Here is a 111,095-nt window from a genome sequence, read left to right on the forward strand (position 1 = left end):
TATTCACTGAATTGAAAACTGAGTAATAAACCAGGGCACACAATACTGAAAACCATAGGCAAGGCACTGATGATTCATCTGTAGAAATAAACAAACCTTCACCTATTTAATGTATAGCCGCGTCCACTCATTTCTGGAGAGAAAGCTGAAAAAAAAAAAAGTCCCTGCTATGTCATGCTTTCTGAAAATTAAGTAGAGTAGAGGAATATGTACTTACAGTATACATGCTTGACTGGTGCTGGAGTTACAAACAGATTACAGCTGGTTATGAAAGGAAACCACACCCCAAAAGAAAAAGAAGAAAGTCTAAAAAATTATTTTAGTGATTGGTTTGATATACAGAGATTCTGGTGTGGCTAAAAGCCTCAAACTATTTCAAATCGAACAGAAAAATTTGGTGATATAAGAAAACCATACAAACATGATTGTTACCTGATCTGCAACTGAACATATTAATATATTTAATCTCTCAGACTATTAAAAGCAGCAAAAACTGAAGACCTAAAGGGTAAGTTCTGTGTAACTTGATCTTGATAACAATTTTGCAATAAGTATAATCTATAATTGTACAGTTGCTTTTTAATACTAAAGTGCAGTGAAGTGTGTTCTGTGTGGACTGTTGGTTTTAAAATAAATATAGGAGATTCTTGTTGAGATAAATCAGATTTATTACAGTTAGAACTGCAGTGAAGACAGTGTTTATTCAGTAAGTTACAGGGAAAGGACCCGTCACTGAAACTACAGTGGTTCTGAGGCATACTGAGTACACGTACACACAAAAGGAAACAAAACAAAACAACCTTAACTGCAATGTTTCCTGTTAAGGTTAAGCTTAATCTCAATTCAAATCACTAAACATACGATCTGCAGGCCAGGACAGTATCTCAGAAATGTGCAGTGTCCCCTCTACCTTTTCTGTGTTCCAATGAAGGCCATGTGTTGGAAGTGGAAATGGCACAAGCTGATATCCCTTCTTCTCACTCATGGACTCTTCTTGTTAGCTAGAGACGGAGTGAGTAATTCAATAAGTCAAGTATTCATTTATTACTTTCCTTTTCAATCATGGGGCAATTTTCTTTTACTTCCCCCATCCACCTCCACACTGAGAAAGAAAAAGTGATACGAGTTCTGCAACTTCCATCTGTGGCAGCGCTCGTCGTCTTACTGCAGCTTAATTACAAAATATTGGCGCCGTTTTCTGTAAAGATTACTCACTGTAGGAGGCCCTACATAATTTGGACCGGAGGGTTTGTCACAGAAAATAATACAATGCAACTGGGCTTTCTGTATTAGATTTCCGCTTTTAGCCTCCTTGACATTTCAAGCTGCATGAACTAATACATCTGTTATTTGTTGATCATTTGATTATTAACATACTTCACAAACCAAATCAGCTGCCCTGCTGGAGACACAGATACAGCTCAGCAGACAGCCTTCGGTTTTTCTCCCGCAAACACGGCTCGCAAAGATGCACAATTCAGCCCACAGTGAAAAAGGAAAGCGGGGGGAGAGAGAGAGGGAGAGAGAAAAAAAAACATTTATCTTCCCCTCCTTTGAGCGTATGAGCACTCTGACACCGGCATGGAACAAAGCCCGTCATCACATTCTAATCTCGAATTTCAGGGGTTTTATTTCACCCAAATGCCACCCTGCTGGCCTTGTAAATTATTGACAGACTGACACCAATGCGAAAGGACACATAAAAGAGGCTAAAAGCTCCGGCCCTGGAAGAGCTTGTCCTCTCCTATTGCCATCAACAGTGAGACGAACTCTGCTAATGCTCCACTGGAACCTCACGGTAACACCGAGACACAAGCACCACCTTATGATTCCTGACCCGCAGATGCACTGTACAGCAGACATATTGTGTGCGGCGCTGCCTCTTTGGTCTGAGTCTTAGTACAATCACAAGGACACCGAGGCAAAGCTGCGGATTATCTGATCAAATCATGGAAATTAAAGGCAGTAAGTCACACATGGTTAGTACTGCATAAAGGCTGATAAAAGTCATTCTGATTTGACTGCTGCTTGTCACTTGTCCTTTCAAAGAAACATCACAACATAGTGCTTGGCTCGGGATACAGTCATTTAGTTTGAACAAAAGTAAAATGTGGTAACCTGTGTGTCATCACACAGGTCTGGCTCTTCTTATACTTGCACTCCTACTCCTCCTTCTGCTCAACATTATGATGTGACAAAAGCAAGTGGAAACTGACAAAAAAAAGAAAGAAAAAAACCTGTGTGTGAGAGCAGCGAGAAACAAAGCTATCAGCAGGGATGAGAGGTGGTCTTCTGAAGTGTTTTTGTACACTTATGTGGGTCTAATCGACTTCGCTCTCGTTGCTGGCACCTTCGGGCCGCCTCAGTTTGTCTACCTGTTCATTAATCTGTCCGTCCCCACCTCGTCGATCCTCTGTCTGCATGCTTAGACCCCCCTCCTCTTCCTCCTCCTCCTCCTCTTCTTCTTCTACATGGCTGACATCATCTTCATCTTCATCCTTCCTCTCCTCCTCTCCCTGCACCTCCATGCGGACCTGGTCCAGGGGCAGCGCTGTGCCCAGGCCCACGGTGCAAATATCTCCATTGATACCATGGGCTCCATCGGGCCCTCCCAGCGCATCCTGGGGGCTGTGGAGTCCATTTTTGATGGGGGAGGAGGTGGTGGACTCGTTGCTGAGAGGGGAGATGTCACTGCTGCTGTTGGTGTGGTTAATAGATGGTGAGCTAGATGCTGCAGGTGGCTTCAGGGGGATCTGCCACGAGGGGATCTTGGGAACAGAGGGAGTGGAGGGGAACTGTTTCCTGTAAGGGGTGACAGACAACAGCGTTGAACAGAATTAGGCCTGATTGCAACTTCATCACAAACCTCGCTGTGATCAAAAGATGTGAAAAGAGCTTTCCCACGATGTAATCAACCATATTTGGACATAATATGACCACAAAACCATGTATAACTTTCCAACCAAGCTCACGTCTCGCCACTTTTTTGCATTTTAGCATGCAGCCGCACACTAACCACCCTATGTAATTCTCATAATTACAGCAGAGAAAATGTTTTTTTTTTCCCCCCCCGAAACAGCCAGATGTTCATCACACCTGGTAAAGATGCTCTAAGATTTTTTAATTACACCCACTGCAGCTTTTAAGATCAAAAAGACAATGCTGAATGGGTTTTAGCACTTCTTGGTGCTTAAAAAAAACAGTTTGGAGACTATTTGGATCATTTGAACAGGAAAGGAACAAGTTTGGAGACAGATGGTGATACAGAGCCTTTATTTTGTAATTCAATCCTTTGCCAGAAAACTCATTGTGACAGTCAGGATGAAGTCAAGAAAGCAAATGACAAAGGGATTATTACTGATTAGAATGTATGAGGGGAACAAAACAAGCTCAACTACACAGTACTGAGGCAATTTTCGTCCTCCCAGGTTTTCTGATGTACACTCTTACTTCAGGCTTCATTATAGACACTAATACATAATCATGCATGCTAATGGGCCTGACTGAGCTGGGCTGCGGCTGACTAGATTGTGGAACAAAGCTGAAAAGAAAGAGGGGACGTCTATCACCACGCTCACACAAAAGCCCTTGCACATTTTTTTTTTTTATTAACAATCACACTATAGGTACATCTAGACTTTGCAGTTAAGTAATTTTCAAAGTTTATAGCATTGCACAGTCTGTCCAACAGAGTAGCTCCAAGTCTATTGTTTATAGTACTGTCAGTGCTGAATGCAGCAGAGTGACATCACAGCTGACAGGACTGCGCTGCAGAGTGAAGCAACATCCTCACAGTACTCTAGGTAGCCAACTAGTTTTCAAATGGCCTTGTTAAAGCATTATAATCATCAACTCTTTACACAAAAAGAGCCACCGTATCGATATTATCATTATCAGAATGGTTTTACTCCGTATCAGTATAAGTATTGGCCTAAAAAGTCGGGTTCCTTCTGGATTAGGAGATTTTTTCAGTTCACACAGTTTTTACAATCTTATTTATTTTGTAAAAAAAGAATATGATTTTTTTATGAAGCTGCAGCAGATCAACTGGAGTACATTAATGGTCACCTTTGTTACTAACACCAGTTGATGCCTGCTGTATGTTAACTGGCCAACCCAAGTCATGAAATGTTATAATAAAGACTGACGTGATTATCATGTGTTCTCTTGTTTTATTATGTATTAGTACACAAACCTTCAGGTAATATAAAGTAGTTTAGAACAAAGGTGTGAGTTCCAATTTTTTGTCTTATTAAAGAAAACACATAAACAAACAAAAAAAAAACAGCACAAGCTCATCAGGTTAGAACGCCACCTTAAAACAGGCTCACCAGTTTTTCTGTCACTGAACTGTGAAATCATCCCCTAGGGTCAGTCTGTCAGGGGTCTAATACAAGGTCATGAAGTGTCTGGGGAAGCACGCCTGGCGTGTTGTTCTGGCATAGAAACACAGATCTGGCATGGATCCCAAATGTGCAGCAGAGTTTGGGAGCAATCAACTGCTGCTCAACGTGACAAACTTGTAGTAGATATCAGCCAAATTTACACCAGGCGGGGTTTTTTTAAATTATAGTTTTGGTAAGAGCTTTTGATGAGTGTGCAATGATTGCAAAAGAGTTTTATAGTTGCACGCTTTCTGAGAGTGTAAACTCAGACCTCCAGGGACAAAATATGGACTTTGAGTTTCGGTCCATTGACAAACTTTTTCAACCATATCTCACAGCCTTACTCAGCAAACAGGAGTCTAACAATCACGCTTTAGTGATGTGATGACAACAGATCACTGTTCACTGAATGTATATGTGTCAAGGTAGCTTTAATAGTCACCAATTAACTGTCACGCTCAAAGTTAATGTACAACATCTGCAAATATGATACAATTGCTGCTAGGTGTTGCATTAGAAATACACATTTAAAAATATATATTATAATGTGTCAGTAGCTTCTATTAACCTACACAAACCAAAACAAATTTCAATAAAATGAAATAACCAGGTGCAGGTGTAAACTTAAGGTGTTGGATAGGCAGTTTAAATTTGATTTTAATGTGTGGTGTAAAAGACGTGCTGTCAAAATCACATCGGAATAAGAGCTACCACATGCTAACAAATGAGTTGTTTTATGAATCAAATTGCATATCATGCTGATGGTGCTTTGTCCCGGTTTTACACTGTCACACAGTTCAAATGGACTGCATTAAGGAACTCAAACGTGCAAAAAACCCACCAAGTCCTAAGCCTTTCAATACACACACACGCACACGCACACCTGGCCTGTTTCATGTGACAGGGGTCGGGATAACTTTGTTACCTGCTGAGCAGTAAGCCCTTCAAAGAGATGATCTCAGCCTTCAGTTCTCCCACTGTTTGGCTGTCCAGGATGCGGCTCGTTGAGGACGAGGCCTGTAGGAAAAATACAAGTGAAACATGCACAACTGTCAAAAACACACACACACACGAGCACTGTTCAGGGTTTCAGCACAATTGAGCTTTCTGTAGGACTTTCAACAGCTCCTCTATGATTGATTTCAACGATATAAGTTAATAAAAAAGGTTTTTTTAAAAAAAGACCGGCTGGGTAAACAAACATGGTAGATGCAAATGCTAAAAGCCACATGTTTGTGTGTAGTCAGGTCATCCGTCACCATAACAACCTCACAACTGCCTACTGCCGGCGATGACAAAAAAGGACAAACAATCTCACTGTATCCACCTTTATGGCGTCAGAAAGTCCAGTGAGTGTGAATCATGCTGTTTTTACATAATTTTCCATACTATCTAGAAAAGATTAGGTCAGTGTGTTGTGTTTTGGATAATGACTATCTTGAACAATAGCCACATTCATGAAGGCAGACCAAAGCTTAGCAGTTTGTTTTGTCCTTTTTGTCTTTTATCAAAGGCGTGTGTAGCCACACACAGGCATTGGTGCAGCATGAAATGTTAAAGGGTATAATGGAAAAGTATTTGAATGGCAAATTGCTGCTGAAAATCTGTCTCTGCAGCATTTTTTTTAAGGAACAAGCTGGACTTTGACTGAGGCAGCTGTAAAATAGGGAGTTTTGATAAAGGCCTGGAATGATAAAACTACTAACTGAACAACAAACATGGAAATGAGGAAGAACCTGCAGGCCCTGCCTGCTTGCACCTGAAACTGATGTTTTCAGTGGGTTATGCATGTTAAAAAAAAAGAAAAGAAAAAAAAAGTGGGTCTTCAGAGGGCATCAAATAATGATTTACAAGGCAGGAGGGGGAAAAACAAAACAAAAGACATTTGTTACACAGAAGTCCATAAATTTTTACACTGCCCTTTTAAAACTATTCAAATAAAGCTACCTGAAAAGGAAATGTCTTTCTTTGGAAGAACTGCACACAGATGTACGCAGCCTGTGGCGAGACTCGATTATCTAACCATGAAAATGTTTTGGAAGGTGTTAAGTAGATAACTGCTATCCATTCTTAGTCTAGTCCTGCACACAAAATACAAACATGCGTGAGGATAAACTGGCAAGACCAGAGGAAGTAGAAGGAGCAGACAAGGGAAAAAGTGGGATAAAAGAAAAGTAAAAACTGTAATTAAGACTCTCCTGACTCACCAGAGGAAGCTTGTTAGGAAGCGTGGACCCCCTATCGAGGGGAGAGGGATAACTTGGACTCTTTCGCTTGTAATTAAATCTAAGAGAAATTAATTGAATCACATCTGAAAGGGATCAGACTCATTTACAGTGGATGGAAGGAGGCAGAGGAGGAGAAGTGAAGGGAGACAGAAAAGGAGGTGAGGGGGAAAGAGGGTTTTTTCCTTTTGGGGGCTCTTATCGCTCCTAAACCTTGCTGATAAGGAGTCATGTTTTAGAGGTGGTGCATTGGAGGCCTGCTGAAGACACTCTTATTACAGCCGTCACCTCATTAGAACCATCTTAATCCCTCGCCTCCCCAAGGCACCCGTATAATAAGGCTGAATTCTGCTTCTCTCTCATTTTATGATGGGAAAAAAATTAATTGCTGTGTAGGCTGAGCTAAAAGATTTCGAAGGCGCAGAATCAACTGAAGAAAAAGGGCCGATTACTCCAAATAAGTGAATTGTAATGATTTCTATATACTTATGTCACATAACATTAGAAAAGAAGGCTTTAAAGCAGACTTGTTAACCACCAGCTACATACATAATATGCATTATCTACAGAGCAGCGCCATATAATATCTCACATCAAGGCTTGTCACACAACACTAACTCTGACATATGTCTTATTAAGTCTGAAGAAACCTAATTAAATGTTGGGCCAGGGCTGGATTTCAGCTCTGAGATACATTATGTCAGTATATATATATATACACACACACATTGTGTAAGAATCGTGTGTTAAGTGCACTGGGTGTTTGGATGGAGGCTGAGTGGTGGGGGTATCAGTGACTGCAGAGAATTGAAGTACGCCTCGCTTTAAAAGCCCCACCTGAAGTGCTGACACATGTCCAATAGACCGCACGAGTGTGTCAGTTGTGATGTTTTAACAAACTGCTGATCAAAATATTTAACCGCTGTAATTTCTCAGCAGCTTTGATTACAAAAGCATCTTTTAAGAGACACTTCCAGCTCTTTCCAGCCATTACAGTGCAGAATCCGACCTGTGCACTATTATACACCACGGCTTTTGCCTGTTATTCATTTTTAAATGTATTTTGATATATGTTGCTTTTGTTGAAATGCTTTTCTTATGCAAATGCATGCATCCTTGTGTTTTGTGTTGAACTGTATACACTTATATACCATATTTACATATATATTTTTAGATTCAGATACTGAATTTGTAACCGAAATGACTCCTCTGTCACTTGAAAGAGATGCATCCAAAATTAGATTTTGGTTCCTAGTATGTGGACATGTGCTGCTGCAAAGGGTTGGATACCTCTAGGTGAATAATTCATATTTTTAATTGTTTTTTTCAATTCACTGTATCAACACAAATACATGATTTGCTAAACTACTACCATAGCCTTGTATTCTGAACTCCATTTCTAGAGTTTTGCTTTGTATGCTAAAACAAATCTTCAGAGCTATGCCTGTGCATCCCCTCCCCCCCTCATGTTTGACTTTTACTGCACTTCCTGGTGTACAGGTGCAGGGCTCTAAGGGCTCTGTGTGGCCTAAGGACTGGAGAACATAATTCTCCACTTGGCTCTTTAAATCGCAAAGAGCATTATGCATAAAAACAAACAACCAAAAAACAAATAAACCCAGCAACCAAAACCCAAATAACGCAAAGTCAATCTAGCAGGGAGGTGCCACCTATTAAATTCTCAACCGCCACTGTGCTGGATGGATGCGGTTTCTTTTACTGTGTAAATACTGCTCAAAGTAAAGATTTCCTCTAACTGGTTTAAAAGCCGTGTAACTAATGTGTCTCGGGTGGATGCGTGCGTGTGATGGGGTCTGCTGGTTAACTAAGTGCTTCAGGAAAACGAGGGGAAAAAAAGAAAAATATATATTACAAGCAAAGAAAAAAAAAAGACCAAATCTAGCAGCACCCAAGGATGGCAGCGCATCTGGCTAAATGAAGATAAATGCCTGTGGACCATTAGCAACAAGATAAGATCTTTAACAAGCCTTGTTTAAGAGTGTCTGAAGGCAAATTAATTCACAGTTATTCCGCCGGCAGACAGTGTGTTTTCTTGTAACACATGTATATTTATGATGGAATTAGCTTCAAAAGGAACTCCCCAGAGGAGGGTTTTTGAGTGGAAACACTGGTACAGTGCAATTGATTTCACTCTATTTATGCACTTTCCTACTGGCAGTTCATCTTACGCAAGCCAAAGAGACGGTTTCTAATCTTCTATGTAGTATCCACTAATAAAGAGAGCCATCAGTGAGTTGAGACAGCAGGGCAAACACAGTTAACAGGCAGATTTGTAATGATAATAGAGCAGAAATAGACTTGGCTGTTTAACATCAGGGATGAATCATCCTGAGGCAAATCTATGCTTAACAGCAGAAGTAGAATAGAACAGCATGTCTTTACAGGATCATTTTAACGGAGAGAATAGTGAAAAAGAGAGAAACTGTCCCAGGCTCTCAAGTCTGGAAATGTGCAGAATCAGCCCGTATTTTGTGTGTGTGTGTGTGTGTGTGCGCAAGAGTATTTAAACTCACTTCCATAATGAGGTCCCCAGTTTAGGGACAGTAGACGCGCTCCGCAATTGAGCGGTTTCAGACTACGAGAAATGTTTACTTAGCAGCTGAGGAAACAGAAGTCTCCATGTGTTTTGGGTTAAAGGCACATTTCCGCGTTGAGAGGTATAATTGCTAAGCGTGGCGCGCTTTGAGCAGTGTGGTGAAGCAAACCCTGAAAGCCACAAACGGTGAATGATAAGTAGCTCCCCAGCTCCAACATGTGTTTCTCATCAAAAATGCCGGACCTGAAAACAATTTTCCAATTTCCCCCCGCGGCCTGAGACAACAGAGGGGCCTCGTGCCGACTCGCAGGGAAAATTTAAGATCAACACTATAACTATAAAGCAGAGTTTATGATTTGTTTAATGGGTGTTTTGATGGGAAATATACTTTTTATACACTACTGCTGTCCAACAAGGCACTCATAGCAAATGAAGGGGACACTTTTTAATCCAATCTGTGATTTAGAGATAAATAAAATAAATAACACTGCTTTGTGCCGGAAGAAACTCATTGTTTAAACGGGGCCTCCTGTACGCTATCTTAGATAGTTCTGTTTCAGCTCAGCGTGGGGTCAAATCAGATCACAGCTCCCATCATACACGCTGATTTAGTCCATCAATGTGTTCGTTCTACGCTACACAGAGACAATGTGCAGCTCAGATCCTGAAAGAACAAAAAAAGAGCTACGAGTCTTCAGTTTTTGATGAACCCCGTCCAGGGAAGTTATCCATATTTTTTCTTCCTCGTTTGTGCCGAAGCAGATGTGTCCACATATGTTTTCCTGCCATATCCAGATGCTTCAGTTACACACCCATGTGCTTAACAAGCTGTGGACATAAAACATTGTCTAAGATTGTCTCTTCCAAGGCAATTTTTAGAGCCCAGAGATCATAAAGCAATTTATGAGCGCCGTTATAAAAAGCAAGCAACATTTCATCCCTGCACATAAGTTTTAGAACAATCACTCAGTCCGATTCGCCTAAACACTTACAATTCTGAGGAGATTATGGACAGCGACTATAAAAATCAAGGCAAAGAGGAACGATATGGTTAAAGATTATGGTCCCATGATGAGCTGCACCTTATTTTTTTTGTAGCTTGTGTTCTGATGATATACAGTATAATAAGGCTGTCTGTCTTGGGTAGTTATGACTCAAAGATTTTAGTACACAGAGGCCTCGAGAAAACCTCCTCCCTCTCCTCATCAATCTGGAGATTTCGAGCTGCAACCTCACGTTTACCGAGCTCTTCTGCAATTCCAAAGTTACTGCCCGTCTAGCTTTCCTCAAAAACATCAATCACAAAATAACGGACCTTTAAAAAGGTGTCCAAACTGCAGCGTGGCCTCGCTTACTGTCAGCACCGCAAAGTTGTTTCATTACACTGATGTTAGTCCACAATAAACATGTAATGAATAAAAACTTTAATGCTTTAATGAATGGATGGATTAAGATTTAACTTACTTTAATTCTAAACTGGCCACAGCTTTATGTAGTACGTGTTCTAAAAGCTGACCAGTAAAACCGGCAAAAGAGGAAAGGGACGCTATCAGGTACAACGCCAGATTTCTACCTCAGTATTGGTGGTCTTCTAACAAATTGCTGGGGCTGTCAAGTGAAGATACAGACTTTCTGATGAGCTGCTACCCACCTGTGATGCAACTAATTCCTGGGAGAGGTCCTGGATTTTCTGCTGCTGCTGGACTAGCACCTCCTGGATAGAGAGCAGGGTCTGCTGCAGCTGGCTGACTGTGAAAAACAAGCAGAGTAAGAGATGCCAAAGTGATTCAAGTTTGTCTTTAAAAAAGAAAGAAAGAAAAGGACGCGCAGCTTTATGTTTTATGATGAAGTTATTTAATTGATACGAAACGACTGTTTTCTTTCCACAATGACAGAACCGATGAGACTCGAGTCACTGATCAAAGCGGCCCTCTAAGAATTGTAATCAAAGCTAATACCGGGTAACTTTAGTCGCAGCTTTTTGGTCCGAGGCGTCGGGGGTAGATAGTGGGAAGGAGGGGGCACATAGGATGGAGGTATTAATCTCTAGTGTCTGAACTTAAATCAAATAACAGTCTCTAACCTTCCATTATCCACCCAGACACTGCCTTCTAATGCATCTTTAAATCCTCAAACGATCAACAAAGGAAAAAACAAGGCTCTCATTTGGGAGGAGGCTGCCAGACAAAATGTCCCCCCTAATCCTAATAAATATTGTTCTTTTTCCATTGACTTTGAAGATTGAATTAGTTCAAGTGTTGGTGTTGGAGGAAGGTGTATGATTTCAAATAACACCAGGCACAGTTTGTTGCCCCTGCTTCCAGTCACGCGTGTATTACCAAACAATGCATTAAGTTTCCCCGAGCTGATTATATTACCGAAAACCAATAAACATTCATATAAATCATGGGCGTGTAAAGTGTTAAATCAAGCCTAATAGGATTAACATCAACAGATATTGTGGCGGTCCACTGCTGAGGTTGTCAGGCCAATGGTTAAAAGCCTGTGCTGCAGCCGGCTGGACGGGATGTAAAGAACCCCTGCTCTCACATTAACCCAAGCCAGGACAAAAGACAGAGCGCCGAGCTTTGGAGCTGGGCTTCTTTTGAAAAACCAGCACAGACAAAATATTTGATCTTTCAAAGACACTAATATCTTGCAGTGACACCTGTGTTTAAATGGGTGGAGTTGTATCAATATAGGTGGGGTGCTGAAACGTTTGATCTTTTCAAGCTTTCTACAGAATACGAGTTCGAGCAGGACTGCTGGTTTGACTTTTGTGCAAACAGTTTTAGTTTTTCAGTGGGTTTTGTGATCCAGAGTGCGACCAACTTTTCTAAAGACGGCAATAAAATTAAATGGTATGGCAACCCGTGCTTAAAAAGGTGTTACTATGACGGGGTGTGTACTTTAAATCAAGAGCTGCCCTATTAGTCTGCGATTCCACCTTACCACAAAACAGCTTATCCAGATGTGTGGGTCACTCTGCCAGCCTGTAATGCTGCGCCTCCCGAATTACCAACGGCACCGCATTTTCAGCCGTCCGCAGCTAAACTCTTTTAATGTCTCTCCAGAAAGTTGATTCTTTTGTACGGCTTAGACACTTATTCCCAGTTATCACAGATATGAAGCCAGGAATATTAATAAAGTCAATGACTTTGGCCAGGCATGAATCAGAAGGAGGCTGTAGCTGCGATGTGTGTGTGCATGCATTTGTGTGAGAGAGAATCAGAGGCAAGATGATGTGTGGTGCTTGCAGCTGCTGTGAGAGGGATGCACATTGTGCATTCAGTAAATTATTCAGTAAATACCTCAATATAATGTACACTACATATGTCCAGGCCTGTCTCTGTCTTTAATGGCCAGCTGGTCACCAATATGGCTCCCACCAACAAAGAGTGCCCAAACAGCCGCACAATTCCATTACAGCCTGGGCGCGCTGAAGTAGTTCCAAGATCCATTCATTAATTGTCTGTGTGAAGTTGTAGGCAAATCATAATGGGAGTCAAGGCCCTTACTCTTGAGCTGAGGCTGGCGAGAGAGACTAATGTAGTCCCCATTCAAAAGGATACATCACCTCATTGCGCCTGGCACTAGAGAAACACATGAACTTTAACAAAAGGGGGTTCAAGCAATTGGCAGCGGCGAGGCAGTCGGTCGCTATTACTCAGTGCAGAGAGGAGCGAGAGGGAGAGGAAGACAAAGAGAAAGCAGGGGGAGAAAACTCTCAGTGTAATTGCAACCCCTCTCCCCAACTGTTAACTACAACAGTCATTAACTACAATGGCAGTGTGGCTACTGCAGTCATAGCAAATTAGTTCCCTCTATTGACTGAAGAAAAGACCTGTGTTTTTTTTCCTCTCCCTTTAGAGTCTCACCTTCTCACTGGGAGAGAGGGAAAAAAAAAACTCCTACTGAGAAATCCTGTCTTTGGTAGCAAACAAAACAGGGTTTGCAAGTTGGCAAATCTCCAATCAGTGATAAGTAGAGCAAGAATGGGCAGTGAAGTAGCCAGAGGAAATGCGTTTGCATAGTTGGGAGAAAATGACCATAAAAGAGCATATATTTGTTAATCAGATTCAGGGCGGCACACCTTGCACGCGATCCTACACAATTGCAGCCCTCCACCTACCTTTGCCAGCCAGAAAACAATAGCATGGGTGTGACTGGATAAAATGATAACAGCCATATTTTCATCTGCACTACGTTGGTCCGTGACAGGAGCCATAAACTCAGATTCTCGATTTGTTTTCATTTGGAGATGACGGGAAAATCAAACAAAGGATGTCTGTATTTAAAATAATCAGATCGTATTTATAATTCAAGTTCAGCCCCTCTTTGTCTCTCTCTGGCTAAAAAAAAAAAAAAAATCTACATAAACACAGGTCTCTCGCTAGTTTAAAAAAAAGTTTCCTATAGAACCTGAAAAACAAGTGAGAGAAGTAAACACTTCACTAATATATTAATGTAAGGTTTACAGAAATCCTGAGGTGAAGGTTTTTTGTTAGTTTGTTTTTAAATCTTGCCTGAAAGCTCACATGGATGGGGCTAAACACCTGTTTTGCAAATGAAATGTGAATTTTACAAATTTCAGTAAGGCCTAGCAAATAATATTTAAGACAAAGCTTACCTAAACAGTGTGACTTTCTTTTAAGACATGGCATTAATGTTTCATTTAATACCCTATAACCTTGCATGTTTTAGAACTCCAGAACATTTGGTTTAATTTAAAGAATTTGAAAAGGCACCTTAGAAATAAAATGCCTTTTAATTATTATCATTAACACAAAACAAACAATCCGGTGTGCCACAGCCACCTGTCTGAAATGGGGATTGGTAGCTTTCCGGTGAAAAACACACTCTAGTTCAACACTACTGCTAACGAGACCAAAGTTTCTCGGAGTGCCTCTCTCATTTACGCCTCCCTGGATTTTTAATTATACTGACGAAGAGCTCGGAAAGCATCTCTCTCCCCGCTTCTTTCTCTCCCTCCACGTCTGACAGCCAGGTTGAGATTCCTCACCTGTCCAACATGGGAGCCGCACCTGTCACCATGCACTTAATCACACTAGGCCCAGTGCTGAGCCCAGACGCCACACAGCGCCACTGCGACTCGTGCACATCATGCACACAAACACAAACAGGCACATACACGCGCGCACAAAATTAAAATGAACTTTATGCCCACCTATGGGGAAGAGGGTGGATGATGATGATGATGGCGATGGAGGTTTGGATGGGGGTGAGGTTGGTGCAGGGCGGGAGGGTGGGGGAGAGATGGATGGAAGGGGGGAGTGAGAAAGGATGGGTGGGGTGGAAGAAAAGTTGTCATTTCCCAACTCCTCATTAATATTCCGAGGTTAAGAGCTTTTCAGCGAAACGTAATTAATTGAGCCCGAGCCTGACAGTAAACAAGCAATTTCAAATTAAAGCGAAATGACAGCGGCGTCATTTGTTAAAAACGCGCAGGGCCCCCGATTTTGGCGACAGATAAATGAGGGAAAATGTTAAGGAGGGAGAAAGTGATGAAGATATTAATCTTCACCTGTCTGTGTCAGCGTGCCACTCATTGCCGCAATGTTGCTTTCCATCCTCTGCAGATGCTCCTTGTCCTCTCGGCTTCCCATAATGAGGGGAAGGATGTATTTCTGCAATTAAAAGCATGGCACAATATTACACTTCTCTCTAGTGGATAGGGGGAGAAAGATGAGGAAAAGACAGGGCCACCTAGACGTGGCAGTCCAGGGTCAATGGCATTGTTTTATTGGACTTGTGCGTCACTGTCTAAAGTGCATGATTAGGGGAAAAGATTTCTAGAGCAGATGATAAAATAGGTGTGTACACACGCTAGTATTGAAACCATTAGTGGGTAAGAAAATCAACAACTGTGATAACAGATTAGTCATTTTAAATATAGAGCAGAAAAGTCAAAAACCTGCTGCTTTTCTAAGGAAATAGCTGCAAGCCTAAAAGCATATTTTCAGTATTATAAAAAGAACGAAACTGTGAAAAGGACAGTAAAAGCAAGAGACCAGCCTACAGGGAAAAACATGGTGGTGAACACTGAAAATAGTCTTCCAAAACCAAAAACAATGACACGCTGTTTATCATCTCTGCCACTAAATAAACAAAACTCTACTAAATGATATGTATATCTGACAGCCAAATGAGGATGTTTGCTACCCAGTGAGAGGGTTACCCAGACGAGCAGTTTGTGAGCATCTCGCTCAGTCCTTTTCATGTGTGTTTCATATAAAGTTAATGTCCACACATACATTTAGGGAACCGCTAAACTGCCTTAAAATTATCTGTATATTTGTGTTTGTTTATTTGCTCTTAAGGCTGAATAACTGCCAGTTTCCAGCTCTCTGCCGGGTTTTCTCTCCAGCTCAGGTGGCAGGCAGCCACACCAGTGCAAGTAATAAACACTTTTTAGAGAAAAAGATTAAATGGGTGTCAACACGAGGTAATTAATAAGTGGGTTGCTGAGAGTGTGGTGTTTACAAGGTGCACCATAACATAAATAAAGTATGGGCACAAGCCTGGACATATGGTGCGACTGGCGCTACACTCTAGTGACATGACAGCAACCTGTGCCGTCCCACCAGGGAATCCCACCTCCCAGGTGACCGGTGGCTGGCCAACACTGCAGCATGTGGGAAACAGTGGACTGGTACAGTCTGTGAATGTGCATGTGCAGCTTTACGAAGAGCTCCGTAATGAAAAAGGAAATAATACAACATAACAGCACTAAAGGAAAGCAAGTGCATCTGACATGGTCAGCAGGGCAATATGTACATACATGGTACCTGCTCCCCTTCTCTCTCCTCCATACACAAAGGAGAATGGGCTGTCACCTAGTCCAAGAGCTACTGCTAAAGCTCCTGTCCTCCTTTAAAACAAGAGTAATGGTTTCCACATGCCACTCAGACTACTACTAACAACTACTATGGGATTAATGTCAGCAGGGACAAGGGGCCTCCTGAGCTCCTGTTCAAGGGCTGCTAAGCCTGATAAAAAAAAAAGAAGAAAAAAAGCGGTGAATATTTTTAGACTGTAGAATGTAAAAAAAAAATAAATAAAAAAAATAGTTGTGTGTGATGTCAGCAGATGTAAGCAAAAAAAAAAAATCTATTTGAGGGGAGGAGAAAAGAGGATTTAAAAAGAATGTGCTCAGATGACATCATGCTTTGACGTAAAGCAGGGTAGCTTTAATAACAAGACCAAAGTGATGTTACATAGTGCAGAGGCGTCTTCTATTCTAGCACCGTAGTTCATCATAAACTAACGCCAACCAATTTTAATGTGATATAAAGGAGAGGCAGTGCAGACAGATGTCAGGATGTGGCGTATTAACGGCACAACAATTGGTCACATTAAAACAAATAAATCAGTGATGAAACAGACAAAATGAGGTTGTGTAACTTGCCTTGTAAAGCTGATAAAAACAGAATGTGATACCCCCCATAATGATGGCAAGGGCACCATAGTCTCTCCACCTGCAGCCCGTTGGACCTGGACATAGAAGCAAGATCAAACATTAAGCTTTGGACATTAATATGCACTACTTTGCCTGACTGTGCTAGTTCAATTTATTTATATAGCCCCAAATCACAGCAACAGTCTCCTCAAGGTGCTTTATACTGTAAGGTAAAGATCCTATAATAATAATAATAATAATAATAATAATAGAGAGAAAACCCCAAACGACCCACTATGAGCAAGTACTCTTGGTGACAGTGGGAAAGAAAAACTCCCTTTTAGCAGGAAGAAACCTCAGGCAAAGCCAGACTCAGGGAGGGGCAGCAACCCGGTGTGACCGGCTGGGAGTGAAGGGAGGAAGATGGGATACAAGACAAACTCGAGCTGCACTAAAACTTGAAATGAAGCATTAAAAGTATTGCATAATTTCTTTTGAGAGTGCTGACTGACCTTTGCACGATTAAACATTTAATATAACTCAACTAGCACTTCTTTCCATTAACAACCCCTGTGGTAAGTCTAGAGCACTTGCCTGTCATTGCAAATAACACATTGTCCTTGGCATTGTTGTAGCAGGACAGCCACAGCAGCTCTGATTAGTGGTACTACAGCTTATTCTATAGTTCCTGATTACAGCTGAGACTGTGGTGCCACTGATTTTTAAAGGGTCATTGATCTTCCAGCATCCTTTTCTCAGAATCACATTTTCCAGTTCTTTTCCATGTAGCGCCCTCATGGATACACGCATATACAGTAGAAACAGCCCAGAAGTGCAAAACTAAGAAAGTTGTGGCATTCACAGGTCATTTTATGACCATGATAACACAAGTAGGTCAAATGAAAAACACTTTTTGTTCAGTAATCAAAGATTATGCAAGTTGTGTATCGGTAATCACAAGTGTATTCACTTTTTGTTGCATTTCATTTTTACTTAAAGCTTCGTATTTTGCAATATATTTTGGTTTTGGTAAAACACTTGACATTTAATTGATATTGAACAGGACTGTACTCACCTCTCTTGTGTGTATGACATAATAATGAACCCTGTTTAAGCAGAACATCTGAACCATAAGGGTTAAGCCTACAGAAATAAACATGCACTCTTTATTGTGCTTTTCTATTAAAGGCTACCATTGTCTTCCAATGGTAGCCTTTCGGGTGGGGGTGACAGGGGCAGATACAGTGTTTATATATAAACCTTCAAAACTAAACAGAAAGGTAAGAGAGAGTGTATTTGTGCTTTTAGAAGTTGCCGTCTTGCTGAATGACAGATAATGTGAAAGTGTGTCATTGTGCAAGCTGTCATCTGGGTAGGCCAACTGTCTGTCAAGGTGGAAATTCCCCTCTTAAGAGGAGAAGCATTCAACTGAAAATGTCACTAAACAACAAACAGGTCTTGAGGAAATATATGAGTTTTTCTTTATTTACTCTGGTGGGGCCAAAATGAATAGGAAATTATTAGAGGCTAGGCCACTGAAGCACACCATTGATATTCTATTACAGGTCTGATTTCACCTAATGGGTTATGTGGTACATGTTTACTGGCTTGAAGTAAGTAAACCAGATTGATTTTGTGCCTTAGCACTTGTGTGATTTTTACATGCAAATAAAATGAGAGACCCGCTGTCATACAGGACTACATGGTATATTTCCAAGGTGAATGCTACTTTATTCTCCGTCTCAAGGGCACATTTCATTGCTTTGCAGCATACTGCAATGATCCTGTAACCTTTCCTATCGAAAATTTTGAATCAATCTCCAACATTCATATGGTAACCACATAAATTTAGGTCTTCGTCAACATAGCTGAGATAGACTTGTCACCTATCCCAGAATACCACGCATCTGAAAGGCCGGGAAGTCCTTGGGATAGGTGTTTGACCCTGAACAAGCCTCACTGCATCACCAGGGGTCTTCACTTTCTCTTTCCTCCTCTTTTAGGACCTTTCATTCTTTTCCCATCTCTCCTTTTTTCTATACCACTTCCACTTGTCCTTTTTTTTTTTTATTTGGTCACTTAAGCTGTGGAACTGTGGTCTCCATCCCCCGTTTTTCCAATCTCCTCTCAAATTTATTGGGTTCAGTGGAGGCCTTCCTGTCCTTCTACCGTGTGGAAATAGAGATCAGAGTATCCATTACTTCGACAGAGATGGATGCGGGTCCCTGTGCACCGTCCCCATAAGAAGGACATCAAAGGGAGGTAGCCCCCTCTTTTCGGCATGACCCCCCATACAAGACTCCGCGCTCTCACCTCATTATGCAGTTCCCTTATAGCCGTTTTGATATAAAACCCTCCACTATGGACAGAGAGCTGCGAGTCTTCCTAACTACATGGCCATCCCATCAACATCACATTCATTACAAAACATGAGATGCCGGGGGAGTCAAGGACAGTGTGGTAATAAATGAGGGTGGAATACATCTGGAATCATTGTCATATGGGTTAAGCATTACGTGGACTTCATTCTGCATTGGTAAATCAGTGGACAGCACTCATAACCTCCTGAGGTAATAAAGATACAGGTTGTGGTGTGGGGTCTCGCCAGGGGGAACCCCTTGAAAGAGAATGGCAAGAGACTTCATAAGCTTGTGCTCATATTTCCTGTGTCTAAATCCACAGTGCAGGAAATATATGTTGTATGCTACGTATAACTGTAATACTTGTAAAGAGCGAGGTATATGAGGAGCTACAGATAATTTAAACAAACTAAACAGGGTTAACAAAAGCAAGAGGGAAGCTCTCTAACAACAAATCTGCAAAGCACAAGGATCTCTGTTCAGTCTCAAATCTTTAAGTCTCAAACTATTTCTGAAGGGCACGGATGCACTCATTTGCAGGTGCTAAAAAAGTTGAGAAAACGATATATGTACTCACTGAGCGGTGCAGGAGGGAGCTGAGCTGCATGGAGTGGATGAGTGGGCCCTGCAGGGACCAGAGGCAGCGCTTCTGTGGAGCCAGAACGCTGGATGGCCAACTCTACCTCTTCATCTGTCAGGCCTGTAATGAAGACACACACTTATAAGGCATTCGCAAAAATGTTCCCTTAATGGGAAAAACCAAATGGCTCTTTGGCTATCATAATGTATGCTTAAATACTTCCCAAGCTCCTCACAAATCTTTTAAGTAGAATTTAGAGAAAGTATGTCAAATCTCATTCAATTTCACAAAGACTCTTTCTCAAAAATGTATTTTCATTTCATAATTCGGAAATTCCAGCGAGAGTTTTTGATTCAGGGACATCCATCAAAGGAAGAGAGTGCGGAAAGGTTCACACAGTGAAATCTGAAACTCTGCTAGCCTATTAACTGCCACCAAAGGCAAAGAAAATAAGAGTCTGTCCACTTCTCCAGTTATATTTCCCATGTGGAGATTTCATACACCCCAGACAGTGAAAATGCATTATTTTAATTTCTTCATTGTAATGTAAATGTATTACATAATTTTGCAAATGCCAATATAATTTAATCTTCAGATCTTTTTAATGATTTTAGTGATGATTAAATTGCAAAGGGCTCCCCGATGGAGAATCAGAGGGGAGGAGGAAAAAAAATCTAATATGAACATCTCCTTTTGTGGCAAGAAAGGATTTTATTTCAGCCACCATATGCTGCCATTGCTGTGGGTCTCATCTTTTAATGAGCATCTTACTCTAAACAAAGAAAATAATTACAACTTTTGATGAAACATGCTTGGGAAAAAACAAAAAACACATTTATAGCAGAACAATTAAGAAAAAGCTGAAGACAAAAACCCAAAACTGGAACATATTGTAGTTCTTAGATAGAGATAAGCACCTTATAATGAAGAAGCAACACAATTTACATTAGAATATTTTATACTTCTTCTCCAAGATTTTAGCCATTACTTCCTTCTGTAATTTCACTTACTTAATGATAGACAATCAGATTTGTAAAAGAGTCTTTTACTTCAACTTTTCCCTCAGGATTTAGTTTCTCGCATGCACTGCCTAACGCTTCCTCCATCTTTTCAGAGATATTGAGAGAACGGAAAGTGTTCGTATGCAGTATTTCAAGTGACTGCTTCAAGTTTTCATTAACAGAACAGTATCTACACAGAGATATAACAGTTCTTCTACTGACCTCCAGAGTGGCCTATACGAGATACATACATACAATAACCTCCAAGTGGATTGATAGTTTTATGAGAAGTCAAATGTAAAGAGGAAAGTTTCCTTTCTGAAGGAGGACAAGATGTGATTTAAAAAAAAAGGAAAAGAGAAACAAGTCCTCCCATTTGAATACCTGTTTAAGTGTTTAACTGTGAAGCAAATCTGAATTCACACTTGAGCATGTACCCGCAGGCCAAAGGAATAACAAATCCTGTGATAATCTAGCAGAAAGCTTATGCCAAGAGAGGTCCCTCCAGTCACCTATTTAAATGCTCAAAGGAATGGCCATGAAAATTGTTGAATAATTGAAGGCAAATATTGGCCAGCCTGTAGCAGAGCAGGTCCTGAGTGCCAGGAAGTGGTGAGCGCCATGCGCTGAGTTTGTGCAGTCAGACTGCACTGTCAAATAAGCAATAATGTGTCCCTGGACTCCTGTTTCATCTGACCGCAGCAGACTACATGGTGACAGACTATTGAGTGAGACATGCGATGATCTCAGTTTCACCAAATAAGACAAGATATATTAAAACAAAAGAAAAGAGACAAAAAAAGGAAATTTCCCTTCACCTTGAAATTTAAGGTCTTTAAAAAGGAAACAAAAAACTACATTTAGGCTGCTGTTGAGACCAATATATGTACATGTTAATAGCTCTTCACATCTTTGTTGTTGTTTACGCAGCAAATGAAAGGTTTTTGTTTTTTACCCAACATCAAAATAAAATACCTGGAAATTCCAAAAGCTGATTTCCTGTGAAATTACAGCTTGCTAAGTTGTGTTTGAGGCTCTGATCTGTTTATTGCCGTGGGGGAAGACAACAGCAAACAAAAGAGCCCTCAGATCCCAAAGAAAAAGGAACAAGGTGAAAGTGAGTTTTACATATAAAAGGAAAAGACAAAAAAGGGATTGTGAAATTTATTATGGGTTCCAAAACCTGTGGAATGACCCCTGGACCCCCATTTCAGATCGACCTGTGGGGAGATGAATTTTTTAAGACATAAATTACACCTAATGACGACACCATAAAAAAGAACAATAATGGAAAGCTATTCTGTATTTCATTATACTGTATTATTTGGTGCACCTGATACACGCAGTGCCTGTTTATGAGTCACCGTATTAGCAGATGCTCTGCCAAAGCATTTGCTTTGACCTTGCCATTCTCATTGGGGCATGAAATTACGGTGCTGGCACCTCGATATTACAGCTATAAATACTGTAAACTGCATATCTGGGCTACGTTTTCTATTGTCTTTCAACATAAACCTGATCGGTATTTATTTAAAGGAAAACCCATTGCTCGTCAGGTTATTTACAGCTCTATTTTCACTGGCTCATATTCTCTGGGTATTTTTTAAGGGCAAAGAGGCAGCAGGGCTCTAGCATTAAATCTATTTCTCCAATTCTGGCACTTCTGGACTTTATGGGTCAAGACCTAGCCTGGACAGCCAATTATAAGAATTGCTTACTAAAATATTTTGTGTGGTAAAAGGTGAATGCCTTTTTCGCTGTCCTCCAAGGCCTGAACTATGAAGTTGCCCTTGAGTGAAAATTACTTACATTTTGAATATTATGGAAAAAAAATGCAAGCCAGGGGTCATAAATAGATGGAGGTCAATGGGTTATTAAGGAGAAGTTCAAACTGTTTCCCAAGCTATACTGCCGAGGGAGATTCTACATGTCATTTGGTTCTGTTCAACAGCTTGAACATTGCCCCTAAATAATGACCATTCTCATAGAGTATTCATTTATGTATTAAAAAAGGGGACTCTGCTCTCATTTCCCTGCTTTATCGCCTTGTAGTGATGACAAAGTGGGCAAGGCCTAGGCTAGGTGGCGCCGTGGAGTAATTTATAACCACATCAATCCCTTTACCTTCCATGCAGGCCTTGGTCATTGTCATTTTTGTCCGAGAGGTGAGTCACATAACCCCACTTACAAACAGCATCCTATTAATATCTGGGATGATGAACCTTACTCTTACCTCCATAGCAGGTATGGTAATAGACCAAAAGCCTACCTCTGTTTCCCCTGACCCTCCATCACTGGCCCACTTCTCAGGGTGAAATCTCTTAGGGTTATTTATTCAACTCAATAACAACTGAGACGTTATTAAAATAAATAAATAAATAAAAACAGTCACGCCATCATTTATATCTCACCAACTCCGAATGCCCTGTACATGTTTCACATGCTGAAATTACCTGTACACTCCCTGTGTTTACTTTCCAAAACAAATTACCTCCGGTTTGTCAAACTAGGAGCGGCCGGGTGATGTCACCTTAGGTCCCACGGTCAAAGTGACACACTGAGAACTGGAAAATGTTGTTGACTTTGTTCTGAGAATTAGATTTTTTTTTGGTAATTATGTGTGTAACTGCTAATTGTCTGGGTTAAATGGTGGTGCCAAAGTGGAGGGTTAGTCTCTTTAGTTGCTGCATCTGTTAATTGAAGAAGACATAGATGGCACAATTCACTAGATGAGAGTCTAGCGCATTATATTTCACTCAAACACAATAAAATTTACTTGATCTTGGCAGTCAACGACTAAGGCAAAATTGCTTCAAGATTGCGGTATGACAGTTTAAAATGCAATTCATTTCCTCACTCCTCTGTAAAAGCCAGGGAAAAAAGCATCTCTGGGTTTAAATCTTGATTTATATTACATCAAAGTGACAAAGTTTCAATATTTCAGCCAGTTTATTCAACTTCAAGGACTCGAGAAGGGCAGCTTGAAATATTGGACTGCATAATTGCCAATTCATACCCTGAAATTGACAGTTGAAGGAAAACAGAAAATTATATTTTTCAATGAATATTGAAATAAACCACACTATTAGGCTCTCTTTGGAAAAAACAGACATGTAACCAGAGAGGCATCCTTCAGTGCAGATTAGGGCACAAATGCGCTGGGAAATAATATGCACGACTGAGATTATTGTGTAAAGATTCTGCAACATGCAATCAAAGTGGGCCCTATTTTCCCCTTCATCAGCTGTCCAGCGTAAGTACTGGCAGCAAGAGGAATCCAATTTAAATTCCACTCTACCAGGAGATGGTATTGTTTCATTTTATGTGTGCTTTGACATTTCTGGCTGTTAATATAGAGTAAAATCCAGAAGTATTTACATAAATATGACATTAAACTGTATTAGAAATTAAGACTGACACATTTGCTGTGGTGACTGCGGGAGAAGGAGGATGATGATTGAGTTTCTTTGTCAAAAGGTTGAAAGGACAATACATGCTGGGTACAGGAGCATGCAAAAGTCTGAGCGCAGGCCTACTGCCGCCTGTATAAAAGCTTATTGTGGCTCAGCAAGCAGTCACCAATGAACAAGATTACTAATCTGATTCAGCTTACCAACGTGTCTTATGGGTGGAAAACGGAAAGTTTCAAAATCAAATTCTTGTCAGTGTCGATGTCGATGCTTCTGAGAAGATGAACAAAGACTAAAAGATATTTTGTACTGATGCTTCATTTTATTTTGTTACTATGAATGTAACCGAGAAGTGCAATTCATAGCAATAATTTATGAATTAACACAAACACCGGCGCGATAAAGTTATTTTGTTTAAATTCCCACAAAGAAATATTTCAATCAAGAAATGTGGTATACTGATGAAAAGGATCTGACAGGTGATTCATCACTTAAAGTACACTTAACTTTTATTTTTAGCAGTCAACTAAGATTAGTTCCTTACTAAGCAGCATTGCGGTACAATATCTAGGTTTCAAGCGCAGCTTAAAAAAAGCCTATTCCTGACATAATTTCCTGTAATATGATTGACGTCGATCTCTAAGACAAAAAATTACTGTACTTAAATAAAAATCACAAAAACACAAAGCAACTGATTTAATAAAGCACGAGGGTAACAGTAGAGCTTTTTTCCTGAAACAGGAGAAATCTCAAAGCTTGAGTATTGGATTTAAACAACTTCCAGGTTCACTGCTGTATGACTGTACAAGTCAAGAGTTATCCTGAGAATACTGCAGAGTGCTACTCAAACATACTTTGTGCTTAGTGTTTCATTGCCCATATCTCCCATCTCTCTCTCTGTAAGATCGATGTCCTTATGCAAATCCAGAGTTCTTGTTTAGATCTACAGCGGAACCGATTTTCCAAAATAAATCTGCATTAAAGCGTCATACATATTTCATGGACTTAAAGTGCAGTAAGAGCAAACCGATTTGGATAGTGGAGCTCCGTGGAGTTTGCATCAAGGCTGAAAGTAAGAAGAAAATAAGGTGCAGCATGGCATCCTTTGACAATAATGAGGCCTTGTTACATTTCAATTAACCAACGGCAGATTGATAACATGCCTTAGTTGTTAATAATGAAAGAAAAAGACCAAAAAAATACATTTCAAATGATATCAAGAGAGCCATATGAGATGAGTGTAGTAGCAGCCGGCAACCATGGATTTGGTTTCAGGTTACCTTTCGTAGTCACAGAGCTTTTAGGCTCACTTTTCACTGTTTGGCTACTCTAAACACTGAATGCAAAGTCCCTAAGTGCTGTACAAGTACAGTCCCCACATACTGAACTGTCTCACTGCAAATTTAAATAAAAACACTCCCCACAAAGCATTTATCCAAGGTAAAAGACACACACACACACACACACACACACACACACACACACACACACACACACTACATACTATTACAGCTCAGCCATAGGCTGACTGTTATAAATACATGGCATAACACTGCAGTTCTACTGCTGCATTATATTGAACTGACTTAAATGAGTTCAGAGTAATAAAGCTTTTTGCAACTTTTATTGCACAAACAATATTCTACTGTGTGTTAGAAATATCTCAATGAATTGCAAAGAAAGTGAAGAGCCAGCAAACATTCCAACCTCCCCTGCTTAGAAAACCTCCTCGTGCCGGGCCTCAAATTTACGATAACTGTTAAATTAAGTAAAAGGGTTAAAATGCTGGAAGGCAATATTGATAATTCCATTGAAAATGCAGAGGGAGTTTGTCAATATTAATTTTCCTGAACCCAAAGGAGCATCCAGACTGGTGTGTCATTTATTCACAGGGCCTGAATCATGTTCTCTGAAGCTAAATCGACCCCTATTAGACCCCCCTGAAGGCAAAGAGCCATGGCCACAACCTTTGACCCCAACAGAATGATCTTACAAAAAATAGCATCTGTATCTTTGCCAACCACATTTTGTGAATAAACATACTGATTGTAATACCACAGCCATTTTCCCCCAAATTATGTATACTGTTCACAGCTTTCAGCATCAATCAAGCAAATGAGAAGTCTCTCACCTTTTTTCTTCAAGAAGGCTTTTCTGAGGGCCAAGGGACTCTGATGTACTTTTGGGTTCTGTAGAAATTGTATAGCAGTGGTAATCTGGGGAGAGACAAATGTGATTTAATCCCTCGTAATGATATAACATGAGAGGAAGAAGATAAGCTTTGCAGCAAACTGATGCTTTTCACAGCACAAACAACAGTCTAGACCTTTAAGAAAAAGGTTCATTATCAGTCCAACCCCACAGGAAAAAAAGAAAAACCTTAAATGGATTCCATTTGATAGTTGCTTTTACGCTCCCCCCACACCCAGCAGTGAGGAAAAAGACCACCTGACCACTTTCCAGCTAAATGTGGGGAATGACCAAATCAGCAGTTATAAAATTAGCCCATCAAGAGTGCTGGACAAATGGAGTATGGAGCTTAATTTGCTATTACCCTCTTAAAGACAAACTTCCATTCTTAAGTGCGGAGTGGAAGAAAATCTATACTTAATGCAGAGGTGATCATTTGTATCTAATAACTTGAGAATCCTAGGCTGAAAACTTCTGTAATTCTTCCAGTTAAAAACCTGCCATGATCAAATCACCCAGCCTGAATGTTGTAATGACTTGAAACGTTAATGCACTAGAACGTTAAATAGCATCAGAACACCAGTAGTTTTAAGTGCATTGCGTTCATCGATTCTATTATGTTTTCCTTCGAGATGCACCTTAATTTTCCACCCCAGTATGCATTTCCAAGAATTGGAGGGAGGGAAAAAAATCTTCCTCAAATGGCATTAAAACATAAATTTGAAGTGGGCGCCATGAAGTGGCGCCTCCTAAAATAGATAAATATGTAAGAACACAGAGAACGGGGAAACACACTAGAGAGGAGGTTTCGATGACTTATTATCGCACCTGTGGTCCCCGTGATTCAATTGTAAAAGTCATCCCTCTAATAGGTTGAAAGGTTTTGATTACTCTTCTTTTCTCTTAGTGTTGAAAGATACAAAGTGATTGAGCGCCCTGCCAGTGGTAATTCATTTTGGGTAATGCATTGCATATACTAAGAACCTGTTTCAATCCAAAAGAATTGCAGTTTAAACTTGTCCAAGTGGTAGGAGTGGCAGGGAAGCTGTTTAAAAAGTGAGATTTCTGTCACAAGCACACAGTACAGTAGAGAATTATAGCACAGGCATCTTTAAGAAACTTATCAAACGCGGATTACAAACAAACCTAAAATGAGCATCTGAATAATAATAACATTTCTTCTTTATACAACCCAGTGAACCTTTCATTAAAATGCACCACTTTGATTTCATGAGATCGCTGCCACAACTGATGTAGACACTAATCTACATTTTCACTGGGACACCACGGTGACCTTGATGTACACAAGGGTTACGCAAGAGGTGCGGAATTTCCTGGATCTCTATATATGCTGAGGGCTTATTAAAGCCAGTCACCCGGAACCTTCATTGTGACAACCACATTAAACCATTTGCATGGTGACCCCTTAACTGATGTTCTGGGCCAAAAGATACAGTCAAAACACAGAGAAAATATCCCTTTGATAAAAAAGACAAAATCACTCTAGTGCTTGCAAGGCGCTCACTGTCCAAGTCAGTGAGCCATTACCACAAGACACAGCATGTGGTAATGGCAGAAACTAGAGATAATAAACACACTAAAATCTAATACTCCAATATTTATTACGGTAAATAACAGAGTTATATACAGGAGGCCCGCTGAGAGGTAATGACCTAACAGGGAAAGAATATGCTGAATGAGCAGTCCTTGTTTACATTCGCTTAAAATTTCAGTAGCACAATATTGACAAGAAAATTGTATCAGCGTTAACAGGCGTAAGTGTGACATCTTAGTAAGGACCGCAGCTAGCTCAGCGGCAAACTAATGAGGCAAATGTCCATTTGGTTAAAACTGTTGTGGTAGATCTTCAGGGAGAGGAAAAATGCACTTCTTAGCAGATGACATAGATGCTTTGCACAAGTTCCATCCAGACATCTCAATCAATTATAACCACATTGCACAGATTTCAGTCTTGTTATTGACTTATGGATCACCCCAGTTATAGTGTTGGGTAGCACACAACTGGGGCTTTTAGGGGGGTGGGGGTAAGATGGATAACAGTACAAGGCGCATTTGAGTAGACAGCATAAATAACTAAAACAGAAATGAGGCGAATTTCCTTCCTTGCAGGAAACTGGTAAATGATTTTTGGTGCGAAGAACAATTAGGCTTCTTTGTAAAACCTCTTGTAAAGGTTCAACTCCTAATGCACCAGAGTGCTCCATGTTAAGAGCGATAATCTTTGCAAACCAGATAACCAATAAAGTGTCAGGTAAAGCCGAAAAAGAGGTGAAAACTCAATCACAGAAAGAGATAACATTAACCAACACACTTAAAGAGAGTGAACTTGATGAACGGACAAGATTACAGAAATGTTATTGAGTTTGAATTGGACAAGAATTTGCACTGCACTTGTCTGAAAATTACAACTGTGATACCTTGAATTGTGAGAAATGAGGCTGAAATCCAATTACGTTCGAACCACATGGATAGACGCCTGAGGGAATCCATGTAACCAGTTGTACGTTTTTGCCCCAACTAGTAACGGCACTTAACCATAATATACCGTAAGACCCACCTATGGATATTTTACAGGAATTCAAGAGCAGGTGTGAGCATCTGGGAAATTCAGACTTTCAATCATCAGACACCAATTCGTGGTATATCTTACAATTGATTCTTTGGGCTGGTTTCTGTATTTGTAGCTAGTTTCAGTTTTAAAGTAACCAGAATTTTAACCACGAGAAATTAAAAAGACATCTGAGAAGAGAGAAAAGATTTGTGTTTTCAGTCTGAATTATTTAGGCCAACTCAAACCGCCACTTATCGAGCAATTACTGTGCAATACGGTAAAAATGCAGTTTTAGGGTTGCAAACTTTCTTGGAATAAACAAGAACGCTTTGATAAAAGATACCATACCAGAGTTAAAAAAAAACAAAAACCAAAACTCAAGATTTTCCATCCACAGTCTCATGGTATCACATATTCTTATCTAAAACACTTCAAACAATTCAAAAAAAAGAAAAAAAAGAAAAGAAAAGAAGAAGACAAAAAAAAAAAAAGAGTGCAACATCAACTTTTTACATTTTTGAACAGGAAATGACTGGCATGTACTGAGCAACTCTTTACTCCTTATCTGTTCTGCAAAAATATGTACACAATTTGTCTGCAACATTGAAAAGATTTGCAGGACTTGATGGAACTAGAAGCTGGGTGGGGGTGCAATTGAGGGTCTAAAAGGAAATCATTAGCAAGTATAGAATTCGGGCTCAGTGTGAATCAATTCATTCCAAATTGCCCTGGCCTGTACATTTGTGGAGAAGTGCCCCTGATATAATAACAGACTGATAGACATGAACAAAAATTGTGTTAAGCTAGTCTCAAATTTCCCCCCCAAACACACGTTTGGAGGACCAAAAGCAGGAGAAAGTGAGAGACGGCGAAAAATGAAGCTCTATATTAATTTGGTGCTTTCATGGATGATCTGCTATCAGGGGCAGCTGTCTTAAATGACTTAACCCAATACCTTTCTGATATCAGAGCCCTGCCAGAAAGGAATTAACTTTTAATGCAATTATTGTATTTCCTTTAGTTGCCTGACTGCTTGATGTGGCCAACAGTGCTTTTTAATCTTTTTAAAAGAGCAGCTTTAAATGCCCTTCTAATTGTGACATCTTTCCCGCCTTAATGTGACCTTTAGTGGAGAAAGCAAGGCCACTTGGGAACAGCTATAGGGAATTACTGACCCTGAGAGACATCAGGAAGTGAGGTGCAGAGCTGGCCATTTAGCTAACATCCACAGTTGTTCAGACACTCCAGGAGCTTCAAGGGCCCTGCTGGAGACGAATCTTTCTAACAATGACTGTACAAAAAGAACCCTTCATTTCTCACTCATTGTTGCTCGGCCCCTTCATGTGCAGTGCTTTTTCAAAGAAGTTAGAACGCTACAAAATGAAATGAGCAGCAATTACCGAAACTTGTCTTCAGCATAAGCAAAATCTGATAAAGGATTACTGGTTAAACGTGGGCTTTTCTAAACTACTTTGTATCTGTTCACACGTTATTTTGAGTACGGGGGTAAATAACAGTGGGTTGGCGTTTTGTGTGTTACACTCTGAAATGTGGTCAATCTTTATTGAATGATCCTAACTTTTGAAATTTAAAGGTCAGAGTCAACATTTCAGCAGATGAAAAAGGGTCATGGAAAACTTCATTGACATTTGCTATGCAAAGGTTTAAAAATAACATGCGCTGTATCAGTGTCAGAGCCATGGGCAAGGCTACGATCATGACATCAAAAGCATATTATGCAATTTTTGTAAAGGGGGGGTTGGTGGACGGAAATTGAGCTTTTTTTTTTTTTTTTTCAAGACCACTGCATATAGCGAACAAACTTTCCATTCAGCAGCATTTCCCTATCAAAGTTCTGTCATCACAAACATGGAAAAGTTGAGTAGTTTAGTGGTGAGAAAAACCGAGGGCCGCAGTAGACTGTATTCGACAAGGCCACTGACAAAAAGGTAAAAACGCACTTAATATGATATTGTGAATAACGCTACACTTGTCAAAGAAAAAGAAAGGGGGGGGGGGAGGAAGCTGCCGTGTTATTTTTGAAATACAAGCAATTTTTAGAATAGTGTAAAACTATATTTCAAAACTGTGTTTAATTTGCTGGAAATGTTTCACTTCCTTTAAACTTTAAGTTCAGAATTGTCCAAAAAAAGAAAAATGTTTTATTGGCTTCTTTTTTTTACTGACTTGCAAAATAATTGAACTTCTTTCAAGAGCCGGTTGTACAGGGTAAAAAAAAAAATATCCTCATTCTGCAGAACGAGCAGAATAAGAAAGAGTAGTTGAAGCTACCACGTGTTTTAACGGAACATGAAGCAACAACAAAGTCACGCGCTTTGTTTATTCTTGCGAGATCTAAACATGAAGACAAACACGTGGCACTCGGCCAATTCAAAACTAGCTTGACAGATACTCTATAAAGCCAAATCTGACATTTCTTAATGTGCAACTGTCAGTCGTGCTGCCTGGGGTTGCCCTTGCTAAACTAGTGAGACAGATGACTGTTTAGATAAGGACATCCCCAGTGGGGCTCCGAGAGCCCCGAGAGCCTTGATGACTAAAGAGGAGCGACTCTGTGAGTGACACCTCACTTTCACTTACTTTGGGCAAAAATACTGCCTGGCCTATACATTCCTTTTAATTCAGGTAAAAGGCCCAAACCATGAGTTTGAAGCTGCTCTCAGAGATGAGGGTCATCAGAGATTAACCCATGGCACTTTAGCAGTGGGGGTGCAAGAAGCGAGTCGCAGCGAAGCACAACAAACTACTTAGCTACCACAAAACATTCCAGCCCCTTCTCAGCTGCAATCCAGTAATGGATACTTCCTCAGCTCCTCGATTGGTCAAAATGTTTTCATACAATAATTTAATTCAGAAACACATTTACAAAGCAGGAGTAATCAATTTTAATTAGTTGATTTTTTTTTTCATTCGCATAAAATTTAATGTACTGCCATCGATCTCCTTTGTTCTTTAATGCAGTGCCTCTTTCCTGTAATTCGAAGCTTTTTCTTTTTTCTTTCTTACGCAGTCAGTGATGACATTGTGTGACAAGCAGCTCCGTGTGCTTTTCAGTGACCGTTTTCAAAACATGAAAATGCTCACAACGCAACTTCATCTACGCACAGCGTAGCAAAAAAAAATGTAGTCATAATGCGGTCTGTAAATGCGTCGAGTATGAAAAATGTTCTGTTTAAAAATGACTCCAATCGAATATACGAGAAAAACGTTTAAAATAGAATAAAAGATACTAAACTGTCAGAAACTTTCTGATCATTTCTTGCTGATTTAAAATTTCTTATCATTAAAATGTTTTTGAAAAATCAAAAAAATAAACAAACAAAATAAACAAAGCAGCAACAGTTTCATGTATGTTTTAACAACAATAAACAGTTAAGTTTACAATGAAAACTTAGATGAATGGAAAGAAATAGAAAGTGGTTTTGCTGGTATGAAAAAACAAAAACACAGTTTTTATTGAACATTTTAAAATAGCAAATTTCATAACACAATATACACTGAGGTTAACACAAAATGGCCAGACATTTATATTATGGCATATATATATATATATATATATATATATATATATATATATATATATATGAAGAGATCTAAATAAATAAGTCCAGTTCTTTGGTAAAGAGAAATGAGAGACGCAATTTGCTACGGTAACATAAAGAAGCACAGGGTCTTTTCTTAAACCTGCCACTGCTCTGTGTGTTGTCCTTCACATCATCAGGGCCTGCCGGCCTTTCACATTCAATTAGTTGATTGAGGCAAAATGCAAGCGGCACCAGCAGCAAACAACGTGAAGCTTGTGTCCAAGCGACACACCACAGAAGTTGTGTTGTGGTGTCAGGAGAAGAGCTGCTTCCGTCACAAGCAACTTACAGTGACAAGCCTATCCTCCCCTGTTCATCCAAAACTGCTCTGCTCACTGAGGAAGCACCCATCCATGGACACAAACTCATGCATACACATCCTGTAATGCATACAACTGAAGCACTACGATAGGCAAATAAAGCCGAGAGCTGCGGCGAAGATGCAGAGAGTTGGCATCCGTTTTGTGTGCAGTCCTGCTAGCCTGCCAAATTGACTAATAAAACTAAAATAGAGAGGCCAGTGACAACAGAGAGAGAGGTGTCCTTTTATTGATCAAATTATTCCTTCTTGGGTACACTGTGCCACTGGATAAGCCTATGCTCAGAAAGACAACTAGACAGATTGTGACATTCCAGTGACATTGTAATTGTGTGTCAACCCTTTTCCAGTCAATAGGCTGAATGCACTAATCATGTGTCTTGGATCAGCAATTTCATGGTCTTCAAAGGGGACCAGGAATTGGTGGCATGACCCTCCATACAGGGTTAGACCCCTCTTTCCTCAGTGAGTTCCACAGAGAGAAGGAGAGGGGAAGGATGGTGTAAAGGGAGACGCGCCAAGGAAGGCACAGAGCCAGGAAAGATGAACATCGCCATCTACTGGCCAGGGCTGGCAGAAGTGGCATACGAGGGGTGGGGTTGGCAGTTTACCCTTGCGGCCTGTCTTTCACTGAGACCTGTCAGAAACATTTAGACACACTTGCCAAGACAATGGGCCACACATCTACCGTAGTAGACAAGTCAGGCTGAAATAAACATCGAACCAGGGAGGAAACTTAAGGCAGCAGGCCTTCGTTTGGTTTTGGAGAAAGAGAGCAGCGGCAAGAGTCTGCTCCTGATCACACTAAGTGACAAAGAAATGTGTTGGCTAATTCTCTTTTTTTCCAGAGGCATCCAACCACCGCTTAGAGTCTAACCTCGAGAGTAGGAAAACCATAAAGAGTGGGATGCTGACAGCAAAAAACAGAACAAAACAAACAAACAAACAAAAAACAGCAATCATCAGGTCCAGAAAAGTACCACTTGTATTTCTTTTTTAATTCTGAGAGAAAAAAAAAAAGACAGCTCATAAAAAAAAAAGCCATTTAGTTTAACCTTTGTAAACCAGATAACGATACACGATGAGTGAGTTATAAAAAGTCACCGTGATAAAGTGATAAAATGTGTAACATCTGGTTTATACGTGCCCCGCCTAAACGTTATCCTTCTCTTTTGAGAAGTGCACACAGAATTTTCAGGTTTTGCAACATGGCAGCCTGGTAATCTAAACTTAAGAGACTCTCATACAGCACATAAATTTATACGATTTATGTTCTTCCTTTAGATCTCAAATCAGCATCTTAACACTTTATGACTACGTGACAATCAGAGGCAGTGGTCAAAGTTTAGGCGTCGACACCCATCTTAGCTGAACATCAAGTCACGCGGTGACAGGGGAAAATACATGTTTTACCATGCGCCTCCAAAAGAAAGAGAGAGAGGAGACAACCCGCAGTGAACCACTATAATGTCACACGAGGTGGCGTGTTACAGCAAAAGGGGCTGAGTTGGCAAGCAGCTCAGCAGCAGACGCACACCTGTTCTGACATTTTCTGTCGACCTTGACACAGAAAACACACGACAATGCCACTCTCTGTATTTTAAAAGTACAGGCTGTTTGACGAAGCCCCTTCACTTCCCCTTTTCTCATCCCCATGATACCCAAAACCACTTTCCACACACTTTTGGAACCATGACGCAGCACGTACAGATGTGAGGGGGAACAGACAGGTAGCAGTGCCATTAAAAGAATGGAGAAAATCTACAAGGAGAGACAAGCGAAAAAAATAAATAAATAAAAAAAATCTGCGAGTGAGTGAAATTTGGAGACAACCGAAGGCCGCTGGGCGACTGTCAGAGTTGGCTGACTCTTTCCACAGGATTGCAGGCCGCCAATACCTCGCTTAAAATCCCACAGTCCACAGTAAACACAATCTGGAAAGGACGGAAAGGCCTCAGCCTCGCCTCTATTTATTCCATTTCTAACGTCTCCTTGTCACCCTTTCTTTTGAAATTCATGACAGAGCTACAATGCATCCATCCATCTACTATTTTAATCAAAGAGAAAGCAAAGTGCTGCTGCCAGGAGAGCTGCACAGGAAAACAAATGCAATCTTCCTGTTAATCACTGCATTAACAAGAAGTTGACAGTCTTGAAGCACATGCTGAGGAGGGGAGCCACTCCAGGTGTTGGGTAATTGTCAGTTGTGCCATTGGCTATTTATTTATTTAATTTATTTATTTTTTAACTACTGTGTCACTGTCTGTTTGACTCCTGGTTTACAGTTGCTCTCTACCTTTAAATACAGACACAAACAAGAAGACTCTGGATGAAGGCGAAGGAGTCTACCTATTACCAGTGCCTGATGAAGTGCTTAATTTTAAAGGTTAACAAGGGAGGCCTAATTTAAAATAACATGAAAACACACGCAAGCGCCTTGACTATTCTAGAAAGAAAGAAAATAATAAAATCATATTTGGTGACTTTGAGGCAAGAAAATGTTTTAGAAAGATGTGACAGTAACCAGAAAAAAAAACAACTTACCAACACACAGCAACTTGTCAGATTTATTCACTTGGCCCTTTTTTAAAAAAAAAAAAAATCTGTTTAATCTCTTTAACTGCAGGTGCAAGGATCCAGTTTCATTTTCCAACCAGAAACAGTTTTACAGTTTTTACTGGCATTACACGTCTAAGCCACACCTAAAGTCTAATTGGAGCGTGATATTTTCGTTCAAGTGCTCCATTTTAGCTCCATTTTATCTTAGTTTCTATATTCTGTCACTTTCATTTTAGCCTACAGAGTAGCATACTATCTTTTTTTTTTTCTCAGATTTCTCAGATAAAGCCACAATCTCAGGGCGCCACACACAGAGAAACTCTGAAATCCCATTAGCATTTTGCTTTCATTATTTTTAATCAAACCCTGAAAACTGACACATATTAATTAATATCCATTACCAGTTTTTTTGCCCCCTCTCCCAGAGAAGACGTTCGGGGGGGAAAAAAGAAGCAATTAACTTAACAAAATAATCAAAAAAATTGTTACAGAAATCTCTGATAAATGTCATGTGAGGTCCCATCTAAATGTAAGAAGTGTAATACATTCTTGCTGTCATATTCCATTAAACTGCTATTACAGTCTTGATAGAACTATTAGTCACTACATTATTAATAACATTAATGTATTTACATTTTGGGTGTACAAGCCTGCTTTCATGCAATAATTTATGAAGGCGACTTCAGATATGTTATAATGTTCCCCATCGAGCCTCTTTTGTGCTTATTATTGATTGTGAAAACAGTCAAAAACTCCAAATCTAATATCCCTCTGCCCTCCCCCATACCCCTTAATGTATTGGAGTGGTCTGTTTACATTAAGGACTGGAATAAAGTGCATTTACATCTGAAGCATAAGTTCATAATTTACATTCCAACATTTATTAGAGGTGACAAACGAGCATTTGGTCCACTCGTGCTTTTCCACAATGCAGCACTCATTCAATCCATATAAATTACAGCTGGGATAGGGAGTGCAAGAGCAAATTATTTTATTATATGTATGCATGTATGACTCTATAGGGGGTTACTAAGACAAACAGGGAATTACTTGATTAGGCCAACCGTGGTTTACAAAGAAAGAAATATGAGACTGAGGGTTAGGCCAATGAAATTTTAGCATAAATGTTTGGCTCTTATTCAAATACCTAAAACACACAGACTGCTGTATTGCCGTGGTACTACACTGCACTACTGTGCATTTCATACAGGGTAGAAACAGCTCTTTTAAGTATTGCCGTTCCAATAGCTTATCCTTAGTTAGCACTAATATTATTCAATTAAAAGAAACTTGCCTAAAAGGCAGTATTATATTACATAATTAGACAGGGCAGCATTTTCAGAAGTGTAGTTACAAATGCACTGAGGGGATCCCAGCATTTGAACAAATATCTAGCGCTGTAGGGGAGCTTGCCGACAAATTAACAGCTAATAACTTACTGGGAAGCAAGATAAAAAGAGAAAAAAATGTTCCCCAAAGTGTCAATTACAAATAATTTTTCCTCTGATTTCTACACTTGTGAAAGCACGATATGCTAAAAGGCATTTTTAATAGTGTGCCAAAATTGCAGGATATCCATTTCTTTTTTCTTTTTTTTTTAACGCTCTGAATTTATTAAGAAAGATAATTCAGCATCGGCAGCAGGACTGTTTAGGATAGCTCCGAAAGCATACGACTCCCATCTGAGAGCATTTAGTGGACTGATAGGAGAGACAGACAGGTGCAGGGACAAGGGAAATGAAGGAGGATTCAATCAAATTCATGTTCATTAAAATCCGAGGACATCACAAAAATGAGAAAGATGCTGACAAATCAAAGGGTCTCAGTACCTGAATTACCATAGTCATTTACTTATTAAAGCCAGGATGCTTCGTGTCAATCAAGAGCCATCACATTCTCCATTTGCAGCGGAAAGCCACTGTAATTGCTTCTCATACTAATCAACACAACTTGTGTAATTATGCCTTGAAAGTGACATTGGAGGCTGAGAGCGATGTGAGCAGTCTTGACAGCAGAGACATCTCAGATTCATCAGGAGATTTCCAGCCTCGCTGCAAGGAGACAAGCCACTCTCAGACCAAGTTACTCACTCGAGCAGTTTACAACCATAAACACAAAGAAAAGATGATAAATCAAGCCGAAGTAATTACAAAGCAGAATAGAGAGTATAAAGGAAGCTCAGCTCAATAAGACCACTTTCCCAAGTATATTGAGGCAAAATGACTACGCTGTAATTAAACTGGTGTCGTATTTCTGTCATTTCTTAAGTAAACATATTGTGACAGTTCACTAAATTGTGGGAGAATAGGAAATTACAGCTCTGTTACCATGCTGTTTACATTAATATACTCGCAGAGACAAAAAACCCTACAAATAAAGTTCTAAGTATTCATTAAAGTTTATTGAATTCAGCTTAATCACAGACTTTACATATGTCTCCAAAATGAACTTTGCGTAAAACTAACTTCAACATTCCTCTGCGCATTGGAAAACTATCCAAACCATATTCCCAGGCTGCATCTGTCACTAGTCACACTGCGGCCCAGCCAGGAAGGTCAGAACGAGGTCAAATTACAGCAACAAATCAAGAGCCACGGTTATGACATTAAACTCCATCTACAAAAAAAAAGGTGCTTATTTTTGACATACAGTGGCAACAGCTGCTTCTTCATTTACTGGGAACTTTACAGTGAATTGAAAGCCTTGCGGCGCTTTCGTCAAAAGACTGAAAACGCTATTGTCTGGGGCTGGCAATTGGGATCTAGTCCGGCTCAGCACACAAGGCAGAAACCACAAAATAAAAATAATTTATAAAATGGGTTGGACTCATCTGTGCTCATCCCTTTCAAAGAGGTGGGTGGAACCATCACCAACATCAAAAAGGAGTCAACTGATAATTCTGGCATTCTGCAGGGGAATAAGCGTAATGATTTCATTTGCGAACAGAAACGAAGATGAGGGATTTATGGCTCATAAAAAGTTCAAACGACAGAAAAACCAAAATCTTTGTCTGTGTCATTCCTCGCTCATGACCTCCAAACTTCAGCACATGTTGAAGGCCAAGTAAGAAAATGCTCTTTTGTGGCCAGATATGAGAAAAACAAGTACAGTTACTGACATAGAAAACAGAGGCTTTTACAGGAAAAGCCACCGTGATTCACCCCCTGCGTTCAACTCTAATGAGTCAAAAAGTGTGACCTGCACTTAAACAAGAAGTCACAGCCAGAAGCTGTAAACTCATTTTCCCCCCATCCAAGCCAGCAACGTCGGCAGGACCTGGAAGATGTGCTCCGAGCATGCACGATAAATCTGACGTGAAATCATAATCATAAAAGCAATTAGCTGACCCTGCGCCACTCGTCCTTGGACATGACAGTGAGAATTCATACAGAGTCCTCTAAGGAGGCTGGCTGCCGGGTTGGGCGAGGAGGGGGAAAAAGTGCAACACAGCAACAATAAAATGGAGGGCCCTTCCTGTGTCATTAACCACTGAAACAAACAGTGCATGATGCACAATGAGCGCTGTGAAAAAGAGAATTGAGCCTTGATGCTTTTCAAAGGGAAAACTTCCCCGCGACCACTAAACCCGACTGTGCCGTGCAGATGTTCCTTTTGTAAAAGTGCGGGCACAGAGACATACACAGACACACACAGACACAGTGCCATACCACTTAATCCCCACCCCCACTACGCATTATATTACATCACCTTGCACTGCCTTGCAGTGTGAATACAGCTTGCAGATTACATCTTAAACGAACTTACTTATTTAGAATCACCACAAAAACACGAAGGCGGACGCTTTCGACACCTCTTTGATCTGTGCTTTTTGCAGAGTGTGTCGCATGTTTACAGTAAGCATGACAGGATACAGAGACTATTGACTATGAGATAGCAGTTGATCGGGTTGATCAGACCTCTCTCTTTCAAGGAGTGCACTACTTTTTAAGAAATCTCTCTTCCCCCACCTTTGGCATACACATCCACACAAATCCACACACACCCACAGAATATCTTGCCATCACTTCCCACTCAGTAATTACACCAAGGCCGAACTAGTGGCTGCCACCTAGTGACCGTCTTCCCCAATAATCATGAAATATCTCTATGGCTCGCGCCCCCACTCGGACCATAACTCTCCTTTACTGCAGACAGCTCCAATAAAGGATTACAATTACAATTAAAGTAATGAGCAAAGAGGAAAAAAGGAAAATCTCAGAGAAGGATCCCTTGACTAACTAAATGGTAGCCTAGTTCCTTGACAGAATGGAGTTACTATAGCAGGCTCATTACTGGCTCCCATTTCTTATTCTGCCCCAATAATTAATTTGGAGCATGTTGAAACCTGGAGTTGTGAAAAAAAAATTAAAATAATAGCTTTAAGAGTGATGGATGTGAAATGAATTGAAATATGATTGTCAAATTAGAGATTCACTTCTTGTTATTCTTTGCTTTATGGTGGCTGAAGTGTAAAAAAAAAAAAAAAAAAAAAATCTACTGTATGTACATTTTTAGGTTAACTTGTAGAAATCTTTTGAAGATTTCTACACTCACTCACATACATGCATATTTAGGGTAAACTGATATTAAAAGGAGACATCTCCTTTAAACACATGTTCCATGGGAAAAGTCATTGAGGGCAAAAAATAACTGAGTCAAGACCCGAGAGTAACCTCTGACTTCCTGGTATCACCACTGTGTTACATTTGTGCTACACCCACGCATATGTGAGGAAAAAAAAAACTCAAACATATGAGCAACATCTGTCTGCCTGCAACTCACGGGACTCAGCAAAAGACCCATCAGGGAAGGGAGAGGTGAAATGAGGAGAGAACGATCCAGAGAACAACAAAAGGGGACAGCGGCAGCAGTGGTTCCTTCATGTCTTTGGCCACACCAATTACTGTTGGCAGGTCCTCTGCCAACCAGCCAGGTCCCCCACAACTTCTGCACTTAACACACTGTTCCTTTTATTCCCTCTCTGTAGCGAGATGGCTTTTGCAGAGGGGCTACGGAAATTTGGAGACTGCTGAGCCAAAACAGATCACTTCAAAGCGGCTTATTTAACGCTTGCTAAATTTTTCATCACAGTCGCTTAATATCCTGGGGAAGGAGAGCTTTTGAAGTTGCTGTGAGACCGGGGGTTTGTTCTTCTTACCGTTCTTTTTCCCCTCCCTCTGCTGTACTAAAATCCCCAAACCTAAACACATAAAACACGCCCAGTTCACACTATCTGTGTCTACATGTGCAAAAGGTACAGAAGCACCTACTGCAAACAAAAAAAACCACACGCTTTCATACCCACAAACAAATATGCACTTCTTAAACTGAGGTTTGGTTTTTTTTTTTCAGTGCAAAGAGTAAAGAACGGGGTAAACGGTAACCTAAATCTGTAAGAATTGCATTTAGCGATGACACGTGACCCTTTAGTTTGTGATCCGAGGTAGTGAGAGTATTTCCAAAGAGTTCCGAGTTAATCGGTTCAAAGGAAATTAAGGAGCAAGAATTCTAACAAGAAATATACAACTTTAACTTTATTATTCAGGACAATAATTAAAAACTTAAAATAAAAATGTACCTTTAAAGTACACAAGTACAAAGCCAAATTCATCCTAACTGTTCTTTCATATCATATAGTTTCTAACAGGAGAAAAGAAATGTAAACATTTTAAAATATAAATGCATAAAAACTATAATGCATCTTATTTTGGGGAAGTAAATTTTAATTTTATTCCAATAGATCTGGTTAACCTGTCAAAATATCTATATTACGCAAATATATTTGCCAATTTCTTCCGGTATTCTCATTTGGTCAGTGGAATTTTTGCTCATTAATAGCATCGTCATGTGTTTGGGTGATTTTAAAGGCAGTCAGAGACAGTGTCTGAAGAAGATGAGGGGTAAGCGCAGGGTGTCACTACAGGGAGAGAGAGCACAGAGACTGGGGAAAGACTAGTAATAGACTGGCTGGGGTAATGGTCATGGCAGGGATGAGTGGAAGGTGGGAGGAGGTGGGGTGGGGATTTGAGACAGAGGCGGTCGGGGTTAGAGTGAGCAAACAGCAGTGCCAGAGGCAATAGCAGCGGCTGGCAGCGACTGGTATACCAGTCAACCATGAAACACACACTCACGCAGGCTCTCCCACCCCTTCTTCTCGCTCTAACCTGCAGGTCCAGATATCCCTGTCTGGCCTGGTATAGTGGCAGAGGCTGTGGCACCGGCCCCTGAGCTGGACCCTCCTGCCACTGAAGAGGGTCCATGCCGTGCAGTGTGCCAGGGCCTGCTGATCTGGGCGAGGTGAGTCAGAACCTGTTAACATGACTGGTGTCCCCAGTCTGACATGCACATGTGCACATAGATGTTATGCAAATCTATGTGTGTGTGTGTGTGTGTGAGTGAGTGAGAGAGAGAGCGTGTGTGAGTGAGAGAGACTGCTTTTCCTTCTTTCCTGCCCTTCCAACCCTGCCAGCACTCCCTTTCCTCTCATCCAGATAAAATCCTTTCAGACACAAATTTCAATTATTCACCTCATCCAAATAATGCCATGTGACAAGAATTATCCCTACTGTAATAATCCACTTAACTGGGAAAGAGCAGCTCATCAAAAAGAGAACGGAGAAAAGGGGTTGGAAGTGAGGGTGGTGGTGGGACTTGTCAACCAGTCTCGAATCCCTCATAACAAGAATTTCTTCCCTTTTTTGAGGAGACAGTCTTGAAGCGCATTGGGATGATGAAATTGAAGTAAATTGAAAGAAAGCCTGGGAGAATGCTCCCACAATCAATAACCCCAGGATTAAATTAGCCTTGGCATGAAGGGATGATGGGGGGAAGATGAAGAGTGAATGGTGGTGAATGACATTGAGACATGTAGGCTGAACAATACAGCACTTCTATAACCTGCATGCTGTGCCTATACAAGGACAGTGAGTGTACCTGGGATGGATTCCATCCCACTTAGCAATTACCAAACATTCCTGGTTATAGTCATCGCTTGGGCCAAGCATGCCTTATAAACACTCTGCACATTACTGAAGAGAAAAACTGACATTTATTCTTGTTAAACACCACCTTATAACACCTTTTTGAGGGACCAACAACTTCAAGTGCCCTTGGTGTTTGCATAGGAGACTACATGGCGAAGAAACTCCAAATTAGCGACTTTCCTGACCCAATTCTGACACAGACTACAAAAAAAGAAGGATAAACAAAGAACAACAAAGATGTGCAGTCAAAGTTTTATGCTATGCATGATTAAAGAAACTGTGGAACCCATTGCTGCTGTTAAAATAGACCATTTTCCTCTCTAAAGACCAAGAACATAAAGTATACTCTCATTACAGCTTGGGGACATCATTGTGATGTATAAAGTGACTGTCTGCTAATTGGAAGCCTTTAATACTGGATCTCCCTGGGGAATGTGTAATACAGCCAAATAAAAGTCTTTAAATTATCAGATCTTAGGGGGGGGGGGGGAGAAAAACCATCATAATCTTCCTCAACTATGCATCACCAGATCAAGCCAAGAAATTAGAAGATTTTCATTCTTTCAAAATCGCACTAATACTTGAGTTTTTGAAAAATCCACACTTCTGAGCACAAGTATTAAGAATCACAGCGTGTGCCATGTGAGAATATCTGAAATATTATTTCCAGCCATTATGATACCCTATTCATTGCTTTTTGTTTTCTTTACAGGAAATGTAATTTAATATTTGCATCGTTTGATCCAAGCTGCTATTTCTTTCCATCTCTCACTTACATTACTTACATTAGCTTCATTTAATGTTTTTGTGGTTACAGTCAATGTTTCCTTACCAATAATTCATGTAATTCAGACTAAGGAATAAATTCTTACCAGTTCTTCTCTGGGGCTACGTGCTCCATCTTTTCCAGGCAGAAGGCCAGGCTGGGAACATAAACAAACATTTGTATTAGAGTGCCATCTAGTGGAAAACAGAAGTAATGTCAGTTTGAAGCTTGGTAACTATGGTCGCCCTTTACAAGCACACGGTATGTAACGTTGCTGGCTTTATCTATTAAAGTGATAGTATTCGGTTATTCAGGTATGGGACACTTTTACAATAATAGGCCTCACGGCTTCTTTCAGGCATATCAGCAACATTTATGCAAAGTGCTTCAGCACTCTTTCACATTTTGGCAAATTTTTGCAAACTGATCAAGCAACTCTTACACTTAAAAATTGTTTCGTTTATTAGGATCCCCGTTAGATACAGACTGAACCCTGTCAGAGCCTGTGTGAAGTACAGAACACAATATTATCTGCTGCTAGATCCTGATCAAAACTGCCTGAATTTTGGGGATAATTTACTGTGACTGAAGTTACTTCTGTGGTGTCGGGTGCATAAATGTGAGCAACTCTCGTGCATTTGAAAAGCTTTTGGATGCATTGTGCTGCTGTATGATTCTGCAGGTATGTAATAAACTCAGAAGACAGAGTTCTAGAAACAGCTGCAAGCATCAAACTAACTACCTACCTAACTTCCTGTTAGCTTCTGTCAAAAGTTAACTACAGTCATAACTCAGAAGTTTTTAACCTGTTCTCATCATGGTGAAGAGTTTAGCTTCATGCTGTACTCCATAAACATTTCCCTATGTACAGTAACAGATGGGAAACTGTAGAAATTGTGAAGAAGGGAAAATTCACAACACAAATAAGTTGATTGTGGAAGGGTATCCATTTCACTGTGACGTTTATGGAGCAGTGCTTGTAGTAGAATGTGGACAGATTTTGTTCTATGGGCAGGAAAATAAATAAATAAAAAAGGCTATTTGTCATTTCCACAAGATTGGGAAAGAAAACATTAATGATATAAATGGACTGTTTCTTATATAGTGCTTTTCTATTTGAGCACTCAAAGCACTTCATTTGCCCATTCATACAAACACTTTTTTCTAGGCCTTAGCACTTTCTATGGAACATTCACACACATTCTGATGAACACATTAGAAAGCAACTTGGGTTAGGAAATTGCTTAAGGATACTTTGGCAAGCACACTTGAGCAACAGTCTGTATGCCTACAATTAGTAGATGAGCTGCTCTAACTCCTACGCTACAGTTACTGTTTAGAGAATTTTAAAAACAATAAAAATGTATTTAAAGTGTTTATTGTAACTAAGCAACTCACACAGATGAAGGGGAAACAGAAAAACTATTGTAGACTTGAACAGGCCCATGCCTGTAATGTGAAAAAGCTTCCAGCCTTATGTCACGTTGAAACTTTTATTAAAAGTGTCATTGCTACTTATATAAAAAGTAACGTCCAAACATGAAACCAGCAAATTCAAGTGGAGTCAGATAAATATTTTAGAATATATTTGAAAGCCTACCAACTTACATAACTAGACTATAGTTATAGCTTGACAGATTCTTTTACTTCCAGAAATAATTTGCCCACACTGAGAAATTTGACCTGTCTGCTACGTGAATGACATTTTCAAAAAAGAAAAAAAAAAAGTACTGAACTGGCACATGTCAGCATTCATTTGTAGATTTGTAGAAATCTGTTGCTCATAAACTGAGTGATAACTTTACAAGTACTTGTAAATACTGTCAATCCACACAAGTTCCTTGACTTTATTAGTTTCTGCATTTGGTAAACACTTTCTATACACTTATAGCCGTTAGCTCTCAACTATGTACATAAAAAAAACTTTTATATTTCTCTACAGCATATATAAACATCTTTTTTTCTGAAAACAGCATCTCAGCTGTAGCAACAAAAAGTACAGAAGTCACGGGTGACATACATGAATAAAAACCTTCGGTGACATTTGTTTTCGGGGGCCTGGTGAGTTCAAAGCCAACACTGTGACTGCAACCCAACAGAAACCATCAGGTTTGTTTGCCTACACTGACCTTTGAGTTGCACCTACAGTTATCTGCACACAGTAAGACGAGGCTACACGCTCAGATGCAATTGTACAGCTGCATCGTTTGATGACAATGGCAAATCTAGTAACTATGCCCTATTATTTTCGACACAATATGGCAACTCTAAATGACGCCCATTCCTGCCCACTTGTAAACACACTCATGTCTCAGTGACAACTTTTGACTCGTAACCTAGCTAGCATGCTAACTAGCAGGCATGCTAATCTCTAACTTTGTGAGCATTTCCAGGCACGTGATGCCAACGTTAAGACATCTACAGCCCCGAAATATCTAAAACAGTTCACTACCGCAAATAGACATTAAAAAGAAACCGCTTTTAATGCATATAGAGACCTGTGTTGTTGCCTCAGCTTGGTCGTTGGATGCCATCTTCTTCTTCTTCTGTTCCTTCTGCCACACTTCTTATTCTGGTATATTTCTACCACGCAACATGCTTTAAGATGCACTGCTGCCTCCTGCAGGTGAGTAAGGGACACTGCAGGATGAGTCTCACTCCAAAGTTTCACTCCCCATTCTTACTGTCTGTTATTGAAACGCTACAATATAAAAGCACATCAAGTTCGGTTTCAGCTTCCTCATAGCACATTCTCATGCTCACACACCTTCAGTAGATCTTAGACTGAGACTTCTGCGTGGTGAATGTTGATGACTGTCTTTCTTTCACTGCCAAGAAAACTTATTTTTTGTAAATTGTTTTTATTTGTTTTGTCTGTTTGTTTTGTTTTTGTCATATTAGAGCCTATTCTACCTTTAGACTTAATGTCAGCTTCATCATTTCCTCAGCTGAACACACCCTTGCGCCTAAAGAACAAGAAAAAAAATCTATACAACAAAGCCAACAGTTTAGTCACGAGGTGTGGTAAGTCCCTACTTGTTGAAACGGATTTGCATTCAGCCACCAGATAATAGCTTAATATGGCTTTGCCTGGGGCCCCTTCAGAAACCACAATACTTAATGAATTCACAGCAAGAAGATACTACTTATTTACTCTATTTCATAAATAAGAAAAACAAATAAATAAAACTATAAAGTCATTTGCTACAGCAACCCCCTAAAAGTCAGACCCCAAAATGCTAGACTTACAGCATTAAAAGGGATTGTTTCAGGTGACATTGTGATGTAAGTGGTGCATTTTTGGACCATATAATGCAGTCTTCTTTCTCTCTCTTTAGGGGTTGCCACAGGAGATCATCTGCCTCCATTTCATCCCATCCTTAGCATCATTTCTGTCACACAACCCTCTGCATGTCCTCTTTCACTACATCCAAGAACCTCCTCTCCGATTCTCTTCTTTTCCTCTTGCCTGGCAGCTCCATATTCAGCATCCTTAGTCCAGTATATCCACTTCCTCTCGTCTGCACAATGTTCAAACCATCTCAGCCTTGCCTCTCTAACTTTGTCTTCAAACTGCTCAACTTGAGCTGTCCCTATCATGTACTCATTTCTAACTTCTAGTTTCTGATTTTTAATTTCTGGTCACTCCTAATGAAAATCTTAACATCTTCAATTTTGCTACCTTCAGCTCGGCCTCCTTTTTGTGTGTGTGTGTGTCAGTGCCACAGTCTCCAAAGCATACAGGTCTCAGTGCCATTTTATAAACCTTTACTTTCACCGCTGTTGCTATCCAACTGTTACAAATCATCCCTGATAATCATCTCCACCCGCTCCACTCTGCCTGCACTCTCTGATTTGGATGGCTGAACCTAGGTATTTAAACTATTTAAACCCACCCCCTTTTCACTATCTGTACTCTTGGTGGTTTCACTGTTACACAAACACACATTCTGTCTTGATTCTACTGACTTTCATTCCCCTTGTCTCCAGACCATACCTCCACCTCTCCAGGCTCTCTTCCACCTGCTCCCTAGCTATTTATTTTCACCACGCAATTAACCAACCAAATGTCTTTAAGAAAGAAAAAAAAAAGAAGAAAGAACTGGACTCCACTGTCAGGCCAGACTTTTTGGTCGCCATCTAGCGGTCTCTTGCGGTAGTCCACCTTTAAAACAGCTTTAAAACAGGAGCTCCTCTGAAGGACATGCTATTATTCTCATATTTCTTATGCCTAGAGCTTGGAAATAGTTAATAAAAGATTTTTTTTTTTAAATACACTCAAATTAGCGCTATAGAGGTTATAGCGTTATATTCAAACTGTAGACACAAACGCAGTTCTTTCTCCCGCGTTTTCCTGTTCGAATTGTTTTTTTGTATGTGCTAAACTACATATCCCAGATTCCATAGCGGCGCGGCGGCAGTTCCGTATTCGAGGATAGTCGTGGTAGTTGCTGTCGGTAATTGTCAGTATTAAGGTAAAAGAAAGCACAAAACCTGCTTCTCTAAACGCAGACTAGAATGACGGATAAACCGTGTAAGGTGTGTAATTTCACACGACAAAAATCGTATGGGGTAGTAGCTCTTTCCATAGATGAGCTTAAGGAAAAAGGTAAGTTGTCATGACTTTACATTCCTGAACTTTATCATGCTAGAGCTTCTCTTTAATGAAAGCTATATATTCATTAATATTGAACGGGTGTGTGACAGTTACGTGAAGTACCGTCTCACGCAGTCAAACGTTGTGGGTGCTGTATTTAAATGTCATTTTAGTTTGCACTGGTGCTGAGCGCTAAAAGCGGGGTTCTCTTATTGCGAAAGTGAAAGAACTTCATATGTTCAGTGATTTTTGAGAGTGTTGGGAGGCACCAACATTACAGCTGAGGTGATTATTGCTATTGCTGTCGATAAGCTTACTTATCTAGTTGTGTGTGGTAGCAGCAGCAGAAGCAGCATCTCCATTTTTATCCATCGTGTTTAAACTTGCAGAAGCTAAACATGAAAAGTCATTGCTCTTCCTGCTCATTCCTAGAAGGCTAGTCACCAGGCGTTGCCCCCAGATTTTTTTTTGCATTTTTCTCTGTTTAATAAAAGTGTTTCTACGTCTTTGATTGTTATATGTGTCAGCAGAGCTTGGAGGAGACAAGGCTGGGTCCTTGATTTTGACGCCGCCTACATGAAGATACTAGAAGTGTGTTTCTGATTCTGATAAAGTCTCCTGTAACTGCCAGTGACAAAACTAGGGTGCTATCTGAAAACCCCCCTCTTGGTTTTGAAGCTAGCTTAAAGTTATTAATTGCCTGTATTCCTATTCAATATACATAAATAAGTACTCTTATATGAAATATTGAGCTGGGGCACTATTAAACTAGAGGTGCTGATTTATAGCTGTTAGAAAACATGTACAATTTTAAAAGGCAGTGGAAGTAAGACATGTTTTGTATTGCAAATAGGAGCAGCTCTAAAGAAAGGGCTGTTGACTCTTTAAATGGACTGACTTGTTTGACATGTGGAAGTATGCTGAATCACCTGATGAACAGGTGGTGTCTGAGGTATTACTGCTTTGAATATTTGGCTTATGGGATACACTAATACTGATTGTTTTCCTCTGAAATATGGGCGGCACTGTTGCCTTACAGAGAGAAAGATTATTGTGCGATCTACTGTACAACATAAAGCGCCTTGAGGCGACTTCTGTTGTGATATGGCGCTATATAAATAAAATTGAATTGAATTGAATTGAATTGTTGGATTTGCTGGTTCCCCCGCCACAGTCCAAAGACACGCATGTGAGGTTAATTTGTTATGCTAAACTGGACTTGCGGCGCATCTTTCCACAACAGTCAGCTGGGATATTGAATCGGATGGATGGATAAACACTTTGAAGTATAAAAATAATCTGGGACACTCTATAATATTTGTAGTTTCTCTGTTCTTTTAACAGGTCGACAGTGTCTTGGGTTCAACTCCAGTGACTCAGTCACAGTGGTCCTAGAGAATGATGGGACAGTAGTAGAAGATCAGGCTTACTTTTTGTGTTTACCCTCAAACACAAAATTCATGCTACTGAATGACAAAGAGACGTGGTCTCCACCTTGCAGGAGTAAGCAGGTTTACTTTTGTCTGACATTTTTCTGCATCCTTTTTATCATCAATCATTTATATCCTGGGAATGCATCACCTTGTGTTAATTTGATATTTACTTTTAGTTGATGGTGGCACAGCTTGGATGGCTAGGGATTCTGTGTTGCTGGAGACTGATACTGTGGACAGCTCCAGTACTGTAGCACCTTGGTATGAACTGGCTCAGCAGCTGAAGCAGGACCTGACTAGCATTATTCTCATGTCTGAGGCGGACCTACAGGTACCAACATTATATGTCAAGTATAAGAAAGTGATAAACGCTCTTTCTTTGTCACTATTTTTAATCAAATAAATAATAGGTCGGGCTAATGGGATGTTCTTTCTGCTGTCAACATGTGCTGTTGTCTGTGTTTAAGTGTGTTAATCAATCTAAAAATAGGAGCCGCGAATTGTATTTTATTGTTTTAATTTGCTTTTTCAGACCTTAGTGGATGCCCCATGCCCTGAACTAGCCTCTGCTCTGGGCTTCCAAGAGAAAAAGGCCCAGGAGCTCCAGGAGACGCTGCAGAGGGTTTTGGATCGAAGAGAGCAGGAGAGGCAATCCAAAGAATTGCTCCAGCTTTACCTGAAAACTGTGGAGCAGGAGAACAGACAACAGGAAGAAACAAGTCAGCCTTCTCAGGGAGGTACGGCTGTGTCATTTTAAGGTGGTTGCCATGTTTACTGTATGGAAATAGTTTGTTGAGATAAATGTATGAAAATCAGATTCCCTGATTATTGTAGTGTGACACGGATACACAATATAAACTCTGTAACAAGTTAAGTCTTGCATAGAAAGCTGTTTCTGTGTCATTATTCAAGCTGGGATACAGAAACTCTGTGAACTACAGTACTGTGCAAAAGTCTGGAGCCACCCTTTATTTCTTTATATTTTGCTTCCAGTGAGCCTGACTTTTTTGTAATTCTTCTAGGTAGCCTTGAGCAACAGTTTTTCCAAGGCTGAAGCCTTGAGCTTCAGCTTTTTTGACATTTTGCTTTGTGCATTGGCTGTTTTTTGTACTCATTTTCAGTGCAGTCCTTGTACCTGACCTTTTTTAGGGAAGGTTTTCCTCTGAGAGGTTTGTTAAGCCACTTAACACTGACCTATGAAACAAGCTTTAAAAGGCGCCTAACTCGAGGGATGAGCCAGCGTTTTGTCTACACATAACAGACAGCATAGCAAAGTACCAATGTTAAATTGAATCTTTGGGCACTTTGTTACTAACAGTGTGAGGCAAAAACACATAATTTGTTTCCTTTTTTTTTTTAGTTGAATCAATGAAAATGCCAAAGGTAAAAATGTGCCAACATGGTGACTGCCAAAAACATGCCAAACCTTTGGCTTTTCTTAGCATGGTGTGCATTGTGTTCTTAAAACATTTGAGTAAACTGGACAGTTGGAGGACAAAAGAAGTGGCAAAGTATCTACCGCAGATGAACAGTCAATGTAAGTCATGTCATGAAGAAATAGAAGAACAAAGCAGAGAGCTGACACACACAAAGAGATCAGGGCTCGCAAAATTTCAAAATCCCTGGTAGCCCTTCGGGCAGGCACTCTTCAGTTTGTGGTAGCCCAAAATAAATTTAAGTAGCCCGAATAAAAAAAGAGGGCAATTTTTTGATTGATGTTTTGTTTCGGAAACAAAACATTAATCAAACATTGTTGAAACACAAATTACAACATTGTATAAAAATTACAATCATCAACTCAAATACTTGGTTCTAATTGAACAGAAATTTCTATGAACTTGTAAGAACTGTGTAGACCATGAATCAGTCTGTGTCAGGTCCTGAATTTGAAATTTCCACTGAAGTCACAGGTAAGAGGTAAGTGGAACCAAGACCTAGGACATTTTTTTTTTTGAAGTTTGCAAAGACTGCTAAATTTTGCCAATGGTAGTTCACTCTTTGCAACATAGTACGCTGTTCTAAACAGATTTTTCAGGTTTATTTTTAGTATGTTATTTGCAATTGGTGTTTGTTCTGGGAAAGATATTGCAGACTGAGCAATAATGCATTTCTCATGGGTTCTAATGGGGGTCTTTCTTAAAATTACTGGTCCCAGTAACAAAGGCGCTTGTCGACTCAGAAATCGAGGGAAAACCAACAACACAACCGGCAGAACATTGTTTTTTTTACAGGGGTGCACATAAGTGGTCCGCAGGTGCGCATTTGCTGTCAAAATAAAAGACGCGCACCAGATAAGAAGTTGCAACGCGCGTTTGCGTACATATTAAAAGGCACTGTTTTTGTCCGATAGAGTGGGATTTTCACGGCATATTCTGCACCACATCTCTGTGCGTTCATCATTTCTTTGAAGCCAGCTCACCTCCTGCAACCACTTTTCCGAGAATACGCGCTTCTTTTGCGGTTCGGACTCCTTCTGACATTTCTTTGGAGGTGGAGGAACACCAAAGTAATTGCTTAAAGGAGCTTGCTTCTTCATCTTTAAGAGTTCTAAACAAATGTCTGTCCTCCTCCAGAAAATCTTATGTACGCAAACGCGCGTTGCAACTTCTTATCTGGTGCGTGTTTTTTATTTTGACAGCTGCGGACCACTTATGTGCAGCCCTGGTTATTTAGCTCGTCATATTCCAGCCACAGAAATTCTTTTGTCCATGAAACCATAAAGCTGCACTTTCTTTTTCCCTCATAGTCTGATTTGTCATAACTTTTCCGTTTTGTGGTAGGCTTTTCTTTGGCTGTCACTTCTTCACCCTGACCTGTCTTATTTGGCTCAGCAGAACTAAAATATATATCCTGCTGCTTTTACACAAGCACTCACATAACGGTCAGCGATTCTCTGCGCAATCAACCTCTCACATGTTTAAGCTTGCTGTGGGAGATTTCACTTGTCACGTTTGAATGGTAAGCTAATGAGTGATAAGACGATGTCAGAGGAATTGGTGCGCAATTAATCGTCACTCACCAATCAGTGCTGCCGCTCTCTATACACAGTTCGCGCGATCTCAAAGTGAAAGCAAAAAACAAGCGCAAATTCAAACGCGATTTCAATATGTCACATATTGACAGTGGTTCCCCAATGCCAATGACACAATTACCCAGCTACATTTCCGAAAGAATGCAAAAGCAATGACATATATTTTTCCTTCCTATGATAGCCCGACGGGCAGGGCTGAGATAGATTTTGGTAGCCCGACTGGAAAGTTCGCTAGCCCCGGGACGTCGGGCTAGCGATTTTGCGAGCCCTGGAGATGCTTCTGAGGTGCATCAGTTGTTCCATCTACTGTTCACAGAAGCCTCATCAGGCATGGTCTCAGTGGAAGGGTGGCAGTCAAGAAGCCATTCTTAGGGAAGGGAAATTGGGAGAAATGGGTGAGGTACGCCAAATTATTCAAGAACTGAACTGAAAATCAACAGGCAACAGGTCCTATGGAGTGAATCTGAATTTGAGATTTTTGGTTTATATTGTCATCAGTGTCCACAGAGGTCAGGAGAGGGGTACAAAACCGAGTGTCTGCAGCCGTCTGTAAAACACACTGGAAGCTCTGTCATGATTTGGTGCTGCATTTTAGCTCGTGGGGTTGAGGATCTTGTCAAAAATGATAGAAATATGAACGCACAAAAGTTAGACTTTGATCCACCATGTAATAGTGTCTGAAAAGAATCAGAATACTTTAATAATCCCTAAGAAAATTATGTGGGTTACATTTGATCCAAGACAGTAACAGTAACAGACTAAACTAATTAAATAATACAATATGTTACAAAGTTAACAAATCTAAGAAATAGCACTAACAAATACAAATCATTCAATTATAAATATCAAAAATATTACAGAGGTGAAATATATATGATTGGTATTTCCCTCTAACCCAGGGGTGGGCAATTCCAGGCCCCGAGGGCCGGTGTCCCTGCAGGTTTTAGATCTCACCTTGGGTCAACACACCTGAATCACATGATTAGTTTGTTACCAGGCCTCTGGAGAACATCAGGACGTGTTGAGGAGATAATTTAGCCATTTAAATCAGCTGTGTTGGTTCAAGGACACATGTAAAACCTGCAGGGACACCGGCCCTTGGTGCCCACCCCTGCTCTAACCTGTGAACTTTGTCATTTGCTATTTTACTATACGGCGTGTGCAAAAGGGTGTAACTATTGCAGTGTTTACAGTGTGTTAGATGGAGGAGTTGTACAGGGAGATGGACACGGGCAGTAATGATTTCCTGTGTCGTTCAGTGGTGCTTTTTGGTAATCTCACTTTCTCACTGAACGTGCTCCTGTGACTGACCAGCACGTCATGGAGTGGGTGGGGGGTATTATCCAGCATTGTCCTTATCTTGGACAACATCCTCCTCTCAGACACCACCCTAAGGGAGTCCAGCTCCATCCCCACAACATTACTGGCCTTGCGGATCACTTTATTGACTCTGTTGGCATCCGTGACCCTCAACTTGCTGCCCCAGCATGCAACAGCATAGAGGATGGCACTGGCCATAACAGACTCATAGAAAATCCTGACCATTATCCAACAGATGTTGAAAGACCTCAGCCGCCTCAGAAAATAGTCTGTTTTTAATGCAGTCCAGTTTATTGTCTATGTATACTCCAAGGTATTTATAGTCCTCCACATTGACCCCATGGATTGAAACAGGGGACAAGGTTTTCCTGGTCCTCCTGAAGTCCACAATCAATTCCTTGATCTGATTGTATTCATTTTTCAGCATGACAGTGATCCCTGCCTAACAGAGCTCAGGTTATGTTGAAGAGCAAAGGTGGTCAAAGTCAGTTTTTCATATTTTACTATGAAAATGGAAAAAGGAACAACAATTTATTGAAATGTGCAAGCATAAAAGGAAATACAGTATGTGTTTTGAGACAGGCTGTGGTAACAAAGTGTCCAAAGATACAATTTAAAATTGATGCTCATCTAAGATGTCTGTTATATGTAGACATAACATGCATAACTCAAGATTCATCCCTTGAGTGAGGTACGTTTTTATGACTGAATAGGTCAGTGTTATTATGTGGCTTAACAAAAAAAACCCATTTATTTGAAAAGGGTGCTTATACAGTTCCCTCTGCGTAACAAACATGTAATCAATAGCTGTGATCAATATGCATGAATACACCCAGCAAAATAATCAATATAGTCCCATGACTATGAAGCCCTCGAGATAAGTAATGGCCCCAGATGTAGTTCTTTAGATGAGGGTCAAAGACATCACTGACTTAACTTTAGCCAGCGAGGAGGGGTGGTCAAATCAGGAAATTTGAGAAAACAATAAATGTGAAAAGTTAATCATACATAAACTTTCTCTATATTTAAGAACAAGAGACATAAATTGACTGGTTCTTATGTAGCACTTTTGTACTCTGCCTAAGCACTCAAAGCGCTTTATACAACATGCCTCATTCACCCATTCATACAAGCAGCTTTTTTATTTTGATGCCTGTTTCAATCTAACATTAACACACATTCAAACACAGAAGGGCAACAAAATAAACTAAACTAAACTTAAAATATGAATTTTTATTTCTAGGTGAGGTTCAAACAACCGCAGATGTTATTAGTCAACATGTGTTATTTTTCTGTCTTAGTTTATTTGTTATCGGTTCATTCTCTTAATTTCTCATGAGGGAAGAGCTGCACTTCTATCTTTTGGTCACTAGGTGGACCTGTTGTTGTTGTTTAATAACCCCACCTGAAGTAATGATTTACTATGTTTAAAATGTTTTGAAATGTGTTGAAACCCGTTTCAATATCTCAGGTGCTGGGGATGTGGACGTGCCGGATGGAATGGAGGTGGATTCTGCTTCTGGATTTATGTCCAGGACTTTGATGGTCCTGAAAGGCAAAACATCGCCAGAGACCAGGCTTTCCACTGGAGATCTGCAGGTAGCCTACTCACACAACTCTGATTAAGCCTGCCTCAAAGCATCAGCAAATAAAAACACCCCAAATGTGTACTTTTACGTTTATCTGTTGTATTGTAAATGTCGCAGAGAATCCATTCTTTCTGAGAACTACTAAGAAGTTCAAACTGCAAATTTAGACAGGCACCAGCGAATGAGGTGCATTTACATATCGCAGCAATGTGGGGCAACTCCCTTCAATGGTCCTTCGTCATCACATTCCCACGTCACTCCTTCTGCTGTAAGGCTTGTGTCGTAACACACCCCAGTGAGTCTGCTGCAAAAGGATCAAAGCAAGCATGTGAAACTGCCCATCCTGACACACTTAAAACACGCCCCTGCGTCATCAGTTCTGATATAATCCCATTTACTTTAGGTACAGTGTAAGCACAAGACTTTGTCAACCATCTTCATTTGCATTCATAAACTTATGTTAGTAGGGCAAGCCAGCGTATCGCCTCATATGTTCCCATTTCCACTACATGGAGCTCCCTTCTGTGTGTCTTTAGATGGTAGTGGCCAGAGGGGTGGAAGCTATGGAGCAGGTGCTGGGCTGGGACAGAGCGAGGACGTCCGCGCTGCTGCAGGCCTGCAAAGCTGAGCTGACCGCACGTCTCCAGCAGATTCAGGCCGTGCAATCCATCAGGAGCAACACACAGCTGCGCGGCAGCCAGCAGTCCAGCGAGAAGAGGAAGGAGGAGGAGGGCGCAGAAAAGCCAGCCCAAGGCGGCAAATAGGCCGAGACTCTACCTGAGCACAGACTGATAAGAATTCACACTACCAGCCTCAGGGCCAGCAGAGTGGGATTTTTGCCCTGCGTTACTGATAATAACAAAACTGCTGGAATACATGAATCCCAAGTGTTGACACTTTGTAAGATTTCAAAACCACTTGAATGCTTTTGCCTCAAGAGGAAGCCGGATGATTAACACAAGTCATGTTTATCAAAGACATTAACCACTTGGATCTATTTTTTTCTAACTGGCTTCTTATTTTGTGTTTCATGCTGTGAGAATAACTACAGATAAACAAATCTAAACTTAAAGCTATAACTCAGTATTTGGGGAGATTCTCCTATTTCCAGCAACCTCGCTAGTTGACAGAAAAGTTGCTGCGCCTCTAGGCCAAAGTCCAAGGTTCACTGTTGTGTATTTAAATAAAATGGGTCTTCTCATCTAACTCACATTTATTTGCTTTATCGTAGTGAAAAAGTTAAAAAAAGATGAAGAACTGTTGTTTTAAGGCTGCCTGTTACATTTATAGTCACAATTACACTATTTTTTTTTTAAATTTTGCCTTCTGCTGCCCCTTAAACATTGCTATGATTGAAGGGACACACTGCATTTGAGATTTTAGATCTTTAGTTTACATATAGGTAAAAACTTACTTTTAATTAGTTAGAGAAAGCTAAACACATAAATTAGCTTCTGCTGTTTTAAAGTGAAAATCTGGTATCCAGGTCATCCTGATATTGCCTTGTTAATGCATTTTTTTTAAGTCATATTTTTTAGCTATTTTTGGAAACTGCATTAAAATTCAAGGAGTTTTTTAACAAGTGTGCTGAAAAATCTTGAAATATTTGTCAAAACTGTGCACCCTAATGTGAAATTTCACTTTGTGATGTTTTATGGAATCTTTACATGGAGGAAAGAGGAGAAGAAATACCTCATAAATAATGATGAGTGCAGAAACGGGAATAAATACAAAAGTGGGGGGGCAAAAATTGGCCAGATATATTTGAATTGGTTTCACAGACACGTTCATTGCTTTAATAATAAAAAGTTAGATGCATCTAAATTCATATGACCCCCGTGTGTGTGACATTGTAGCTTAGTTTCATATTTGACTTGCGTAGATCCAGCATCACTCCATGGCTGCTCTGTTACATACTCTTGTGGAAGTTCTGCATGAGTCTGCTGGCAGTGTGATGTAAGAGGGTGTCGACAGCGTGTGCAGTGTCCATGTGACTCATGGGGATGTATCTTTTCTCATGCCTGTCATCTGTGTGCTGAACAATGAGCACAAATGACGGATCTGAATTTGCAGAAAGACCTCTTCTTTTTCGTGTTGTGGCGAAATTACAATGTCACTGCCAGCTTGTACTTTCATATTAGATACCCTTTAAGCGCACCATTTGTAAGCAGCTTATAATTACTCTGTATTGTGTCCATGTATACCCAAAAAAATAAAAAGTTGTGCCTTAGCTCATCAGCAAGAAAAACTGCAGGTTGTAGGAGGCTGTTTCATATTTAATTTCCACAAGTAGCTAAAGGAAATTGTGTGTGGTGGTACATATTTATCCATGTTAAATGGTGGAGGAGGGATTTTTATTTTATTTTTTCATTAAATGTGCCTTCAGACTTTCCACCGCGCTGTTGTCCCACATTATTGTGACAGATATTGAAAGCCTTTAGAATCCAATACAATCCAAATGGGGGAAAAAAAATACAGTTCAGTACTTTTGAGATTTCCTCAAAGGCTTTGCACTGTAAAGTGCCACAGCAGTATTGTTTGGCCTTAAAACCAAGGGATCTCCTTAGTGATATTAAATTTGAAGACTCTAAACACCTATTGGTGAAGGTGAAGGAGTATGCGTGGTCAGGAACATTATTAACAATGACAAAAAAAGCATCTGTCTCTGATATTGAGACTTTATATTTCTCTCTACAGCAACTTAACTGAGTTCGTGCACTAGTGTAATAGTGATGGGCATATTAGCTATAAACCTGACAGCCTACTGGCAGCGTGCTGCGGCTGGATATTTTTCAACAGCTGGTTAATGGGTTTCATGGTGTGCGTAATTCCTGTGGAATTAGCTCCAACTAGGCTGGACAGTTAGGAGTGAGCGCGCGAGAGCACAGGAGCGGTCAATTGCTCCGTCATGTCTCACACCTTCTATGCGGATTGGATTATGACTTAACGGCGCTCAGGTAAGAACTGCAGGTTTGCTCGGTAAGCACGCAGGAGCCCCGAGGACTGTCTGGTATTTCATGCTGTAAACAAGCCTTAATCCCGTGTGGGCTGACAGCTTACAGAGCACATGTCCACACAGGACCTCGTATTTCTGTTGGGTTGCAAATGACGAGGTGATCTGTGGGTCAGTACACATCATGCTTGGGGTTGCTGCCTCCAAACTACAAAATGTGTGGCTGGGAAAAACAGCTCAATCAAAGCTAACAAACTGTGGTTTAAGAAAGTCACACGTTCACTGAAAAATTGCGCTGACCTAATTCTGCGGGAGGAGGAGGAAGGAAATCAAAACACTGGAGCAGAAGAAACAATAAAATATAAATCAGCACAAGTATTTTTCTGTCACTCACTGACACATTCAGACATGCACTTTTGAACCATCTGAGGGGTACACGGCTGGAGGAAATGTTGTGTGGATAAGTAATTTCTTTGGACTAAATAACCCTATAATGATTGTTTTGATAGAGGAGCATAGCCGGGATTGTTTAAGAACAAGCTGCATAATGTATGAAGGTTAAATGACTAGCATACAGCGCTTCTTGGACCAGACTTACTGACATCTAGACCTTCTTAAATGATTTTCTTATTTCTTCAATTCCTTGGCTAGATTAGAGGATGACTGAAATCACCCACAGCAATTTGAGGAAACCCAAGTTAATGAAAATGCTTGTCTGACTGCACACTGTTAGGTTAAAAGTTGGACACAAAGTATTGATTGTAATGAGCAAAGAGGATCTAAATAATACAACAGTCTCATTTTAATCTCTTTTTATTTGTCTATGCAACAAAGAATAGCAAGATCTTACACCAAATAAGGACAATTAGAATAAGACTCCATGAACTGTAGTGCCATCAGTCTGAAGTCAAAGTAAGGGTCTCTGTCTCGGTACTGGTGTACTTGATCTTCCATCCCTTGTTTTTTCCACTAGAGTCGGACCTGAACTCAACATGCACGTCATAACTTCCCGTGTCAATCCGATCTGGTGGCGTTGGGCCACAGAAGGGCCCATACTCTTTTCCAGCTGTTGAAATCTTTCATGTGGGGACATTAGATAGAAATAAATAAATAAGCATGATTCAGTCCTAACTGATGTCTGGCTAAATATGCATGAAACCACAATAGCTATACAGTATATCACCCAAGCAGGACAAGTCGGTGGCAAAACCACATGAGGAGCATGAGGAGGAATACATTGCTCATTCATTAGCTTGTGTGTGTTCAGACTTTGGAGTCGCACAACTGACCTTCAACATATCATACGGACAGGGGGCTTGTGGATGTCCTTCTATGTCAAAGGGTTCCAGGAAGTTCAGGATTATTCTGGAGCCCTCTGGCAGACGGATGGTGTGGTTGCACCGGCTCATAGGTGGGTAGGGGTTCGGATAACCCGGACTAGTCAGAACCCCCGAAGGAGACGTCAGCACCTGGCTCTGGCACGGCACTGCGAAGAAGACTCATGCACTAAAAGTGATCATTTTGAGGCACTCATTTAACCATTTTGTAAAGCTGTACCGACAGCTGCTGGGTTCTGAAGTGCTGGCTTTAAAGAGTTTTTGATTTGAACAAAATAATTGTTTCACATCAATTGAAACATTTCCTGGCATCATAAATGATGAGATTCATTTAGGTTTTGCCTTTTTGTCCCAGCAAATGTGCAGATGTTGCCTCAGACAAAAACAAATGAGGATTGCAAAGAGGCAGAGTTGCTGTAATTCATATAATTAGTACAATCTGTAGGCAGATAATCATTTTTGCCTATTCATCGCATGATTTGTTTTGTCACCCTTTTTCCTCTGGCAAAGAATAATAATTTAAGGCACATCAGCTCGTAATTGTGATTAATTACCTTGTGTCAGTACATTATTAGTGCTGCACACAGGTATCAATTTTTAATGCCATTTTGAAGTCGCTTTTCCCTCAGGAATCGACAGTAATTAACCTCGCCTTACACCAGCTGGCAGAGATCAACTACTTTGTGCATCAGTATGCTTTTTCAGTCTGAAATTAGTGAGCACAGGCCAGCTATGACAAAATGAAATCCAGTACGGAGCACCGGCAAGTGTGTGCCCTGTGTGAAATATCAGCAAATTGTTTTTTTGGGGGGAGATGTTTTTTTTCCTGCAGTAGTAGGGAATAATGAGAGCATTTTGAATGACAAATGACAACAATTAGACTTAAATCCAAGTTTACGACACAGCAGTCTGATCCCATTTCTATGCCCGTCTTCAAAAGTCTGATAAGGAACTATTCGTATTTTAATGGCGTTAAAAAAACCCAAAGACACTGTGGGGTGCGCCGCTGTGCCAACTGAAAGATTAGGCCATTTCATGTGTTTACATCGTCAGTGAATGCAGGGAAATTGAATGTGTTGCTGCTAATGTCTCAAAGCAGAGGTCAGACACTTGCTTTTCTTCACTGTAAATAGTGTCGGCTGTTTCAGATTTGAGAGGATCTGAGCAGCAGCGTGTTTAGCTCCAGAAACACCTAATACCCTATTTACAAATCAATATAGTCAGAAATTGTATACCAAGTTCTTAACGTTGCACCCTGCTAAATAGCTTTTGACCCACAGTGATTGAGCTCAGATAAACATGCCTCTTGAGCCTCGCTCTGTATCGTTCTTACCTGTGCAGGATCTTCTGTTGTCATGGAGAAGGTATCCTTGTCTGCACGTGCAGTAATAGCCACCGATGTAATTGTGGCAAAAATGATCACACACTCTCTCCCCTTCTACCTTGGACAGGCACTCATTGATGTCTGTGACAAAGTAAATCAATAAATATGCATCCCCTCCCCCATCCATGAACACACCTGAGAATGAGTATAAATCTGCTAAAACCTTTAGCCTACCAAGCAATCTGATGATTATTTGCTTGATTTACATCGCCCTAAAGTGCATATGCCATCATGGCCTTCAAAACTTGTTAGAGATAAAAACAAAAGACACTTTTCTAACTCAGGTGTGTTTACTGCAGTGGTTCTCCAACTGTGGAGTCCCATTGGTGGCGTATGGAGCCAAAACAGGTGGAGTGGAGTGTGGAAAGCCAAGAGAAAACTGGACTGAAGCTAAGTTAACACACTCAGATGCTCTTCTGATGGTTCTGATTGTGGATGTCTGACTTTTTTTTAAAAGAAGAAGAAGAAGTGGGGATGTGATCAGTGAGGGGTCTTTTTGGCTTCCGGACTGGGGCATAAGGGTAAAAGTTTGAAAACCACTGATTTACTGCTAAAACTAAATGAATCTGGTTCATGCTAATTCTGACTCCCAATTAGCTGAAACTAAACAGTGATCACAAAACAGTTTTTTCATAGGCTCTGCAAAAGTCACTGGGGTGTGCGACTGCAGCCAATTAAAATAACAGTTTAACTGTGGGAAAACACATTTTTTTTGTTAACTTCAGAGTCATCAACACTTAAATCCCAACAGAAGATAAAGAAGAGGGCCTGTAATGAAACCACGATAAATAAATAACACTTACATTATATGTAAAATTAAGAACCTTCTAAAATAATTTCTTGATGTGGGGCATTTTTCCTGCTGTTTTCAAAATATTACATTTTATTTGTAGTTTGCTGTCTGACTTTTTTAATGTGAATAATTAAAAGATTGCTGCATATACCTGTGCAGACTGCATTTCAGTAGAAACTTCACTACTCTTTGTTCTGTGTAATTACAGCTGAGAAAAATGTGTCTCCCTTCTGGCAACAAATGTCACTATTTTGCATCACCTTCTGAGGTGTAAAATGCTTGGAAGCCGGTGAATCGTCCCTCGTTAGAGTAGTCACTCCTAAAGACCACTGACATGAGGTTTCGGGCTGACAGGATGATTGTATTCCTCGGGGTGCTTTCATGGTTCTTCTCTTCCTCTCCGCAGAACCGCAAGGTTTCATTCCCCTCTGCCAAAACCTGGTTTGACAAGGTCAGAGGCCTTTTAGTGAGCAAGCTACTGATGCCAAGTCAGTGCACATAATGGGATGCTGACTTCCTCCTACATGTACCTGGATGTAGTCATATTCACACTGGTCTGAGAGTTCCATGCTGAAGTGGGTAAAGTAGAGTTTGACCCTGTGGCCATCTGGGACAGTGATGTTCCACACTACATGCTGGTTGTCAGGGTAAGGCTGGGGGAAGTTGGGAGAGGTGAAGCTGCCGTATAACCCTGTCATTTCCACACTCAGCGAGACATGGAGTAGAGAAAAAAGAGCAACAACATAGAGGCCACTGGGAAAAATTAGGTGTGATGGCATCAGTTACAAGGATTGCTTGGTAAAAATGAATAACTAGCACTCACCTGGTCATGTTGGCTTCTCAGTCCCCGGACAGTGCCTGTGTAGAAATGGTTTGCTTTCACTAATCTGGGGGTAAATGAACTCGGCTGTCCTGCCTGGTTGACATTTAGGTAAACAAAGTGAGCGAGACACATGATCACATTGTTTTCATTCTCCACCTTCTTCAGTTAGGAATGAATCAAACAGATGTATGACAGCAGACTCATTTCTATGAGACATTCTATATACCATTGGCCACAATATTTTACCACAAAGATTAGAACATATGTCCTATGTATTAAAAGTACTGCGCTGCAGTGAATGATATCTCTCTAATAGACTCCAGCTTGTTCATGTCTTTACACATTAAGGATAATTACGGAGTTCCACAGGGTTCTGTACTGGGACCAGTTCTATTTACATTATACATGCTTCCCTTAGGCAGTGTTATTAGAAAGCATAGCATACATTTGATACCAAGCTTTATTCATAAATGAAGCCAATAAGTTAAATTGCATGGATGTCTTAAAGACATAATGACGCCTAACTTAAAATAGTTAATGCATTTATTACTTCTAGGCTTGACTATTGTAATTCATTGTTATGAGGCTGTGCTAGGCCTAGGCTGCTGGGGACTTCCCTTGATGCAATGAGCAATTTTTCTTTACTTCTCTCACCTGATTCTCTCTTCTCTTTTCTTTTTCATTCACCCCCAACTGCTTGTGACAGATGGCTCCCTCCTTGAGCCTGGTTCTGCCAGAGGTTTCTTCCTTTTAAAGGGGAGTTTTTCCTTTCCACTGTTGCCAAGTGCTAGCACTAGCACTTCACTTAATATTGAGCAAGCTTGCTCAATATTAAGTGAAGCAACTGTTGTTGTAATTTTAAACTATATAGATAAAACTGAATTAAAAACAGAATTGAATATATACTGTGCCAAAGTGTTGTATCACCCTCAATCAACTATCACTTGTACTACACACAAATGTTTAGACAGTGATGCTGACCAGACTTAGACGACTAATTATTTTAGACGCTGCTCTTATAATGGCTAAGCTGAGAGGTTGTTAAATAAAAGCCACAGAAAAATAAATACACTATACCCACAACATTTACCAGGCTGGCCCTTTTGTTTGCACCTAATTACTTCATCAGGGATGAAAACATTCAGTGGTACATCAACAGCAGTTTCCCGGCGGATGAAACCAGATTGCATCAGTTTTTTTCAGCACTTCGCCAAATGCTTTGGGTCAGACTTCATTGTAAAAGCTATTATAATGAGGGAATAGCAGCGTATTCATGCTGTTTTGATGGAATATGTATATTGATGTTATTCAGAAGGGACTGAGGCCTTTCACCCAGCAACAGTTGTACAATAAACTACTTATAATAACCAAACCCACGTTTTCCCTAACATTAAAGCTCTAATGGCTAGTACTCAAAGTGAATTACAATAATTATCCACATGAAACATCAAAGTTAAGTTCCCTTCGCACCTTTTTGATAGTACTCTTTTTCAACCATTACCTTGTTGTTTTCCTAATTGCGAGCCATAATGCTGAGCAACAGTGGAGTGTGTGCTCATGCCAGATGTTCTCCTGCTGGATATCATCCTGCTGCCACTCAGGCTTTTAGAATCCAGTGTGATGCATCAACAGCAATGACACCCTCTGACTAACTTCATTATGAAAATAAACAATTAGTAGCTATGCTCGCTGATTCATCCTGACCTGGGGTCTTGTTCTTTTTTTGTCTCTGAGAGTACAAATTAATTTAATTATTAATTTCAAGCTTCTGAGCTTTTATTTCCAGTGAAGCCACTAGGATCTTGGAGGTGAAAATAGAGAAAAATCCTGGGCTATTTTCACTCGGGTTACTCTCCAAGGAGCTGCATCATCTGTCATAACACTATAAACAACCTGATAGTGTTCTTATTTCGCCACCCCCTGTGAATGTTTCACTGTTGGCTTAAAGATGTTCTACCTAGTTTTAATATTTGGTATAGCTTCTTAAATAGATACATGTGATAATATATGCTGTTGAAGGCAATGCCAAGTGTTTTTAAGTTTTGATAAGCTTTTAGTTTTGTGTTAGATTATAGAGTATTTTACTTTAAGAGGTCACTGCCCTTTTAAACCAAACCTGCCCTTTACATTTTATATGTTTCACCTGCTCTTTTCATATGAGCATGCTCTATTGTATCTATTGTATCCATTCATTGTTATATTGTTGTATATTTTTAAGATATAATAACAGGATTGACACTGACTTAGCATTTATTTACATATGATGGGTGGTAACAGCATAAAGCCAAAAACACCAAAAACTTAAATATGGGACATAAACTGAATAATCTGAGTTTAAAACCTTTTTTGCATTTATACGTTTAACTTATTGTGCCCACCTTACTTCCACTGGTTGAATGGAGTAGTTTTGCCTGATATACAGTTTCAAATATCCTTATTTATCTCATTCTGGGCCTTAGTGTGGCCTTCCACTGGTAAATAACACCAGAATGCTAGTGCTTCAAATTTAGTGAATGAAGTTCTGGTATTTTATTACTTGGCATTATTTAGCATTCTCCAAGCCTTTGCATTGCACCCTTACGGTTTATGGATGCAGCTCTATATTGGTGGTTGCTAGCCAATAGCTTTGACCTCCACTCTGTGTTTGTTTTATATATATTTAACAGGGTTGCAAATTAGTGCTAGCATAAGTGTTTTCTCTGAAAAAGATGGTACCTGTGGATTCTGATGGTTGTGAAATTCCAGGATAAATAAATCAGGTAAACTTTGAAATTAATTTTTCTGCTTTTTGTAAAATTGGTAACAGTGTTGAAATGGTTACTGTTGCACACACAGTCTGGTCAGAAAAGCTTGGGTAAATACCAAGTCCAAATAGGACTGACCAATGGGCTACCATTAGTGTTAGCACAGGACTGAACCATGTCAGTAACAGGGTTGCATGTGATTGCATGTATAGTGGTGTGAATAAGTGTTTGCCCCCTTCCTAATTTCCTAGTGTTTTGCATATTTGTCACACTTACATGTTTCAGATCATCAAACAAATTGTTATATTAGACAAAGATAACCAGAGTAAATGCAAAATGCAGTTTTTAAATGACAATTAATGGAGAAAAGTTATCCAAACCTACCTGGTCCTATGAAAAGTAATTGCCCCTCTCATAAATCATGAATGAAATGAAAACTGTGTTTAACCACATTTTTTGGAAACCTGAGTTCAGTTTCACTAAACACATTGATTACTGGCATGCCTGCTGAACGGAGAAATATGCATGTCCCAAACCAAAAGATGACATTGTCCAAAAATATAAAACAATGTCTTACAAAAATAAAGAAAACAAAAAGACATTGTAAATGTTTGTCAGTCACTTAATGTGGAAAGCATTTTTTTAAGTTACGCCTTTGCTGAGAGTGAGTCCACATTTTAATTTACACTGAAACAACTGGCACTGAAATGCCATAGCAATAATTAAAAGTTGCAAGACAGCTAATCCCTCATAATGTACTGCTTGTTTGTTTTATTGACGGGACTAACACAGATTTTTTTTTTTTTTTTGTGAGTCCTGGGTGGTTATCTGTTGCCTTTTCTGAAATATGAAAAATTAACCTCACCATACTATTAACATCCTCAGGTCCTGCCTTTAGGTGTGAAAAAAGTTTCCTTTTGTTCTGACTGGCAGTGGACTGGAGGCAGTAATTATACATAGATGAAAAAAGGATATTCACATTAAAGGTTAAAGTGGAATTTTCATAACATTTCTATTTGTTTGCTTGGATGATGCTGGTTGTTGTATTGCCCTGTGGTCAGCAAACTACACATCAATACTCATTTCGTGGTTGAGGGATATTTCTCCCATCTCTTCTTTGCTTTCTTTGCTGTTATAAATGCTACTGCCAATACATCTGCATTTTAGTTACAAATAATAAGATAATAATAACTAAATAAAAATATTAGCAGCCAATAATGCAGTTGGTTTATTTGCTGTTCTATTTTATTTTGTTTTAAAATGAGGATTTATGGTTTGCCCAAAGAGCTTACATGTAGCTTTAATTGTGCAACTCTGATTCCCATCCTTAATGCACTCATTATACAAATATTATAAAGGCTTCGGGATACATATTATTACTGGGGCAAGTACTGTACACGTGCGTCATGAAAAACGCACATCGGCAAGACTCAGGTCAGTGTTGCGTTTGTGCATGCACCGTAGATAATTTGCTCACACACAAAGCTGAGCATGCACTCAAAACGTGCAGAGACACAATGCTGAGGCTGTTTTGATTTCAGCATGATCAAATCTTGACTGGCCGTGCGCGCAAGACAGACACCGTCCTCACAGCACTGTTCCACCTGCTTGCTGTGCCATGCAGTAATGAAGTGCTTCCTTATAGAAAGTCAGCTGGTCACTGAAGAAGGAATAGGTCCGATCAGATGAAATGACAAAGAGACAGTGACTGGAGAGTCAACATGTGGCAGTTATGGAGCTTTAGAGAGAGCTCGGTGCTAATACCAGATGGTGGAAAGAGGAAAAGGAGGAAATACTTGCAGTATTTACACCCCTCTCTGCTGGCACTTCAGTGATCTCAACATGCTGCTAACACAGTTTTCCCAAGCTATAGTAGCTCTCCGAACATCTTGTGTGAACAAATTATACTACTAGACATGCTAGCATACTTGGTGAGTGTATTTACCCTCACTATGACACCCTTGTGCCATCTTCATACACACTCTCATCCTCTTTCTCCTTTCCACCGGCTGCAATCAGAGCAGCCCCAACCACCCACAGGCTGTAAACTGTAATTAAGGACTTGAATAAGTGGGGATGTGTCAGTTGATTTGAGCACGAAGGAACAATGTAGAGTTAATCCACTGTAATTTGCTCGTCCGCTGTAGTTACATAGAAAGTTTAAGCTTCCACAACTGTTGCAAATAACAGATGATTTAAAGACAAAAAAACAAAGACAGGCCTTGACGTCTATCGGTGTCAGATACTCATTCACTCATTTGTCCGTCTTACAGCGCAGTGATGTAAAATGTTGCAGGCACTTCGATTTATAGAACAGAGAGGAAGGTTTCAGATATCATTCCCCACCTCACATTTCCAGAATTTCACTCTGTTGTCACACTCCTCTTGAATCCTCGAGGCCAGATATTCAGGAGCTAAAGAAATAGAATTGATGGATTGTCGTCAGCATAGAGCACATTAACATTTTTCTTTGTTCTGAGGGGAGCAGAAGAGCAGCAGGTTTCGTTTAATGTTTCCATTAACGTTGCTGTTGTTCATGTTTCATTGTGTGTGGGCGAACGGTAAATGGGATTTAAAAAAAAGAAAAAAGAAAAAACACCTGGAAATGTCTTGCGGTGATTTCTTGTTAAGGACCCACTTCAGTTTTCTCCGTGGGGTGGTTTCAGAGGAAATGGAATAAATACGAAAGTGTGAACACACAAATAACTGCAGGGAGCAAATACTTCACCAATGTTCAGCAGCAAATAAGCTGAAAGATAAGACTGATGAGTCAAACTAAATGATGGCAATACAATTTTAATGCTGTCACAAAAATGTAATTGTTTTAAAAATATTAAATTTGGCTTAGAGTTTCTTTGTATCACAAGATAATCTGACTCAAGCCTCTTTCATAGGGTGAATAAAATTAGGTCAATAAAAGTCATTAGTCATACAGGCAAACTCTTGTCCTGTGGGTGGTTTTTGTCAGGCCTGCTGCACTTGTTAGCTTCGCTCATGTATGAAAACACAGACATGTGAAATTATCATGTTATTCTTTTGACCTTCACTGTATATAGTAAGGTGGCAAAAACGGCTTTTCATGAACACTAAACAAATGAATAACACAAACATTGTTCTTCTTCGCTGCAAGCTACGTTGTAATTGTTTAAGTCAAAGTAATCGATTACAGTATCACTGTTTGGTGAACACTTATACAGTGTACAGATACTTATAGAGTACACTTATACACTTATACTTTTACAGATAATCATAACAACACGTTCCATTTACCCAAAAGTGCCACTGCATTAAAAAAATTTTTTTAGCAAAATGTATTTACAAAGTACACATAATGTATTCCGCATTAGCGCAAGATACATGTAACATATATATATATAATGTCATACACATAATCTGTTATGACACACACACACACACACTCACACATATATATCAGTGGTTTTCTGTAAGGACATCACTGTCAATTGCGATGTGCATCCATCCCTTACATTATTGCCATCTTTTGGCCACAGTCGACTATTGTCACTGAAAGCTCTGCTAATTTCAATTTCTTAGAAAAGTGTAGTCATGTCTGTGAGGCCAGCAGCCTTTACTGGTGGGTTGCACATACAAGTTCTGGATAAAACTCTGCTCTGTAACCGTAAACTGGTCTGCTTTTACTGCTCTGAGATCAGTTACTAGCTAGTAACACCTAGCAGCTAGCATTAGCAAGTAAACAAGCATCAGTGATTTAGCATGATTTTCCTCTTGCTAACAAGCGTAGCCAACATGTGTGATGTAGGGAAGATGGACTTTGAAAAAGTTGTTAATGATTGCTTAAGTAAATTGGCAAGGAAAGCTCTGAGCACGATGGGCAGCTCTGACCATGTCCGGTCCAATAAAACAGGCAAGTTGAGCAGGTGCAGGTTCAGCCAGCACTTTCAGAGTAGCATCAGTAGCATGAAAATCTCTGAATGTAATGTTTAAGAAGCTGTTTTTCCAACAGTCCACCTTCATTTTTTATTTATATTTCTCCTTAACCTCCTAGGACCTGGCGTCCACATATGTGGACATCACATTTTGGGTTATTTAGACCAAAATACTGAATTTTGCTCTACAAAGGCCTGATATCCACTTCCGAGGACATTATACTGTTACTGTTCTATCAAAATTTTAAACGAATATCCTCATATGTGGCTCTTAGTTTTCTTAAAGACAAAAATAAGGTAAAAAAAAAATCTGGTAATTCTTTGTTTTTACATTCATCGGGCCCCAATATGCCCAAATATCAAAGAGAAATTAAAAATGCATGCCGTGTAAGAGTTCGGGTATTAGGAGGTTAATGTATTTATATAATATATTTTAATATAAATAAAAAAAATCAAGATGTAGGCCTGTGTTTCTGAGCTGATGGACAACTGATTTTTTGATAGATAAGTAGTTCTCACAGGGCACTCACTATAAACATACAGTATGAATTATAGAATATGATGCTGGATATTAAACAGAATATGGCGTATTCTGTAAATTCTTTATAGTAAAGTAAATTTACATTCAAGTGAATGAGCTTAATCTTAAACATATGCAGCAGTAATGTTAATCCATTTAACATGGATAGGGAATATTTTTCTGCAGAATAATTATTTTTATTTTTATATTTATTTCTTTTCTTTTCCTAAAGGAATGTTTTTAAAAAAAATTCCTCCACTACTAGTCAATTTCAGCTGATAATAAATAACCTTTGGTAATATAGTAGATAGTTATATAACTCTTGTATTAATAATTATACAATATTAATAATAACTTTTACAATTTTTCAGCCAGGAAGGAGTGCAGAAAGGTGAAGTTGTCCATGTAGAGTGCATACAGGCAGCACGAATGGTATGTTTTAAACTGTTTAGAATGATCAGATCATTTAATTATCCAAGTTATGTTTTTCAAATAATTCCCAAAAGCTAAATAGATGTTGATAATCCTGCTACCCTAAGAACTTTATGCAGTAAGTTTCATCCTGGTTGATGAACACATCTAGGGAGATTTAGGGAACAAACATGCATGACACCATGACACCGTTGATGATTTCTTAGGTAGTTTTATGGGTCTAAGACTTTACTCATTATTGATATGGTTCATTTATTAGTTAACAGTGCATATTTTAAAGGTTTTTCATTTAAAAAGTATAAAAAGTTGTGTCTGGACAATATGTGCACCGTCTCAAAATATAAAGGTCTTTGAACACAGAAAGCACATATTTTCAGAAATCCTTAAAATGTAAATAAGAGATGTGTGTGCCTCGGTGGATTTACTGCTAAGTGTCTCAAACGCTAAGCCCACGTCTTCAGTGTGTAATTTATTGTTCACCTCGGTTCCTTGCATCCCCAGATGCTAATCACCAAGAATGTCTCCTGATGAATTGATGCTGAGCCTTTTGTGCAGGATTTCATTCCTGACGTCAGGCCCATTACTCTTTCAATTTAGCCCGGTGTGGCTCTTTTCCACAGATAACAAATATGGTCATTTCCTTGCTAATTCAAACAGGCTCCAGCTTTAGCAATTCAGTGGACTGCCACAAGGCAGGAAAGCAGTCAGTGACATTGGTGCGAGAAAGCAATGATGAGAAATGGCATGCAGGTGCCACTGAATCCTTTCCTTAATTATGGTTCGTCACTGCCACCGGTTCTCCCTTCGTTATGTTACAAAAAGACTTTTTTTCCTTATAAATCCACCGAATTAAACTACTGAATTTTAACTTAAAAGAAAAAAATAATTGCTTCCCAAATCAGGAAACTTACCTTATGTTTTTATTAAGCCTCTAAGCAATGCGCAGTGAAATAAACAGAGTCATCATAAGCATATTCATAATATGTGTGTGATATAATAGTGCTGACAGGCTATGACTCACATTACTAACAGATATATGATTTGGGGGTTATTTCTTGTATAATTGATTAAACATTTTCAGCTCTGTTAAGCTTGAGAAAAATTATTATCAACCTAAGCATCAAACATAGATTTCCAATAAGAGTAATGGCATGACTCTTTTGCAGCAGCAGGGACAACTTCACATGCCATTAATAACCAAAAGCTATCACTGTCTCCCTTAATGCTGTGGTGACATTTAGGCTCTTGCGTCGCCCCCCTTTTTTTTTCTCTCTTTGCATCATAACCAGTCTATTTGACACATAGGGGAATTTCATGTTGTTAGAGCGTCTGCAATCAGGTGTATTGCCATCCCACAAGGGCCCAATTGTCCTGAAAATAGTCAAAAGCAGCACTACACCCTGGGAGAAAATATCAGTATTACTTGAGATCCTCATCTGCTGCTGTGGCAACACATCTATTACAGGTGCAAACGCGGAGCCAAACAAGGACGCTTCTAGTAGCTAATCACGGCAGTGTTGTTATTGTGATTAGAGACCTATATTGTACACAATGCTGTGCTTAAACAGGGCAGCTGATATCATCTCATCATCTTTCTTCCCTCCCTGAAGTCCTAGTCTTCTAATGACACTATCAACATGATTGGCTCCTGGTCATGACACTCAGTATAAAAGGCAAACTAATGAACTGTGATGGAAACTCCCACTATTTCAATATGACAGATCATGCCCATTCTAATGGTATGATACAATGGCACTCAGCTGTTATAAGATATATAGAGAGACTAATTCATTGCGTATATTACTGGGTATATTACTCAGGAGTATATAGCTGTGGCAGATTTCCCTCCACCATGGCCTGAGTGGAAAATGGTCTTGAACCTGAAGGATTGGAAATTTGTTCTTTGCAACTTTGTGGCACATAGCAATATATATTAGATGTAGGAAAAAGAGCATAAAATGACAAGCGTATAAAATGATTAGATTAGTTGTCAGTGTAGAGAATCATTCAGTTGGTCAATGAAGCACAAAACAATTAATCCTTACAAGTTTGCATTGTCACTCAATTACGACTCCACCTCCACATCGCAATTCATCCGCTTCACAGCTCAGACTTAACCACTGCTGTGCTGCTTAGCTTAAGTAAAATTCAACAGTTTAAAATTGGGGAAAAAAAGTAGAAAGTTTGCTAAAAGTGAACACCCGAAACACATAATGTGTAGCTGGCTCCTGAATATTTGGCCCAGTTATCTTTTTTGATGAATACCATCCATCCATCTTCTTCTGCTTATCCGGGGCTGGGTCGCGGGGGCAGCAGCCTAAGCAGAGTAGCCCAGACCTCCCTCTTCCCAGCCACCTCCTCCAGCTTGTCCGGGGGAACACCAAGGCGTTCCCAGGCCAGCCATGAGATATAATCCTGGGTATCCTCCCAGTGGGACATGCCTTACCCAGGAGGCATCCTTGTCAGATGCCCGAACCACCTCAGCTGGCTTCTTTCGATGTGGAGGAGCAAAGGCTTTACTCTGAGCCCCTCCCGGATGGCTGAACTTCTCACCCTATCTCTAAGAGAGAGGCCAGCCATGCTTCGGAGGAAACCCATTTCTGCCACTTGTATCCGCTATCTCGTTCACTGTCCACAGCTCGTGACCATAGGTGAGGGTAGGGACATAGATCGACCGGTAAATTGAGAGCTGCGCTTTTACACTCAGCTCTCTCTTCACCACAACAGACCGGTACAGCGTCCGCATCACTGCAGCCGCAGCACCAATCCATCTGTCGATCTCCTGCTCCCCTCTCCCATCACTCGTGACCAAGACCCCAAGATACTTAAACTTCTCCACTTGGGGCAGGAACTCGTCCCACACTCAGAGCGGGAACTCCACCCTTTTCCGGCTGAGGACCATGGCCTCATATTTGGAGGTCCCGATTCTCATTCCCACCGCTTTACACTCAGCTGTGAACCGTTCCAGTGCAAGCTGGAGGCCATCACTCGATAAATTGAGTTTTATAATTTAAAAATAAATAAAACTGACAAATACAAACTGAATGCATGTTTGTAGATTTTGAACTTTTGTTTCTGTTGCTACATGACGGCCAGTTTGCTGAACGTAAATGGTCGTCTTTCTCTATGCGGATCGGAACACTGCGATAGGCTGTACCTGCCTATCACTGCTCATGACAGTTGTCATAGCCTCCAGCCCCCTAAATCCTTGACTTGGGTAGGCAGAAGGAAATGGATGGATAGCTCCTACTACTGGGGGCGATTGTGGCTCAAGAGTTGGCAGTTCATCTTGTAATCGGAAGGTTGCCGGTTCGAGCCCCGGCTCCGACAGTCTCGGTTGTTGTGTTCTTGGGCAAGACACTTCACCCGTTGCCTACTGGTGGTAGTCAGAGGGCCAGGTGGCGCCAGTGTCCGGCAGCCTCGCCTCTGTCAGTGCATGTGGCTACAATGCCATCACCAGTGTGTGAATGGGTGGATGACTGAATGTAGTGTAAAGTGCTTTGGGGTCCATAGGGACTAAGTAAAGTGCTATACAAATACAGGCCATTTACCATTTTACTACAGTGCAGGTAGTCTCAGACACATCGTTTGATCTGCTCATACATGCTAAAAATGAATCCATGTTATGTTTTGCTGAGTAAGCAAAAGTTAGCTCTGCAATGCAGAGTGAAAATTAAGAAACTAAAATGAAATTAGAGGAAAGGAAGATCACATCTGCTGCTGGTGTGAAGATATGTGCCGACGGAGGCGACCATACGGGCTGGGTCGGTAATACAGCAGCAGGTGGAGAGCACTACATATTGAATTACAAGCCTCTCCTCCCCCTTTGATCTAGCCGCAGTCAGTGGACTTAATGACTTTTCTGTTATTCTCACAACAAAATATACACCTATGATCACCATATACTCCATCTTGTTCCTGGTTATTACATCTTATTAAGACATTTAGTTGGATGTCCAGAGGTGGCAAAAGTACATTTGGTACCTAAGCAGAAGTACAAATACTAGTGTTAAAAATAGTCCAGTGAAAGTTGAAGTACTGATTCAACTTCTTAGCTCAAGTGAAAATAAAAGAAGTTACAGGCTCTGAAATGTACTCAACGCTCAAATCAGTTAAGTAGAACATAAGCAGAAAAAATGAAAGGAAAATTTATAAAAGCACTATTTTCTCTTAAATACACTGGAAAGCGTGACTTTGTCTTTAAACAGAAAATTAGTACAGCCAGGGGTTAAAGTGCGTTCAGCTGGTGATGGAACCCTAAAATCGGTTGTAGCAGCTCAGTGTGGGGAAAAGAATCACAACAGCACAATCATTTTTATTGACAGCTCCAGGAGATTGTCTTTGAGGACAGGTCGTGATCAGCTAATCTGGGCTACTGCTGCTCTGAGGTTTACTGTCATAGTATTTGTGATGAGGACCCAAATGCAGACATGGAGGCAGACGGAGGTTTTAAGAGGAAGGAAAACCATCATTGAGCTGATGGAACAGGTACAAAACAAAGACAAAAGTCCAAAGCATAAACGGGAACTAATGAAAACCTAAACTGGGAAAGACACAAAAGGGGAACCAAAGCATAGAACAGATTCCTGACTGGAACATTGCAGACCATCTGACAAGAGACAAGGGGACTCTGAGAGAAGGAGGCCTCTCTGAGGCTGACGTCATGTAAGCTTTAAATTTCCAGTTTATTAAACACCACTAAAAAGTTATCACCTTTAAATACAACCCCTCTTCTTCCTCTCCTGTCCTGTCTGTCTTTCTCCATCTGTGAGTGAAATCTGTTAAACCAAAAGTCAGAGCCAGTTTTTAAAGTGTAAGAATAGAATAGAATAGAATAGAATTCAACTTTATTGTCATTGCACATGCACAGGTACAGGGCAACGAAATGCAGTTTGCATCCATCCAGAAGTGCTTTAGTGATATAGATAAGAAGTCGAAAGTACAGGTAGTAGTTTAAAAATGTAGGGAGTAAAAGTAAAGAGTTGTCAGAAAAATAAATATTCAAGTAAAGTACAGATACCGGAAAATTCTACTAAGTACAATAATGAAGTAGTTGTACTTTGTTACTTCTCACCTGTGGTGGCGTAAATGCAAACATTAAGCCATTGAAGGAAGTTCTCAGGGAAGATTCAGTCTAAAAAGCACCTGAGGACTACCATAGTATGATGATGCTACGTTGCTTGCATGTATTAGCCACGTGATAAGTAATGGGTGGTGCTTTTAGCTATAGTGGTTGAAGGTCAGCCCAAACAATTAAGCTTCTGAATCATCAGATCAGAAAGTCTTCTCCAGCTGGTCTTCTCCCTCATGTTTTCCCTCGGTCTTTAAATGCCTTTTTTGAAAATGTAATCTGGCGTCTTCTGTCTAGCTGTTTAGTACAGAAACTGTGCTCCTGAGATGGTTGCCCTTTAAGCATGTTCTCCCATCTATGAGGACATAGTGAATTCTCTGGACATCACGACTTAGTTTATAGCTTTACATGGGTGTAAACTGTGAAATCTCATTTACACAGTGGGCCATTTGAAACTCTTTCCAATTATGTCTTCTTGCTAAAGGTGGGCTGCAATAAAAGCCACATCTAGACTCATCTCCTAAGGAGTATTGACGCAGACAGGACACATTTCCTCAATTTGCAGTGTACAGGAAGAGTCTAAACACTTTTGTAAATGATTCATTTTGGGGTTTAAAAAAAAACATAAACAAAGTGAGGCTAAGTTATTTCCGTTAAAATTACATGTAAAATTAAATAAAGCAAAGTAGTCTAAAAACAACTGTAAGACCACCTACCCTGTAAAATAATTCAAGCCTTACATCACACAAACAGCTTAGTGTTCTGATCCAATACAGACAGAAAGTAACCGTATTATTTTTGCAGGTCTAGCAAGTGTAAAATTGCCATCACCTGCAAAATCAGCAAAAAGACCTGCTGAGCAATTTTAGGCTAATTTGCCATCACAGTGGTTATAGCCCTCTTAGCTAAAATTAGAAGGCCATAAAATTGAAGGATGTCCTAAAGTGCATATGATGTGGCACACACATATGCAGCATTATGTACATTACTATGTCTATCACGAGCTATTGTGTGTGGCTGGTGTTTGAAAATGTGGCATTGTATGGTATCTGTGACAGCTCACAAGACTTTCAGAGGGGAAAATGCTCAGTTTCCAGATGTGGTGCTCGTATATTGGTTAAATAAACAGATACCAAAATAAAGAAAAGTTACCTTTTTGACATTTGACATTACACAGGATTGGCAACATATTAAACTCTGTTTTGAGTTTTCTGTAACCTGTTCAGTGAATGGATCCATGGCTGGACCTCGGCATTCCAGCCTGAGTGGTTAGTTTTAAGCTAGCACCGCAACACACTAAACCAGCCTAGTTAATGTTGCAAATCACGTATCAAATCCTGTAATAACACCACTTTTCATTTTACCTTGTAAAAGGGTTTGAATTTACTTCATCTAAATATCAGTGTCAACTAAAAGCTTTGAGAGTGTGTTCTGCTTTCATGCCAGAGACCTGCCCAGCTGCCCAGTGTAGTGGCATCCAGAATAAACAGGGTCACTATAGTGACCACCAGCGTGCCGCATCCCTTCTTTAAGCTAGTGACAGCTCATTTTCTGAGCCATGGCTTTAGCACTGAAAGAGCAGAGGGCCCTATAATGATCAGCTTTTAGTGCTGGCACCGGGCAGCTGAATACGCCATCAGGCATCATTAAGCCCTGCTGGGGAAAACAATCTCTTCATTCCCATTGGTGCTCCTAAACAGGGGAACTCTTTGGTAGAAATACACTAGAGATGCTTTATTGTGTGTGGCAAAATGCTTTTTGGGTGTCATTCAGCAGTCAAAGACTCCATATTCCTGATGATGTAAGTTTTAATGACGCATTTAAAAAGTGCAGTTCATTTTACCTGAAAGATCTGGTCGTCAGTTTATTTATTACCACTTAGAAATCTGTACCACTGTCCGGTTTTTATTTTAAAAAAAAGGAAGCAGTGACTGGTCACTAAGATGAAGACAGGAAATCACAGAACCTTCCTTTGAAATGAGAACAGCCCCCTTCAAAAAAAAAGAAGCACTAATGATCTCTCAACAGAAGCAAACCTGCTGCATACACAGAGAGACAGGTCCATTATTCCTGGGCATGTCATGTCCCTGGAACAACAATTTTTAAAAGGGTTCTTTATATATTTATTTGACTTCAGAAAGCCTCAGCTACTCAACCATACTGCGTTTGTTCACTGCTTCACTGTTCACAACCTAAATCTAAAATGTCACAACTAAACAAATTGAGTCTGGCTGACAGGGATGAATAAGCCTGCTACAGGCATTGAGTCCAGAGCTGCTGGGTTGATAAAGTACAAGCGCTCGTCTATGGACTGCAAAGAGCTCCCATCCTCGTATTTAAAGTAAAACATGTACCCAAGAAAATTGTAGTTATATTGTTTTATGCTATATTTAATTTGGCCTGCTCATTCCAAAATCTTTTCAAATGATTTTCCTTCAGCTTTCTTTAGATCATGAGGTATTGTGGTCAGCATTTGTTGTGCACAGGAGAGGACCCAGACTTCCTTTCAGCAGGGAAACTGCCACACAGCCTGTTCACACCTTTTCTCAGAAGCATTCAGCCAAGTGCTGGGTGTTAATTTGGCCTGTCTTCTGACTGATGGGAGGCCCTGTTAGGTAGCCGTTTGACGTTAACCGTTTCTAAATTTCCACCAGAGCAGGATTCAGATCGGTTCTGACACGTCTGTGAAAAACAGAAACAAACAGGGTGATCACATAGCTTCAGCATGGCCAACACAGTTTACAAGGTCAGCTGGTAGATAAAGGTGAGCTAATCTGTTTGTGAAATAAAATATATAAATTAGTACATTTATAGAATACAGCAATTTTTTTTTTTACCATAGTTCTTCAGGCTTTCTGAAGGTCTTTCACAGTTGTTTTTTGGACACTGGATGCGTTTTCATTCATTTTTTTCTCCCAGCTGATCACTTTCAGTGGAATGATTTCTCAGTTGCTACTTAACAAACAAACACTTTGACCTACGAATGATCAAAGCATAAAAAACGACCTAAGCAAACGGAGGAACCAGTGTAAGACAGTTTAGCAAATAACCAAATTTAAATTGTATCTTTGGGCACTATGTTAGTTGCAGCCTGTAGCAAAAACACACCATTTGTTCCAATTCTTTTAGTTGAATCCATAAAAACACCAAAAATAACACAATTTAACATAAAATCATAATTTCACATCAATAAGGTGATTCCCAACGAGCTATTAGCTGTGTTGTCAGTGGTGTTGGGGATCTTGTTAGAAGTGATGAACAGTGTTGGTCAAGTTACTTGAAAAAAGTAATCAGTAATTAATTACTGATTACTGATTACTTCCCCCCAAAAGTAAACCCGTTACTTTACTGATTACTTATTTTCAAAAGTAATTAATTACTTAGTTACTTAGTTACTTTTTTAAAACACAATTTACAACCTGAATAGGTGATAAAGCGATAGATCTTTCAGCCCAATTCTACTTTTTCTGCATAATCCATCATACAAAATGTAATCAAATGGAAAACTCTCTTTTTAAAACTTGTTTTATTAGTTTTAATCTTTTAACTTTGTGCATCAAGCAAAAATTAAATTATATGCAACATTCTCTGACTGGAAGAAATTTGTTTAACATCTAAACCTATTTTCTGCACATTCCACCACATAAAATAAAATATTTTTTTGTGTTTACACTCACTCTTTCAAATAGATGCAAGTAAAACACAGCAGAAAATAAATAAAGTCAAAGGCTAGTTGCTCTATTTTCACCTGTAAAGCAGGACTGGAGTAGGCGGAGGTTTACCCTGGTGCAGGTGTGCCGCAGCGGTCAGTGGAAGAATCCGAGAGTTTCTCTATGAATTTCCCATTACAGTCGTAGCGCACTCGGCGCTTGCTTGGAAGTTAAGGGGGGGTTTTTTTCGCTGTAAAAAGAAGTTTTCTTCCCACGCACAACGGACGCTAATGTTTTTGTCACTTTTTATGGAATCAAACTCAAAATAAGGTCAGTACTTCCACGCTTTAAACGCTGCACGCTCATACTCTCTCCCGTACTTGATATATTATCCATTGTTGATCTGCACACAGCTGTTGTCACGAACGTCGCACTCGCTTACGTCACTGTCATGAGACATTCTCGCAAAAAATCACGGTTTTAGTAACGCAGTAACACAGCGTTCCTACGGGAAAGTAACGGTAATCTAATTACCGTTTTTGCAATGGTAATCCCTTACATTACTCGTTACTTGAAAAAAGTAATCGGATTAGCCCATCTCTGGTGATGAAATTACGAACATAGAAAAGTACCATCGTATTTTGATCCGCCATGCAGCACCATCTGGAAAGCTTCTCATTAGCAACAACTTCAGCATGTCAGTGCTGCGTGCATATGATCATGTCCGTGATCATGTAAACAAGCAATGGAATACATTATGGATTGGCCTCCCCAGAGTCTGGACCCCAACATTACTGGAACATATTTATTTATTTACCTTTATTTAACCAGGAAACTGAAACTGAAACCAGTTTCAGTTTCCTGTCTCGTATTTGTGCTGCAAATGGTTATAATAATGCTACATCTCAGGGTGACTTCCTGGGAATATTTAAAAGGGACATGTTAGTTCATGTTAGTTCCAGACATTTATTTAAAATTTGGATCAGCACTCCCGTAAAAATAGTCCACACACATCACATACACGAACAGATTAAAATAAAATACTCATATTTATCGCGGGTTTCTGAATATTTTTGGACCACAGTTGATTCAGTGGTGACAATAAATAGAATCATTTCACAGAGTTTATAATCTTGAGAAAACTATATCCATGGATTCAGATGTGTCTTCTTCCCTGTGAATGTATGGGATGTGTGTATGGAAGTTGTAGCAGCACGGTTTCTAGCACACTCTCGGAAAACCCCAGCATTTAACAGCTTTGGTCAGCCTTGTGGATGTAATCATAGCCTTTAATGTGTTCATTTTAAGAACTGCTTCAGGAGAAAAACAAAATTCCCACAAAACTGATGGGAGTTGTTTCATCCACCAATCGGCTTGGCTGCAGAACAGTGGAGCACTTCTCCCTTTGGACAGAGTTCAGTTGTGTATGTGCAGCACTTTTTAAATGAACACAGTTACAAAGTGCTTCAAAATGTGAATAATCATTCAAGAGATGTAAATATATCACCATACACCACATCTAAATAAATATAGCAACTTGATACAGAAATATTGAATTGGGATTAATCACTCCATACGACCTGTTGCCGCAGATTTTCAGTCCAGTTCGTGGGTAATTTGGCACACTTCAGCATATTCTCCTGAAAAACGCAGCCAATATCCAAAGAAAAACTTCAGAAAACCTGGATAACTATTGGATTATCAGTGACTACATGAATTTCAGCTGAATGCAAGTCATGCAAGTGATTTGAATTAGCATATCACTAGTCCAAAAACACAGATTAATGGGTTGAAAGCACAGGAGCTGTCTCTCGCAGCTGCAGGAACGAGCGATGGTGAAACCATGTAGTAAATGTGTAGACCATAAATCCAAAAACAAGGTGCTGAAATCTGCCAAAAGCCGAATGATTATTTTGATGGGGGTTATTCTACAACAGACTGCTTTCACAATGAAGCTCAACACAAACATTCAAATTAGGACTTTTGTCTTTAATTAAGTAATGAAGTGGAAAATGTGTTTCTTCACTAAATGCCCCAGTTGTTTTCATAGCTTATTGTTAATATGTATTTGGAGCTGTGTATATTTAGACATTTAAGTTTGATTATTATAAGTAATTCCCATGCTATCTCTCTCTATATATATATGTATTATTACATCACACAAGGTCAACAAGGACTCTGTATGTGTCGATCGTGGGTTCACTTTGAAGCAGTTTTTGCTCCTGTGAGGTGCACCAACAATACCTAAAGCTTTGTTATTTTTAAAGAGTGGCACATGGAGTCACATTTAAATTTGAATTACACAGTTTGGCCCGAGCACTCCTTTCACTCCCTCTTCAGATCAAAAGGAAAGCCAATAAAATGTGTTACTTGCAGGCATCAGCTTTGAAGTTGCTCCTCTGCATGCTCATTTGAGCCCACGGGCATAAAGTCAGGAGCGGACAGCACCTTTACTGACATCAAATTGTATTGTGTCGATAAACCCAACCCCAGATAATGATTGGCATCTGATATATTTGAAGGAGCAGAAATGTTTTTATGTTTGACATTTTTCCTTCGTTCTTTAAACCGATTCTATTCTATTGAAAAACACAGTCTAGTTTTCTTACAGACTGTAAACCTGCATATTTTTTTCCCTTTCCTTTTTCAAATACAAGAATGCAAGATGCCAGGTGATGACCTGTAATCAAGACAGCTCACAGGAGCCTTTGCCTATTCAGCATCGTTAAAAGGAGCGACGGAGCAGAGTTCCCAGCGGTTGTAAGAACCGTGTAATTATACAGCTTCACGGAGCGATAACTCACTGTCACGTGGTCCTTTTCAGTGGATTTTATATTGTCTTGTTCAGTTAAACCCAGGATAGACCGCCGATGAGTCTTTGCTCTCACGTAGTTTTAAACGCATGCAATAAATGGAGGAAAACATATCCTCACAATGGTCTTTAATGTTTCATCAGAAGTGTGAATGTTAACTTTGCACCAGTAAAACGAGTATGATTATGAGTCATTTGGTGCTATTCTTTCTGTGCAGGATGACGAGGTGAAACTAACCCAGTTGAGACGGGTGCATGGAGACAGCACCGGAGCTTTGCCTTTCCTCTGAGTGTTCAGGATTTCTGTGGACTGTGGAGTAATGAAATTTAGGAATTGACGTTTTTCATTTAAGTCTCTCATTTATGTTACTGAGTGTAAAACTCTGCTAAGCATTGGGCAATAATTACTGCTGGCAGAGAAGTTCAAACGGCCCATTCTCTGTGGGTTAGTTGGGTAAATGTTGTTTTGATCCTTTATATGTACTTTGTGCTGCTAATGTGCCATTTTCTACCAGCCAAGTCTCAAATTTCAATACAGAGCCACAGCAACTAAAGTATTCCTCATGCTTACAGTTTATCATTTATGTAACAGACAGCTTGATGTGTTCAGCATCAGAGTTTAACAAGTTGGCAAAACTTAGAGGAAAGGCCAGGGCCGTTAATTTTAAAACCCTTGAACGGGGAAATATAATAATCATCAAAAGGTTCTCCTGTGATTGTTGCATTATTCAGCAGTGCTCTCTTAAACTGTTTGTTTTTGTTGCTCCGTTTTTATGATTGTTCATTTATTCACGTGTGAAAATAAACGGTTCGCTTGAGCAGGCATGAACAGCAGGACATTTCACCTGTATGTCATTTATCACAGGAAATCCATCAGTTCGCTAATAGGGGCCGTGGGCCTGAGTTGGAAGTCGATATTTGATTGCGGCCAGCACCAACTTCACTTTTTCCCTAAATAAGTGGCTAAGAAACACTCATTTTACGGTGGTTGAGCGTGCCAGAAGGGCTGGAGGGTGTGGAGCAGTTGTAGCAGGACTGATTGAGAACTGGGCAGGCGTGCAGCTGACTGGGAGTCAGAATCAGAGAGAGTATTAGCAGGTTGATGGGGGTCTCGCTTCATTATCTTAACATGCAACCAAAGCCTTTTCTGGGCTTTTTCTATTAAACGCTGAGGTCAGACTGTCATCAGCGCAACATGATTTTTCTTGCTTATATTGACTTTACGCTCTTTTTATTTATTTCCTTAATTTATTGTTTTTTGTTGATGTGCTTTGACGGCCGGTCTCCTTTTTCCCCACTTTGCGCATAATATTCTAAAACAGAAGATCATGATCGTGTGAACACGGGAGGAGCTTCTGATTTATATACTTTCCTATCACGCTGACATGTTTAACGATCTGTGATAAGTCACTGAAGCGTCTCCCTCAACCTGTGGCGAGGAATTAATAAGGACTACTACTCAAGCTACTTTGACTTAATTCACTTATGATATAGTTTTATTTATAGATGAGTAAAAGGCTATCAATTTAACAATAAAAGGGGGCAGTTTGTTCTTTTTTTAATGCTTCATAGTTATAAAAAATCCGGTCTTTGTAGCAATATTGCTTCCCCTGGTTATTATTGTGTGTATGCCGGTAAAGTAGAAAGACTTAAAAGAAAATAATGTTTGATCTGCTTTTGAAAAAGAAGTTCCGTATCCACAGGGCACAGCTGCGCCTTAATGTTTCTTAGAAAGAAAAATATTCGCACACAGGAAAGCCCTGAAATATCTCGATTATTTTAGTGTAGTAAAATAGCCCCAATAAAAAATGCAGCTACAATACTTCTAAGAAATCTGCCTTTGCATTTATATTACAGAAGCAGGAGGAGGAAAATTTGACCTTCAAAAAACAAAAAGTAATTAACTGTTATCACCATTTTAAATATTATATCCATGCTTTATTGTTGACCCTGAAAGAAACTGTTACATACATTGTATACATAAATAGATACATAAATAATTAATATTCAAACAGACACACTGTCTCAGTGAAGTCCATCGATGTTGCATGTCTGACAGGTGTAGATGATATGTACAGCTGAGGTCTACCACAGTTTATGTAGAGCTGGAACGGAAGGAGTACCGGAGGCAGGCGGAGCCGAGTGGGGGGTTTTTTTTGTGCACTGTTAGCAGGAGGTGAAAGTTTTCCAGAAGAAGTTTTTACAGGGAGCTTTGCGGTCGCGCTGGGGAAGCGATAGCCTGTTATACACAGCTCTCTCCTCCAGACGAGACTCCAGCGGCTCCTCGAGCTCCACAGGTGTCGCTTCTCCCGGCAGCATGTTTGTGTCCAGAGCTCCATCCAACAAGCCAGACACCAGCTTTAGGATCAGCTCCTTGCGTTCTTTGCTCAGCTCCTAACCAGGATATCAGAAAGTAGAGGAAATGTTATCACGGAGGAAAAATCATGGAAGTGTGATTTTCAAACACCTTTCAGTGATGCTCACAAATCATTAATACTTTTCCCATTTTAGATAATATAAACTGACAACATTAATCATGTCAGTGAAAAGCAGTTTTAATTCAATTTAAAAAAGCCGTTCTTAAATATCTTACTATTTATTTTCATAACCACAGATTTTGTTGTATTGTAAGTTACATTTTTCTTTTTCAAAATTCTAATCATTCAAACTATTTCCCATGTAGTAATTGGATACATTTATCAATAATTTCAACTGAAAGTCATTAAAAAAAATACCATGAAGCTAATCTGAGCAATACAAACAATTTCCTCACCCTGTTCACATGGATGGGGCTCCTATCCTCCACAGGAAGCACGGCAGCTGCTCTAACGCTGAACACAACCCCCATGAGAGCTGCTAACACCACCAGGAGCTGCATGCTGTGACAGGAGTGCAGGTGACCGACCAGAGCTACAGTCACAGGAGCAGGAGGCTCACAAAGACAGTGTGACTGTGTGTGTCTGTGTGTGTGTGTGTCTGAGCAGGAGGGTCTGAGCAGCTCAGACTAGCCGGAGATCCAGAGAAGAACGGTGGGGGAAAAAAAGTGGAGTGCAGTTGGTGGCAGCTGCTCAGAAGATTTGGAAACCACAGATGTTTCGTCAGCTCTACCTCTAAAGCCCCTCACTCTTTTATACGCCTCTACCCCCCTCATGTTTGCCACTGACGTAGAGGGTGGTGGGTGTATGACGGAGGGTGGAGGGTGTGTGTGTGTGTGTGGATGTTGTTGGGGGTGTGTACGAGAGCATGAAAGAGGAGGAGAGATGAAGAGGTCAGGACACAACAAATGGAACCGTTTAAAAGTTAACCTTTTTGACAAATTGTGAGATGGTTTGCGTACATGTGATTCATCGGGAGGAAACATCTGCAGCGCACGACGACGTCAATCGCCCGTTACCAGGTTTTGACATCAACTAATGCATTCGCAGTTACGATAGACAATCTCAGAGAATACCTGTCAGACAGGTGGACGGACAATTCCACAGCTCATCTAAAGTGTGATACCAACGGATATGCCTGAACCATTTTTAGCACTTAAAATAAAGCGGTCACATTTCCCTGTAGCAGGAGTCAAAGTAGATCTAAAAGAGATACAAATTGATCACCAGCCAGCTTATCTTCCACTCCCAATGCAGGCCGCTGTTTGGCACCCTACCCCGGGCAAAATCTTATTCCTGTCATATTGCTTCTATATGCCTCTTTGACACCTGCAGATTGCAATTGAACGGTCTGACACTCCCACTGACTCGCCAAAATCTCTTCAGGAAATGCACATCACCAATCTCGTGGAGTTAGCATAGCTGTAAAAATGAAGCAGCAGTGTTCAGTAGTTTAGTGCTGATCCATAAGGATCTTATGGTTATCTTTGCATTAACATGGGCCCCGTGATTTGATGCATGTGGTGTCTCTGAATCGAAAACAAATTAAAGTCCTTTGCTTCACAATGGATACCAGACGCACTGCACAACAAATGGATTCTAAAACTGCCACTGAGGTTTTCTACACAATAGCATTAACAGAAGTAAAAATTAATTCCTCAACTCTTTACACAAGTTTAACTACTAATCAAGTTTGCTTACATAAAAAGTCACATTTTATAGGTCTAATGAAGTGACATAACATAAACTTATTTACCAAAGAACACCATAAACTGTGTTTTATGGTTAACAAAAAACTAAACATTTAATACTATATATTTTTAATATATATAAAAAAAATATTCTATATTTTTAGAATCTGCTGTCAACCCATGAGACATATCATGAAATAGCACAATTAAGCTGAGTTTACAGGTTTCACTGTTTTGCTACTGGCAGGGAACATGCGGCGCTCGTATTCCAGTATGCCTCGTTTGATATGTTCAAATGGATTTCTCATGCTTCCACAACAGTCTCTGGGTTGATTTCTGCTGATCTGAAGCTGGCCCAAAGGAAATCCAAAGATTAGCTGAATGTTAAAAATTGTTATATTGGCAGTTCAGTGTGTTTGAAGAATATACAGCAACTAGTCAGCTTAAAGGGATCTGCAGATGACACTGCAAGAGACTTCAAACACTTAAGGATCCCCAGCATGCGACGACTACTATAGGTGCTCCGAGATTGCATTAATGTGCGTTAAAATCTCCATTTTCATTATTACGTGTTGTTGAGTCACCACCTCAACGAGTATCTGAAATACATGGCTGAAAATCAGTGACTCACAGATCATATAAGGGTTTTATGCTTTTGTTATCCAACAAACAGGTGAATCTGTACATGTGGGAACAAGCCATCAATTTAGCTGTAGAAGAAATTAATTTTAATGTCAGTCTATTGTATTCCCAAGTTTTGTTCCTGTGGTATGGAGATGATTAAAACCCAGTCAAATTAAAAATTCATGGCTGCCTGTTCATTGGTGCCAACACAAGCCCATAGAGATGTGCTTCATTTCCTATATTACAGTATTAACACTCACAAGCACAAATTATCTTTATCATCCAGCTAGGGGCACAGCTCCTGTGTAAAAGCAGCGTGACAACATAGCACTGAACTGCAGGTTGGTCCCATTATAAAAAAACAAAACCATAAAATTAGTGAAGACTGAGGTTTTTCACAGTAGTTTGAGTTGATGCAACTGAATGTTAAGTTCCACAGTGACACTTCCCATCGTAAAACAGTGAACAGCTCAGAGGGGCCGACTGCTTTTTACTCTAAATCAAAGAATTTCAGCAGTATAATTCAAACATTGAGACGGCCCTAAAACATAAAAGATTCAAGGATGCCACCTGGTGCCTGAATACCAAAGCTGCACGTGTCTCAGCACTACACTGCTCCCACCTGCAAACACAGATCCTGCTCACCATTTGCAGCAAAAGCAGCAGCTTGAAAGCGTGGTTGGAAAATGCAGATCTTGAAAGACAAAACATAACCCAGCCATTGATCCACTAATTATGCGTTACCAGTTTATTACAGTTCATGATTCTTATAAAAAAAGACAAATTCATTCATTCAGGTATAACACTGTGTCCCAGTAAAGAGTCAAGGTAGCGATAGCTAACAGTAAATCATGTTTTACATTAGCTCAAATCACTGAAATATTACATTTCCATTTAAAGAAACGATCTCACATCCTGCAGTCAGACTCTTACCACAGTACAAACAGTACACCCAGTAATCAATAACCAATACTGCATGCTATAACTGCATAATGAATTCATATGTTAAGACTATTCGTGGACTGGAAAGCTCTGGTAACATTTCTAAGTTTGCATGTTAATGTAATCTCTTTACAGTATTCTATATCAAACTGATGCTCAAAGCTGAGCCTTAACTAAACCAATTAGGTGCTTTTTTTTTTGTTTGTTTGTTTATTTAAAGGGATCTTTTTCCATTTAGCTTCTGAGTAGGAGACCATAAGACTGGTAGGTTATGCACAACCAGTTTCAGGCACTATAGGGTTTCTGTGTAGTGGACAGTATTCTGAACCATGATTGTGACAAGACCTCAAAATAATAAAGGTCACAAAATAAATGTGCAGTAGAGGATTACATACACCGATCAGCCACAATAAAATTGAAGCCACCGGCCAAACAAAACTGGGCGTCTGGGATTGGGATGTAGGTCTGCAAGGAGGTGTGAGTGGGGGTTACACATTTCCACAACAAAAACATTGTATTTAAAGACCTGATTAGCATTATTCACTTGACCTGTAAATCTGTGCCTATGTAACAATTACACATGTTGCGCCATGTGTAATTTATGGTATTTTACAGTAAACAGAATTAAAAACAAAACATTTCAGAATGAGGTTAGGTTTGCTTCTTCACAAAATGCAGATAAGACAATTACATGAACTGAAAGACAACACAAGAGTGTGTGCAAGACCGGCTCAAAATCAATATTTTCTCTGAACTGATACTCTTGGGATGATGTTTAACTACGTAGAGTTCAAGAAGCCATAGAAAAAGGTTGTTTATCCATGTTCTAAGGGTTGGCTGAAGGATGCACATGGCCCTTTGCTGCTGGTCATGCTTCACTGAGCACCTGTCGACAGACAACACACCAGTGAAACGCAGAAAATACCCGTCGGCATTGTGGGATTGCACTCCCAAGTGTGGCACAGAAAATCTATTCAAATTTGAAACCAACTTACCTTTCTTGCAAACTCTGGGAGAACGAACGACGCTTTGTGAATTTCAGGGTTGTAATATTTAAGGCTCATACTTTCCTTCTCTTCTTTTGACAGTGCTTTCACTGGTTCCCTGAAATTTGTTTCCTAAAAAACAAAAGCACAAGGACAAATGATCAGGGAGAAACAGTTATTGTGCTATGGAACATTTCTGCATTTTTTAGGCAATCCAAGAACACTTGGGGAAGTGTGGTGGATGACAAACTGAGAATGACAGTTTAACACCTACAGGATTTTTACTGCAGAGCATGAATCCAATTTGGCCGCTGGGATAAGTTGGAATGGTGCTGTAGGCGTAGTCCACCACAGGGAATAGGGTTTTGCAGAAGGTCTGCATCTCCTTTATCAGCTCCAAATGGAGCCACTGACACTCGCCTGTCAGTTACAATAGCAGGAGGCGGGGAGAGAGATCCAAAAAAGAAGAAAAAAAAAAGAAAAAAAAAAAAGTGTTACTTTCCCATCTTTTGGCATTGCTCAATCTGAAGGGAACAACTCAACAGAAAGTAATCCATTCAGTAACTGAATAACAGTAACACCTTTAACAGACTCAAAAGATTACTTATTAGCCAGCTTTTAATGCACAACTCCAGTGAAATATAAACTTACCCTGGGAACAAATAATTCCACCACTTCTCAATGCTGCCTTCATCAGCTGGTAGTAAGACTCCTTGAACAAGCTCTCAGCAGGTCCTGAAATAATGATTAAAGAGATTCTAATTGAGACTGTCTCCTTAAAGCATGTACCGTATTTGTGTTGCTTGATTAGCTCTTTGGGCACACAAGGATTGTGGGACTTTAATAAATGCAGAGGCTACAGAGATTCACTTCTGTGCAGTTAAAAGCAGCACCTACCCACTGGGTCTGATGAATCTGTTATTATTATGTCAAAGGCGTCCTGATTCTGCTTCATGAATTCAAAGCCATCACCAATGTGGAGGGTGAGCTTGGGACTGAAAAACCCTTTGGCCATCCCTGGGAGGAACTTCTTTGACACATTAATCACATCCTGAAGAGAAGACAACAAAAATGTCATCAATCAAAGGCAGCAGAGAGGACAATCCCTACATCATAAATTGTCAGGGTTGTTGCTCCCACCTCGTCGATCTCACAAAGAACTGCTGATTCCACCAGCGGATGCTTCACCACTTCCCTTAGCACACCTCCGTCTCCGCCACCAATGATGAGCACCTGTGAAAATGCAAATATAACCGTCAGAGCTGGAAATATCCCGAATGTACTGTTGTTTCACAGATTTACGAGAAATACCTTCTTAGGACAAGGATGGCTGCACAGGGGAAGGTTGGCAATCATTTCCTGATAGGCAAACTCATCCCTCTCTGTGCACTGGATCACTCCATCAAGCACCAGCACATTTCCGTAGGTTTTGCTGGAAAGTAGCATTACAGCACAGTATGAGGCAACAGGAGCACTTTTACATAAGAGCTGCCCTAGGAATCAGATGTGTAACCACATGCTTAACAAATACATGTACCGTGACTTAACTTAATCTAGCGTTACTCTTAAAGTTTACACTAAAGTTTCAATGACATACAAATCACGAGTCAAGCTTAAAAACTTCGTATCTTTAAACCATCTTGGAAAAAAAAGCATGCTCTAGGTTGCTCATTCAGTGCGAGCACAGCTAACAGCTAGCAGCGTTAGCTAAGTGAAGTGAGCCTCACAGTACTCACCTCTTGAAAACCATAACATCTTGAAATTTGGATTTCTTGTGGTAGAGGACCTCCTCTACTTGGAGACTCATTGCTTGCCCCGGCCATAGCGTACAAGACTCTGTAAACCATCCATCTTTAATGTGGTCCATGACAGCTGCCTAACGTGTTTGGAAGCGTGGCAGTGAAGAGTGACGACAAACGCATTGCTTAACCGCGAGACTTGACGCCCTCTTCTTAAAGCGAATGGGAGGGCGCTGACGTAGCTGGGTCTTCACGACGCTAACCAATTGCGTGGCAGGTTCTCTCGTATAGTTTGTTTGACTTCACATCGCCTGCACCGCCCTGTAAGCACGAGCTGAGCAGCCCACGTGAAGCCAAAGCAAGGCGTGTGAATACACCCGTGCGTTTGGACACCAGGGTGCGGGAGACGAGTGTATGCCTGTTTAATAGTTTCAAGGAATCCTTTCTTTTAAAACAGTCAGTTGTTATATTCGCAAGTACTTTCCAGAGGCGGATCTAGAAGGGTGGCATGTGCCCTGGAGCGGATCTAGAAGGGTGGCATGGGGTGGCATGGGGTGGCATGTGCCACCCTAAAATGATCTCTTACACCCCTAGTGCCACTCTAGTTTTGCATATGACTGTGTTGTTTATTAAAATAAGATAGCTTTAACACTTTGAGCCTAGTTACATTTAACAGTGAAGATAAATTCTAAAACTTTCTTTGAATGAGTGTGCAAGAAAAAAGAAGTAGTACTCCGCCCAAAACCTTTTGAGCAAATACAAAAGTGGTCAAAGGTCTGAGTTGGGTTCATTTCTGCCTGTAAAACGAAACACTGTAAAGTCTGAAGCTTTTTTCAATCTAACTTTCAGATTGTGTCAGTCAAACATTACGGAGAGAAAACTTGTCTTAGCCAAGATTCAATTCACTCATGTTCTAATTGTGACAGAGCTAACTTCACACAAATGACTGCATAAAATAAGAATAAAAAAAACAACAAACAACTCTAAACACTGTTCACTCTCTTGGGCAACTGGCTCTAAACTTTGGCAGTTACATAAACTTAGTTATATAAACAAGACATTGAAGGCTTAACAGCCAACACAACCACATTGGCTGTCTTGTGACAAATAGTGGTTGAAGGATAGGGGTGCCGACCAAGTTGGTAACCAGCATGAGGAGGAGGTGGCAAGCCGTTGTAGCTGTTTATGGCTCTTCCACATGCAACAGAGGCCCCTGTTTGTTCATTGAATAAATTGTTAAATTGTCAGTATGTCTTGTTTCTTTAGATTGTAATCATCCAATTCAACAGACGACACCAAACAAGGTGTTTGACATTCACAGAGAAAATTTGGAAAATTTGGAATTTTTTCATAGGCGCAACCCACCCGCACCCGCATTTTCCTTACAAAGGTGGCACCGCTTAAGGAAAAATCAAAATCTGGTTTCCAACGGTATAAGATTTATTGTAAAGAAGCTTTGTTACAATAGAGTAATAATCAACCAAACATGAATTTTGTTACTTTTTGTGGTAAGTTTAGATCTTCTGTCCTGCTGGGTTGAAGATGCCTGTGTTAAAATCTATGTTTTAGAATTTGTAGCCTCGTTGTAGCAACGCCCACATTTTAGAGTATGGTTTACTGTCATGCAAAGACATACAAGAAATCTTTTTTAGAGCAACAAAGCTTAAACAGTAAATTTACATCATGTTTATTTATATATCAACATACCTGCATATAACCGGCTGACTATGGAAACTTGTTTTTGACGCAGAATTTTTATTTCTATTTATTTATTTATTTATTTAATTTGCTGTGACTGAACAAAAACTGGTCAGTTTGGAGGTATTTTTCTTAGTAAGTCTCAGACCAACCCAAACCCTAATCCTAACCCCAATCTAACCAGAAATGATGGTAGTTACTTAAATGGATTAATTTCAATAGCATTTGAGTTTAAAACAGTAAAACGATTGTCTCAGACTGAAATGTCAATATCTGCAATTCCAGTTCGACATCAGAACAGCCACTCTAAATGGACTCTGAGGACAGATCTCAGCTGTTACATTGCACAAGGCGACAGTGCACTCTTAGTCTGTTTACATTAGGCTCAGTATCTCCATGACAGAGTGTTATACCCAAAGGCAAAAGTTAGCTGAGCACACAATTAAAACTTGTCTGGGTAAGCCCAGAAAATTTACAACAAAGTTCAAAGTTAAATAAAAAAAAGGCACCTCAATGGCTGCTGGCAGAAAAATGAAAATCTAATCCTCATACCTCTAATCCTCAAACACAAACCTGAAATTCACACGGGCAGAGGAGCTTTATTTAGTTTCCTGTGAAAGTATGTTTTCATCTGTTTAAACAAGAACCTGTCATTGCTCAACAGAAAGTAAAATATGCTAAAGGGGAGCAAACAATTCAAACTTGTCGGGGCAAGCAAAGAAAAATGTAAGCAAAGATCACAATCATATTAAAGTTTGTAACCTTAAAGCGATGTGATCCAAAGGTGCAGTGCAAACATAGTGCCTGCAGTCTGTTACCAATAAAGCATTTTTCATGGTGCAGGTCCACTAAAACACAGCTAATAGGACAAGACATAGTACTAGATGTTGTATCAAAGCCTGCTGTTAGTGAAACATAAGATTCATTGTGCTGAAAATGAAAAACAGCAGTTATTTTATTCTTTATTTTTCCCGTTTGGACCATTTGGTGAGTTTTTACTTGACACTCAAAGTAAAGCTTGGGACCGTCAGTCAGACATTAATGAAAAGCCTCCTTGCGTCAAATTTGACATTTTCTCGCAATCATTTGTAACTACGTTTTTTGCGACAAGCACAGTCTGTAAAGATTCACCGGCGATTTCATTAGGCACACCTTGGTGCTACCAAGCTGGATCCTCTTTTGCTTTCAGAGCTGCTATCTTTGCAGCAGATTCAACCATGCTATGGAAATATAACTCTGAGATTAATCTTCCATTCCACAACATCCCACAGGTCCTTTCTTGGACTGAGATCTTGTGATTTGAGTACAATGAACTAAGTGTCATGTTCAAGAAAGTAGTTTGAGCTTTGGGACATAGCGTGTTAAGAGCGGCTTCTTCTTTCCACTGAGACCATTCTCGATGAGGGTTCAGCAAAGAGTAGAGGGATCAGTTGAAGGTCCAGATGCATCTCAGGTCCCGTTTCAGGTCTACTAGATTGTTTTCCCATTTCTTAAGGACCTGCCATTCAGATACTGATCATCTGCTGTAGACAGTTTTTTTTTTTTTTTTAATTTTTCCAGGCCTCATGTTTCACTTGTCAGGTTTCTTGTCAGTTGTCTGTTATGTATATAGAGGTGACTTTTTAAAGCTTGAATGTGTCATAGGCCAGTGTTAAGTGGCTTTACAGCCAGAAATAAAACTTATTCCTTTAACGGACCAAAGGTCCAAAGATCAGGTACAAAGACTGAACTGTAAATGGACAATGACAGCCAATGAAAAACTTAGAAAGTCATTCAGAGACTGAACCATCCCATTCACTTAACCTTATCAGGGTCAAAGGGGAGCTAGGCAGGGTACACCCTGGACAGGTCGCCAGCCTGGCGTAGCAGGGCTAACAGAGCTAACAGAGAGAGACAAACAACCATGTGCACTCACTTTCACACCTATGGACAATTTAGATTCACCAATTAACCTAACCCCACAACCTGCATGCCTTTGGGCTGCCAGAAGAAGCCAGAGTACCTGGAGAGAACCCCAAAACATGCAAACTCCACACAGAAAGGCTTGAGCTGAGTGGAATGAGTTGAACTCAAGACCTTATTGCTGTGATGCAACAGTGCTAATCACCGTGCTGCCCCCTTCAGAGACCTTGGGGAACTATTGAACAAGACAGCTTAAAAAGAACACACCAAGAAAGTTTGGCTCTTGAAAGCAAAATCTGAAGAAATGAAGTGTGGCTCTAGACTTTTGCACAGTAGTCTCTACCATTTTTAGTTCATTCTTAACAAATTATCGTACACTTTTAAAATCAAATCTAATAAAAGAAGTTAAGCTCGAGAACTAAAGTAAAGCTCTAGATTGATGCTGACACTGTATTATTGTAGGGTATACCTTACAATATAAAGTGCCTTGAGGCGACGGTTGTTGTGATTTGGTGCTATATAAATAAAACTGAAAGAACATGTGCAGCATAGTCCACACAAGCTAAGAAGGATAATGACCAATTTTAGCTATTAACTATTATTTTAATATCAGTGTTGGTAGTAATAATTCTACATAATACTGTTGCACAAATAAAAAACACAAGGCAGGGTTTACCTCTAAAAACAATCTTTAATTAGGAGGTGTGCGCTTACACATATTTACAGTGTAAACTGTTCTGCAGATAGAAAAAGACACTTTTTGATTCAAAATTCATTAAATTCTGAAATCCTGGATTTTACTTGGCTGCACAACAAGGACAAAAAAAAAAAAGAGACAAACACTGTTTCTGCAGGGTGAAAAGGTTTTAAAATGGAGACAGAAAATAGCATCAAAGACAGCCTATCTTTTGGGCCAGTTATGCCGGAATCCTCTGCAAGGGGGAAGAAAAGGACAGAGTGGTTAATATTCTGTGAGTTTGAATTAGCAGGGCCAGAAAAACCTCTGTACGCTGAATATATTTACCGATCCGATTTTCCAGGCAGGTACGACATACTTCGGTTGCCAGCACCAGTGTTGTTTTTCTGTCCCTTAGGAGTTTTCTGTTACACAAAATGTAGCAATTCATTATTAAACATGAATATATTTACATGTGGTTCGGTTAATAAATTATTTTAACAGAGCCATACTTTTCTCTTAAAATCGTGGGCTTGCCGGTTTGGATCAAACTGTGTGTTATCCTTTGATGTGTTACCTGTAGAAGAAAAGAGAGTGCACAGAATTTAAATTAATTTTTTTAGATTTTAAAACAACTGCAAATGAATGAAAAATAAGCCGTGGTTTCACCCAGTATAATAAAAAAATTATATGCGTACCAGCAAAGACTTTGAGGTCTGACTGACTGTAGTCAAAGGGCTTGAAGCTGTCTTGAGGAGTTACTTCTGTCTTCTGGGGTTTCTCTGCAGATTTCATTAACTTCTTGCTTGGTTTGGGAGTCAAGTCTCCAACCTCACTGTCGACCCTCTCTCTTTTCTTTCCGCCAGCGTTTGATGATTCCTAATTAAATAGGTCAGTAACACTGCATTCAGTAAAATCCTGATAATGATCACTTTAATGAACACCTCTGTAAATGTAGACACTGTTAAACTAGTTAGAGTTTATCCCCAATCTTGAATGCATGTGACCCCTTATTCTATATCTGACGTTTTTTAGTTCAATGTTTTGCTGTTTAAACATTTCACAGAGAACGGTCAATTTAAGCAAAAATATCCAATGACCAGACTGCTTTGAGCTGACAGAAAGTCCAAAGAAACTCAAAAAAAACACTTGCTACAACCAAAAGAAGAGCATCTCTGAATGCACAGTATGTTGAATCTTTAGGCAGATGGTCTTCAGTAGCAGAAGACCATTTGAGAACAGCTAACAGCAGCAAACTGGCTACAATTCACTGAGGCTCACCAAAACTGGACAACAGGAGATTAGAATAACCCTGCCTGGTCTTCATTTCTGCCTCGACATTAAGATGGTAGGGTCAGAATGTGGTGTAAACAACATGAAAGCACACATCCATCCTGCTTTGTATCAACATTTCAGGCTTCTGATGGAGGAAGGGTGTGAGGAACATTTCCTTGGCACACTTTGGGCCACTTGTGTTGATGATCCGCATATTTAATTTGGCCAAGATTTTATGCTGGATGCTTCCTGACACAACCCTCCCCATTTGGCACCATGGATTGGCACTATGGAGTACACTTCTTTGTGAGAAAGAGGTAGGTGCTAGGGATAAGGTGATAAGGTGCTAGGGATAAGGCTGAGGCAGATGATCCTCTGTGACAACCACTAAAGGGAGGAGCTGAAAGAAAACGAGGAGTACCAGCTGAGCATGGTTGAAATGCCACAGCCTGAGTACTGCTGCTGACTATCTCCACCTCTTTATTGCCGTAGTGTACTCTCTTCTGCTTCCAGCAGGATAACACAGCACGTCACAAAGCTCAGATATTCAACATGATATCCTTTTGGGATGTGGTGGAACACGAGCTTCACAGTGCAACATGCTCTAAACGCTGTGCTGAGCTGCATTTATGCAGTGCCACCAAAATCTTAGAGGAATATTTCCAGCACCTTGTTGAGTAAAAGGTGCTGGATAACAAAAGAATTGAGGCAGTTCTGAAGGCAAAAGGGGGCCAACCCAGTACTAGGAAGGTGTACATAATGTAGTAGCTGGTGAATGTATGTATTTATGGTGTATACAAGCCTACATAGGATCTGTCTTTTGACAGTTTGCTTGTTACAAGTCAGCTGTATCAAGACTGGAGAATTACGCATTAATGTTACAATGAAGATTATACATTGTTTTTACACCAAAGAAGCAGGACACCTGGTTTAAAAGCTTACAAAATGAAAACATCATTGTGAATAATTACCTAAAACACACATTTCTTTATACATTTTAAATGCTACAGCAGTGCTTCCTTATTTCCCAAGCAAATTAGTCTATTCAGCTTATTTCATTTTGCTCACTAGCAAGTTTTATTTTTCTCATGCCACTGTTGGTGAACAACCAAATCACTGCACAACCCTTTTGTAATATTATTTATATCAGAGCAGCAGGAGCTTCCGAAAACCACTGAGCTTTCTTTCAAATTGTAATTAGACAAGAAAAACTTCACTGCCCAAGTGCCAGCTGAAACCGACAGTTAGCCGAAACGGCCAATGTTCTGCTGAAGTTGGCAAGTTGACGACTGTTACTTTCAAGCGTTGCTGCCAACATTTCCGACTACGATGCACGCCACCAGATGGTGCCAACGTGCTTATATGAGGGTGCCAATTCAGCAGGGAGTGCCTTAAAACCAAGTTTTCACTGAAACAGTCATCACACAGAGGATTAGTCTGGTGCACGCCATTAGTGTTCGCTCAAACAAATGATGGCAAAGCCTCAGATGGTGAAAGGTAGAGGGGACAGAGTATTTAAAAAAGAAGAAGGAAGCACTATGGTGGGAAGACTGTGCATGAGTAACCAGGTGGGTGTAAAGCAGTAATCCCAGTAGATGGAGCGACCAGTAAATGGGCTTTTGGGCAGAAAGGAGCTATTGATGCTCTCCAGGGGAGGAAAAAAAAATAAAAAATCATGTGATAAGTAGAGGATGAGTCTCTTAATGCTCTAGTCCCACGCTGCGGATTCTGTTTCCCCAGACACATCATGTGACAGACATAAATATTAAAAGGCCACTTCAATGCCAGTGCTGCAGACTGGTAAAAGGGCTTGCTTATGAGTCACTGTATTTATGTGCAGAAAAACCAAATGCATCATCAGAAAATGGGGGGCAATGCAGAGGGTTAAACTGGCCATTAATGTAGAGGCTTTAACATGTTCTTGAGCGAGTATAACTCAGCTCTCACACCACAGGGACACCGAAGCCCATCTAAAGTTGAAAAGAGAAAATGGCAGGAACAGAAAGTGAGTGACTCACCGCTACTTGCTGGCGAACTGTGGCGACGTTCTTGAGAGACTCCTGATAACTCTGTTTAGCCTTTGTCCTTTCCTCTATGGAAGTCAACATTAAAAACAATGAGGAACATAAATTATGGGTGAAAAAAAAAAAAGATCAGTTTAGAGTAAATTAACCCTGTTACCCGTCTGCTTTTTCGCCATTTCCTTGGCTTCCTGCTTGGCTTTCTTCTTGGCCTCTAATTCAGTCTGTTGCTGTTCAACACTCTGCAGTTTCCACCTTTTACTGATCTGTCAAGGTGAGAAGTTTGTAGTTGTGAATGTTCAAATAGGGACGAGGTAAAAAGAAAAAAAGAAAGAAAAAAAAACAGGATATGGATCAGTGAATGGAGCTCTTTGATTACCTCGAATATTTTTGAAGACGGGTCAAACTTGGCATTTTTGTTGACGTGCACATCAGTGGAGGGTAAATACTGAAATCCCAAAAGGAAGACAAATGAATACTGAACCTCAAGTTCGGCGGCACACAACCAGCACCGAGGGTAAATCACTGCCTGCCTCTTACCATTCTAAAGGGGTTTTCAAAGGACTCAATAATACGTCTGGCTTTCATCTGAGCCGCTGAGCTTGACTCCTGGTCATCCTTTATTTCCACCTCCTTTAACAAAAAGCAGAGATCTCACATTTCGCACCACAGTTACACACAAATCATCTCACTCTGAATATACTAAATGTTAATCTCTACCTCAAACAGTGTGATTTTAGCTGATGCCACGAGACCGCTTTCTTTCCGTACATCCACATCCATTTTGTCCTCATCCTCTGAGAACAGCATCCCCTGCTTAACTGGCAGTTCTGAAAAAAATAAATGAATGCATCAATACAAAGCCTAATGGGCTAAAATCTGCTATCACTTGAGTGATGCAAAGCACACACGAGCATGAAGCTTACCATCAGCAGAAATTTGAGGGGGATCGCTCTCAGAAACCCTGGATGTATCATGGGGACCAAACAACGGGACCTCAGGCTGGAAAATGATATAAAACCACGTTCATTTCCCCTGCAGTCATTCAACCTCCAAAATCAATGGGATTTAAGCCAACCTTTTTAATGGGCGTGAGTCCTTTCTTCTTCTGCGCAGCAATCTCAGCCTGCGTGAAATGCAAAAGATATTGCAATATTTGACTGATCCTGGTCCCTCAAATCATCAGTGACATCTCAAACATTGAAGTTATAATACCAAGAGGGGAGAAAACCCCCCAAAACATCCCCCCTGCTGCCACTCATCTTTCCTCACCTTAAGGAGGGGCATTTCCCTGGCCTCCTGCACTAACAAATGGAGCTCATTGATGTACTGCCTCACGAGTGGGGGCACGGGGTTACAGCAGGCAATGATGCCCTGAGGCTCCCTGTGTAGGTAAAGACAAAATACTGAGCTGGAGGTTATGAATAAAAACATTAAATTCATCTGCTCCACAGTGAAAACAACAAGAACCGGAAAAAGAAAAAGAAGAAGAGAAAAAAAGAGAAGAGAAATACAGTCAACTTACTTGGGCAACTCCTCAGATATTTTGATCATCATGTGAGTGGGCAGGACGTATCTAAACACACAGGTAACACTGGATTAAAACATGTTACGACTTCCAAACCCTAAATCATTTGGACTGTAAAATGTAGCTGGACAGGAAGGATAAGCTAGAGAGAGGAAAAAAAAAAAGCTACAGCAAATTTCCAGAACAAGAAGTCCATCCATTTCCAGGCAGCCTACCCGGTGCTTTCATCTTCCTGCCTGGCCAGTTTGTCCCTCCAGGCAAACAGCAGTCTGAAGGCAGTGAGCTGCTGGGTGTTAAAAGACTTTTTCTGCTTCCTCTGCAGCTCCAAATATGACTCTTCTGTGTAGATAGGCTTCACATATTTCTGTTTGGGATAGAGAGGGGGGGCACATGGCGAATCGTGACAAATGTCAGAAAATCTTGGGAGGTTATGGTGTGGAAATGTAAAAATTATGGAAGCATTAAAGACTCCAATGGAACTATTAGAATTGAACAAGACTATTAAGGTTGATTTAGAAGTGTCACTTTAATCTTCATGGTGTATGAAGTGCACACCTTGAGGGAAATGCTCCTGCTCTTGTTCCAGACACTCTGCAGCAAACCAGGCTGTCCGTGGTTGAAGTCGAGAAGCTGTACCCTCACGCAGTCGTAGATATAAAGAAGGTAGTGGGTGTCTGTCCGGGCATACTGCACCATCTCATCTGGCAAGGGGCTATGTGGACAAATGTGGACTATATTTAATTTCCCCAAAACAACCGTACACCACTTCAAGCTAAGCGAAAATTATAAACCTATGCATTGATTAACCAGGTCGTCACCGTACCGAACTCTCCAGTCAGCCAGCTGGTAACGTTTGTCAGAGTCCACGTTGCAGAAGTGTTTTAGCAAGTGGTCGAGGGAATGCCTGGCCAGGTTGAGAGCCCGGCTTGCCTGATGTGTGTCAAAAAGGTTGACAACATACAAGCCAAAGTCTCTCTGGAGCCATTCAATGTCAGAATCTGCACCGTGAAAAACCTACGAACAAAAAACATAAAGTGTTGAGACCTCACCGGTGCAGAACAGCTTATTTAATAAAGAAAAATAATTAAGACTCGTTTTGTATCTATATATTTTTTCTCCAAAAAAGTGGAGACATGCTATGTAACATTTGGATCATTTTCGCAAATCTTTTAGTCGTTTAAAGCCTACGCACCACACTTTTTTCACAGGTGTCCTACAGTGAGTGAGTCATGTCTGCTCCCACACACACCACGGGACGCCTGCCAACTTTATCGGACGTGTTTGAAAATAATAAGGACACCTCAAACAAATTCCGGCTCAGGGGGGTTTAACTTTACAAACTTATAATCATTACACTGGTGAAGTTTTTTTTTTTTTCAAAAGGCCTCCATGTAATATCAAAAAGGAGATGATGAGATACAGCCCCAAGGAAAATACACTCCCTTGGGGCTATTTTAAGTGCATTTTCAGTTCTGAGATGTGGGAATGTAATGGCACTATGCAACATGGCTTTAAAAAACAGAAAGACAAGTAGTTAGACCACCAGACTGCTTCTCTTTAAATATCTATTTGACATTACAGGGAAATCATTCACATGTAGGTACAAACACCAAAAACTGGTGTGTAAACCCATTTATGATCATTTTACTGATAAACTTTATTGATCACTTTATTGATAATGCTCACAAGCTATTTATAAATCCAAACAGGGTATATGATTTTTCCCCAAGATACAGTAAACTGGACTTGGCTTTTTGAATGACCTTAGTGTCAAATCATGCACTTTTAACCAATCAAAAGTCATATCAGGTCAATTCAATTTTATTTATACAGCACCGAATCCCTGCAGCAGTCACCTCAAGGTGCTTTACAAACAACACCCCAACACACACAAAATACATTAATATAGACAAAACCCAACAGTTGAATGACACACTTTGAGCAACCACTTGGCAACAGTGGGAAGAAAAAACTCTCTTTTAACAGGAAGAAACTTCTGCCAGAACCAGACTCGGGGAGGGACAGCCATCTGTCGCAACGAGTTGTCAAGTCAACAGTACTCAGGAGATTTTTTCTTTACAATTAGCAATTGTGTGTGTGCGGAGTAGTACTACAAGTACGATTATTTGTTACGGTCATATCTCCCAGATGGACCCTTGGACTTCCCACTGGTTACCCAATTCTTGCCTGTGGCCCTTAAAAATGTTGTTTATGGTAATTTAGGTTTTAGAGCAGGTTGTCCACTATTCAGAAGGTCAGTGGTTCGATCCCTAGCTCCTGTATCAAACTAAGAGTAAAACAAAGTGCTATATTAATTACAGTCCATGTATCATATAGTAAACTAAGAGAGGGCAAAGCACTAACTAACCTTACGAACTTGATTAGTTACATGAGTAAGCCAATATCACAAATAACTGACACACGACTGTGGTGCATCGGTCACCTCGCACCGGGACAATCTAAATTTAAACCTGTCCAAACATGCCTGTCTGTTTAACTGGTGATCATAAGATGGCTGCTGGTGTGACAGTAAATTGCCTCTTTGTGTTGGCCTGTTTAAAAAGAAAAAACACTTAAAGAAAAAGAAACTGATAACAAGAGCTGAGCAAAGGGTAAAAGAGTCTTCCTGAACAGAATGCATGAAATTCACTGAGTTGAACAGGAAAAAAATGGCACCAGAAGAATGTTAACTGGCTGAACCTAACTGTATGCATCATAGTGCTACCAAAGCTGTAAAAGGCAATCCTTGACCTGCATGACACGCTGGTGCTGCAATTGTCATTGGACCGCTGGAACAACATAACAGAGTATGCAGCACAAAAAAAGGTACATTTTGACACTTTATCCACTTTAGACAGATTTTTTATTCCAGTTATCTGCTGCACTGATCATGTACCAGAACAACAGGTCATGCCTGTCCACTGCACTGCAACAAATTCAGGACCGAGATTAAAATTTTAAAAACAGCCGCCGACTGTGCAGCTGCCCACCTCAAACCAAATCTAACCAGACATGTAATCTCATCTGCTGTTGATAGAGCAGAGCAGGATTCAGAGGGAAAATGACAGGGAAGTGTCTCCATTACCTTGACAATGGAGGGGTCAGTGAATGCCTCATTCAGGATGTACATCTCGCTGCGGAGCTCCAAGGTGTCGATGATGAAGTCCTCCTCTCTGGTGGAGATCTGCATCAGACAGGTAAGGCCGAGGAAACTTCTGTAGGAATGATGCTGCGATGAAGAACAAAGAAGAAAGTGAGCAGTGAAATTTGTCCAAAAATGTCTAAATGAACAAATTCGTGATGCAAAATTTTAACATTACAGGGACCACAACACTATGCATATGAGCTTTGTACCTCCAGGTCCACTGCAAATTCAGACAATTTGCACAGCTTTTCATTTAGAGCTACCAAATCCTCCAGTGTATCAACAAATGACAACTTTGTCTCAGCTACTGGTTTGTACATCTGAAAAGAAACCACAGATTAGACAGAGGCCTAACCAACAGTGACAGCATCATATTATAGGAATCACACATTAAACATGAGTGTATTACCTGAGGTTCTGGCTTAGACAGAAGATTTTCTGGTATTGTAAGATGGTCCAGTTCATATTGGTATGGGTGTGCAAACCTGCATGGATCAAAATCCCAAGTTTAATTGCACATTTAAAAAAAACAAAAAAAAACATGGAAGAATATATGATGTGAATATTAAACAAGGTAGAAGGCTTACATGTCATCAACATGTTCCTGAGTTCTTTGCTGGTGGATGAAGTCAGCCAGGGCAGCTGGGACATCAAGGTCCTCAGGCCTCTCTTTACGCATTTGTTTGTTGGTAAAATCTATGGATGGAGAACAGGAAAGGTAATAAGTTTGACACGCTAAAGCAGGAGTGTCAAACATAAGGCCTGGGGGTGAGAATCAGCTCAGGAAAGACGCCGCTCTCACCCACTGGATGGCTTTGGAAAATTAGACTTTTTTTAACTTTATGAGCATGCATCAAGACATTAAATTTATAGTTAGACTTCTTTTCACTGACAGAAATCAGAGTTTCACTGGTATAAAAGGAGTTTGACATCCCTGCGTTAAAGCGATTATATTGTAATCAAAAACTTGACACGAGAAAACAACAAGTTGAGGAAGAATATGAGAGTGAAAAGCATGTCTTACAAGATGGAAGTGGCTTTACTGCATTTGGCTTGATGAAGATCTTGGGTATAAAAGGCGTGTTGCTGTTGTCAACTTTTTCCTTGAATTTCAGCTGAGGTCGTGTGATGTTCTTGGCATGGAGCAGTCGAAATGTCTCGGAACGACTGCTAGAACTGGACCCCTGATCAATAAAAGCATTGTTTAGGAAAAGTGTAGAACAAACATAAAACTTTCAAAAAACTTTTTTTTGTGTGTGCGTGAGATTTAAGAAACAACTGCCAGGTCTGGCACATATTGTTTCTTCTTGAATTCGGCCCAGAGCAGACACTGGCATCTGCAGTGTAATAGCGGAGAGGTTAATTAGCCAACCTTGCGATTCCAGCTGGAAACGACAATTTTTGGAGGCTGGAACCCTGCAGGCATGACAGGCTGCTGGCTCCTGTTCACCCCATCAGCTTCATCAAGAAGAATCCCCTGGAAATCAGACATGAGAGCTCAGGGTTACTTTGCAAAGACTTTTTCGTGTAGAAACTCGTTCGACACCCACGCTGCGGGTCATACCACTCTTTCGAGGATAACGTCATTTGAGTCCACGACCAAGTCGAACCTCTCCTCCAGCCCTGTCAGCTTGTTCCGGTCTCTCATGTGAGATCTGCATCCATGGTGTTGCATTATCTGACTCATACTAACACAAAGGCACAGTGAAAAGATTACATTTTGCTTACTGATGCACAGCTAGTGACAGGTTAGTTATTCAATAAAACAACTCATCTGCATGCATGTCAAAGGGCACGTCTGCACTAAAGCCTCGTGGGAGACTTCTGGAAACCTTTGCTGACCCCTGTTTAGTTTGAAAACTGCTACCTTGTGTTTTAATCTAGAGGTCCAGCAATTAAGAGTTTCTAATAACAAGGCAGCCAGCCATGTCTGCATCCTGGATGGGTCTGATCGCTTACTAAGGCTGATAGATCTTTTGTTATGCTGCATTATTTATAGTTATCATTGTGTTTTCGCTCTACTTGTGTAAGAAGTCCCAGTGCCATATGTCGCACAATTGTTTATCCACCTTTAGGAATCACCAGTCGATACACTTCACCTTTTGGTGTATTTATTAAAGCACTGGATGATTATGGATCTCTTCTGTTCAGAAAACCACAGTCTGCAAGCAGTTAGCTGCAGCCAGTTTCCCAAAAGAGAGGAGCTATCTAGGCATTACACAAAGTCTTATCTGAGAATGTGCATCTATCTGATTGGTTAAAACAGGTGGGGAGAAGTTGCTTGTTTTGCAGGAACTGAGGTGGCCGTGACCGATATCAGGCACCAGTTATCGTGTCTACAGCTGCCCTCATGCATTCTTTTATACTGAGATGTCAGCAGATTTCTAATTAGTGCGAGCGACTAAGCAATAACTATTAGTCAGTAAAACACTGTAGATTCTACTGATCCCAAACACATATCAAAACCAACACGTAACAACTTAATACTGGTGTGTTACTTTCAGTTACGTTTATAACCCATCATCAGTCGAAGCAAACGATCACTGATCGTGTTTGCTAGAAGCATCACACGTACATATAGCGTATGAGCAAAAGTCTTGAGTTCATTTCTTTGTATTTCGTTTCCAAGAAGCCAGACCTTCTTGCTATTTTTTAAAGTGCTTTTCTCTTGAGCAATACCTCTCCAGGCTTTCTCGAAGTATTTCAAAGGCTTTTGGACACTGGCTGCTTTTTCACTGATTTTAGTACCAGTACTTGTATCTGACCATGTTCAAAGAAATATTTTTTTTAGGCCACTTAACACTGACCTATGATTCATGCAAGCTTTAAAAAGGCACCCAACTGAAAGGGGGAACCAGTGCTGTGCCTACACATAACTTGGCACACAGCCAACTGTATCTTTAGGCATTTTGCTACTAGAAGCCTGTTTAAAAAACATCTTTTTGTTCTCATTTCTGTAGATGAATCTATGAAAAACGCTAGTTTATGCCCGTGAAATGAAATGTCTGACGGACATAAAAATAGCACTTTCTGCACCAACAATGTGATTCCCAGTGAGCTATCAGCTGAAAATTTGGCCTACCCTGGCATGGTGTGGAGTATGTTGTTTAAAAAAAATAATGAAACTGGAAAAATGGAGGCCCAAGGAAATAGTGGTAGGCATTAAAAACTATGTACAACAGGTAAAGAGTATTAAAGTAATCAGAAAGTGTCTCAGTGGAAGGATGATTGTCAGGAAGCCATTGTTAAGGAAAACAGGGAGAGAATGAGAATATGCCAAATTACATAAGAACTGGATTGAAAATCAGTGGCAACAGGTCTTACACCGTGAGTGTCTACAGCCACCTGAAAAACATGGTGGATCCTCTGTCATGAAACAGAGGGCAGCCAAAGACGAGCCCTGAATGTTTTCCAAGAAGCCTGGAGAACCATTCTCGAAGACTACTTAAAGAAATTACAACAGAGCTTACCTAACAGATTTAAGGCTGTGTTGAAGAACAAAAATGATCATACCAAATGTTGACTTTCAAACTCATTAGACACATGTACAAACTGTCTCTGTCTTATATACTGTATTTTTATCTGCATTTGCATGTTTCAATAAACTGCTGCACCGACAAGAAATGACGGGTTGCTCGAGACTTTTGCAAAGTACTTTGTAAAAATAATGACGTAAGAATGTAATATACATTTAGAGGCAAGCGGGTACAGATGGAAATTACTTTTTAAAATGAGTTGATATATGCTTGGTATACAGATATGGTTTAAGGTTTAAAAAGTAAAACATTCATGTGGTCTGATTATCATTAAGATCGGTTTTCATTATAAGTGGAGTGTACTGCTGCAAAACTGTAGTGTTCCTATACGCTGTAGTGTATATAAAATATATACACATATACATATGTATATATTGTGCTATTTCACTTCTTGTATTGTCTGTTTTTGTTACTGTTTGTACTGGAGCACTGTAACCAACATAATTTCCCATAGGGATAAATAAAGTATTCTGATTCTGATTAACTCACTGAATGCATTGTTGAATCTGTGAATTTAAAGAATAAAATAATGCAAGAACACACTATGTTCTCACCAGTGCAGGAGCTTATCTCCTTGACTTTCACAGAACTCCTGGAATCCTGGGAAGCTCCGATAGAAATCATATTCATCCCCAGCTTGAGGTAGGCCGGCAGATGCTTTGGTGGCTGATAATACAGCACCAAACCCATGCTGTAGAGAAAAAGATAGAGCTGTTAGTTACTGCTTTAAAGCCATTTTCAATAAATTGAAATGTTCATTATTACTTACTGTTATTACATCATATTGAGGGAAAAATAAGGTTTATCCACAGGGAAAAGCAGCATGGATATAGTGCTTATTGCATAATTTAAAATGCTCGAACTTTGTCATTGCTGGCTCTGTTGACTTTATATAAACATAGGCTGTTTAACCAAAGACTTTAATACAGTGTGTGGTTGGTCCCATTAGCTACTTTAGGACTGGATTTCTATCACTTTTCGTCCGTTACTTGCTACACTGCATGATAATAACTATTAACTACAGACTTTCACATTTCTAACGATTCAGCAAATACACTCCAGACTCGTAACGTCGACCTTTACCTTTACAATCACCTGTATAAAAGTCATCTTGTCTCAACAGCTTGCTGTGTATGTTTTCAACCAGCTATCAGGCATCCACGTTGCGTTCTTGCCTGCTAGCATGAACTCCAGATTTGTTTACTTACTTTAACAAAAGCGTCCACGTCTCTGAAACCGGGACACAACTCGTCTTTGTCCTCGTCATTGGTGTCCGAATTACTGTCCTTAGGGCCACTGCTCTTTAAATCTTTCTTCTTTGAAGAAGCCATCATTTAATTTGGTGCTGTGTACATGTGTACCGCAGGAAACAACTTGTTTCTTCGATGATTCTTCTGGGCCACTTGAATGCCGAGGGACAGACAGCACCACCTAACGGTGTGGGGTGGAAGGGCCACTACAAGGCGGACCGTATCACAGACAGGATGCACATATTTTTGACTTTAATTATGCTGCGCTAGGCTTAGACTGCTGGGGGCTTCCCATGATGCACTGGGAAACGTTTCTTTTTCATTCACCTATTTTCACACTCTGTGTTTATACACCACACCACAGCTATTAATAATGTCTGGCTCTCCTCCACAGTGTGTCTTTTCTCCTGACTTCCTCCCATCACCCCCAACAAATCGTGGCAGATGCCTGCCCCTACCCGAGCCTGATTCTGCCAGAGATTTCGTCTTGTTAAAAGGCAGATTTTCCTCCCCACTGTTGCCAAGTGCTTGCTCACAAGGGATTGTTTGATTCTTGGGATTTTCGCTCTATTATTGTAGGGTCATCATCTTACAACATAAAGAGCCTTAATGATACTGTTATTGTGATTTGGCACAATAAATTAAACTGAATTGTCTTCCTCCCATCACCCCCATGACTGCCTCTCCCTGAGCCTGGTTTTGCTGCTGGTTTCTTCCTGTTGAAAGGGAGTTTTTCCTTCCCACTGTCACCAAGTGCTTTAACATAGGGGGTCATCTGTTATTGTAGGCTCTTTACCTTACAATATGAAGCCCCTTGAAGAAACTGGTGTTGTGATATAACTTTCACTTAAATTCTTCAATTCTATTTCAATAATACTGATTTTCTAGGGTTAACCTCTACCTCTAAAACTGTGAACTGACTCAATATTGGTTATGAATCAGAATATGACTGAGTGTTCTGTCTCTGGTCCTCAGTGTACCTGTTCGGTGCAGTCATACTGCAGGCACAGCCTCATGTCCAGTTTACTGCCTCACCCTGGAGAGATGCACTGGGATGGTGGGACCATTAGGGGGCAGTATTGACATTTGCAATCCGCAGCAACCGTGCCACAGCATCTGCTGCATTGGGAGGCAATATACACCAATCATGTCTCAGCCAATATCTCTCTAAGGGATATTTGAATACGAAGCACTTTGCAGTTTTCGAGCTAAGGTGACCACCATGAGTATACTAATCGGACATAAATACATTCCCCTTAGTCTGGTGTAAAATTCCACTAATTGCAGACAAGTTACAGTGGCCTGGTGCTCTTTAGTGGTCAGTGGTATGCGAGGAGCCCCGGCCAAAGTATTGACACACTAGCTCATTACGGATGATCTGTGGTATGTAGGGAGAAACCTATCTTTTCTTCACTTCCCCTTCATATTGATCTCTTCACAGGGTCCTCTCCCTCTTATTATCTTAAAAGCATCTCTGCAACACTGGGCTCAATCAATATTTCACAGCAGCTTTCCCTGTCATTCTGTTGTTTTAGTGGAAGGTATCTGAAGTTCAGCAAATACATGCTCTAATAATCCAGAAGAAATTCAGCAGTACTCTTTGTGAAGGCTACAGTAAAAAAGCCATCTGCTTGATGTGTGCTGTAGACTGTATTTTTTCGATATGGCGTGTGACGTTAGTATTCAAAGCATTTGATATCTGTGAGGGCAGTCCTTATTATACAGTGTAAGAATACAATTAGTATATTCAGCAAAAAACCAACAAAAAACCCTTTAGATGTGTTCTTTAGCCACCGAAAAGGACATTACCGCTGACATTTACTTCCATTTATACGCTTTTTCATAATATTATGCATTTTATAGCTTTGACGGTGCCCCAAGGCACCACTCAAAGTCTTCCTGCAGTAAAACACACTAAAACTGCTGATGCTGAAAATGACAGCAGCACACATATAATTCAGAAAAAAAAGATTTAAAAAAATCCAAGACAGGAACCCTCAATGAATTGTTTTTATTAACTCCCTCATTTAGAAAACACAAATGCACCAAACGATATCATACATGCACAGCTTCAGCATATCAAGATCAGCTGATGACTTTTCAATGTGAAAACGCTGCTGCCACGATCTCACGGAGATCACCTCGACATGAACATATTGAGGAGTCACGACAGAAAGGCCAAGCGTTGTAACCCAGAGCTGTAATCGTAAAGTCTGTACGCACTTATAAATCCAATGAAACTACTCGCACTCGTTTTAGGATCAAATTTGCCTTTTCTGAAAATCGTAAAGCTGTATTGGTATAAAAAGACAAAAAGTACTCGTAAATAATACCACTCGTATTATCCACTGTGCACTGGCCGGCTACCTTGTAACAGGTAGGTGTTTGTGTCACTGCACCAAAAGGCTGTGTGTGATAGCAGCTGCTAGGAAATGTTACTCTCTGCTCATGTATTTTTCAGATTCAGGGTTTGACTGAGAATTACAATTGGAAGCAGCACTGTTTGGTTTCCTGGTTGGGGGAGGGCGGGGGGCGTTGCTAAAAAAGCCAAACGAAATACTTACATTATGTACAGCATCATTTATGAAGGCAAGGGAGATCTCAGCGCACCAACTTTTGATTTAGAAATCTCTGGCTCTTAATTGTTCTGTTAAAAACAACACTTGACCTTTGTGCAGAATCTTTAGGGAAAAAAACCCAATCAGTAACCATATCAAACATTAAAAAAAAGAAGAAGAAGAAGATCAAAGTCAAACTCAAAACATCTCCACAGTACTGATACGTTACAAAACAGAGGTTGGCAATGCTTCTATGTACCCAAAGACACAAGTTCTTTTTATCAGTTCATATAATCAATAAAATTAGCCAGAATGATGCATTTCCTGTGTAAACATCTGTTAGTCTAACAATGTCATTCTGCGATGAAAGAATGTATACAGATTAACCACATGTAGAGCCACGAAAACAACGAAACAGGACTCAAAGACAGCTTCAACACTCATCGGGGAAGTAAACCTTTACATTTAATGTGAGCTTTACCTGCAACATGCACCTAATGTGCCCTTGGATTTGGGTCCCTTTCTGTTTTTTAAATCTTACTTATTCCTTCGCTCCGGGAATCCGCGTTAATTGGAAAGACATTTCAACTCCTCCCTGAGTCAAACTCACTTTTTAAAAATCTCTGCCTCCCACATTGACCTTGTTTTGCTCTCGTTCAATGTCCGCAATGCTTCAGTCGCACAAAGCCTTGAACCATAGCACAAGAAATGAGTTTAACCCCCCCCCACCCCTCCCCCCTGCAAATAGATAAATGGTTGTCTGAAAGCACTTGTCCATGATGTGGCAGACTAAGGTAATAACCGTGCACAATCATGCTCGTACACATTTACGCACGCACCTTTCATCGTGTCGTCTTGATGAGATTGTCCTGATTTAGTCTTCCCTAAATCCTGATATATTCGCCTTCTGTGAGTGTCATTAGTACCATTACTCCTATGCCCTTTCCCCACAGAAACCCCGCAGGGCTGCTCTAATTTATTAAGATGTTTTAATGTCTGCTAAATCTTGGCACACATCAGGCTTTCCGTTCATCAAGTCAGACTGTTAAATAGACCCCTGTGTCCTGTGCTGACACATTTCAGATCTATCCGCTTCTGCCATCTCAGAGCTATTGAAAGATGAAGTGAAGCAGGTCTGAATACCTGAGCTGCGGGGTTTCGCTGAAATACATAAATAAACAATGACAACACGGACCACATAAAAAAAAAACAACCAATACGACTGACAACAAAGGACAGATTCACAGAGTATTAAAAACACAGCTGACCACACATTTAGCCAAATAATGTCTAAGCTGGTGGCTAGATTTCAATTATCAGACTGGCACAATTGGCAGCGCTTTAAACCTCTCGTCCCGACTGCAATGGCTGTGAATATACGCTGACTGGCACTGGCTGTGTGGTCCCAGATGGATGTAGACTGGGGCTGCAACTAATGATTATTTTCAGTATTGATTAATCAGTCAGTTGTATTTCCCATTAATCACTCAGAAAACTGTGAACAATGTATATCCCTCTTACCCAGAGCTCGAGGCAACATCCACAGATTGCTCATTTTGTTTGTTTCAAAGCTCAAACATATTGGATTTTCTTTTTCATGCCATACATTAAAGACATGAGAGTTCTGGATTCTGATTGGCCACTAGGGCTACGTTCACACTGCAGGTCTTAATGCTCAATTCCGATTTTTTGATCAAATCCGATTTTTTTGTCTGCTTGTTCACACTACAAATAAAATGCGACAGCAAACACGCTCTAGTGTGAACGCTCAAAGCGGCCCGCATGCGCAAAAGAAGATGTCACACACAACGTGCTCTGTT

At 40.2% G+C, this 111,095-nt stretch overlaps 6 protein-coding genes across 7 annotated transcripts; 1 reads left to right on the forward strand and 5 right to left on the reverse strand.

Moving 5' to 3' along the window:
• Positions 1-650: 650 nt before the first annotated feature.
• pex14 (peroxisomal biogenesis factor 14) lies at positions 651-45,537 on the reverse strand. Of its 2 annotated transcripts, XM_031726446.2 has the most exons (9): positions 45,431-45,537; positions 43,039-43,089; positions 26,070-26,154; positions 19,525-19,647; positions 16,597-16,682; positions 14,713-14,815; positions 10,819-10,916; positions 5,311-5,402; positions 651-2,802 (listed from the first exon to the last, which is right to left on the reverse strand). In XM_031726446.2, exons 1-9 carry the CDS (start codon positions 45,464-45,466, stop codon positions 2,322-2,324), a joined length of 1,155 nt encoding a protein of 384 aa, XP_031582306.2. In that variant the 5' UTR covers positions 45,467-45,537; the 3' UTR covers positions 651-2,321. The 2 variants fall into 2 exon arrangements, with proteins under 2 accessions (XP_031582306.2, XP_039460615.1); XM_039604681.1 differs by lacking the exon at positions 43,039-43,089 and having other exon boundaries at positions 45,431-45,519.
• Positions 45,538-47,346: 1,809 nt separating this feature from the next.
• On the forward strand, positions 47,347-57,294 carry dffa (DNA fragmentation factor, alpha polypeptide). The gene is made up of 6 exons (XM_031726482.2): positions 47,347-47,541; positions 48,874-49,032; positions 49,139-49,293; positions 49,495-49,699; positions 54,785-54,912; positions 55,439-57,294. Exons 1-6 carry the CDS (start codon positions 47,451-47,453, stop codon positions 55,664-55,666), a joined length of 966 nt encoding a protein of 321 aa, XP_031582342.1. The 5' UTR covers positions 47,347-47,450; the 3' UTR covers positions 55,667-57,294.
• Positions 57,295-58,652: 1,358 nt separating this feature from the next.
• On the reverse strand, positions 58,653-62,248 carry masp2 (mannan-binding lectin serine peptidase 2). Its single transcript, XM_031726339.2, has 6 exons — positions 62,193-62,248; positions 61,900-62,122; positions 61,630-61,807; positions 60,526-60,657; positions 59,145-59,341; positions 58,653-58,931 (listed from the first exon to the last, which is right to left on the reverse strand). The coding sequence occupies exons 1-6, from the start codon at positions 62,198-62,200 to the stop codon at positions 58,752-58,754; spliced, it is 918 nt and encodes a 305-aa protein (XP_031582199.1). The 5' UTR covers positions 62,201-62,248; the 3' UTR covers positions 58,653-58,751.
• A 20,839-nt stretch (positions 62,249-83,087) lies between these two features.
• Positions 83,088-84,224, reverse strand: cort (cortistatin). Its single transcript, XM_031726494.2, has 2 exons — positions 84,103-84,224; positions 83,088-83,723 (listed from the first exon to the last, which is right to left on the reverse strand). Exons 1-2 carry the CDS (start codon positions 84,205-84,207, stop codon positions 83,496-83,498), a joined length of 333 nt encoding a protein of 110 aa, XP_031582354.1. The 5' UTR covers positions 84,208-84,224; the 3' UTR covers positions 83,088-83,495.
• A 2,520-nt stretch (positions 84,225-86,744) lies between these two features.
• Positions 86,745-89,879, reverse strand: srm (spermidine synthase). The gene is made up of 8 exons (XM_031726467.2): positions 89,684-89,879; positions 89,259-89,379; positions 89,088-89,180; positions 88,845-88,998; positions 88,599-88,682; positions 88,222-88,367; positions 87,957-88,079; positions 86,745-87,847 (listed from the first exon to the last, which is right to left on the reverse strand). Exons 1-8 carry the CDS (start codon positions 89,812-89,814, stop codon positions 87,830-87,832), a joined length of 870 nt encoding a protein of 289 aa, XP_031582327.1. The 5' UTR covers positions 89,815-89,879; the 3' UTR covers positions 86,745-87,829.
• A 4,078-nt stretch (positions 89,880-93,957) lies between these two features.
• Positions 93,958-106,876, reverse strand: exosc10 (exosome component 10). Its single transcript, XM_031726461.2, has 25 exons — positions 106,676-106,876; positions 106,022-106,158; positions 103,496-103,619; positions 103,304-103,408; positions 102,956-103,115; positions 102,519-102,627; positions 102,341-102,416; positions 102,141-102,251; positions 101,872-102,015; positions 99,610-99,800; positions 99,342-99,498; positions 99,002-99,150; positions 98,784-98,834; positions 98,531-98,642; positions 98,337-98,384; positions 98,185-98,260; positions 97,979-98,088; positions 97,799-97,891; positions 97,638-97,706; positions 97,419-97,524; positions 97,256-97,329; positions 94,661-94,841; positions 94,475-94,539; positions 94,311-94,387; positions 93,958-94,218 (listed from the first exon to the last, which is right to left on the reverse strand). Exons 1-25 carry the CDS (start codon positions 106,799-106,801, stop codon positions 94,188-94,190), a joined length of 2,682 nt encoding a protein of 893 aa, XP_031582321.2. The 5' UTR covers positions 106,802-106,876; the 3' UTR covers positions 93,958-94,187.
• Positions 106,877-111,095: the final 4,219 nt, after the last annotated feature.

Source organism: Oreochromis aureus, linkage group 20 (assembly GCF_013358895.1).
Source record: "Oreochromis aureus strain Israel breed Guangdong linkage group 20, ZZ_aureus, whole genome shotgun sequence".
Lineage (NCBI taxonomy): Eukaryota > Metazoa > Chordata > Actinopteri > Cichliformes > Cichlidae > Oreochromis > Oreochromis aureus.

Excerpts from the sequence above, each read along its gene's own strand:
- cort (XM_031726494.2), bottom strand. The coding sequence starts at position 84,207 with ATGCAGCTCCTGGTGGTGTTAGCAGCTCTCATGGGGGTTGTGTTCAGC. Across the intron at positions 83,724-84,102 it reads GCCCCATCCATGTGAACAGG|GAGCTGAGCAAAGAACGCAA; the intron begins GTGAGGAAATTG and ends TATCCTGGTTAG.
- exosc10 (XM_031726461.2), bottom strand. The coding sequence starts at position 106,801 with ATGATGGCTTCTTCAAAGAAGAAAGATTTAAAGAGCAGTGGCCCTAAG. Across the intron at positions 99,801-101,871 it reads CTGACCCCTCCATTGTCAAG|GTTTTTCACGGTGCAGATTC; the intron begins GTAATGGAGACA and ends TTTTGTTCGTAG. Across the intron at positions 98,261-98,336 it reads GACTCACGCCCATTAAAAAG|CCTGAGGTCCCGTTGTTTGG; the intron begins GTTGGCTTAAAT and ends ATCATTTTCCAG.
- dffa (XM_031726482.2), top strand. The coding sequence starts at position 47,451 with ATGACGGATAAACCGTGTAAGGTGTGTAATTTCACACGACAAAAATCG. Across the intron at positions 47,542-48,873 it reads AGATGAGCTTAAGGAAAAAG|GTCGACAGTGTCTTGGGTTC; the intron begins GTAAGTTGTCAT and ends TTCTTTTAACAG. Across the intron at positions 49,294-49,494 it reads TGTCTGAGGCGGACCTACAG|ACCTTAGTGGATGCCCCATG; the intron begins GTACCAACATTA and ends TTGCTTTTTCAG.
- srm (XM_031726467.2), bottom strand. The coding sequence starts at position 89,814 with ATGGACCACATTAAAGATGGATGGTTTACAGAGTCTTGTACGCTATGG. Across the intron at positions 89,380-89,683 it reads GATGTTATGGTTTTCAAGAG|CAAAACCTACGGAAATGTGC; the intron begins GTGAGTACTGTG and ends GCTACTTTCCAG. Across the intron at positions 88,080-88,221 it reads TGCTCTGCAGTAAAAATCCT|GAAACAAATTTCAGGGAACC; the intron begins GTAGGTGTTAAA and ends TTTGTTTTTTAG.
- masp2 (XM_031726339.2), bottom strand. Across the intron at positions 59,342-60,525 it reads CAACAGAAGATCCTGCACAG|TGCCGTGCCAGAGCCAGGTG; the intron begins GTAAGAACGATA and ends TCTTCTTCGCAG. Across the intron at positions 58,932-59,144 it reads GTCCGTATGATATGTTGAAG|ATTTCAACAGCTGGAAAAGA; the intron begins GTCAGTTGTGCG and ends CCCACATGAAAG.
- pex14 (XM_031726446.2), bottom strand. The coding sequence starts at position 45,466 with ATGGCATCCAACGACCAAGCTGAGGCAACAACACAG. Across the intron at positions 43,090-45,430 it reads AAGCTGAGGCAACAACACAG|CCTGGCCTTCTGCCTGGAAA; the intron begins GTCTCTATATGC and ends TTATGTTCCCAG. Across the intron at positions 19,648-26,069 it reads AGCCTTCTTGAAGAAAAAAG|GCCTGACAGATGAAGAGGTA; the intron begins GTGAGAGACTTC and ends TCTTCATTACAG.